The sequence below is a fragment of the Choloepus didactylus genome, chromosome X (assembly GCF_015220235.1).
Source record: "Choloepus didactylus isolate mChoDid1 chromosome X, mChoDid1.pri, whole genome shotgun sequence".
Taxonomy (NCBI): Eukaryota; Metazoa; Chordata; class Mammalia; order Pilosa; family Megalonychidae; genus Choloepus; species Choloepus didactylus.
This window is the reverse complement of record NC_051334.1, coordinates 150023240-150167418: the sequence shown is the minus strand read 5'-3', so window position 1 is coordinate 150167418 and position 144179 is coordinate 150023240. Positions and strand designations below refer to the sequence as shown.

At 39.7% G+C, this 144179-nt stretch overlaps 2 protein-coding genes and 1 pseudogene across 5 annotated transcripts; 2 read left to right on the top strand and 1 right to left on the bottom strand.

Annotated features, from left to right (window-relative positions):
- Positions 1 to 42856: 42856 nt before the first annotated feature.
- LOC119522766 (X-linked inhibitor of apoptosis) lies at positions 42857 to 108116 on the bottom strand. 4 transcript variants are annotated; one of them, XM_037821391.1, is made up of 9 exons: positions 107951 to 108116; positions 107524 to 107671; positions 95648 to 95724; positions 75424 to 76332; positions 74302 to 74401; positions 73202 to 73280; positions 72183 to 72225; positions 59469 to 59669; positions 42857 to 43815 (listed from the first exon to the last, which is right to left on the bottom strand). In XM_037821391.1, the coding sequence occupies exons 4-9, from the start codon at positions 76298 to 76300 to the stop codon at positions 43622 to 43624; spliced, it is 1494 nt and encodes a 497-aa protein (XP_037677319.1). In that variant the 5' UTR covers positions 76301 to 76332; positions 95648 to 95724; positions 107524 to 107671; positions 107951 to 108116; the 3' UTR covers positions 42857 to 43621. The 4 variants fall into 4 exon arrangements, with proteins under 4 accessions (XP_037677319.1, XP_037677316.1, XP_037677320.1 ...); XM_037821388.1 differs by lacking the exons at positions 95648 to 95724; positions 107951 to 108116 and having other exon boundaries at positions 107524 to 107882; XM_037821392.1 differs by lacking the exons at positions 95648 to 95724; positions 107524 to 107671; positions 107951 to 108116 and adding an exon at positions 78243 to 80737.
- LOC119523273 lies at positions 80062 to 82112 on the top strand (annotated as a pseudogene).
- Positions 108117 to 108786: 670 nt separating the features above from the next.
- Positions 108787 to 116464, top strand: LOC119523479 (protein NYNRIN-like). The gene is made up of 2 exons (XM_037822263.1): positions 108787 to 109081; positions 110154 to 116464. Exon 2 carries the CDS (start codon positions 113273 to 113275, stop codon positions 114533 to 114535), a length of 1263 nt encoding a protein of 420 aa, XP_037678191.1. The 5' UTR covers positions 108787 to 109081; positions 110154 to 113272; the 3' UTR covers positions 114536 to 116464.
- The last annotated feature ends 27715 nt before the right edge of the window (positions 116465 to 144179 follow it).

Here is a 144179-nt window from a genome sequence, read left to right as displayed (position 1 = left end):
GTGACCACTGTAAGAGCTTACAATCTAGGCCCTAATTGTCTTATAAGTATTTTCTAAATGAGACCATACAATATTTGTCCTTTTGTTTCTGGCTTATTTTGCTCAACATAATGTCCGCAAGGTTCAATCACCTCGTTGCATGCCTCACAACTTGCTTCCTTTTTGTAACTGCACAATATTCCATCATATGCATGCACCACAGTTTGCCCTTCTGCTCCTCCATTGATGTACCCTTCAGCCACCTCCATCCATTGGCTGTCATGAATAATGCTACTTTAAAGATCAGTGTTCATGCCCTCCCCCCTACATGGGAACCGACTCCCAGGGGTGTAAATCTCCCTGGCAATGCAGGACATGACTCTCGGGGATGAATCTGGACCTGGCATCATGGGATTGAGACTATCTTCTTGACCAAAAAGGGGATGCAAAATGAGATGAAATAGTTTCAGTGGCTGAGAGATTTCAAACGGAGTCGAGAGGTCACTCTGGTGGACATTCTTATGCACTATATAGATAACACCTCTTAGGTTTTAATGTATTGGAATAGCTAGAAGTAAATACCTGAAACTATCAAACTCCAGCCCAGTAGTCTGGACTCCTAAAGACAATTGTATAACAATGTAGATTACAAAGGGTGACAGTGTGATTGTGAAAACCTTGTGGCTCGCACTCCCTTTATCTAGTGTATGGATGGATGAGCAGAAAAATGGGGACAAAAACTAAATGAAAAATAGGGTAGGATCATTTGGGTGTTCTTTTTTACTTTGATTTTTTATTCTTATTCTGATTCTCTCTGATGTAAGGAAAATGTTCAGAAATAGATTGTGGTGATGAATGCATAACTATATGATCATACTGTGAACAGTTGATTGTACACCACGGATGATTGTATGGTATGTGAATACATTTCAATAAAACTGAATTTAATTGAAAAAAAGATCAGTGTGCAAGTGTCTATTTGAGTCCCTGCTTTCAGTTCTTCAGAGTATATTCTTAGTAAAGGCATTGCCTAATCATATGGGGACCCTATATTTAGCCTCCTGTGGATCCACTACATTATCCTCTGGAAGAGCTGCACCATTCTGCTACCCTGCCAACACTGAATATGTATACCTCTCTCTGCATTTTCTCTAGCACGTGAATCCTTCAATTTATTTATTTAGTTTATTTTGAATATGCAGATTTTGTTGAGATGTATTCATATAGCATATATTCTATCTGAAATAAACAACCTCACAGTATCTTCACTTAGTTTTACAATCATCATCAGTCTCAATTTTAGAAAATTCTCATTGCTCTAAAGAGAAAAATAACAGATAGACACACCCACACAAAAGAGAAAACCCAAAACACCCTTAACACTCACACACCCCCCCCCAATTATTTACCTCTAGTATTGGTGTGGTACTAGTGAGGTATTACCATTAAATATACAGTTGTTACATTTATTCCTGAGTTTTAAGTGATATTTCTAAATTCTGAGATGCTGTCCTTTTTGTTTATTTCCCTGGAACTTTGGGTACCTGTGTGACACCTAAGGCTCAGAATTAGGGTTCTGCAGCTCTGAAAGTCAGCATTACTCCATACAGCAACTGTTAAAGAAGCCAAAAAAGAGATCAGACTTCAATTAGAGATATGAATGAAGCTGAACTGGTTGGGACAAAGGTAAATCAGAATATAGGGTAAAGGTTGATACTGTCTGTATTTTTTTTTAATTCATTTTATTGAGATATATTCACATACCATGCAGTCATACAAAACAAAGCGTACTTTCAGTTGTTCACAGTACAATAACATAGCTGTGCATTCATGACCAAAATCAATCCCCGACACCTTCATTACCACACACACAAAAATAACAAGAATAATAATTAAAGTGAAAAAGAGCAATTAAAGTAAAAAAGAACACTGGGTGCCTTTGTTTTTTTCCTTCCCCCATTTTTCTACTCATCCATACATAAACTAAACAAAGGAGAGTGTGGTCCATATGGCTTTCACAATCACGTTGTTACCCCCTCCATAAGCTACATTTTTATACAATCGTCTTCAAGATTCATGGGTTCCGGGTTGCAGTTCGACAGTTCCAGGTATTTACTGCTAGCTACTCCAATTCACTAGAACCTAAAAAGGGTTGTCTATATTGTGTGTAAGAGTGCCCACCAGAGTGACCTCGTGGCTCCTTTTGGACTCTCTCTGCCACTGAAGCTTATTTCAGTTCCTTTCACTTCCCCCTTTTAGTCAAGAAGATGCTCTCCATCCCATGATGCCAGGTTTACATTCCTCCCTGGGAGTCATATTCCACATTGCCAGGGAGATTCACTCCCCTGGGTGTCTGATCCCACATTGGGGGAAGGGCAATGTTTTCACCTGCCAAGTTGGCTTAGCCAGAGAGAGAGGGCCACATCTGAGCAACAAAGAGGCATTCGGGAGGAGGCTCTTAGGCACAATTATAGGGAGGCCTAGCCTCTCCTTTGCAGCACCAGTCTTCCCAAGGGCAAGTCCTGTGGTAGAGGGCTTAACCCATCAAACCACCAGTCCCAGATGTCTGTGAGCACATCAGCAATCATCGAGGTGGGGAAGCCCAATACCCCTGCATTCTCCACCAGCTCCTCAAGGGGGACTCTGCATATTTTTTCATGCTTTTTTTTTTATTAACTCTTTTTTTTAAACCAACTATATAAAAAATTTAAAAAACTTTAAAAACATACAATAAAAAAACATTTCAAACAGACCACAACAAGGGAGTAAGAAAAAGACAACTAACCTAAGATAACTACTTTACTTCCAACATGTTCCTACTCCAAGAAAGTAAACTAATATAGAAACATTTCTGTGAACTTGTTCCTACCAGACCCATCAGAAATTAACAGACCATAGTCATTCCTGGGCATTCCCGGAATGTTAAATTTACCCACAGTAGCTTATCTGTTCTTATTGGATTATCATTCCCCCTTCCTTAATTGCTCTCTATCACTAGCTCCCCTACATTCTACATTATAAACTATTTGTTTTACATTTTTCAATGTTCACATTAGTGGTAGCATATACTATTTCTCTTTTTGTGTCTGGCTTATTTTGCTCAGCATTATGTCTCCAGGGTTCATCCATGTTGTCATATGTTTCATGACATCGTTCCTTCTTACTGCTGCTTAGTATTCTATCGTGTGTCTATACAACATTTCATTTATCCACTCATCTGTTGAAGGACATTTGGGTTGTTTCCATCTCTTGGCAATTGTGAATAATGCTGCTATGAACATTGGTGCAGATATCTGTTTGTGTCACTGCTTTCAGATCTTCCGGGTATATACTGAGAAGTGCAATCGCTGGATCAAAGGGTAACTCTATATCTAATTTTCTAAGGAACTGCCAGACTGACTTCCAGAGTGGCTGAAACATTATATATTCCCACCAACAGTGAATAAGAGTTCCAATTTCTCCACATCTTCTCCAGCATTTGTAGTTTCCTGTTTGTTTAATGGCAGCCAATCTAATTGGTGTATACCATTGTGGTCTTAATTTGCAACTCTCTAATAGCTAGTGAAGCTGAACATTTTTTCATGTGTTTCTTGGCCATTTGTATTTCCTCTTCAGAGAACTGTCTTTTCTTATCTTTTGCCCATTTTATAATTGGGCTGTCTGTACTATTGTCATTGAGTTGTAGGATTTCTTTATATATGCAAGATATCAGTCTTTTGTCAGATACATGGTTTCCAAAATTTTTTTCCCATTGATTTGGCGGCCTCTTTACTTTTTTGACAAATTCCTTTGAGGTACAGAAACTTCTAAGCTTGAGGAGATCCAATTTATCTATTTTTTCTTTTGTTGCTTGTGCTTTGGGTGTAAAGTCTAGGAAGTGGCCGCCTAATACAAGGTCTTGAAGATGTTTCCCTACATTGTCTTCTAGGCATTTCATGGTACTGTCTTTTATATTGAGATCTTTGATCCACTTTGAGTTAATTTTTGTGTAGGGGGTGAGGTAGGGGTCCTCTTTCATTCTTTTGGATATGGATATCCAACTCTCCCAGCCCCATTTCTTGAAAAGACTGTTATGTCCCAGTTCAGTGGCTTTGGGGGCCTTATCAAAGATCACTTGGGTATAGATCTGGAGGTCTATCTCTGAATTCTCAATTCAATTCCATTGATCAAGATGTCTATCTTTGTGCCAGTACCATGCTGTTTTGACAACTGTGGCTTTATAATAAGCTTCAAAGTCAGGGAGTGTAAGTCCTCCCACTTCGTTTTTCTTTTTTAGAGTGTCTTTAGCAATTCGAGGCATCTTCCCTTTCCAAATAAATTTGATAACTAGCTTTTCCAAGTCTGCAAAGTAGGTAGTTGGAATTTTGATTGGGATTGCATTGAATCTGTAGATGAATTTGGGTAGAATTGACATCTTAATGACATTTAGCCTTCCTATCCATGAACATGGAATATTTTTCCATCTTTTAAGGTCCCCTTCTATTTCTTTTAGTAGAGTTATGTAGTATTCTTTGTACAGGTCTTTTACATCTTTGGTTAAGTTTATTCCTAGGTACTTGATTTTTTTAGTTGCTATTCAAAATAGTATCTTTTTCTTGAGTGTCTCTTGTCGGAAATAAAGTGGTACCTATAAGGGAATAAACGCTCTCTCGGTTCTGGAGGAGAAAAGAATTTATTTACGATCTTGCAAGATGGGGCGTCCAGCCAAACACGCGGAAGGCTGGCGCCCCAGAGGAAGAGAATGGCGATGTTTAAATCTCCTACTCCTAATTCGCAAGTCCCTCCCCTGTTTCCCCATTGACTGGGTACTACAGAGGTTACAGCCTATCCGAGAACACTAACTAATTCATCTTTTGAGATTTTAATTTGTACAGCCAATCCCAGAGAGCCAACTAGCTCATTATTGAGATTTTGAACTGATTAGCCAATGCCCCCCCAAATTTTTATTTTTTTGCTGTGAGTTCCCGCCTCTGATACTACCTCATGTCTCTTTACATCAGGCAGATTCTCTCTTCTCTTTGTCTGGGGCTTGTTTAAACTGGTTTTGCCTCCATTTCCCTTATTCCATGCTGTCTCTATGTGAAAACGAAACTTATTCCTTTCTTACAGATTCCCAACTCTTTTTTTTTAAACACTTTTAGTTTTCACATTTTAGATTCTCAAATTTGCTAAAGGCTTTTTTACATTCCTCATCATAGGGATCTTTCTTATTTTTGATTCTAGTGGTTTTGATGGCTTTTTGAACTAGCCTTTGAGCACACGGGATTATGTAGCACCCAGCTGTTATAAACATTTTGGCTGGAATGATAAGGAAAATTAAAATAGATGTTGCAATTCCTTTCCATTTCTCGAACCAATTTTCCAACCATTCTATGACTGGGTTGTTAATGCTAGAATTCTTTTCTAGTTTCTGAAATAAGGCTGTTAAGCCTTGTAGGGCTTTGATGATAGTTCCATTAGGTGCGGTATTATTGGGGATGAATGTGCGACAATTTCCCCCAACTATAGCACAGACGCCTCCTTTTTCAGCTAGCATCATGTCTAGGGCCATTCTGTTTTCCCATGCCATTCGGCTAGTGGCATCTAACTGTTCTGCTATTTCTTTAATGACATTCCTGGTATAGTTGATAAATTTTAGCTGATGATTGACATTTTTATTGATGGTGACCCACCAGAATAAGGACGATTTAAATTTTGCAGCTAATTGATTTTTAGCTTTAAACTCATTAGGAACTTTCTGGGGAACCCCTATACTATCTACAAACATTTTTTATTGAAGGAACTAGGTACACTTTGTACATTTTTCTTTTCTCCTTTGCCTTGGGTTGGTACTTTATTACTTTCAAATGCCAGGGTAAATGAGATAGCCAATTGAACCAGAGCACAGGTTCCTCCCCACCTTTCAGGTAGTGTTGGCCAGAGGATGCCCTTCCCACAGTACCACCAGAGGTCTGCTCGGGGTATAGTTAGGCTGGAGAAGTTGCCAGTACTATCCTTGCTCACATTCCACACCTGTGTACACAAAGCCATGGTACCAAGATCCTGGAGCCCTTCTTCCCATCTGGAGAGACAGGCAGAGTGGTTTCCAGGACCAAGGTGAGACGCTGGTATGGCTTTGACACTTCCCTCCTGGACTGGAGGGAAAAGGGAGGACAACGTACTACAACTTTCACCAGGAGTAGCATTTTGAAAGAGGAGTGTTATACATTTAAACTCCCTTTCATGCTTTTTCATCCCCAAGGGGAAGGGCATAATCTGAACAGTGGGTTGTTTGGTTGTACAAGCATAACAGTCACTTCTGTTTAGACTCTGGATGGTATGTTTGCCCCATTCTACCCAGGCATTTGTATTTCCATAACCTGTCTCTATTTCTGTGGTTTGCTTTAAGTCTTTGGTCTTAAGTATTCTAATGACCTTGGGGTCAATTTGTACTGGAGAGTTAAATTCCAGCCAAGTTTCCCTTAATGGTTTTTCCTCCAACCTGGGTAAGACCCATCCCTCATACTGTGTGGTCCACCAAGCAGTGTTCGAAGAATAACAAGGGTTAGGTGTCTCATAAGTTATACTCTCAAATGTTCGCCCCCCAACAATCTTGCTTTCTATTTGAACAGTCTGCTTACATAAATGCTTATATTCCTCCCTCAGTTGTTGCTGATGTTTTAGATTTTTACAGCTCATTACTTGACAAACATCAAATTGTACAGTTTGAGACTTTAAGCCTTTGACTACACTTATAACCAGCTTAGCAGAACCTGTTACTCCTTGAATATAGAACATTATGATCAGCATAAGCAATTTCATCATTAAGCTATACACAGAGCACAATGCAAACATAGGGTTTAATCCAGCCCTTTCTCCCTTCTAATATGTTCCTTTAACTGTTGCCTATTTAAAGTGATCCTTAGGGGATCTGAGGTAGGAGTCACTTTCCAGGATTCAGGTTGAGTTGCTGGATACTTATCGTCTGGTTCAGGCACCAGTCCCTTCACTTGTGTGTAATGAGTCCAGCCTCTTTCTGCCATTCGGACTGCCGTCTCAGTTGTCAGCAAGACTTGATAGGGTCCTTCCCAGATTGGTTGAAGTTTGGATTCTTTCCACGACTGGATCAGAACCCAGCTGCCAGGCTGATGTCGATGGGCAGCAAATTCAAGAGGCGGGGTCTGAGCCAGCAGTCCACGGTGCCTGAGAGATGATAAAGTAGAAGACAAGGCCAGTATATAATTCTTAAGAAAAAGATCCTTTGTGTCTAGGGAGGGGAGCTCTCCAGTCCTCCTGGGGAAAGGCAAACCAAAAACCAAAGGCCTACACCTTGTAATTGCCTAAGTACTAAATTACACATGGCTTGCACCCCTCTAATGACTCCCCTAGTGTAAAACTGCTAATACCTGCTTTAGGTACAGACACAACTTACCAACATTTCAGGCTAGAACAATTAGACTAAAGGACAACAATAATTTACAATAACCTAAGATTAATGAACATAAAAAGGCTTACCACTCTTAAATGCTAACTTAAAATTCAGTTTTTAGTACACCTAGTTTAGTGATGCTTGAATATACGTGATTCACATATATGCATACCCTGAACATACACACAAGTTTTGCTGTTAGATGAGTAAAAACCCACTCTCCAGGGAGAGGAGGACAAGCCTTGGTGTGTAGTATTTGACAATATATGTGGTGTCTTTATTCCTATTAGACTTAATGTTAAGATAGCAACCTGGCATTACCAAATGGAGACCTGGGAAGAGATATGAACCATTCACTGTTCTAAGTTTGTTTAATTCAGCTTTAGTGAACCTTAAACCCTTTTATAGGAACATTTACTTGCACTTTGAGTATGGACCTTTTGCTTTTGCCCAAAATATATCAGAAAAATTATTCTGCTTTTTACAAGAATATACAGTCTCATATATCTGGAATACAGACACATATAACTTATATACACACTCATAACCATACGAAACAGACATACATTCCCATTTACAAGCATGTATAGCCAATACACTACTGTTACACATACATAGAAAACTTTTACACAGTTTTTCTCACTTTTTTTCATTTTTCACACTATTGTGAAACTGCACACAATTGCCCAGCTTTAGAGTACACACAAACTAGTATACGCTATAAAGACACAAAGAAATAGCTTCAGTTTACTATAGATGAGTAAAAAAAAAAAAAAAAAAAAAAAAAATTTTTGCCAAGTTTTAAATTACACACTGACAAACTTTAACAGTTTGAAAGACTCCTACGTAATTATATTACATGCTTTTATTACATACAAATACAACTATCCCACATTCCTGTGTAAACATACAACTTAAACTCCCATTAGATTCATGAAGTTTTAACTCTCAGAATGCATCCAAATACAGTCCTAAAAAATGTGCATTTAACTTTCTATATACCCTGATACACACATTAAGGGACTTTAAATGTAGCTTCCACATGCCTTAGACTTAATTACACAGCACACTAAAATATGTAAATGTATTTATTAATACCTGTTTAGCCCCACATAAGTATATGAATAGAGAATCACACAAACCCCATGCTACAAATTTCCTTCCTCCTTTTTTTTTTTTTTTAAACTGCTCCAATTACTTCTCTATCTCACTTTTGTCTGTTTCCTCCCTGGCTTGTTGACTCTCTGAATATTTCCTCTAATGGCTTATTCAGCCATTCATCGATTTTTGGATCTTCTCTGAATATTAGGCTAAAATTCCTTTATATAGCTGACCTTTTAAAGTCTGACTTATTAACAGAATGACATTGTATTCTTGGGGCTTGAGGGAGTGGGAGTCCAACCCTTTTCAGAGGCTTTTGTGGCAGCCCTTTTCTTTTCAAAGTCTGGGGTGATGTTGGGGAGATTACCTTTTTGGCCCCACCCTTCTTAAACATCGGGGTGCCACCCAGACTCTGCCTCTTCGGGGTAAAGGCTCTACCTAACAGTGGGGTGGCAGCCAGGCTTTTCCCATTCCCCTGGGAATGTGCTCCACCCTCTGGGTCCTGAGGCGGCAAAACTTTTCTAGAGCATTGAGGCGGAAGGCCCACCCTCAACCCCCAGGGCAAACTCACCCTTTTCATGCATGTGGGCCACTCCACTCTCCCAGCCTGAGACCACTTGACTTCAAACCTCAACTTTCATCGTTCTTTGGGGATATGGGTACAGCCAATTTTATTTTAGGTGGATGCAGTCTCTCTCTTTCTCTCATAGCCGCCCTCTTTCCCATTTCCCTTTCTTCTCCCAAGAAAGGGATATTTACATAAACCAGATTTTAAGAATCAAGTTAATTGTTATTCAGCTAGCCTTGCTAGGCTTTTTATTAATGATTCTTACCTTCCTTTCTTTAAGAGCCTTTAGAAACAGAAACTTTTGGAAATCTCTCCATTTTTTTTTTTTTTTAACTTTTGGTGGGTTGTAATTACTGGAGCAGTCAGCATTAACTGGCTCTCCAATTGCCTGGGGGCGTAGACTGCTTCCACCAAAACCTCAGGCTTTAATGGTTCCCGCCCCAGTGGGGGAGGGGAAACCATAAGGTGGGGGAATGCTTATCCCAGGTTTTAGTTTCTTTTTTCCCTGCAGCCACCACATGGCACAGTTCAATTCTGCCTTGGAAAAAGGTTTATTTTTATTAACATGACACACGAGGTCAGCACAAAGCCAACTCTTATCTGCCTTATATTTTGGCCAGAATATATTTGGCACCAAAATTCTTTTTTTTTTTTTTTTTTTTTTTTTTGTCTAAACATAACAATAATATTTGATCATTTTCTTTTACCCTTTCCCTTGGTCCAATTACTTTTAGCCCAATGTTTTAACATGTTTCCCAATGGATTATTTAGAGGAATGTTCCCCGGGGACCCTAAAGGTACCCCCTTCCCTTTATTCCCGGCCGGCTGACTGCCTCTATTCCCCATTCTGAGTCTTGCCTGAGCATCTTTCCCTTAGGATCAGCTCTAGGCTCATCAGAATGTCCCCATTCTGAGTCTTGTTTGGGCATCTTTCCCTCAGGATCAGCCCCAGACTTTCAGAATGCTTTAACCACCAAGGTAATATAATATTTCTTTCCTTACCTTGGTCCGTGCACGGAGTTGCCTGGTTAACCAGAGGCAGGCCTTTTCTTTTCCCCCTTTTCTCATCCACAACCGGCAGATCCAAGCATCTGGTCTCAGGCCCTTTAGCTGCCGGAGATGGGCCCCCAATGGCGGAGTCCGAGACCGCTCAATCAGCGGGGCGCGCCTTCCCTTTGTCCACCTCGGGGGTCCCCCTCCGAAGCTTTGGATCCTGGACGAGCCCCCAAGTTGTCGGAAATAAAGTGGTACCTATAAGGGAATAAACGCTCTCTCGGTTCTGGAGGAGAAAAGAATTTATTTACGATCTTGCAAGATGGGGCGTCCAGCCAAACACGCGGAAGGCTGGCGCCCCAGAGGAAGAGAATGGCGATGTTTAAATCTCCTACTCCTAATTCGCAAGTCCCTCCCCTGTTTCCCCATTGACTGGGTACTACAGAGGTTACAGCCTATCCGAGAACACTAACTAATTCATCTTTTGAGATTTTAATTTGTACAGCCAATCCCAGAGAGCCAACTAGCTCATTATTGAGATTTTGAACTGATTAGCCAATGCCCCCCCCAAATTTTTATTTTTTTGCTGTGAGTTCCCGCCTCTGATACTACCTCATGTCTCTTTACATCAGGCAGATTCTCTCTTCTCTTTGTCTGGGGCTTGTTTAAACTGGTTTTGCCTCCATTTCCCTTATTCCATGCTGTCTCTATGTGAAAACGAAACTTATTCCTTTCTTACACTCTTCACTTTGCTCATTTCTAGCATATAGGAACATTATTGACCTATATGCCTTAATCTTGTATCCTGCTACTTTGCTAAATTTGTTTATTAGCTCTAGTAGCTGTAGCATTGATTTCTCAGGGTTTTCCAGATATAAGATCATATCATCTGCAAACAATGACAGTTTTACTTCTTCCTTTCCAATTTGGATGCCTTTTATTTCTTCATCTTGCCAGATTGCCCTGACTAGCACTTCCAGCACAGTGCTGAATAACAGTGGTGGCAGCGGGCATCCTTGTATCATTCCTGATCTTAGGGGGAAGGCTTTCAGTCTCTCACCATTGAGTACTATGCTGGCTGTGGGTTTTTCATATATGTTCTTTATCATATTGAGGAAGTTTCCTTCAATTCCTACCTTTTGAAGAGTTTTTATCAAAAAGGGATGTTGGATTTTGTCAAATGCTTTTTCAGCATCTATTGAGATGATCATTTGATTTTTCTCTTTTGATTTGTTAATGTGTTGTAATACATTGATTGATTTTCTTATGTTGAACCACCCTTGCATGCCTGGAATGAACCACACTTGGTCGTGGAGTATGATTTTTTTAATGTGTCTTTGGATTCAATTTGCAAGTATTTTGTTGAGAATTTTTGCATCTATATTCATTAGGGAGATAGGCCTGTAGTTTTCCTTTTTTTGTAGCATCTTTGCCTGGTTTTGGTATTAGATTGATGTTAGCTTCATAAAATTAGTTAGGTAGTGTTCCATTTTCTTTGATGTTTTGAAAGAGTTTAAGTAAGATTTGTGTCAGCTCTTTTTGGAAAGTTTGGTAGAATTCCCCTGTGAAGCCATCTGGCCCCGGGCATTTATTTGTGGGAAGATTTGACAACTGATTGGTTCTCTTTGCTTGTGATTGGTTGGTTGAAGTCTTCTGTTTCTTCGCTGGTCAGTCTAGGTTGTTCATATGTTTCCAGAAAATTGTCCATTTCCTCTAAATTATCCAGTTTGTTGGCATACAGTTGTTCATAGTATCCTCTTATAATTTTTTAAATTTCATCGGGAACTGCAGTAATGTCACTTTTCTCATTCATTATTTTGTTTATATGGGTCTTCTCTCTTTTTGATTTTGTCAGTCTAGCTAGGGGCTTGTCAATCTTGTTGATCTTCTCAAAGAACCAACTTTTGGTGTTATTTATTCTATTTTTTTTGTTTTCTATGTCATTTATTTCTGCTTTAATCCTTGTTATTTCTTTTCTTCTACTTGGTTTAGGATTGGTTTGCTGTTCATTTTCTAGCTTCTTCAGTTGATCCATTAGTTCTTTGATTTTGGCTTTTTCTTCCTGTTTAATATATGCATTTAGTGCTATAAATTTCCCCCTCAGTACCACTTTTGCTGCATCCCATAGGTTTTGGTATGTTGTGCTCTCATTTTCATTCGTCTCTATATATTTAGCAATTTCTCTTGCTATTTCTTCTTTAACCCACTGATTGTTTAGGAGCGTGTTGCTTAACTTCCAGGTGTTTGTGAATTTTCTAAGTCTCTGATGGTTATTGACTTCTAATTGTATTCTGTTGTGGTCAGAGACTGTGCTTTGAATAATTTCAATTTTTTAAAATTTATTGAGGCTTGTTTTATGTCCCAGCATATGATCTATACTGGAGAAAGTTCTGTGAGCACTAGAGAAGAATGTGTATCCTGGTGATTTGGTATGTAATATTCTATATATGTCTGTTAAATCCAATTCATTTATCAGATTGTTTAGGTTTTCAATTTCCTTATTGGTCTTCTGTCTGACTGATCTATCTATAGAAGACAGTGATGTGCTGAAGTCTCCCACAATTATTGTGGAAACATCTATTGCTTCCTTTAGTTTTGCCAGTGTTTCTCTCATGTATTTTGTGGCACCTTGATTGGGTGCATAAACATTTATGATTGTTATTTCTTCTTGCCGAATTGCCCCTTTTATTAGTATGTAGTGGCCTTCTTTGTCTCTCAGAACATCCTTGCATTTAGTCTATTTTATCTGAGATTAATATTGCCACTCCTGCTTTCTTTTGGCTGTAGCTTGCATGAAATATTTTTTCCATCTTTTCACTACCAATTTCTTTGTGTCCCTGTGTCTAAGATGAGTCTCTTGTATGCAACATATTGATGGTTCATTTTTTGATCCTTTCTGCCAATCTTTATCTTTTAATTGGCGAATTTAATCCATTTACATTCGATGTTATTACCATGAAGGCATTTCTTGAATCAGCCATCTTATCCTTTGGTTTATGTTTGTCATATATATTTTTCCCTCTCTCTATTAATGTTCTTTAATGTACCCATAGTGAATCTCTTTAGTACTGAACCTTTCTCCATATCTCTCCCTCCTTTCTTTGGTTGTCTGTCAGTAAGGCTCCCTTTAGTACCTCAAGTAGGGCAGGTCTCTTGTTAGCAAATTCTCTCAGCATTTGTCTGTGAAAAATTTAAGCTCTCCCTCAAATTTGAAGGAGAGCTTTGATGGATAAAGAATTCTTGGTTGGCAGTTTTTCTTGCTCAGAATTTTAAATATGTCATGCCACTGCCTTCTCGCCTCCATGGTGGCCACTGAGTAGTCACTACTTAGTCTTATGTTGTTTCCTTTGTATGTGGTGAATTGCTTTTCTCTTGCTGCTTTCAAAACCTGCTCCTTCTCCTCCATATTTGACAGTGTGATCAGAATATGTCTTGGAGTGGGTTTATTTGGATTTATTCTATTTGGAGTTCGCTGGGCATTTATGATTGGTGTATTTATGGTGTTTAGAAGATTTGGGAAGTTTTCTCCAACAATTTCTTTGAATACTCTTCCTAGACCTTTACCCTTCTCTTCCCCTTCTGGAACACCAATGAGTCTTATATTCAGACGTTTTATATTATCTATCATATCCCTGAGGTCCATTTCATTTTTTTTCAATTTTTTCCACATTCTTTCTTTTGTTCTTTCATTTTCTGTTCTGTCATCTTCCAGGTCACTGATTCACTGTTCAACTTCCTCTAGTCTTGTTCTGTGAGTACCCAGAATCTTTTTATTTTGGTCAACAGTTTCTTTAATTTTCATGAGGTTGTCTATTTTTTTATTTACTCTTGCAATTTCTTCTTTATGGTCTTCTAGGGTCTTCTTTATGTCCTTTATATCCTGTGCCATGCTCTTCTTCATGTCCTTTATATCCTGTGCCAAGGTCTCATTGTTCATCTTTAGTTCTTTGATTAATTGCTCCAAGTGCTGTGTCTCCTCTGATCTTTTGATTTGGGTGCTTGGGCTTAGGTTATCCATATCATCTGGTTTTTTCATATGCTTTAAAATTTTCTGTTGTTTTTGGCCCTTTGGCATTTGCTTAACTTGATAGTGTTCTTTTAGGATTTGTAGACCCATTAAAACACTTATCTCTAATTTGTCAGATCTACAGCTTGGTGGCGTACACTTTAACTAACCAGCAGGTGCTGTCCACGAGTCACCTATTCCCCTCAAGCCAGTTCTCCCCTGCTTTGTCTTTGTGGTGAGTGGGGGTGTGAGTCTTGTGGGGTCCAATTGATGTGCCAAGCTTGCATGTGTAGTTGGTGTTGCCCACCCTATATATGGGGCATGTGTCTGGGTGGTCAGGGAAGGGGGGGTGGCTTTAACAACCAAATCTCCCTGGTGATCCAGGAGATTTAAAGCTGCTGCAATAGTCTTATCCTTCAGTTCAGTCCTGCCACAGTTTGTCTCTGCCAGTGACCCACAAGTTCTTGATATTGGCCTATGGTCCCTGAGACTTGCAAGTGGGTCCCTCTTCCAGGCTGTGCACCCCCAGGTCCTCTGTTGAGGGATGACTGTGCTATGTCACAGGTGAGCTCCATCCCCCCAGGGTGGTTCTGGGCTGCAGGGCTTTGTAGGAATGTTCCCAGTCTGCTGAAAGGATGGCTGAATGGGGCATGTTAATTCACACTGCTCCACCTTCCCAAATCTGGGATAACCAGCTGAGGGTGCAGGGAAGGCTAATGTCCACACCTGATTTTGTGGTATGTGCATGTGTTGTTGGAAACACTTCCCATCACACTGGGTTGTCTGGGACAGCTCTGTGCTGTGGGGCTGGTGACTGGCAGGAGTGTTCCCTGCCCACTGGGAAGATGGCTGTGAGGGGATGCCCCCCTTTTCTTGGGAAGTTGTGGTGTTTAGTTAATTTTCTCAGCCACTGGACTTATTGCCTTGTGTCTCAGAGCTCTCTTAGTTCTGCTCTTGTCTTGACTTACCCAAATTGCAAGTCTTTAAGGCTTTCTGTATTGAGCTTCTCAGAGTAATTGTTTTAGAAAAAGAGAAAAAGATTTTAAAAAAAAGTAGGGCCCTCCTTGCAGTTCTAATGGGCTATTGAAATACTAAGAGACAAGGAGATTAGGGCCATTAAGGAATGCTCCAGGGAGCAGAGAAACCAGTTTTTTCAGACCAAGAAACTCACCTTCTGGATTTGCATATGAGCCTGACTCAGCCTGCGCTCTGCCCTTTCCTGTTCTATGTTCACAGAACTCCAAAAAGTCTCCGCTTCTGTTTTTGTGTTTTCCTTGCTGTTTTTGCTATCCCTATCTCCTCTCTGCCAGGCTGGCTGCTCTGAGAATCTCCAGTGTCTGATCTCAGTCTATCTATGCTTGGAGTTTGGATCAGTAGAATGAGTTTCTGATAAGATCCACAACTGCAGTTCTCCCTCCTCATTCCCAGCACTGACGGCCCCTCCTCCCATGGGACTGAGCCTGGCAGGGAGGGGCGTGGGTCCCCTGGCCATGAAAACTTACAGATTTCACTGATCTCAGCTGTTCCATGTGTTCATGAGTGTTGTGTGAAGTATGCCCAAAGTCATATTGCTCTGTGGTGTTCAGTCCATGCAGTTTTTGGCTTTCTACCTACTTGGAGATGCAGACAGAAGGACATTGGAGAAGCCAGGTGAAGACAGAAGACCAGAGACATTTTTGGAGGAAGCCACTTTGAAACACAACCCTGGAGCAAAGGACCAGCAGTTGCCAGCCATGTGACTTCACAGCTGACAGAGGTGTTCTGGATGCCAGCAGCCATTCTTCAGTGAGGGTATCAACTTGTTGATGCCTTAGTTTGGACACTTAGAACTGTAAATTTGTAGCCAAATAAACCCCCTTTATAAAAGGCAATTGATTTCTGGTATTTTGCATAATGGCAGCATTAGCAACCGGAGCAGATTTTGGTACCAGAGAAGTGCAGTGCTGCTGAGTTTGCAAATACCAAATGTGCTGGAATGGCTTTTTAAATGGATAAGGGGAAGATTCTGGAAGAATTGTGTGGAGCTTTATAGAAAAGGCCTAGATGGCTTTGAAGAGACTGTTGCTAAAGGGTAAAGGTCAAAACTAACTGTGTTTTAAAACTTCAACTTCCATGTGAGACCAAGGGAAGACATGTCTATTTGGTGCAGGACCTATATTTTCTAAGCAGTATAAGTCTACAGTTGGTTTGTTCAAACACCACAATTACATGGAACTTTGAATAGGAAGTGAGATATGGTAGGTTAGTATAGGCTGGAGAGAAATAGTGACACATCCCAAAGTAATTTTGGCAGAGAATAAAAAATATATTTACAGCCTCCTCCCCACCCCAAGGAGCTGGGGGAAGGTGCAGAAGTGTTGAACTTCCTCACCTGGACTGGTGTTGATGTTGTCACAAACATTGGGTCTGGCGGTTTGATGTGCTGAGCCCTCGATCATGGGACTTGCCCTTATGAAGCTCATTACTGCAAAAGAGAGGCTAAACTTGCACATAATTGTGCCTAAGAGTCTCCCCCTGAGTACCTCTATGTTGCCCAGATGTGGCCCTCTCTCTCTCTAACTGAGCCACCTCAGCAGGTGAACTCACTGCCCTCTCCCCATGTGGGACCCGACTCCCAGGGGTGTAAATCTCCCTGGCAATGCAGAATATGACTCCCGGGGATGAATCTGGACCCAGCATTGTGGGATTGAGAATATCTTCTTGACCAAAAGGGGGATGCAAAATGAGATGAAATAGTTTCAGTGGCTGAGAGATTTCAAATGGAGTTGAGAGGTCACTCTGGTAGACATTCTTATGCACTATATAGATAACACCTCTTAGGTTTTAATGTATTGGAATAGCTAGAAGTAAATACCTGAAACTACCAAACTCCAACCCTGGACTCCTTAAGATGATTATATAATAATGTAGCTTACAAGGAGTGACAGTGTGATTGTGAAAATCTTGTGGATCCCACTCCCTTTATCTAGTGTATGGATGGATGAGTAGAAAAATGGGGATAAAAACTAAATGACAAATAGGGTGGGATGGGGGATGGTTTGGGTGTTCTTTTTTTACTTTTATGTTTTATTCTTATTCTGATTCTTTCTGAAGTAAGGAAAATGTTCAGAAATAGATTGTGGTGATGAATACATAACTATATGATTGTACTGTGAACAGTTGATTGTATACCATGGATGATTGCATGGTATGTGAATATATTTCATTAAAGCTGTATTTAAAAAAAAAGGCAAAAAAAAAAAGAGACTGTTGGCAGACATATGGACTCTAAAGATAGCTCTTATTAGGCCTTGAACAGAAATGTTGAATGTGTTGTTGCAAACTGGAAGAAAGGTGATCCTTGTTTTAAAGTGGCAGAGAATTTGGCAAAAGTGAATCCTGGTGTCAGATGGAAGGCAGAATTTGAAAGCAATGAGCTGGGATACATAGTGGAAGAGATTTTGAAACTAAAAGTTGGAAATGCAGCCTGGCTTCTCCTTTTCATTTATAGTAAAACGCTAGAGGAAATAGATAAGCTTAGAACTGAACTCTTGGGTACAAAGAAACCAGAAACTGATAGTTTGGAAAATTCTGGGTTTCCAGGGGTGGAACCCCAGAGGCTACAGTCCCACATGAAGATTTAACTAAATATGGAACACGACCACCATTTCAGTACAAGCCAGGTTTGGAGAGGGAGTATCCAGAAAGGATTTGTGGAAAGTCCTATTGTCTGATGGTTTTGACCCCTGTAAGCTGCATGCCAAGCCTACAATTTTTTTGTGAGATCTGTATGGACAGAACCACTGCTGGTCTAGATGGGTGGGGATGGGGAAGGAACAAATTGAAGGAAAAAATTCTTCAAAGACAGAACCATGGAAGTTGAGTTCTGGAGCCAAGAAACCTTGGGCAAGGAGAGCAGAGCAAAACATGCACATGGAAAGGGTGAGTTTGCCCCAGAGGCAGAAGGTGGGCTTTCTGCCTCAATGCTCAGGAAGAGTGCTGCCACCCCAGGCATCAGAGAGGGTGGAGCACATTCCCTGGGGATTGGGGAGATCCTGGCCACCACCTCACTGTTCAGAGAGGGGAGAGCCTTTACCCAAGAAAAGCAGAGTCTAGGTGGCACCCCGATGCTAGAGGAGGGTGGAGCCAAGAAGAAGGTGGTCTCCCCAGTGTGTGGATATGTTAGAGCACTCACCCCAGCATTTGAAGAGAAAAAGTCTGCCATGAAGGCCCTTGGAAAGGGTGGCACCAACAATCTCTCAAGCCCCAAGTGTACATCATTCTATAAGTGACTCTCAGACTTTGAAATCCAATGAAACAGGTTTTACGAAATGTTTCAGCCCCATGAACCCTGTTTTCCTTTCAATTTCTCCCTATGGCAATGGGAATGTTTGTCCTATTACTGCTCCTCCTTTGTATATTGGCAGCAGATAACTTGTTCTGAGTTTCACAGGTCCACAGCTAGAGGGGAATTTTGCCTTAGGACACACCATGCCTGTAACTGATTTTAAGAAGCTCTTGTACTTACCTATTGTTACTGAAATGATTTAAGCTTTTGTGATATTGTGATGGGATGAATGTACTTTGTATATGTAAGGAATACATCTTTTTGGGGTCCAGGGGGTGGAATGTGCCAGTTTGTATACATTAATGTCCCCCAGAAAAAGCCATATTCTTTAATGCAATCTTGTGGGGGCAGATTGATTAACATTTTTGATTAGGTGTGACCTCTTGATTGGGTGTTTCCATGGGGATTTGACCCCACCCATTCAGGGTAGGTCTTGATTAGTTTACTGGAGTTCTTTAAAGGGAGCTTGCACAGAAAGTAGAGAGGGGAAAACACCCCAGGATATGCTAAGCCAAGACCCACATTCTTGCAGATGCTTGAAGACACTTGGAGATGCAGACAGAAGGATATTTGAGAAGCTAAGTGAAAGCAGAATGCCAGAGACATTTTGGAGAAAGCTATTTTGAAACCCAACCTGGGAGCAAAGGACCAGCAGTCACCAGCCACATGCCTTCCCAATTGACAGAGGTGCTCTGGATGCCATCAGCCATTCTTCAGAGAAGATATCATCTTGTTGATGCCTTAGTTTGGACACTTAGAACTGTAAATTTGTAGCCAAATAAACCTCCTTTATAAAAGCTAATCAATTTCTAGTATTTTGCATAATGGCAGCATTGGCAAACCAGAACACTAACCTGCCTATAATTATGCTTGAGTCACTTCCAAGAACCTCTTTTGTTGCTCAGATATGGCCTCTCTCTCTCTAAGCCCACCTCTGCAAATAAATTCATTACCCTTCCCTCTATGTGGGGCATGATTCCAGGGTTGTAATTCTCCCTGGCAACGTGGTACATGACTCCCATGAATGAACCTGGCCCTGGCATTGTGGGATTGACAATGCCCTCTCGACCAAAAGGGGGAAAAGAAATGTAACAAAATAAGGCTCCAGTGGCTCAGAGATTTCAAATAGCATCAAGAGGCTATTCTAGATGTTACTCTTATGCAAGCTTCAATTAGATATTGCAAATTGCCATGGTATGCCAAGAACCAACCAACAGTATTCCTGAAAACCCTAAAGAATACTGAGGGCTCTAGCTGAGACTCTATAAAAGTTTCACCCACTATGTTTGTTTATCAGAAACTGAAACCTCCAAATTGTTCCTATGCCAGATAAGCTCTGAAACCCAGAGGTATCAGTCTCTCCAAGAATATCAATGAGTTGCATTCCCCACCCCATAATGTTGACACCCCTTTTCAACATGAAGAAGTTAGAATGGTCATCACCAAAATATCCCTGAGGATTGAGAAAATGATCAAATGAGAGGGAGGAGTTGTAACGGAGAAGACAGAATTTAACAAATGATTATGAATACTGAATCATTATATAGATATTTCTTTTTAGTCTCTAATGTATTAAAACAGCTAGAAGGAAATACCTGAAATTGTGGAACTGTAACACCATACTTTGAAATTTACTATATAACTACTTGTTAAACTGTATTTTGAAATTTATCACTCTTCTGCATATATGTTATATTTCACAATAAAAATGTTTTTAAAAAATCAATTATCCATAGATGAGAGGGGCTATTTCTGAACATTCAGTTAGATTCCATTGGTCAGTATATCTATTGTCATGCCAGGACAATGCTGTTTTGACCACTGTAGCTTTGTAATATGCTTTAAAGTCAGGTAGTGTGAGACCTCTAAATTCATTTTTCTTTCTCAAGATCTTTTTAGCTATTCGGGGCATCCTCCCTTCCAAATAAATTTTATTATATGTTTTTTCTATTTCTGCAAAGTAAGTTGTTGGGATATTAATTGGTATTACTTTGAAACTATAAATCAGTTTGGGTAGAATTGACATCTTAACTATATTTAGTCTTCCAACATGAACATGGTATGTCCTTCCATTTATTTAGGTTTTCCTTGATTTCTTTTAGCAATGTTTCATAGTTTTCTTTGTATAGGTCTTTATGTTCTTGGTTAAATTCATTCATAAATATTTTATTCTTTTGGATGCTATTGTAAATGGAATTTTTTATTGATTTCTACCTCAGATTGTTTATTACTAGTGTACATAAATGCTACTGATTTTTGTGTGTTGAGCTCATATTCAGCCATTTTGCTGAACTCAATTATTAGCTTTAGTAGCTTTGCTGTAGATTTTTCAGGATTTTCTACACATAGGATCATGTTATCTGCAAACAGTGAAAATTTTCCTTCTTCCTTTCCAGTTTGGATGCATTTTGTTTCTTTTTCTTGCCTAATTGCTCTAGCTAGAACTTCCAGCACAATATTGAATACCAGTGGTGACAGTGGGCATCTTTGTCTTGTTCCAGATCTTAGAATGAAAGCTTTCAGTCTTTTCCCATGTATGATGTTAGCAGTGAGCTTTTCATATATCCCCTTTATCATGCTGAGGAAGTTCCCTTCTATTCCTATCCCTTGAAATGTTTTCATTAAGAAAAGATGCTGAATTTTGTCAAATGCCTTTTCTGCATCAATTGAGATTATCATGTGGTTTTTCCCCTTTGATTTGTTGATGTGGCATATTACATTAATTTATTTTCTTGTGTTGAACCACCCTTGCATACCTGGAATAAAATTCACTTGGTCATGGTGTATAATTCTTTTAATGTGTTGCTGGATTCCATCTTGCTAGTATTTTATTGAGAATTTTTGCATCTATATTCATTAAAGAAATTGTTCTGTAATTTTTCTTGTAGTATCTTTGTCTGGCTTTGGTATTGAGGTGAAGTTGGCTTCACAGAAAGAGTTAGGTAGCTATCCCTCCTCTTCAATTTTTTTGGAAGAGTTTGAGGAGGATTGATACTAATTCTCTTTGAATGCTTGGTAGAAGTCACATATGAAGCCATCTGGTCTTGGACTTTTCTTTCTTGTGAGGTTTTTGATGACTGATTCAATCTCTTTACTTGTGATTGTTGTTGAGGTCTTCTATTTCTTCTCAAGTCAATTTTGATTGTTCATGTGTTTCTATGAAGTTGTCCATTTCATCTAAGTTGTCTAGTTTGGTAGCATACAGTTGTTCATAGTACCCTCTAATTGTATCTTTTATTTCTGTGGGATCAGTAGTATTATCCCCCCTCCCATTTTTGATTTTATTTATTTTCATCCTCCCTTTTTTTTTTCTTTATCAGCCTAGATAAGTGTCCATTGATTTTATTTATTTTCTCAAAGAAAAGAAATCAATCAATTAAGAAAAGATGCTGAATTTTGTCAAATTTTGTTAATTAATTGATTTTCTTGTGTTGAACCATTTTCATTTGCCTCAAGATATTTGCTGATTTCTCTTGTAATTTCTTCTTTGACCCACTAGTTGTTTGAGTGTCTTGTTTAACCTCCATATATTAGTGGATTTTCCAGCTCTTGTTGGGAGGTTTTTGGTGAGTGAAACCCCTATACTTCTGATTTCACACAGGATAACATGTAGAGAATGGAAGGCAAAGAAATAAGTGTATGTAAGTTCTTGAGAGTCATAGAAATGGCTAAGAAACTGTATAAATGAATCTCATCACTCTAAAACCCTGATTAATCAGACACTAGTCCACAACTGTTTCATCTTGTGTGAAACTAACCTGTACTTAGTCCAGTGAATTCTCATTAGAGGAATGATTCCTCGAGCTTATATAAAGGGTTTATACTTTTTGAAACTCTTTTATGTACATTCTCAAATATGATCCTTATAACAATCCTCTGAAGTAGTTGGAGCAGAAACTATCATCCCCTTTTTAAAATATGTTCTTATGTTTCATTTCCTATAACTGATCAAATACTGATTTGTAACAGTGTAGGTGTCTTTACTTAGTTCTTATAGATCACATAATATAATGTATCCAAAAAGTTTACAGCAGAAAACCAAAAAAAAGTGTTAGAATAGCACAGTACATTCTTTTCAGTATTCGAAGACAACAAAAAAAAAATCTAGTTGAAAGAAAAACAGGTTTTTCCAGATGAGTTAAGACATTCTATTTTCTTAATAAATAGCATAGGCCTTTGTCAAATTTCTATGAAGAAATTCATGCATAATGTTTGTTTAATGAAAAACTAAATGATTTTTTAGCAATATTTTTCTACTTTAGAGGATTAATTTTATGGGGGAAATTTGGGGTTTTTTGGTTTTAATACAAGTTCCTTTGAACCATCAGCCAAGTGTTCATGAACAAACTCATGTGTTCCCCTCTTTCCTCAATACAATTGCCAGTAATCTGGCAGAAACAGGACTTAATCCTTGCCAAACAAAATTCTAATATTTAATGAAAATATATTTTTGATGCTTTAGCCAGAAATGCAAAGCCCTTTATATAAGCTAATGTAATTAAAAAGAAATCCCTAGTACCTGGTAAAAGAATAAAGCTAAAGAAACACAAAGCATACACTTAAAGGAAAAGTAACTCAAAACAAAAGTTTATGTCACAAATGAACATCTATAATTTTTTATGTAAAATACGTTTTTGGAACAGTAAGGTCTATTGAAACAAGAACTAGATTTTGCAGCAAAATGATTTAAAAATACATACTACCTCGGGAGGGCGGTGCAAGATGGCAGACTGGTGAGCTGTATGTTTTAGTTGCTCCTCCAGGAAAGTAGGTAGAAAGCCAGGAACTGCGTGGACTGGACACCACAGAGCAATCTGACTTTGGGCATACTTCATACAACACTCATGAAAACGTGGAACTGCTGAGATCAGCGAAATCTGTAAGTTTTTGCGGCCAGGGGACCCGCGCCCCTCCCTGCCAGGCTCAGTCCCGGGGGAGGAGGGGCTGTCAGCTCCGGGAAGGAGAAGGGAGAACTGCAGTGGCAGCTCTTATCGGAAACTCATTCTACTGATTCAAACTCCAACCATAGATAGACTGAGACAAGACACCAGAGAATCTGAGAGCAGCCAGCCCAGCAGAGATGAGACATCCATAGAAAAAAAACAACACGAAAAACTCCAAAATAAAAGCGGAGGATTTTTGGAGTTCTGGTGAACATAGAAAGGGGAAGGGCCCTGAGGCGCATATGCAAATCCCAAAGAAAAGCTGATCTCTCTGCCCTGTGGGCCTTTCCTTAATGGCCCTGGTTGCTTTGTCTCTTAGCATTTCAATAACCCTTTAGATCTCTGAGGAGGGCCCGTTTTTTTTTTTTTTTTTTTTTAATCCTTTTTTCTTTTTCTAAAACAATTACTCTAAGAAGCCCAATACAGAAAGCTTCAAAGACTTACTATTTGGGCAGGTCAAGTCAAGAGCAGAACTAGGAGAGCTCTGAGACAAAACGCAATAATCCAGTAGCTGAGAAAATTCACTAAACACCACAACTTCCCAAGAAAAGGGGGGTGTCCGCTCACAGCCATCATCCTGGTGGACAGGAAACACTCCTGCCCATCGCCAGCCACATAGCCCAAAACTGCCCCAGACAACCCAGTGTGACGGAAGTGCTTCAAATAACAGGCACACACCACAAAACTGGGCGCGGACATTAGCCTTCCCTGCAACCTCAGCTGATTGTCCCAGAGTTGGGAAGGTAGAGCAGTGTGAATTAACAAAGCCCCATTCAGCCATCATTTCAGCAGACTGGGAGCCTCCCTACACAGCCCAGCAGCCCAGAACTGCCCTGGGGGGACGGCACTCACCTGTGACATAGCACAGTCATCCCTCAACAGAGGACACGGGGTGCATGGCCTGGAAGAGGGGCCCACTTGCAAGTCTCAGGAGCCATACGCCAATACCAAGGACTTGTGGGTCAGCGGCAGAGACAAACTGTGGCAGGACTGAACTGAAGGATTAGACTATTGCAGCAGCTTTAAAACTCTAGGACCACCAGGGAGATTTGATTGTTAGAGCCACCCCCCCCCTCCCTGACTGCCCAGAAACACACCCCATATACAGGGCAGGCAACACCAACTACACACGCAAGCTTGGTACACCAATTGGACCCCACAAGACTCACTCCCCCACTCACCAAAAAGGCTAAGCAGGGGAGAACTGGCTTGTGGAGAACAGGTGGCTCGTGGACGCCACCTGCTGGTTAGTTAGAGAAAGTGTACTCCACGAAGCTGTAGATCTGATAAATTAGAGATAAGGACTTTAATTGGTCTACAAATCCTAAAAGAACCCTATCAAGTTCCGCAAATGCCAAGAGGCCAAAAAGAACAGAAAATTATAAAGCATATGAAAAAACCAGACGATATGGATAACCCAAGCCCAAGCACCCAAATCAAAAGACCAGAAGAGACACAGCACCTAGAGCAGCTACTCAAAGAACTAAAGATGAACAATGAGACCATAGTACGGGAGACAAAGGAAATCAAGAAGACCCTAGAAGAGCATAAAGAAGACATTGCAAGACTAAATAAAAAAAATGGATGATCTTATGGAAATTAAAGAAACTGTTGACCAAATTAAAAAGATTCTGGACACTCATAGTACAAGACTAGAGGAAGTTGAACAACGAATCAGTGACCTGGAAGATGACAGAAAGGAAAATGAAAGCATAAAAGAAAGAATGGGGAAAAAAATTGAAAAACTCGAAATGGACCTCAGGGATATGATAGATAATATGAAACGTCCGAATATAAGACTCATTGGTGTCCCAGAAGGGGAAGAAAAGGGTAAAGGTCTAGGAAGAGTATTCCAAGAAATTGTTGGGGAAAACTTCCCAAATCTTCTAAACAACATAAATACACAAATCATAAATGCTCAGCGAACTCCAAATAGAATAAATCCAAATAAACCCACTCCGAGACATATACTGATCACACTATCAAACACAGAAGAGAAGGAGCAAGTTCTGAAAGCAGCAAGAGAAAAGCAATTCACCACATACAAAGGAAACAGCATAAGACTAAGTAGTGACTACTCAGCAGCCACCATGGAGGCGAGAAGGCAGTGGCACGATATATTTAAAATTCTGAGCGAGAAAAATTTCCAGCCAAGAATACTTTATCCAGCAAAGCTCTCCTTCAAATTTGAGGGAGAGCTTAAATTTTTCACAGACAAACAAATGCTGAGAGAATTTGCTAACAAGAGACCTGCCCTACTGGAGATACTAAAGGGAGCCCTACAGACAGAGAAACAAAGAAAGGACAGAGAGTTGGAGAAAGGTTCAGTACTAAAGAGATTCGGTATGGGTACAATAAAGGATATTAATAGACAGAGGGGAAAAATATGACAAACATAAACCAAAGGATAAGATGGCTGATTCAAGAAATGCCTTCACGGTTATAACGTTGAATGTAAATGGATTAAACTCCCCAATTAAAAGATATAGATTCGCAGAATGGATCAAAAAAAATGAACCATCAATATGTTGCATACAAGAGACTCATCTTAGACACAGGGACACAAAGAAACCGAAAGTGAAAGGATGGAAAAAAATATTTCATGCAAGCTACAGCCAAAAGAAAGCAGGTGTAGCAATATTAATCTCAGATAAAATAGACTTCAAATGCAGGGATGTTTTGAGAGACAAAGAAGGCCACTACATACTAATAAAAGGGGCAATTCAGCAAGAAGAAATAACAATCGTAAATGTCTATGCACCCAACCAAGGTGCCACAAAATACATGAGAGAAACACTGGCAAAACTAAAGGAAGCAATTGATGTTTCCACAATAATTGTGGGAGACTTCAACACATCACTCTCTCCTATAGATAGATCAACCAGACAGAAGACCAATAAGGAAATTGAAAACCTAAACAATCTGATAAATGAATTAGATTTAACAGACATATACAGGACATTACATCCCAAATCACCAGGATACACATACTTTTCTAGTGCTCATGGAACTTTCTCCAGAATAGATCATATGCTGGGACATAAAACAAGCCTCAATAAATTTAAAAAGATTGAAATTATTCAAAGCACATTCTCTGACCACAATGGAATACAATTAGAAGTCAATAACCATAAGAGACTTAGAAAATTCACAAATACCTGGAGGTTAAACAACACACTCCTAAACAATCAGTGGGTTAAAGAAGAAATAGCAAGAGAAATTGCTAAATATATAGAGACGAATGAAAATGAGAACACAACATACCAAAACCTATGGGATGCAGCAAAAGCAGTGCTAAGGGGGAAATTTATAGCACTAAACGCATATATTAAAAAGGAAGAAAGAGCCAAAATCAAAGAACTAATGGATCAACTGAAGAAGCTAGAAAATGAACAGGAAACCAATCCTAAACCAAGTAGAAGAAAAGAAATAACAAGGATTAAAGCAGAAATAAATGACATAGAGAACAAAAAAACAATAGAGAGGATAAATATCACCAAAAGTTGGTTCTTTGAGAAGATCAACAAGATTGACAAGCCGCTAGCTAGACTGACAAAATCAAAAAGAGAGAAGACCCATATAAACAAAATAATGAATGAAAAAGGTGACATAACTGCAGATCCTGAAGAAATTAAAAAAATTATAAGAGGATACTATGAACAACTGTATGGCAACAAACTGGATAATGTAGAGGAAATGGACAATTTCCTGGAAACATATGAACAAGCTAGACTGACCAGAGAAGAAATAGAAGACCTCAACCAACCCATCACAAGCAAAGAGATCCAATCAGTCATCAAAAATCTTCCCACAAATAAATGCCCAGGGCCAGATGGCTTCACAGGGGAATTCTACCAAACTTTCCAGAAAGAACTGACACCAATCTTACTCAAACTCTTTCAAAACATTGAAGAAAATGGAACACTACCTAACTCATTTTATGAAGCTAACATCAATCTAATACCAAAACCAGGCAAAGATGCTACAAAAAAGGAAAACTACCGGCCAATCTCCCTAATGAATATAGATGCAAAAATCCTCAACAAAATACTTGCAAATCGAATCCAAAGACACATTAAAAAAATCATACACCATGACCAAGTGGGGTTCATTCCAGGCATGCAAGGATGGTTCAACATAAGAAAATCAATCAATATATTACAACACATTAACAAGTCAAAAGGGAAAAATCAATTGATCATCTCAATAGATGCTGAAAAAGCATTTGACAAAATCCAACATCCCTTTTTGATCAAAACACTTCAAAAGGTAGGAATTGAAGGAAACTTCCTCAACATGATAAAGAGCATATATGAAAAACCCACAGCCAGCATAGTACTCAATGGTGAGAGACTGAAAGCCTTCCCTCTAAGATCAGGAACAAGACAAGGATGCCCGCTGTCACCACTGTTATTCAACATTGTGCTGGAAGTGCTAGCCAGGGCAATCCGGCAAGACAAAGAAATAAAAGGCATCCAAATTGGAAAAGAAGAAGTAAAACTGTCATTGTTTGCAGATGATATGATCTTATATCTAGAAAACCCTGAGAAATCGACGATACAGCTACTAGAGCTAATAAACAAATTTAGCAAAGTAGCGGGATACAAGATTAATGCACATAAGTCAGTAATGTTTCTATATGCTAGAAATGAACAAACTGAAGAGACACTCAAGAAAAAGATACCATTTTCAATAGCAACTAAAAAAATCAAGTACCTAGGAATCAACTTAACCAAAGATGTAAAAGACCTATACAAAGAAAACTACATAACTCTACTAAAGGAAATAGAAGGGGACCTTAAAAGATGGAAAAATATTCCATGTTCATGGATAGGAAGGCTAAATGTCATTAAGATGTCCATTCTACCCAAACTCATCTACAGATTCAATGCAATCCCAATCAAAATTCCAACAACCTACTTTGCAGACTTGGAAAAGCTAGTTATCAAATTTATTTGGAAAGGGAAGATGCCTCGAATTGCTAAAGACACTCTAAAAAAGAAAAACGAAGTGGGAGGACTTACACTCCCTGACTTTGAAGCTTATTATAAAGCCACAGTTGCCAAAACAGCATGGTACTGGCACAAAGATAGACATATAGATCAATGGAATCGAATTGAGAATTCGGAGACAGACCCTCAGATCTATGGCCGACTGATCTTTGATAAGGCCCCCAAAGTCACTGAACTGAGTCATAATGGTCTTTTCAACAAATGGGGCTGGGAGAGTTGGATATCCATATCCAAAAGAATGAAAGAGGACCCCTACCTCACACCCTACACAAAAATTAACTCAAAATGGACCAAAGATCTCAATATAACAGAAAGTACCATAAAACTCCTAGAAGATAATGTAGGAAAACATCTTCAAGACCTTGTATTAGGCGGCCACTTCCTAGACTTTACACCCAAAGCACAAGCAACAAAAGAGAAAATAGATAAATGGGAACTCCTCAAGCTTAGAAGTTTCTGCACCTCAAAGGAATTTCTCAAAAAGGTAAAGAGGCAGCCAACTCAATGGGAAAAAATTTTTGGAAACCATGTATCTGACAAAAGACTGATATCTTGCATATATAAAGTAATCCTACAACTCAATGACAATAGTACAGTCGGCCCAATTATAAAATGGGCAAAAGATATGAAAAGACAGTTCTCTGAAGAGGAAATACAAATGGCCAAGAAACACATGAAAAAATGTTCAGCTTCACTAGCTATTAGAGAGATGCAAATTAAGACCACAATGAGATACCATCTAACACCGGTTAGAATGGCTGCCATTAAACAAACAGGAAACTACAAATGCTGGAGGGGATGTGGAGAAATTGGAACTCTTATTCACTGTTGGTGGGACTGTATAATGGTTCAGCCACTCTGGAAGTCAGTCTGGAAGTTCCTTAGAAAACTACATATAGAGTTACCATACGATCCAGCGATTGCACTTCTCGGTATATACCCGGAAGATCGGAAAGCAGTGACACGAACAGATATCTGCACGCCAATGTTCATAGCAGCATTATTCACAATTGCCAAAAGATGGAAACAACCCAAATGTCCTCCAACAGATGAGTGGATAAATAAAATGTGGTATATATACACGATGGAATACTACGCGGCAGTAAGAAGGAACGATCTCGTGAAACATATGACAACATGGATGAACCTTGAGGACATAATGCTAAGCGAAATAAGCCAGGCACAAAAAGAGAAATATTATATGCTACCACTAATGTGAACTTTGAAAAATGTAAAACAAATGGCTTATAATGTAGAATGTAGGGGAACTAGCAATAGAGAGCAATTAAGGAAGGGGGAACAATAATCCAAGAAGAACAGATAAGCTATTTAACGTTCTGGGGATGCCCAGGAATGACTATGGTCTGTTAATTTCTGATGGATATAGTAGGAGCAAGTACACAGCAATGTTGCTATATTAGGTAACTTTCTTGGGGTAAAGTAGGAACATGTTGGAAGTTAAGCAGTTATCTTAGGTTAGTTGTCTTTTTCTTACTCCCTTGTTATGGTCTCTTTGACATGTTCTTTTATCGTATGTTTGTTTTCTTTTTAACTTTTTTTTCATACAGTTGATTTAAAAAAGAAGGGAAAGTTAAAAAAAAAAAAAAAAAAAAAACAAGGAAAAAAAAAGATGTAGTGCCCCCTTGAGGAGCCTGTGGAGAATGCAGGGGTATTCGCCTACCCCACCTCCATGGTTGCTAACATGACCACAGACATAGGGGACTGGTGGTTTGATGGGTTGGGCCCTCTACCACAGGTTTTACCCTTGGGAAGACGGTTGCTGCAAAGGAGAGGCTAGGCCTCCCTATGGTTGTGCCTAAGAGCCTCCTCCCGAATGCCTCTTTGTTGCTCAGATGTGGCCCTGTCTCTCTAGCTAAGCCAACTTGAAAGGTGAAATCACTGCCCTCCCCCCTACGTGGGATCAGACACCCAGGGGAGTGAATCTCCCTGGCAACGAGGAATATGACTCCCGGGGAGGAATGTAGACCTGGCATCGTGGGATGGAGAACATCTTCTTGACCAAAAGGGGGATGTGAAAGGAAATGAAATAAGCTTCAGTGGCAGAGAGAATCCAAAAGGAGCCGAGAGGTCACTCTGGTGGGCACTCTTACGCACACTTTAGACAACCCTTTTTAGGTTCTAAAGAATTGGGGTAGCTGGTGGTGGATACCTGAAACTATCAAACTACAACCCAGAACCCATGAATCTCGAAGACAGTTGTATAAAAATGTAGCTTATGAGGGGTGACAAGGGGATTGGGAAAGCCATAAGGACCACACTCCACTTCGTCTAGTTTATGGATGGATGAGTAGAAAAATAGGGGAAGGAAACAAACAGACAAAGGTACCCAGTGTTCTTTTTTACTTCAATTGCTCTTTTTCACTCTAATTATTATTCTTGTTATTCTTGTGTGTGTGCTAATGAAGGTGTCAGGGATTGATTTGGGTGATGAATGTACAACTATGTAATGGTACTGTGAACAATCGAAAGTACGATTTGTTTTGTATGACTGCGTGGTATATGAATATATCTCAATAAAATGAAGATTAAAAAAAAAAAAAAAAAAAAAAAAAAGACATAATGCTGAGCAAAATAAGCCAGGCACAAAAAGAGAGATATTGTATGTTACCACTAACGTGAATTCTGTGAAAAATGTACAATGTTTTATACTGTAGAATGTAGGGGACCTAGAGATACCAATTAGTGGAGGGGGAATGATAATCTAATAAGAACAGATAAACTATGGAGGGTAATCTCAATGTTATGGGAATGCTCAGGAATGATTATGGTTTGTAAACTTTCTTGGATATAGTAAGATCATGTTGGAAGCAATAGAGTTATTTTAGGTTTTTTTTTTTCTCTTATTCCTTTGTTTTCTTAGGGGTTGTTAATTTTCTTGGGGTATGGTAGGAACATGTTGGAAGCAATGTAGTTATTTTAGATTATTTGTTTTTCTTACTCCTCTGTTTGGACATGGTTTATTAATTTTCTTGGGGTATGGTAGGAACATATTGGAAGCAAAATAGTTGTTTTAGGTTATTTGTTTTCCTTAATCCATTGCTTTGTTTGAAATGTTGTGGGGTTTTTTTGGTTGTTGTTTGCCTGTTTGTTTTTAATTTTTTGATAAACAAAGTTAAAAAATTGAAAAAAAATCAGTAGAAAAATGGGAGTAAAAACTAAATGACAAATAGGGTGGGATGGGGGGATGGTTTGGGTATTCTCTTTTCACTTTTATTTTTTATTCTTATTTTGATTCTTTCTGATGTAAGGAAAATGTTCAGAAATAGATTGTGGTGATGAACGCATAACTATATGATCATACTGTGAACAGTTGATTGTATACCATGGATGACTGTATGGTTTGTGAATATATTTCAATAAAACTGAATTAAAAAAAAAATACATACTACCTCAATTAATTAATACTAGCCCATCTTTGCAAATTTAAGCTGTTCTGGAAAATTAAAAGGGGGAAATATTCAAAGTTTGGTTTCTGTTGGGCTCTTATTATGGATTATTTGTTCTTTTTAAGACTGTTAATAGTACCTTTATTCATAATAGCCAAAAGCTAGAAAAAAGTTTTTTCCATGAACAGTAGAATGGGTAAATAAACTGACAAATATTCATACATTAGAATATAAAATAGCAATAAAAAAAGATCAAATTACTGAGAATGCAAACACAGCTTCTTGGTCACAATGTTGAATGAAAGATAGACCCAAAAATATAATAAATCCATTTATATGAAGTTCAAAAACAGACAAAACTAATCTTTGCAGTAACAGTCATAAAAGCTGGTACTTATGCAACTAGGTGAATGGACCTTGAGGGCAGTATGTTGAATGAAATAAGCCAGAATCGAAAAGACAAACATTATAATGCCTCACGAATAGGGACTAACTATAATGTGCAAAATCTGAGAATTGAATCTGAGAGCATAGGTTATCAGGCGAAGGCTTATGGTAAAGGTTCCTGGATTGTAAGCTCTTACAGCAGTCACATCTATTCATGAGTTGTAACAGTAATTTCTGAATTCTGAGATGATGAGCTGTTTGTGTATAACCTGGTCAGTCCCTGGAACTCTGGGTATCTGTGTGACACCTCAGACTAAGAGCCAGAGTTTGGCAACTATGCATGTCAGCATTACCCCATACAGCAACTGTTAACGAACCTGAAAAAGTGATCAGACTTAAATTAGAGATATGAACGAAATGGTATCGGTTGGGACTAAGGTAAATCAGACTAAAGAGTAAAGGATGATACTGACTGTTTTAAAACTTCAACTTCTGTGTGAGACCAAAGGAAGAGATGTTTATTTGGTGGAAAATCTATATTTTCTGTAGCATACTATATAATTTAACTTGTATGGTCAATTTATTCAAACACCATAATTACATGGAACCTTGAATGGGGGTGAGATCTAGTTGATTTGTACAGGTTAGCATGAAACACCAATACATCCCAGAGTAATTTGGGCAGAGAATAAAAAGTATTTGAAAAGCCCCCTTGAGGAACTGGGGAAAAATTGGAAATATTTAACTTCCCCACTGGGGAATTCCTGGTATTCTCACAAGCATTGGGGACTACCATTGTAGTAGGCCAAGCCCTCGATCTTATGAAGCTCGTTACTGCAAAGGAAAGGCTAAGCCTACTTGTAATTGTACCTAAGAGTCACCCCCAGAGAACCTCTTTCATTGCTCAGATGTGGCCTCTCTCTCTAAGCCAACATTATGGGTAAACTGACTGCCCCCCGCCCCCCCCCCCGCATGGGCCATGACTCCCAGGGCTGTAAATCTCCCTGGCAACGTGGGACATGACTTCCAGGGATGAGCCTGGCCCTGGCATTGTGGGATTGAGAAAGCTTTCTTGACCAAAGTGGGGAAGAGAAATGAAACAAAGTTTCAGTGACTGAGAGATTTCAAAGGGAGCCTAGAGTTCATTCTGGAGGTTATTCTTATGCATTAGATTGACATCCCTTTTTTGTTTTTAGTGTATTAGAATAGCTAGAAGGAAATACCTGAAACTTTTGAACTGCAATCCGGATTCTTGAAAACGAGTGTATAACTATATAGCTTATATGGTGTGACTGTGTGATTGTGAAAACCTTGTGGCTCACACTCCACAGTGTATGTACAGATTAGTATAAAAAGGGGGACAAAAGGTAAATGAATAATAGGGGGGAGAGGAGTATGGGATGTTTTGGGTGTTCTTTTTTACTTTTACTTTTATTCTTATTTTTATTTTTATTTCTTGAAGTAATGAAAATTTTCAAAAAATGGATTGTGATGATGAATGAACTGTGAACAACTGATTGTACACTTTGGATGATTGTATGGTATGTGAACATATCTTAATAAAATTGCATTAAAAAAAGAAGTTGGTACTCCTAGGAAAGATACAGAGTGGAAAGAGCACAAGGGAGCTTTTCTGGGGTGCTAAAAATGGTCTAAATCTTGACATTGGTTATGGGTACATGGATTTATAACATAAATAAAAAGTATTAGAACTGTATGCAATCTTAAGATCTATATACTGTATGTAAGTTTTAATTCAATAAAAACCAAAAGATCCAGATTCTGTACCACCCACCTACCATCATCAAAAAGAACGCATACCACATCTACGGCAAAAATGAGCAGCCCTTGAGGCACGGCTCAGTTACTAATCAGCTTTAATATTTCACTAATACAAGGTGAGTTTGCAGTTCATGGTTTATTTATTTATTTTTTATTCAGTAAATATTTATTTGAGGGAGTACAGAGAAGTGGCTAAGAGCATGGACTGGGTAATCAAAATTCCAGGTTTGAATGTGGCTCAGCAACTTTCTAGTGAGGCTAGGGAAGTACCATAATCCCTCTGTTCTTTGGTTTCCTCCTGTGATATTCAGGAAAAATAGTATATATCCTTCATAGTATCATTGTAAAGATTATATAAGTGGTGCTTGACACAAAATGCATGCTCAACACATGTTGGTTATTAGGTATTTTTACAATATAGTGTCACTGGGGGAAGAGACTTCAGGTAGGTTGAGGCTTCAGTTTTCACAATAAAATAAAACATCTGGTACCTAAAATAGTTCATCTTAAAACTTTCAAAGTTGTCACATATTCAGCTGTTGCTCTCAGAACACAGAGCAATGCATTATAGAGACTTTATTCACAATTAATTCTACAATCTTGTTTTTAATTTTCCATTTTGAAATATATTCAAACTTAAATAAAAGCTGCAAGAATACTCTGAGCTGCTATACATGCTTCACTGAGATTCCCCAGATTTCAACCTTTTCCACATTTGCTTTATCATTCTCTCTCTCTTTACACACGTTGGTATCTACATATCTATATGATTTTAACAAACAATTTTATATATATACATACATAAATATACACATACATTTTTTCTGAACCATTTATGAATAAGATGCAGATATAATGCATCAAAATGCACTTTCCCACATAACTATAGTACAACCATTAAAATCAGGAAGTTAACATTAATACAATCCTACTATCTAATCTACAAACCCCAAGAAAATGTCACTAATTGTTGAAATGACTTTTATAGCAAAATGATCCAATCTAGGATCACACATTGTATGTAGCTGTCATGTCTCCTTTACTCTCCTTCAATCTGGAACACTACCTCAATCTTTCATTGTTTTTCATGACCTTGAAATTTTTGAAGAGTATTGGCAAGTTATTATTTTGTAGAATGTTCCTCAATTTGGTTTTGTCTGATGTTTCCCCATGATTAGATTTGGGTTATACATTTTCAGCAGGAAAACCAGAGAAGTGATGGTCTTTCAGTGCATCTGGAGGCCGGCCAGGACCACCCCTTTTTCTTTCTCCTTTAACCTCTGTTTCTTTGAGTTCACTGCCAGCATCTGAATGGGCAGTGGTTTCATTAGTTGAATCCTGTAACACTGGTAACTCTTAAATAATCATTGCTAGAGAGGTCGTCTCACAGTGAAGTAAAAGAATGAAGTGTTGTACAACTCAAAACTTAAAATAACCTCAAAGACAATGTAGCAAGTTGAACTTCTCCATTAGATTTGTGATCAAAATGTTTTCTAAGATCTTCTCCAAGGTCTTTCCCAAGATTTCTCAGCTGCCCATACGGGTGCCACCGGCCATCGACCCAGTTTCCCCCCAACAGTCTCCGGTGGGTTATTCCAGACATGTGTGTGTGTGTGTTGGGTTGGGTGGGGGTGGGGGGTGGTTCTTACGGAGTGGTCGCCGTGCCTTCAAAGGAGCTGTAATCATAAACCTCCATCTGGTGTCATTTTCTTGACTATTAGTTTTTAACCAGAATTCTTCCTATATTTATTCATAAGCCTAAAGTTAACATGCAAAAGATTTCTTATGCTGTTGTCATTGATTATGGTGAATATAGTGTCTTGGAAATCTCAAATTAAATTAAACAGAATAGGCTTTTTAAAAACTCTAAGCAGACCAAATCTATAGAATGTCAAATGGCTAGCTTGTGAAATTACTTGTTAAAATCAAATCAGTGGTGGGGGAAAAAAGAAAAGAAAAATAAGTCCACTGGCTGACTTTCCTCTAACCTCACCTATCTTAAGACTTTCATTTTGGTCACAGTAGAGACCAGTATAGACTTCTGAATGAGGATTTATACAACTCAAAATCTTTAGAGGCCTAAGACCTCACATTTCACTGAAACTTCGGCTCTCCCTAGAAGTGCAGATCTGTTCTGTATGATCTCAACTGGCTGCTGTAGCACTAGCACCTAGGAATGAGCCTTCAAATACTGCTTAACCATTCCATTCATGATTTGAGGACAGGTTAACTGCAATGAGCAAGCTGGGGCTATTCTGAACTCAGCAGTTAAAGAGTCTCATTACAAAGTTCAAAGTGTTGAAAGTTTTGTTGAAACAGGAGAATCAAAAGGGACATTCTCTTTGAAAAGATCAACAAAGTTGCAAACTTTTAGCTAGAGTGACCAAGAACAAAAGAACACCCAAATTACTAAACGTTACTACCGGCATTGACAGGGATAAAAAAGGAATATAAGAGAATACTATGAACAATTGTGTGCCGTCAAATTAGATAACCTAGATAAAATGGATAAAGTCCAGGAAACAAACTGCTAAAACTGACTCAAGAAGAATTAGAAAATGTGAATAGGTCTATAACAGATAATCAAAAGCCTTCCAACAACAAAAAGGTCGAGGACCAGATGTCTTCGCTGGTGAATCTACCATAAAATCTTTAACAAAATGCCAGGAAACTCAATCCAACAGCATATTAAATGATTATACACCATGACTAAATAATTCCAATCTGAAATATATACCTAGGAGAACTGAATACAAAGTTGTACACAAATATTTATAGCAGCAATTTTCACAATAGCCAGAAAGTGGAAACAACCAAGATGTCCATTAATTAATGAATGGATAAACAAAATATGGCATATCCATACTAAGGGATATTATTCTGCCATAAATAGGAATGATTTATTGATACATGCTACAACTTGGTACCTTGAAAACATCCTGTTATGTGAAAGAAACTAGCTACAAAAGGCCACACATTGTAGGATTCTGTTTATATTACCTGTCCAGAATAGGCAAATCCATAGCCACTAAAAGCAGATCAGTAGTTGTCAGTGGCTGAGGAAAAGGATTATGTGGCATGACTGCTTGATGGGTATGGGGTTCCTTTTTGAGGTGATGAAAATGTTCTGCAATTAGATAGCAATGGTTGTACAACATTGAGAATGTGCTAGAAGTTACTGAATTATACACTTTAAAATAGTTAAAATGGTGAACTTTGTTATGTGAATTTTATCTCAATAAAAAGAAATTATTTCTTCTAAAAAAAGGGACTTTCATGATGTTGCATTTTATGTCTTCACATTTCTGTAGCATGAGAAAACACAGAACTATAGTGAAAGGTGAGAAAGGTGAGTGTGATACTCATTTGTAGAGAACTATGTCAATTTGATATATAAGCTTCAGCCATTTAGTTCTTTCTGGATTCAGGCCCAATATCATATTCCAATGACTCCCGGGGAGGAATGTAGACCCGGCACCATGGGATGGAGAACATCTTCTTGACCAAAAGGGGGAAGTGAAAGGAAATGAAATAAGCTACAGTGGCAGAGATTCCAAAAGGAGCCAAGAGGTCACCCTGGTGGGCACTCTTTACACACAATATAGACAACACTTTTTGGGTTCTGGTGAATTGGAGTAGCTAGCAGTAAATACCTGAAACTATCAAACTACAACCCAGAACCCGTGAGTCTTGAAGATAATTGTATAAAAATGTAGCTTATGAGGGTTGACAATGTGATTGGGGAAGTCATATGGACCACACTCCCCTTTGTGCAGTGTATGGATGGATGAGTAGAAAAATGGGGGAAACAAACAAACAAACAAACAAAGGCACCCAGTGCTCTTTTTTACTTTAATTGCTCTTTTTCACTTTAATTATTATTATTATTATTTTTGTGTGTGTGGTAATGAAGGGGTCATGGATTGATTTTGGTGATGAATGCACAACTATGTAATGGTACTGTGAACAATCGAATGTATGCTTTGTTTTGTATGACTGCATGGTATGTGAATATATCTCAATAAAACGAATTAAAAAAAAAATCCGATTCCAGTGGTTTTCAAAATTCAGCCTGCATCAGAATCACCTCGAGGGCTTGTTAAAACATAGATTGCTGGGTCACACTCCCAGAGAGTCTGCGTCTGTAGGTTTGAGGTGGGGCTGGGGAATTTGCATTTCTAAGTTTGGAACTGATGCTGATGCTTCTGGTCTGGGACCCTACTTTGAGAACCACTGGGTATCCATACAATATGCAGTTAGACTTTTAATAAGTACCCCATTTATTCTACAACCTATAAACAACGTGCCAAGTGAAATAGTGAAAACTTGGTTTAAAGGTATTTTTTAATCTGTATCAGTTTTTGGGGGGTTTTATTCACCTTAATCTCCAAATAAGGGGAAAGAGGAATAAAGTTGACTTTAATTCACGAAAATCCAGCAATAATAGTGGTGAGTTAAAAATTCACATTTATGTAAAAATGTTTTTATCCGTTAGATACCTAATGAGGTAATTACAGGCAAAATGACATGACATCTAGGATTTGTTTTAGAATATGCCAGCAAAAGACTCCTAAATGAAACAAGATTGGCAAAATGTTGATAATTGTTGAAGTTGAGTGAGTACTATGGGGTTCGTTATACTTTACTTTCCACTTTTGTGTAAACTTGAAAATTTCCCTAATAGAAAGCTTTGAAAATTCATACTTTTCATTAATATTAATTGAAAGTGTGGTTGACATGCAAGAAGAAATGTGGACATTTAAGTAAAGGTTCTTATGGTATATCTAACAGTAATAACATCATCAAAGATTAGATAATCCAACACTACATAGACCACGCCTGAAATACAATTCTTAATTTAAGAAACTCCACTGTAGGCGGGAATGGGTAAGGAGAAGACCCATTGGAAACACATACTTCAGTATTTCCCTCTCTGTCTAAAGGATCCTATATTCTTTCCCTCACTCTGTATTCCACCAGATTGCTTGCAGCTTTTGAATCTCTTTGGACAACTGCCTCTACAAACTCACAAAAATCCTTCTCTACTGCCTGTCTTAAAGGGGCAGTGACTTTATTGTTTCTTACGTACTTGACTTGCTTAAGCTTTCTTAGTGACTATACTACCTCTTGGGACAAACAGGTCAATATTTGTGGAGAAGTGGGTGTTACTGTTGTTCATATTCTTATACATTTTTAAAATTGACTTCTCATGTGCCTATAGAAGTCAATAAATTAATGTGAAATCTGATGTCTTTTTTTTTTAAAATGTTATATGACCTCATGTGTACCTTATGTCTGGCCCAATGGCAAAAGATATATTTAGGAGGAGTTACATTTTAGTATGTTTTAAGAGGGCTATTTTATTATTTTGAGAAAGTGAAATAAATACAAAGTAATAAGATATCATTTTAAAGAATAGTACTTTATTGAATGTTTTATTCACAGAAAAATAAGCTTTAATTTAAGATGACTTCCAGATTATACAGTGGAAAGCAATTTTCTTAGTTTTTCATACTGATGGAAAGGCTCCTACTAAATGAAAAAAAGCCATAAAATTATATTTACAAATATAGCGCTCTCTCTCAAAACATTTCTGATTATTCACAACACTAATACAATGACATAAGAAACAGTGATTCTGCCAGGTTGGTTAGATACAGTACGTCAGTAATGAAAATAATGCAAAATCTTCTAACAGAAATTACATCAAGCCAAAAATGCAAATTTGATACCAAGTAAAGATAAAATGATTAAATATATAATAATTTTAAATGTTACATGATACATAATAAAAATGTAGTAAATGGTGAAAAATCTATATGCATATCCAAAAACTTTAGACTTCAAAATAGAATATTACCACAAAGATTAATGTAGTACTGTACAATATATATATGATTGTCCTACTGTATTAGTTATAAAGTGTCATTTAACATGTAGTGAAAGTTATGATATCGTGGAAAGAAGCGTTGAAAAAATAAATATTTGACACCTCCCAGGAGAGGTAGCTTGGTGAAATTTCACCTTCAAATTATGTCCCAGTCCTGGCTTTGCCACTAACTTAGCTATATAACTGAACAAATCACTTCACCTTTGTGCCACAGTTGCCTCATCTGTAAAATGAGGCGGATGAGTAAAGATATTCTCTAAGGTTACTTCTAGCTCTGACGCACTTTGATTCTAATATGCTGTGAATGAGATTCGCATTGTGCTAAGTGTAAAAGTCAAACTGAAACTGATTATCAATTGGGAATGAGCCAACTGTTTCTATTAGGAAAGCTCAACTAAGTTTGATGAGAGTATTTTTTTTGAAGTTTTCATAAAAGAAATTTAAATATATTTTAAGGGCTTGATCTATGTACTTATTGTAATTTGTATCTTAATACATGAGAAACACCAAAAAGGATGAGTAAGAGTCACTGGAAGAGTTATCATGTAACAATTTCTTCTAACTTTTAGCCTAAATTTTCAGGTCAAGGCAAACACACAGAGGGTAAAAGGGTGTTAGGAAGGGAATTAACATGTATAGCAGGTGCTTTACATACATAGTCTCCTTGAACTCCTCATAACCTTTTGAGATAGGTATTAGTCTCATTTCACAGATGAAGAAAGGGCTACCTTTTTTTTTTAAAACAGATATGACCAAAAAGAACTACCTCTGTCAAATATTCCTCCCCATTTTCTTATTTCTTGAATGGAAATGACACACAACCTATTCCATTTCTCCTACCCCCTCCACCCTTTTTCCCCATGCAACAACTGGGTAATCAGGAAATAAAACAATGATGTAGGTCTAAAGAGTACAACATATGCAACTAATGCTGTGGTGGTAGTCTCCAATCAGAGTTCACATTACAAATTTTATCCACTAACATGAAAACAGGAAAAAACTATCAAAGTTTAAATCATATCACAACAAAAACAACAAAACATCATATCATATACACCCACCCTACCCACCTCAGTCTCTAAACAAAGGGAAAAATAATCTAGCAGGGAAGGCAATAGAAACCATTAATTAATAAACTGGAATTTACTTTATAAACACTACAACTCACTTCTCAAAAATTAAGACAAGGCTTTTTTGATCAGCACACTAAATTTATACAAATAAAGATAACTATTTATTACAAAGCAACTTTGAATCTTCACAAGACTAAACACAGCAAAATAGGTGGTGATTTTGAAAAATCCTGGAATAAACTTAATACAGAGAAGGAAGATACTGAGAACTATACCTTTTGTGGGTAGGGGGTGTTGGATCTGGTTTTATCTTTGACCTTGCAAACGATCAATTTTAGTACAAGTAGATGGGAAGGATCCAGTGCTTTTTATAGTATGAACATAGACATACACTTATTTTTAAGTCTCTAGAAGTTTGATTGTAAGTTGGGAGTGCTGAGTGATTTTAAGAACCTGAAGTAACAGCATTTCTAAACAATTCTTAAACTTGTTAGCCACATCAGCTTTGTCCATTAAATTTCACAACTCATGAAATAAAGGGAAATAAAGGTCTTGCTTAACTTTAAACATAAAAGTTTTAAAGAAGAGTTTTAATGAACTGAGGCTCCCCAAACAGGAAAAGCCTTATGTTAAAAAATTGAGTCCTGGCTAACAACTACATGGAACTAACAAACTTGGAGCTGAAAATGTGAAAAACACATTTTTTAAAACTTTAACACTTTTCTCCCCTTGTAGAAACCTTTACATTTAAATTTAAAGCTTAGACTACCCATGTCAAATATATCTTAATGAACATATAACTAAACCTAGATGGAAGGCAGTACAAAGGTGAAGAACTGAGGATTTACATAATAAAACAAAAACAGGGTAGTCATTATATAATTTTAAAAATTCTCATTTAAACTTGCAGTGCTTTAAATGAATATCACTTAAAATAGTAAACAACAGAGGTTAGGAGAACATGACAATACTCTTTCTCTTAGAAAATACAATGAAAATAAAACTTTTAACAGTATCGCTCTCAAACTTTTCTCTGCAGTAAAATGTTCACTCACCTCTATAACAGGTCATGAGACTCTCATAATGTAAAGCCTGGGTGGTCTATGAAGCATTCAAAAATTTCTATTTTTACCCATGTAAACTCTTATTTAAGTGTTTTTTCCCTTTTTAATACTTAAACAATGATGGTTCTTTTCTTGTCAGTATTTTATAATTTCCAAGAGGCTTTAAGGATCTTGAGAGAACATTTATTTCAGAAGTATCTACTACTATTAGTAGTAAGAAACATATAAAAAATTTTAGGTAAAGGAAAGACTTGACATTTTGTCTATATACATCTTAAACAATCATCTTAACAGTAAAAACTCACATGAAACTATAAGATACAAGATGATATGAGAATCTCAACATGGAAAGCTGTAACTAGAACTACGAGCAGTGTACAAACATGCTTCTACTTTTACCTACATCAGCTGACAGATGTTTAAAATACTGGGTTAACAAAGATCTTTTAGTAAAGTGACTTAGGCAGGCTTAAACTAGCAAGGATTAAGGATGAATCCTTACTAATTAATTGGAAGATCTGAGACATACTTTATATTTCATTTTACAAAATCAGAAATATTTATTTTGAAATAAGAGAAGACATGGTCTACCTGTCAGAAAACTACCACTCAGAAATATTTTTCACCCACAAAGCAGGAAAAACATAAAAACATTTAAATTTTACATTAGCACTAAAAAGGATAACTGCCCTGCCTTCTTGGTTTAGAAAAACTAACGCTGAGCAATAAGTAGTTTTGCAGGCGCCTGAACATGCCTAAGCCTTTAAATCAGTTAAATATTTTCTAAAAATTCTGATTACAAAAGTAATACATACTTACAAAAATTCAAACAGAAAAAAATTTAAAAAGTAAAAAGGGAAGGCCCCTGCAAACCCTCTATGGAAACCCGACCCCAGCTCACCCCCACCCCCCCCCAAAGAGAAACCACACTTAACAGTTTGGTGTGCATCTTTCCAAACCTTTTGTTCTATACACATACACACACACACCCCTTTATTTGGCTTATACCACACATAAAGTTTTGCCACTTGCATTTTACACAATATATCTTTGACATCTTTCCATGTCAGTACATGCAGGCTAGATGGTATTCTATCATTAAAATACCCTTTAGAAATGGCATAGTCACTTTTTAAAATCATTCACACAACTGGGTGTATATTTTTAAAAGAAAGCAGACACAGTCCTGAAACACAAAGACAAAAACCTAAAAATAATCTCAATCTTTCCACCAGTGTGGAACAGTTCAATCCTTTTTCACACAAAAAACAAATTATGTGATTGGGAAGATTAACTCTCATCTCCACATTTACACCAAATGCTCCATTTGCTAAGCCTAGCTGAAAAGAATGAAAAATTCGGTTGATTAATTCAATTACATTTACAAACTAAGTCGGGGTACTACAGATACACATTGTGATCAGTTATAATATGATGCTTCTTACCTATGTCTAGGATTTCAATGAAATAACAGTAAAAAATAGGATAAATAATATAACTAATTTCCTGAAAACTCCAGAAATTCAAATTTTAGATTGTCAACTAAAACATTACAGTTTACATTTTTTTCCCTACTTGGGTAGCAAATGCTAATGAAATTCAATGCTGATTATTTAAAGTTGGTTCACATCACACATTCAATCAGGGTGATAAGAACAACAAAACACAGAGCGAAGTCAGATTAAGACATAAAAATTTTCTGCTTGAAAGTGATGACTGTGTAGCACATGGGACATTTGTCAACTGCTTCAGCACACTGTTTACAAGTGACCAGATGTCCACAAGGAATAAAAACTACAGCAATATTTCTATCCATACAGATTTTGCAAAGCTTCTCCTCTTGCAGGCGCCTTAGTTGCTCTTCAGTACTAATCTCTGCACAAAGAGAAAAGAAATGTGCTAATTTTAGACTTTCTTGGTTGTTTAAATATATTGAACATTTATTGAACCCTTAATATGTACCAGGCCCTAGGCTAGTTCTGGGAAATATCAGATGACTCATACATGGCATCTACTCTTTGTGGAAGAGAAGGACATGAGATGAGGCTCTGGAGGTAAGCACAAAGTACAAAGTGACGAGTGCTATAATAAAGTTAAGTTCAATGTGCTCTGGGACAAGATGAGAGAACAAGTTCTTCTGTTCAGGCTAGTTGGGGAAAGCCTCACCATGGGTTGGCAGCAGGGAGAGGAGGAGTGACATTCAAACACAGACAGCAATTTTCCAGGCAGAGGAGCAAAGGTTAGGTAAAAGAAATAGCATATAGAAAGGACATGAACATGTTAAGATGCATAGATGATTCAGGAAATGGATGGATGGATTTGAGGGACACTTTTGAAGTGGGACAAGTAGGATTTGGTGATTGAGTAGATGTGAAGGATGAGATAGAAAGAGGAACCAAAGTTGATTTCAAAATTTCTAGCTTGGCTAACAAAGGGATTGTGATACCAATAGGAAATATAAGAGGAGCTTCAGTTTGGGTGGAATTTGATTTTAGAGATGTTTGAGGTGCTTTGCAGAGTATTCAGATAAAAGTGTCCAGTAGGCAATGAGATGGTCACATCTTAAGGTCAGGAGAAGAAAGGGCTAGAGATAGAGATTTGGGTGTCATCAGCATATAGGTGGTACTGAAGTATTTGCTTAATTCAGCCTTTCCCAAACTAGGTTTTGTGAAATGTTAACAAATATACCACAAAAATTTGTTTCATGATCAAATATAAATATAACCATAGTAACAGTAACAACAGTTAATAGTAATATAGCACTTACTATGTGCTAGGCCCTATTTTAAATGTATTACATATTTTAACTCCAATATCTTTGTAACTATTGTTAATGGTGGTTTCCAAATCTGGCCTCATATTAGAATCATCTGAGGCACTTTTCAAACAACAGATTCCTAGACCCTATTCACTGAATCTAAAATTTCCAGGGTTAGGCATACCGGCAGCATTTGAGAACCATCTGCTATCAAAGTAGTGTGGAGTACACTATAGTATAGTATATATCTCCTCTTGGAAATTCACAATGCATTCCCTACTTAACTATGGAGCTCTTTTTTTTCATGAGATCCCTTTTAACACTATTCTAAAAACAAATTTGGGAAACAATGGTTTAATTTTTTTCAACAAATATTTACTGAATAGTTAACTAGGTTCTAGGAATTAGGGATACAACAACTAACAACTTTTATAGGCCCCGGGGCCCCCAATAGTTCATAGACAAGTAGGGAACACAAGTATACAGGAAATTACAATAGTGTGATCACAAAGGTAATTATAATGTGCTATGTAGAATACAGGAAGGGCGTTAAGTGTATGTATGTGTGTGCATGCAAGAACACATAAAGGGAAGGCCTTCTGGGTCATAAGGAATGAGTAAGAGTTAACTAGGAGAGGGGGATAGGGGCAGCCGGAGAAGAGAGTTCCAGGTAGAAGAAACAGCATAAGCAAACTCCAAGGGAAGAGAACATGGCCTGCAAATGCAGAGGTTAAGGCTTAGGCATAGAGCTTGAGGGGGAAAATAGCTTGAGATGAGGCTAAAGAAGGTTAACAGGAGCCTGATCATGAAAGATTTGGCAAGCCATTTAAAGGAGTTTGGACTTGATCTTGAGGGCCCTGGGAGTCAGTGAAGGATTTTAAATTGCTGAGATATGATCATGTTTGTGCTTCAAAAAGGTTTCTCTGGCTAGAGGATAAAGGAGAGGAGTATTTAATCCTTTACTTCTAAAAAGCGACATCCTGGCCATAATTGAAATTGTATGCTCAAACATGGAATAATTGATGCTGAAATAAATCGTCAGAGGAAAGATAAATCACCTACCCTCAAGAAGCTTGGTCTAATGGGCAGGACAGTTTTAAAACAATGCACAATAATCCAAGAAGAACAGATAAACTATTTAACGTTCTGGGGATGCCCAGGAATGACTATGGTCTGTTAATTTCTGATGGATATAGTAGGAACAAGTTCACAGAAATGTTGCTATATTATGTAACTTTCTTGGGGTAAAGTAGGAACATGTTGGAAGTTAAGCAGTTATCTTAGGTTAGTTGTCTTTTTCTTACTCCCTTGTTATGGTCTCTTTGAAATGTTCTTTTATTGTATGTTTGTTTTCTTTTTAACTTTTTTTTCATACAGTTGATTTAAAAAAGAAGGGAAAGTTAAAAAAAAAAAAGAAAAACAAGGAAAAAAAAAGATGTAGTGCCCCCTTGAGGAGCCTGTGGAGAATGCAGGGGTATTCGCCTACCCCACCTCCATGGTTGCTAACATGACCACAGACATAGGGGACTGGTGGTTTGATGGGTTGCGCCCTGTGAGCAGCCACCTTCCGGATTTGGCCTAGTAGACAAGCTGCAGCCTGCCCTTGAGTTCCCCCCGCCCATCGAGTGGTGCCAAGATGGCGCCCACATCCTGCTTCCGGCTTCTGATGTATGTAACCACCCGCTGTATTCACCAATCATGCTTGTGTGCGTGGCGTTAGCCCATTGGATACACGCAAGGTTTATAAGAAAGTTCCCGGGCAAAGCTCGGAGAGACAGCCCACAAGGAGCCGTACCTGACGGCCGCATCGAGGTTGTTCTCCCCCGAGGTGTCTCGCCCCGGGTGGAACCTGTAAAGATGATGATTGCCTAGTCCCATTAAAAGTTTATCTGCTTTACCACCGCGAGTCCTGAGTGATCACAAGTGCTCCGGGTAAGACGTTGTCCGCACCCTCTCTCCCCTTATCTCTCTGGTCCCCATCGCCGGCCGACCGAGGACTCGAGGCGGGGCGGAGAAGCGCCGGACAAGTGGTGGCCCGTACGGGGATCTTCGAACCCGCAACCTCATTTGCGTTCCCCTCGCCCCGACGGAGACGTGCTCCCGGGATCCGTGGTTTGACCTCCGCGACTGATCACCGCGAGAAGGTAAGCACCCCCTTTCCATACGAGGACTAGGGCCCGTGGGCGTTCAGGTAGCCCCGGGGACTCGGAAGAGCTCTCCGAGTGATTACAAGACAGTGCCGGCTGCAAGCATGGGGCAGTCCGGGAGTTCACCCCTACTAACCCCCTTAAAGACCCTTTTGAAACAGTGGGGTATCTCAGTTAAGAGAAGCTCTCTCCAGCGATTTTTTGATGATGTGGCCACTTTTGCCCCCTGGTTTCCTTGTTCTGGCAGCCTTAATCTGCCCTCTTGGATGAAACTTGGTCGTGATATAGACCGAGCGCGCCAAACGGGTGTCTGTTTGGACCCGATTCTAGTCCTTATATGGGAGACTGTTCGTGCAGTACTTGAGTTAGAATCAGCCACAGGCCTAACTACGCCTACCGCCTTGTTGCAGGCGCGACATGCACTCCAAGAGGCTCAGTCTGTTTCATCTGCGGAGGGCTCCCATAAGGGCAAGCCGCCGGAGTCGAGTGCTAGTTCTGATAATTCTGACTCAGAATCTGAAAGTGAGGCAGATGAAGGGCCGGAAGCGCCTCCGCTGATTGACCTAGAGGGGCCTCCTGTCTCACCCACGCGGCCCTCCGCCCCACCAGCAACGGCTGCTGCGCCTCAGAGGATGCACCTGCATCCGGTGGATGGTTTCAGCGGTTCCGTAAAGGGCCCTTATAGAGGGCTCCCTCTGGCGGACATGCCAAGTACATACCCTAACCTTCCCGCGCAATGCCCAGAATCCCCACCCGACTACGCGGACCCTCCGCACCCTTCACCCAATAGGAGGCATTTTTGGAGGTGGAGCCCTTTTACCACATTCAGACCTTTTGGCGTTCTTGGCGGCTACCGACCGCTGCTCAATGAACCCGAACCAGCCTCCGAGATGTTCCCAGTCATTATCAATCAGCAAGCTCGTAATCATGAACCCTATGATTACAAGCTCTTGAAGGAGCTGAGGCAAGCCGTCCATCAGTACGGCCCTAACGCCCCTTACACCCTGAATATGGTTGAAAACCTCTCCGCCCTAAATCATACACCTGCAGATATCCTTCAGCTGGCTCGCTCTTGCTTGCCTCCTGGCAGGTTTATCGATTGGAAGGCGTGGTTTGAGGAGTTAGCTGAGGAACAAGCCGCAAGAAACGCTGTGGCAAGGCACGGCGGGTGGAATGCGGATATGCTTTTAGGGAAAGGTGCTCACGCCCAGAATCAGACAGGATACCCCCAGGAGGTTTATGCCCAAATTTTTCGCTGTTTCATAGGGGCTTGGAAAAAATTGACAGGGGAAGGAGAGGCGCAGGCTTCGCTTAGCGGCATACACCAGGGTCCCACAGAACCTTTTGTAGATTTTGTAGCGAAAATGCAGACTGCGGCTGAGAGGATTTTCTCAGATCCAATGGTTGCAGAAACTGTGGTTAAGCAGATGATTTTTGAGCAATGCAATAAGGAGTGCAAGGTTATCCTGGCACAGAATAAGGGAAAGAGCTTGACAGAGTGGGTTCGGCTTTGCAGGGACGCTGGCAGCCCGTTAACTAATGCGGGGCTGGCTGCTATGTTAGCCAGCTCCTTACAAGTAAACACAAAGGACCCCAGAGCTTTAGAGGTAAAGCCAAAAAGATGCTATGGCTGTGGCCAGTCTGGGCATTTTAAGAGAGACTGCCCCAATAAAGATCAACCGCCTGCCGTTCAGCACCTCCGCGGGCCACGTGCAGTCACTAGGCTGTGTGGCCGCTGCCACAAGGGGCCTCACCGCGCCGAGGACTGTAAGTCAGTCTTCAATGCGCAAGGAGTACGCCTTTCTGGTCATCCTGAGCAAGATTCAAAAAACGGGCAGGGGGGGTCCACCCTTGCGGTGGGCCCCCAAACACACCAACGGACGATGCGGCCCCCATCCAGACCCGCGCATCTCCCGGATCAGCAGGATTGGACCTCCGTGCCACCTCCGGGCTCGTGCTAACCCCAGCTATGGGAGTCCAATTGGTGGGGACCTCTTTCAGGGGGGCCCCTTCCAGTAGGAACCGTGGGGCTTATATTAGGGAGAGCATCCATAGCGTTAAGAGGATTAACAATTGTGCCAGGTGTTGTAGACTCAGATTTCACGGGTAATGTCCAGGTTATGGTGCAGTCTCTGCAGGGCACTCTGGTCATTGCAGAGGGCGATAGGTTGGCACAGCTTCTGCTCTTGCCCAGCCTGCATTCAGTCTTTCCAAGCAAGCCAGGACAGAGGGGGAATAAAAGATTTGGGTCCTCCGGAGAAGTTTTTGAGGGTCTTCAGATGTCCCTAGAGTCTCGACCCATGCTGACTCTTAAAGTACAAGGCCGAGCCTTCCTAGGTCTGTTAGATACTGGAGCCGATAGGTCGATTATAAGACAGCAAGATTGGCCCCCCGCTTGGCCAACGAACCAAGCGGAAGACACCATCAGAGGGATCGGCCAAATCTCAGCGCCCATGGTGAGCGCCATTACTCTCCATTGGGAGGATGAGGAAGGGCATCAAGGCAGTTTTCAGCCTTATGTGCTGGCCCTGCCTGTTTCGTTATGGGGAAGAGATATTCTAGCTCAAATGGATGTGACTTTAACCACTGGTTACTCTCCAACTTCTAAACAGTTGCTGAATAGAATGGGATATGTCCCGGGCAGGGGGCTGGGAGCCTCCTTGCAAGGGCGCGTGAAGCCCATTCAGGCTGACTCTAACCCCGGTAGACAAGGCCTGGGTTTTTCCTAGGGGCCACTGAGGGTGCATACCCGCCTACACCTATAAAGTTAACATGGAAAGTTAAGGCTCCAGTCTGGGTACCTCAGTGGCCCTTACCTCAGGAAAAACTTTCAGCATTGCATGCTTTGGTGTCAGATCAGTTGGAGAGGGGGCACATCGTCCCTTCCACGTCACCCTGGAACACCCCTATCTTCGTCATCAAAAAGAAATCAGGTGCGTGGAGGCTTTTACATGATTTGAGGGCCATAAATAGTTGCATGGAGCCTCTAGGACCTGTCCAGATGGGGTTGCCCCTTCTCTCAACTCTGCCGGAGCGGTGGCCTGTTGTTGTCATAGACATTAGAGATTGCTTCTTTTCTATCCCACTTCACCCTGAGGATGCCTCAAAATTTGCTTTAAGACAGACAACGGCCCGGCTTACGTTAGCAAAGCTTTTCAAAAGTTTTGTGATGTTATGGAAGTTAACCTAAAACACGGCATCCCATACAACCCTCAGGGGCAGGGTGTCATCGAGAGAGCGCATAGGACCATTAAAGAACTATTGCAAAAGCAAAAGGAGGGAATAGGTCATGGTCTGTCCCCCAGGGCCCAATTGTCTGCCGCCCTATTTACATACAATTATTTAAATGAAAACGCATCAACCATGACGCCTGCCCTACAACATACCACCCCAGGTCCTCCGCATAGAGGCCTGGTCCGTTGGAGGGATGTTCTGTCGGGGCAATGGAAAGGTCCTGACCCAGTGCTCAGCTGGGCCAGAGGCTCTGTTTGTGTCTTTCCCCAGGAACCAGGACGCCAACCAGTGTGGGTACCGGAGAGATTGGTGAGAACCGTGCAGTCGCCTGAGAACACCAAAGAACTGCAGCCTGACGGGTCGTTAAACCCCCAACGTGACCTGTTGGATCTAGTCCTCAACTCGCGTGATGAGCGGTCAAATGATGTCGACGGTGTCGACCACTCCCCAGCAGACCGGGAAGAGGGCCAGGAATATTGACCTTTTTTCCCTCCTGGTTCTCTTGGCCTAATCTGACCAACTGGGTTCTTCTTGCTGTGGGGTTATTAGTAGGTTTGATCCTTGTTAAGAGTTTGCTGGAGCGTTTGTTTCAAAGACAACAGCAATTACGTGTTAATGGCCATGTCCTCTGCCTGTAACCCTCCTGATAACTATAGTCCCTCTGCCCAGCACCCATCCCAACCACTCGAAGCTGGGCATTCGGGGGTAAGGTTCGCAGCTAAGTATATGAAAAAATCTCGTATATAAACATTCGGTACCAGTGGCCCTAATTTTTGTCTCAGGTGGACCTCTTACGCAGAGTCCTAGTTGTGGCCAGACGGGACCCTTGGCGTTTGCACAGAGGCTCCTAGTGACGCCCTCGGCACTGGCTACCTTCTCCTAATCCTCCTGTCCCCCAGTTGCGAGACTGAGTACTGCAAGGAGGGCCACGTGGTTTCCGGCTCGCGGGTTCTCCGGTCTCTATATGAAGTGAGCATTCTGGTCGGTGCCAGAGGTCCCACCTTGGTATGGCCGGGACCTAGTCCAGACTCCCCAAAGCACCAAAAAATACGTTGTGGGCCATCTTGGTCCACGGGAGCACATTCATCACTGGAGACACTGGGGCATAAAAAACAAAAAAGGGGGAGATGTGAGCAGCCACCTTCCGGATTTGGCCTAGTAGACAAGCTGCAGCCTGCCCTTGAGTTCCCCCCGCCCATCGAGTGGTGCCAAGATGGCGCCCACATCCTGCTTCCGGCTTCTGATGTATGTAACCACCCGCTGTATTCACCAATCATGCTTGTGTGCGTGGCGTTAGCCCATTGGATACACGCAAGGTTTATAAGAAAGTTCCCGGGCAAAGCTCGGAGAGACAGCCCACAAGGAGCCGTACCTGACGGCCGCATCGAGGTTGTTCTCCCCCGAGGTGTCTCGCCCCGGGTGGAACCTGTAAAGATGATGATTGCCTAGTCCCATTAAAAGTTTATCTGCTTTACCACCGCGAGTCCTGAGTGATCACAAGTGCTCCGGGTAAGACGTTGTCCGCACCCTCTCTCCCCTTATCTCTCTGGTCCCCATCGCCGGCCGACCGAGGACTCGAGGCGGGGCGGAGAAGCGCCGGACAGCGCCCTCTACCATAAGTTTTACCCTTGGGAAGACGGTTGCTGCAAAGGAGAGGCTAGGCCTCCCTATGGTTGTGCCTAAGAGCCTCCTCCCGAATGCCTCTTTGTTGCTCAGATGTGGCCCTCTCTCTCTGGCTAAGCCAACTTGAAAGGTGAAATCACTGCCCTCCCCCCTACGTGGGATCAGACACCCAGGGGAGTGAATCTCCCTGGCAACGTGGAATATGACTCCCGGGGAGGAATGTAGACCCGGCATCGTGGGACGGAGAACATCTTCTTGACCAAAAGGGGGATGTGAAAGGAAATGAAATAAGCTTCAGTGGCAGAGAGATTCCAAAAGGAGCCGAGAGGTCACTCTGGTGGGCACTCTTACGCACACTTTAGACAACCCTTTTTAGGTTCCAAAGAATTGGGGTAGCTGGTGGTGGATACCTGAAACTATCAAACTATAACCCAGAACCCATGAATCTCGAAGACAGTTGTATAAAAATGTAGCTTATGAGGGGTGACAATGGGATTGGGAAAGCCATAAGGACCACACTCCACTTTGTCTAGTTTATGGATGGATGAGTAGAAAAATAGGGGAAGGAAACAGACAGACAAAGGTACCCAGTGTTCTTTTTTACTTCAATTGCTCTTTTTCACTCTAATTATTATTCTTGTTATTTTTGTGTGTGTGCTAATGAAGGTGTCAGGGATTGATTTAGGTGATGAATGTACAACTATGTAATGGTACTGTAAACAATCGAAAGTACGATTTGTTTTGTATGACTGCGTGGTATGTGAATATATCTCAATAAAATGAAGATAAAAAAAAATAAAACAATGCAAAAAAAATGCTCTAATAGCAGTAGGAGTAGAGAAGGTAGAGCTATTAACTCCATCATGGGGACTGGAGACACAAGAAAGAAGTGACCCCTGATTGGAGTCTTGAAGGATGAGTTCACAAGATGGATTTGGGGGGTTGGAGTGGGGTGGAGGATGGGATTACATATATAGAGAAGAAAAAGGCATCCAGGAGATCAAGATGGTAGAGTGAAAAGTTTCAGGGCTCTGATCCTCACAGAAGCTTTGAATAACAAGCAAGAACTTGCAGAAATATCTTACGCCAAGTTCCAGAAAACAGTTAAAGGACTGCAGTAACAGGGCAAGTACCGAATCAAGAAAAAGGCAACTTAAAAGTGGTAGGATCTTACAGCACCCTGGCTGGTTCTCCCCAGTGCAGGTTCCTGGTCCTGGTTCTGGAGGGAGCTGAGTAACCCTTGTGCACATACTAGGAGCATGTATGCCTAGACCAATCTGTCTGGTGGCGGCCGGAGGGACTACACCAGACCACTAGTCACAGGCTCAGCATCCCAGAACTTGCCCTGCATGTAGAAGTTGGCCCAGAGAGCTCTCCTACAGAATGGTGTGGGAGAGCAGTTAAGTTGTGGCTGCCTGGGGTAAGGGACTGCTGGCTGTGGGGCACATGGTGCAGTGCTCAGGACCATGAGGAAACTGTTTCCTAGGGAAGAAGTGACATTTGTATCTGTGTAAACAGGGAAATTCCTAGGGACACGTATATGCCCTAGACAAGAGACATGCACAGAAAGGATCAGGGAGGCACCTACACTTTGATTTAGAGCTATGGAGAGCACTTACACAGGTCAATCTGCAAAGACTGGGAAAGGCATTTTTGTTTTTTCCTTCTTTTTTTTTGTTAGCTCCTAGCATTCAAGAAAAGCTCTGTCATAACACTAGCTGGATACAAGCTTCAGGAACAGATGCCTCAGAGTCTAAACTCCAGCAATAGCACATTAAAATATCAAAATGTCTAGGTTTCAACAAAAGATTACAAAACATACAGACACAGGGAGCAATGGCCCAGGCAAAAGAAAATATTAAAGCATTAGAAACCATTAATGAGGATCAGACCTGGGGCATACCTGACAAAGACTTTGAAAAAATGGTCCTAAATATGCTCAAATACCTAAAGGAAATATGGATAAAGAACTAAAGGAAATCAGGAAAACAAAAAGGTGAACACAGAGAGTATCAACAGAGATGTGCATATTATGAAATGGAACCAAAGAGAGCTGAAGACCACAGTATAACAGAAATAAAAAATTCCCTAGAGGGATTCAAGAGCAGGTTGGAGCTGACAGAAAAAAGAAATCAGTAAACTTGAAGATGAGACAATTGAAATCATCTAGTCTGAGGAGCAGGAAAAAGAAAGAATGAAGGAAAGTGAACAGATCCTGAGGAACCTGTGGGACACAGTCAAGTGTACCAATATATGCATTATGGGAATCCCAAAAGGAGGAGAGAAAGGAGCAAAGAGAATAGTCAAAGAAATAAGGGCTGAAAACTCCCCAAATTTAACAAAAGACATGAATATACACACCCAAGATGCTCAACAAACCCCAAACAGGATAAATTCAAATAGACCCACCATGTGACACATTGTAATCAAACTGTTGAATGCCAAAGAGAGAGAGAATTCTGAAAACCTCAAGAGTGAAGCAATGTGTCACATACAAGGGAGCCTCAATAAGATTAAGTTCCAATTTCTAATCAGAACCATAGAGTCAAGATGGTAGTGGGATTACATTTAAAGTGCTGAAAGTAAAAAAAAATGCCAACATAGAATTCTAAATCCAGTAAAACTGCCTTTCAAAAATGAGGAAGAGATTAAGACATTCCCAGATAAACAAAAGCTGAGGGAGTCTGTCACCACTAGACCAGCCCTACAAGAGATGCTAAGGAGAGTTCTGCAGGTTGAAAGGAAAAGGCAATAGACAATAGATGAAAGCTGCATGAAGAAATAAAGATCTCCAGTAAGGGTAATGTGACATGGGTAAATATAATGCCAGTACTATTGTATTTTAGGTTTGTAACTCCACTTTTTACTATCTACAGGATCTAAAATGCAAATGCGTAACATGTAAGGATAAATCAGTAGTTTTGGACTCATAATGTATAAACATGTAATTTGTGACAAGAACTACATAAACGTGGTGGGACGGAGTGGTAAAGGAATATAGTTTGTGCATACTATTGAAGGTAAGCTGGTATCTAAGCAAACAAAATTGTTAGAGATTTAGGATGTTAAATTTAAGTCCCATGTTAACTACAAAGAAAGTATGAGAGAATACACAAAGCTCATAGACAGAAAGCAGAGTACAGGCTGCCAGGGGTGGAGTGCAGGGGGAATGGGAAGTTAATGCATAATGGGTATAGGGTTTCTGTTTGGGGAGATGGAAAAGTCTTAATAATGGGAAGTGGCAAGTGTATCGCAACATCGTGAATGTGATTAATCCCACTGAACTGTATGCTTGGGAGAGGATGAGATGGAAAAGTTTATGTTATATATATATATTCCCATGACTAAAAAAGAAAAGAAAGAGCAACTAAAGAGACAATGAAAATTTAATGCTATACTATACATGATCCTGGACAGGATCTAACAAGGGAGGAGATAAGACTCAAAAGGACATTATTGGGATATATGAAAAAAATTGGAATATAGACCGTAAGCTTTATATCAAAGTTAAATTTCCTGAACTTGATAACTGTACTTAAGGTGGTTATATAAGTGAATATCCTTGTTCTTAGGAAATGTATATAGCAGTATTTAGTGTTCAAAGAGCATGATATATATATATAACCTACACTCAAGTATTCAGAAAACAGACTGATAAAAAGATAGACAAAGATAGATAGATGGATAGATAGAATGGTACAGCAGATGGGGCAAAAATGTTAAAATTGGTAGATCTGGGTATGTGGGGTTATAGGGGAATACTGGAGTTCTCTGTATGGTGTCTGTATTACTTGTTCTGTAAGTTTCAAAGTATTTCAAAAAAAGTTTTTAAAAAAGGCATTCAGAGCAGAGGAAAAAAACGTAAGTAAAGATGGCATTATAAATTGATCTATATCATGTAAGAATATCAACATCACACAAAAAAGAAGTCAGACTCTTGAAGATGACTGTATAATAATGTAGAATACAAGGGGAGACAGTGTGATTGTGAAAACCTTGTGGATCGCACTCCCTTTATCCAGTGTATGGATGGATGAATAGATAAATGGGGACAGAAACTAAATGAAAAATAGGGTGGGATGGGGGGGATGATTTGGGTGTTCTTTTTTATTTTTATTTTTTATTCTTATTCTGATTCTTTCTGGTATAAGGAAAATGTTCAAAAGTAGACTGGGGTGATGAATGCACGACTATATGATGGTACTGCGAACAGTTGATTGTACACCATGGATGACTGTATGGTATGTGAATATATCTCAATAAAACTGAATTTAAAATAAAAATAATAGGTAGATGCTGGGTTTTTTGTTTTGCTTTGTTTTATTTTGTTGTTGTTTTGTATTTTCCAAATAAAGTGCTTAGTTTTGGAGAGCGCAAAATGAAGTCAGAATAAAGTGTCTGCTCATGACAAAAAGTTCAAAAGGAGGAAAACAACTAAGTAGTTTACACATAACTTTTGGATGTAATGCTGCAACAAGTTAAAACGAATACCGGATCAGATACCAGGAAACCTGAATTCTATCCCCAACTGCCTGAATGATCTTGGGCAACAATTCATCTGCAATTCAGTTTTCTCACCAAAGTAATGAAAGCTATTACATCATCTTTAAGGTTCATTTTGGATCTGATAGTTTCCAATTCCAATTTAAGGGCCACAATGGAATGAGATGCCATGTCTACAAAACACTGACATCATCAACTCTGCTTTTTCTACTTTATTTCTCCCTAAATACAGCCACTTACTTAAGATGGTGATACTCATGGGCATAGATTTTTTTTTTCCAAATTAAGAGTTTACCTCTGGCAATTATTTCACTCTAAGCCTTAAGGATAATTATTGGGTTCTACATCCTTCCCTATGGTACCTTTTCCCTTCTATTTCCCACAAGGCCCCCCTATAGGCCAGGAAGTTGGTGGCACAGGAGCAATAAAGGCAATAGCTTAAACTTTGATGTTATTTGCTAATATTTTTACTTCATTTTTAAAACCACTTCTAGAATAAACTGATGTTATTCATTTTACGGCCAGAACAGATCCATGTAGAAAGACAGACTGATAAGAAATATATATTTGATTTTTATTATATATAGTAATATAAGGATTAAAACAAGTGCTTTAACACATACACGAAGTAAGGGGCTTAATTTTGTACTGTGTAATTTTAAAAAAGAAAGAAAAAAGATAATGATTTGGTACTATTTTTAGAAGGCAATTTACTGGAGCATTCTCATATAACCTTGGGGGAAAGAAACATAGTATCGAATCTAGGATTTCTCAGTAAGCAACAATAACTTTATACTTTTTTCTAATAATTTCCACCTGCTTCCCTTTTACATCCACCCTCTGTTTTGTATAGCATTAAAAGATTGCGAGTGCCAATCTTCCCCCATCAGCCATTGGGAAAAGAAATAGGAAGCAGCCCTAGCATTAATAGATAGCTGTATCAATTATCTGCTTCTCAACTTAGTAAGACTAAGGAGAGGTCAACCGATGAATTCCAAACCCTGACCCTGAAAGCTGCCATTCGCATAGGCCCTACTTCCCACACTATCCTAGCCTGAAGCCCCCATTGACTCCTGTTGGATAGGGAAAAGGCACTCTCTTAATGCACTCTATCCCTTGCTGTTTTCCTATTGCAACCTACTAAATCCTTCTGTTGCAGACCACACTTTCAGGTCTAAAAACCAACATCTTATTGTCAAATTTAATTAACCCTGAGTTGTGTTTAAGATACAGGGAAAAAATGCCACAATCACTCATATTTCTACTGAAGTAGAAAGATGACCAAGTAAATTATTTATTTCACCATCAACAACACGAATGTAGCTTTTTTAAGTTTTAAATAAATGCATCTTTAAGGAAAGAGTAGTAAGCTTTCTGAGTCTTCTATATCAATTGATGCAACTTTTAAATCATTAATTTTCATACTGTCTTATATAATTATCTGAACAATGTTTCAAAAGCATTTGGAATAACTGAAAGATCAATAGGGACTTGCTGTGTAAAAAAATAAGTATTAGATTTATTAACACTAGGAGAATTCTCATCTTTTTTTGTGAGGGTCAAGAGCTTAGAGAACAAGGATTATAAGTGCCCCAAAATGTTTGGAACCACCTTCTCTTTAATTTTCAATGTTGCTGGCAAGCACTATAATATCCACAATCCTTAAAGGAGCTCATATTTTAGATCTTTTTTCCTAAAAGGAGCCTATATGCTTCTCTTCTACATTATTTAATACATTTTCTATATATTATCTACCACATAAAGGTACCATTCATTCAAGCCCTATTTAGTAATATGACCCCTTTATGCTTGCATAATACGAATAGTTGCAGAACACTCTAAAAACAGTTTCAACCTCAAAACTTAAACATTCTACACACAATGGTAAAAATCAGCCTTTGTCGTTCTTTGTCCAAAAGTAGAGCACAAATTCACAGTTTTAAAATGAATGGACTGGTGAATCTTACTTGGATTCTGATTAAAACACACCAACTATAAAAACATTTTAAGACAACTGGGGAAATTTTAAGACTGCGTTTCAGACAATATTAGGGAATTGTTGTTAATTTTGGTAAGTGTGATAACAGTATTAAGGCTATGTAAAAAAAAGTCCTTTTCCCTTAGCTATGTATTGAAGTATTATAGGTAAATGACATATATAATGTCTGGGATTTATTTTAAAATACTAAAGCCAAAAAATAGTTGAGGGAAGAAAAGAAACAAGATTGGAAAAGTGTTGATAATTATTGAAGTGGGTGATGGGTACATGAGGGTAGGGTTCGTTATACCATTCTCTCCATTTTTTGTGTATGTTTGAAATGTTTATTCTTATGTGTATGAGGGGGGTATATGGGAACTCTGCACTTTTTGCATGACTTCTCTGTAAACCTACAACTTCTCTAATTAAAAGAATGTTTATCACCTCCAGATGGCTCCTATGCCAGGTAAGCCCTGAAACCCAGAGTTAACCAGTTTCTCTAAGAACATCAACCAGTTTCATTCCTCTACCCCATAGCACCCCTTTTCAGCACAAAGAAGTTAGAATGGTCATTGCCCAGATATCCTGGAAGACTGTGAGAATGATCAAATAAGAAGTAGTTGCAATGAAGAAGTTAGGATTCAACAAATGATTATGACTATTGACTCATTATATAGATATTTCTTTTTAGTTTCTAGTGTATTAGAATAGCCAGAAGGAAATACCTGAAATTGCTGAACTGTAATCCAGTAGCCCTGATCTTTGATAATGATTGTATAACTATATAGCTGTCATCTTGTGATGGTAAAAACCTTGTGATTGATGCCCCCTTTATCCAGTGTATGGGTAGATGAGTAATAAAATAAAGATATGCATGAAAAAAAATAATAAGTTGGGAATACAGGGAAAAATACCCCTACATAAACTATGGACAATAGTTAATAGGACTACTTTAATAATCTTTCATCAAATGTAAAAAATGTAACTACTGTTAAAAAAATAGAATTACAAAAAAAGCACTATCATTAATTGTTAACAAATTTTCCTCACCAATGCAAGTGTTGATGGGAGGGGAGTGTGTATAGGAATACTGTATTTTATGTATGATTTTTCTGTAAACCCATAACTTCTCTAATAAAAAAAAAATTTTTTTAATAAGAAAGGATGTTTATCCTAAGAGGAAGGCAAGAGGAGGGAAATTAATGGGCCAAAAAGCCATGTAAGATACTCTCCATGATGAAGTGCTGTTAGGTTTTTCTTGCTTTTTAAAAACAGTGATGCATACCTTTCTGCAATGAAGTCTCACTTGATTCATCTTGTGAATTGCCTTTCTGATCACTCACTAGATCTGCAATCAGAACCTCAAGTGATTTATAGTTGCTCCCAGATGTCTGAATTTTTTCCTCCATTATTTTCTTAATGTCCCTGAAACTGAATCCCATTCGTATAGCTTCTTGTACCATAGAATTTTGGAAAATTGTATCATCTGAAATGAAAATTAGTGAGGGAAAAGAGCACAGAGTTTAAACAATTATTTTCATCAATACAACTCAATAGCAAACTGTACTTAAAAAGAAAAATTTAAGTGGCAAGCAGAAAAACAAAAACAAATCAGCAAACCAAAGCTGTTTGGGGAAGAAATATTTGAAATATATGGGCACTGAAGGCTCATTTTCAAAATTTTACAATTAACTGTAAAAGTAGTGAGTATGTCTTTTGTGGCACTTTGAATTATTTGAGGTTAGGTGCTTTAAAAACCGTGATGAAACAGTGCAAGATAATATAAAACAGTCAAAAAAAGGGCTATTAGGCTATTAAGTGCTTCAAAAATCTGATCACTTTCAAATCAGCTGTACTCATTAACAATTAACCTAAGGTACTTAAAGATTCAGTGAATGTCATTACCAAGTCACTAGCAATTATTTTGAAAAAAACATGGGGAATAGGTCCCAGACTGTGACCTCAAATGTATCAGTTTCCTGTCTCTCAGACTTAGTTTCTGCAAGTAAGAAAGGTGGACTAGAGAAAAGGTTAAGTGGAAAATCATTTTTATGAAATTCAAAGTAGGAACAAAGCATGTGTAGGGAAGTGCTAAGAGAGGAGGCTGGTACCCTGTGACTCATCAATTCTACTCTTGGGTATGAAAAATGAGTGCATACATCCATCAAAGACATGGACAAGAATATTCATACTGGCATTACTTATAATGGTCCCAAACTGGAAACAATTCAAATGATCAGGTGAGTAGATAAATAAATTGGGGTATATTCAAACACTATATAGCAATAAAAAAGAACAAATTACTGCAAATACACAACATGAATGAATCTCACAGATACAGTGATGAGCAAAACGTGAACATAATGATGAATCAGATGCATAAGAGGACATATTACATGATTCCATTTTTAAGAAGTTCAGAAATAACCTATGGTAATATGTAAAATTAATCCATGGTAATAGAAGCCAGAATATAACTTTGAGGTGAGTACTGATTAGGAAGGGATCTGAAGGGGCTTTCTGGGGTGGTGGCAAACTTCTGTATCTTGATCTGGGTAATGGTTCCAGGTGTTATGTGTATGTGTGCATGTGTGTGTGTGTTGAAATCCAAAGAATTGTTCAGATTGGTGCCTGTTAGGCACTTTACTGTATTTATGTCATATGTTAATAAACATTTTTTAAAGAGAGGAGGCTGAAAAGGGAGATATGAAGGACTTTGATTAAAAGGAACATTATACAGTACGTAACAAAAGATATTTTTAAGTAGAAAAGTAACTTGAGACTTGTGTTTGACTAAAAATAAACTCTGATGAGGTTAGAATGCAGAGGAGGCTACTACAATAGTCCAGATGAGAAGTAAAGTCTTCAAATAGAGCAGAATCCGTGGGGAGGAGACGGATTTCAGACAATATTAAAGAGTTGGACTCCATCAGACATGGTGATTAATTAAATGCAGAGGGATTAAAGAGAGCAAAGAGCTTAGAATGACTCACATTATTGGGCAACTTTGTGAACTGTGGTACTAACTGATACAGGGAAAAAAGAGCAGGACTGGATTCTGTCTTAGAGGATTAGAGATGCTGAATTTAGTTTCTTTGGGGTTTCTAGGTAGAAATGTTCAGAGGACAGCTGGACAACATTCTTTTCTAGTTGTCCTATTTCTGACTTTAATTTTGTTTTGCTGTCTCCTTTTCTTCTGCCCACTTTATTAGATATTGGCGATTCCTTTCTGTTCCTTCACTGACCCTTCTTTGAGCCCATCCCCTACTACCACAATTTTACTCTCCTTTATATGCATTCTGTTTTAATATCCCTCTACTTGGATGTCCTGCAGGTATCTCCAACTCAACTGGCTAACAACCAACAACAGGGACAATTTAGATATCCATACGAAAAATGAAATGGACCCCTACTTCACACCACATTAAAAAATTAACTCGGGAGGCGGGGCAAGATGGCGGACTGGTGAGCTGTATGTTTTAGTTACTCCTCCAGGAAAGTAGGTAGAAAGCCAGGAACTGCGTGGACTGGACACCACAGAGCAATCTGACTTTGGGCATACTTCATACAACACTCATGAAAACGTGGAACTGCTGAGATCAGCGAAATCTGTAAGTTTTTGCGGCCAGGGGACCCGCGCCCCTCCCTGCCAGGCTCAGTCCCGTGGGAGGAGGGGCTGTCAGCTCCGGGAAGGAGAAGGGAGAACTGCAGTGGCAGCCCTTATTGGAAACTCATTCTACTGATCCAAACTCCAACCATAGATAGACTGAGACCAGACACCAGAGAATCTGAGAGCAGCCAGCCCAGCAGAGAGGAGACAGACATAGAAAAAAAAACAACACGAAAAACTCCAAAATAAAAGCGGAGGATTTTTGGAGTTCTGGTGAACATAGAAAGGGGAAGGGCAGAGTTCAGGCCCTGAGGCGCATATGCAAATCCCAAAGAAAAGCTGATCTCTCTGCCCTGTGGACCTTTCCTTAATGGCCCTGGTTGCTTTGTCTCTTAGCATTTCAATAACACATTAGATCTCTGAGGAGGGCCCGTTTTTTTTTTTTTTTTTTTTTCAATCCTTTTTTCTTTTTCTAAAACAATTACTCTAAGAAGCCCAATACAGAAAGCTTCAAAGACTTGCTATTTGGGCAGGTCAAGTCAAGAGCAGAACTAGGAGAGCTCTGAGACAAAACGCAATAATCCAGTGGCTGAGAAAATTCACTAAACACCACAACTTCCCAAGAAAAGGGGGGTGTCCGCTCACAGCCATCATCCTGGTGGACAGGAAACACTCCTGCCCATCGCCAGCCCCATAGCCCAGAGCTGCCCCACACAACCCAGTGTGACGGAAGTGCTTCAAATAACAGGCACACACCACAAAACTGGGCGTGGACATTAGCCTTCCCTGCAACCTCAGCTGATTGTCCCAGAGTTGGGAAGGTGGAGCAGTGTGAATTAACAAAGCCCCATTCAGCCATCATTTCAGCAGACTGGGAGCCTCCCTACACAGCCCAGCAGCCCAGAACTGCCCTGGGGGGACGGCACTCACCTGTGACATAGCACAGTCATCCCTCAACAGAGGACCCGGGGTGCACAGCCTGGAAGAGGGGCCCACTTGCAAGTCTCAGGAGCCATACGCCAATACCAAGGACTTGTGGGTCAGTGGCAGAGACAAACTGTGGCAGGACTGAACTGAAGGATTAGACTATTGCAGCAGCTTTAAAACTCTAGGATCACCAGGGAGATTTGATTGTTAGGGCCACCCCCCCTCCCTGACTGCCCAGAAACACGCCCCATATACAGGGCAGGCAACACCAACTACACACGCAAGCTTGGTACACCAATTGGACCCCACAAGACTCACTCCCCCACTCACCAAAAAGGCTAAGCAGGGGAGAACTGGCTTGTGGAGAACTGGTGGCTCGTGGACGCCACCTGCTGGTTAGTTAGAGAAAGTGTACTCCACGAAGCTGTAGATCTGATAAATTAGAGATAAGGACTTCAATTGGTCTACAAATCCTAAAAGAACCCTATCAAGTTCAGCAAATGCCACGAGGCCAAAAACAACAGAAAATTATAAAGCATATGAAAAAAACAGACGATATGGATAACCCAAGCCCAAGCACCCAAATCAAAAGATCAGAAGAGACACAGCACCTAGAGCAGCTACTCAAAGAACTAAAGATGAACAATGAGACCACAGTACGGGAGACAAAGGAAATCAAGAAGACCCTAGAAGAGCATAAAGAAGACATTGCAAGACTAAATAAAAAAATGGATGATCTTATGGAAATTAAAGAAACTGTTGACCAAATTAAAAAGATTCTGGGCACTCATAGTACAAGACTAGAGGAAGTTGAACAACGAATCAGTGACCTCGAAGATGACAGAATGGAAAATGAAAGCATAAAAGAAAGAATGGGGAAAAAAATTGAAAAAATCGAAATGAACCTCAGCGATATGATAGATAATATGAAACGTCCGAATATAAGACTCATTGGTGTCCCAGAAGGGGAAGAAAAGGATAAAGGTCTAGGAAGAGTATTCAAAGAAATTGTTGGGGAAAACTTCCCAAATCTTCTAAACAACATAAATACACAAATCATAAATGCTCAGCGAACTCCAAATAGAATAAATTCAAATAAACCCACTCCGAGACATATACTGATCACACTGTCAAACACAGAAGAGAAGGAGCAAGTTCTGAAAGCAACAAGAGAAAAGCAATTCACCACATACAAAGGAAACAGCATAAGACTAAGTAGTGACTACTCAGCAGCCACCATGGAGGCAAGAAGGCAGTGGCACGATATATTTAAAATTCTGAGTGAGAAAAATTTCCAGCCAAGAATACTTTACCCAGCAAAGCTCTCCTTCAAATTTGAGGGAGAGCTTAAATTTTTCACAGACAAACAAATGCTGAGAGAATTTGCTAACAAGAGACATGCCCTACTGGAGATACTAAAGGGAGCCCTACAGACAGAGAAACAAAGACAGGACAGAGAGACTTGGAGAAAGGTTCAGTACTAAAGAGATTCGGTATGGATACAATAAAGGATATTAATAGAGAGAGGGGAAAAATATGACAAACATAAACCAAAGGATAAGATGGCTGATTCACGAAATGCCTTCACGGTTATAACGTTGAATGTAAATGGATTAAACTCCCCAATTAAAAGATATAGATTCGCAGAATGGATCAAAAAAAATGAACCATCAATATGTTGCATACAAGAGACTCATCTTAGACACAGGGACACAAAGAAACTGAAAGTGAAAGGATGGAAAAAAATATTTCATGCAAGCTACAGCCAAAAGAAAGCAGGTGTAGCAATATTAATCTCAGATAAAATAGACTTCAAATGCAGGGATGTTTTGAGAGACAAAGAAGGCCACTACATACTAATAAAAGGGGCAATTCAGCAAGAAGAAATAACAATCATAAATGTCTATGCACCCAATCAAGGTGCCACAAAATACATGAGAGAAACACTGGCAAAACTAAAGGAAGCAATTGATGTTTCCACAATAATTGTGGGAGACTTCAACACATCACTCTCTCCTATAGATAGATCAACCAGACAGAAGACCAATAAGGAAATTGAAAACCTAAACAATCTGATAAATGAATTAGATTTAACAGACATATACAGGACATTACATCCCAAATCACCAGGATACACATACTTTTCTAGTGCTCACGGAACTTTCTCCAGAATAGATCATATGCTGGGACATAAAACAAGCCTCAATAAATTTAAAAAGATTGAAATTATTCAAAGCACATTCTCTGACCACAATGGAATACAATTAGAAGTCAATAACCATCAGAGACTTAGAAAATTCACAAATACCTGGAGGTTAAACAACACACTCCTAAACAATCAGTGGGTTAAAGAAGAAATAGCAAGAGAAATTGCTAAATATATAGAGACGAATGAAAATGAGAACACAACATACCAAAACCTATGGGATGCAGCAAAAGCTGTGCTAAGGGGGAAATTTATAGCACTAAACGCATATATTAAAAAGGAAGAAAGAGCCAAAATCAAAGAACTAATGGATCAACTGAAGAAGCTAGAAAATGAACAGGAAACCAATCCTAAACCAAGTAGAAGAAAAGAAATAACAAGGATTAAAGCAGAAATAAATGACATAGAGAACAAGAAAACAATAGAGAGGATAAATATCACCAAAAGTTGGTTCTTTGAGAAGATCAACAAGATTGACAAGCCCCTAGGTAGACTGACAAAATCAAAAAGAGAGAAGACCCATATAAACAAAATAATGAATGAAAAAGGTGACATAACTGCAGATCCTGAAGAAATTAAAAAAATTATAAGAGGATATTATGAACAACTGTATGGCAACAAACTGGATAATGTAGAAGAAATGGACAATTTCCTGGAAACATATGAACAACCTAGACTGACCAGAGGAGAAATAGAAGACCTCAACCAACCCATCACAAGCAAAGAGATCCAATCAGTCATCAAAAATCTTCCCACAAATAAATGCCCAGGGCCAGATGGCTTCACAGGGGAATTCTACCAAACTTTCCAGAAAGAACTGACACCAATCTTACACAAACTCTTTCAAAACATTGAAGAAAATGGAACACTACCTAACTCATTTATGAAGCTAACATCAATCTAATACCAAAACCAGGCAAAGATGCTACAAAAAAGGAAAACTACTGGCCAATCTCCCTAATGAATATAGATGCAAAAATCCTCAACAAAATACTTGCAAATCGAATCCAAAGACACATTAAAAAAATCATACACCATGACCAACTGGGGTTCATTCCAGGCATGCAAGGATGGTTCAACATAAGAAAATCAATCAATGTATTACAACACATTAACAAGTCAAAAGGGAAAAATCAATTGATCATCTCAATAGATGCTGAAAAAGCATTTGACAAAATCCAACATCCCTTTTTGATAAAAACACTTCAAAAGGTAGGAATTGAAGGAAACTTCCTCAACATGATAAAGAGCATATATGAAAAACCCACAGCCAGCATAGTACTCAATGGTGAGAGACTGAAAGCCTTCCCTCTAAGATCAGGAACAAGACAAGGATGCCCGCTGTCACCACTGTTATTCAACATTGTGCTGGAAGTGCTAGCGAGGGCAATCTGGCAAGACAAAGAAATACAAGGCATCCAAATTGGAAAAGAAGAAGTAAAACTGTCATTGTTTGCAGATGATATGATCTTATATCTAGAAAACCCGGAGAAATCAACGATACAGCTACTAGAGCGAATAAACAAATTTAGCAAAGTAGCAGGATACAAGATTAATGCACATAAGTCAGTAATGTTTCTATATGCTAGAAATGAACAAACTGAAGAGACACTCAAGAAAAAGATACCATTTTCAATAGCAACTAAAAAAATCAAGTACCTAGGAATAAACTTAACCAAAGATGTAAAAGACCTATACAAAGAAAACTACATAACTCTACTAAAAGAAATAGAAGGGGACCTTAAAAGATGGAAAAATATTCCATGTTCATGGATAGGAAGGCTAAATGTCATTAAGATGTCCATTCTACCCAAACTCATCTACAGATTCAATGCAATCCCAATCAAAATCCCAACAACCTACTTTGCAGACTTGGAAAAGCTAGTTATCAAATTTATTTGGAAAGGGAAGATGCCTCGAATTGCTAAAGACACTCTAAAAAAGAAAAACGAAGTGGGAGGACTTACACTCCCTGACTTTGAAGCTTATTATAAAGCCACAGTTACCAAAACAGCATGGTACTGGCACAAAGATAGACATATAGATCAATGGAATTGAATTGAGAATTCAGAGATAGACCCTCAGATCTATGGCCGACTGATCTTTGATAAGGCCCCCAAAGTCACTGAACTGAGTCATAATGGTCTTTTCAACAAATGGGGCTGGGAGAGTTGGATATCCATATCCAAAAGAATGAAAGAGGACCCCTACCTCACCCCCTACACAAAAATTAACTCAAAATGGACCAAAGATCTCAATATAAAAGAAAGTACCATAAAACTCCTAGAAGATAATGTAGGAAAACATCTTCAAGACCTTGTATTAGGCGGCCACTTCCTAGACTTTACACCCAAAGCACAAGCAACAAAAGAGAAAATAGATAAATGGGAACTCCTCAAGCTTAGAAGTTTCTGCACCTCAAAGGAATTTCTCAAAAAGGTAAAGAGGCAGCCAACTCAATGGGAAAAAATTTTTGGAAACCATGTATCTGACAAAAGACTGATATCTTGCATATATAAAGAAATCCTACAACTCAATGACAATAGTACAGACAGCCCAATTATAAAATGGGCAAAAGATATGAAAAGACAGTTCTCTGAAGAGGAAATACAAATGGCCAAGAAACACATGAAAAAATGTTCAGCTTCACTAGCTATTAGAGAGATGCAAATTAAGACCACAATGAGATACCATCTCACACCGATTAGAATGGCTGCCGTTAAACAAACAGGAAACTACAAATGCTGGAGGGGATGTGGAGAAACTGGGACTCTTATTCATTGTTGGTGGGACTGTATAATGGTTCAGCCACTCTGGAAGTCAGTCTGGCAGTCCCTTAGAAAACTAGATATAGAGTTACCATTCGATCCAGCGATTGTACTTCTCGGTATATACCCGGAAGATCGGAAAGCAGTGACACGAACAGATATCTGCACGCCAATGTTCATAGCAGCATTATTCACAATTGCCAAGAGATGGAAACAACCCAAATGTCCTTCAACAGATGAGTGGATAAATAAAATGTGGTATATACACACGATGGAATTCTACGTGGCAGTAAGAAAGAACGATCTCGTGAAACATATGACAACATGGATGAACCTTGAAGACATAATGCTGAGCGAAATAAGCCAGGCACAAAAAGAGAAATATTATATGCTACCACTAATGTGAACTTTGAAAAATGTAAAACAAATGGTTTATAATGTAGAATGTAGGGGAACTAGCAGTAGAGAGCAATTAAGGAAGGGGGGAACAATAATCCAAGGAGAACAGATAAGCTATTTAACGTTCTGGGGATGCCCAGGAATGACTATGGTCTGTTAATTTCTGATGGATATAGTAGGAACAAGTTCACAGAAATGTTGCTATATTATGTAACTTTCTTGGGGTAAAGTAGGAACATGTTGGAAGTTAAGCAGTTATCTTAGGTTAGTTCTCTTTTTCTTACTCCCTTGTTATGGTCTCTTTGAAATGTTCTTTTATTGTATGTTTGTTTTCTTTTTAACTTTTTTTTCATACAGTTGATTTAAAAAAGAAGTTAAAAAAAAAAAAAGAAAAACAAGGAAAAAAAACATGTAGTGCCCCCTTGAGGAGCCTGTGGAGAATGAAGGGGTATTCGCCTACCCCACCTCCATGGTTGCTAACATGACCACAGACATAGGGGACTGGTGGTTTGATGGGTTGAGCCCTCTACCATAAGTTTTACCCTTGGGAAGACGGTTGCTGCAAAGGAGAGGCTAGGCCTCCCTATGGTTGTGCCTAAGAGCCTCCTCCCGAATGCCTCTTTGTTGCTCAGATGTGGCCCTCTCTCTCTGGCTAAGCCAACTTGAAAGGTGAAATCACTGCCCTCCCCCCTACGTGGGATCAGACACCCAGGGGAGTGAATCTCCCTGGCAACGTGGAATATGACTCCTGGGGAGGAATGTAGACCCGGCATCGTGGGACGGAGAACATCTTCTTGACCAAAAGGGGGATGTGAAAGGAAATGAAATAAGCTTCAGTGGCAGAGAGAATCCAAAAGGAGCCGAGAGGTCACTCTGGTGGGCACTCTTATGCACACTTTAGACAACCCTTTTTAGGTTCTAAAGAATTGGGGTAGCTGGTGGTGGATACCTGAAACTATCAAACTACAACCCAGAACCCATGAATCTCGAAGACAGTTGTATAAAAATGTACCTTATGAGGGGTGACAATGGGATTGGGAAAGCCATAAGGACCACACTCCACTTTGTCTAGTTTATGGATGGATGAGTAGAAAAATAGGGGAAGGAAACAAACAGACAAAGGTACCCAGTGTTCTTTTTTACTTCAATTGCTCTTTTTCACTCTAATTATTATTCTTGTTATTTTTGTGTGTGTGCTAATGAAGGTGTCAGGGATTGATTTGGGTGATGAATGTACCACTATGTAATGGTACTGTAAACAATCGAAAGTACGATTTGTTTTGTATGACTGCGTGGTATGTGAATAAATCTCAATAAAATGAAGATTAAAAAAAAAAAAAAAAAAAAAAAGGGAAAGTTAAAAAAAAAAAAAAGAAAAACAAGGAAAAAAAAGATGTAGTGCCCCCTTGAGGAGCCTGTGGAGAATGCAGGGGTATTCGCCTACCCCACCTCCATGGTTGCTAACATGATCACAGACATAGGGGACTGGTGGTTTGATGGGTTGAGCCCTCTACCATAAGTTTTACCCTTGGGAAGACGGTTGCTGCAAAGGAGAGGCTAGGCCTCCCTATGGTTGTGCCTAAGAGCCTCCTCCCGAATGCCTCTTTGTTGCTCAGATGTGGCCCTCTCTCTCTGGCTAAGCCAACTTGAAAGGTGAAATCACTGCCCTCCCCCCTACGTGGGATCAGACACCCAGGGGAGTGAATCTCCCTGGCAACGTGGAATATGACTCCTGGGGAGGAATGTAGACCCGGCATCGTGGGACGGAGAACATCTTCTTGACCAAAAGGGGGATGTGAAAGGAAATGAAATAAGCTTCAGTGGCAGAGAGATTCCAAAAGGAGCCGAGAGGTCACTCTGGTGGGCACTCTTACACACACTTTAGACAACCCTTTTTAGGTTCTAAAGAATTGGGGTAGCTGGTGGTGGATACCTGAAACTATCAAACTACAACCCAGAACCCATGAATCTCGAAGACAGTTGTATAAAAATGTAGCTTATGAGGGGTGACAATGGGATTGGGAAAGCCATAAGGACCACACTCCACTTTGTCTAGTTTATGGATGGATGAGTAGAAAAATAGGGGAAGGAAACAAACAGACAAAGGTACCCAGTGTTCTTTTTTACTTCAATTGCTCTTTTTCACTCTAATTATTATTCTTGTTATTTTTGTGTGTGTGCTAATGAAGGTGTCAGGGATTGATTTAGGTGATGAATGTACAACTATGTAATGGTACTGTAAACAATCGAAAGTACGATTTGTTTTGTATGACTGCGTGGTATGTGAATATATCTCAATAAAATGAAGATTAAAAAAATAAAAAAAAATAAAAAAAAAATTAACTCAAAATGCTTCAGAGACCTAAATTTAAGAGCTAAAACTCTTAGAAGAAAACATAGGTATAAATCTTTGTGAACTAGGATTAGGCAGTGGGTTCTTAGATATGATACCCAAAGCACAAGCATCAAAAGAAAAAAACAGATAAATTGGACTTCATCAAATTAAAAGCTTCTGATCATCAAAGGACATTATCAAGAAAGTAAAAAAGATAGCCTAAAGAATTGGAGAAAATAGTTGCAAACTATATTATCTGATGAGGATTTAATATCCAGAATATATAAAGAACTGCTACAAATGGCCATCTATTAATGAATGGATGAATAAAATGTGGGATAGCCATAAAATGTAATATTATTTAGTCATAAAAAGAAGGAAGTACTGATACACACTACAACATGGATGAATCTTGAAAACATTATGTTAAGTGAAAGAAGCCAAATGCAAAAGGCCCCATATTGTATGATTCCATTTATATGAACTATCCAGAATAGGATAGGCAAAGCCATAGAGATAAAAATAGATTAGTGGTTGCCTAGGGATGGGGATGGTGGGGATGGAGAGTGTAAATGGGTATGGGGTTTCTTTTAGGGGTGATGAGAATTTTCTTCAATTAAATAGTAGTAATAGCTATACAACCTTGTGAATATACTATAAACCATTAAATTGTACATTTTAAAATGATGAAATTTATACTAAGCAAATTACATCTCAATTTTAAAACATCACTCTTCAAACCAGAGCAAGAGTCTCATTAATCATAAAAAGAATAGTATGCATTTGTAAGGATGATTAAATACCAAAAAATATTATCAAGAAACATTACAGAATCTTTGCTTCTAAATAACTTTAAAAATATAGGCAGGACTAAATGATTTCTTGAACTGTACTGTTTATGCCCATTATCAAAGCGGGTCTCCTTCTCTAGTGTATTTATGAATATATATATAGTAATCTCCCTGCCTTGTAATCCTAATGCATGAAATAAATGTTACAAGTCTGGGAAGTGGTAAATCCCCAGACATTCTAAATAAAACTTCTTACTACTTTTGAAACATGATGCTTAAATTGAGAATAAGATCTGCAGTGTGATGCAGGATTCAGAAGACTGTTTACAGTCCTAGTTCTACTAATGATTTCTAATATGACTATGGGCAAGTTACTTAACCTCTCCTACTGTTTCTTTATCTGAAAAGGGGGCATAACATTATTTTCTTTGCTTAACATATCTTCCTTTGCCCACTTTCAGTTCTTTTTTTAAAAAATATCTACGATGAATGTACAATCTTTGTGATGAAAACCTCTACCTCTCCATGAGGTAATAGGAGGTCAACATGAACAAGCCAACCCTTATCCCTCTATGAAGAAACTGGGGAAGGCACAAAGATGGCATGGAATAAAGCAGGCAGATTAGGGCTGATTGTAGTGATGGCACATTAGCAGAGCACTGGATTCATGATCCTGGCTTACATAAGGAACCTGAGGGACAAAAACACACTTAAGAAATACTCAGAAGAAATCTGTGCTTTTAACAGAAATGGTGATGAACCTCTTGAACCTAGAAAAACTAACTGCCCAATGGCTGTACTAATGTTCTTAATACCGAAATATCCAACTTAAATTTATAGCCATCTCATATAAATATACTATGAAACCCTTGAAAGAATGTATATCTTTCTACCCCATAAATAACAACTATAATAAATTGGCAGTGAAATTAAAAGTATATTTATTTTAGTAAGTGTACTTACCAATTCTTTTAGTTAGTGATGGTGTTTTTTCAGCAGTTCTTCCCTAAAATAGAAATATGAATTGTAAGTTAGAATTCTTTTTGGTAGAAGGTATAACTTCAATTTGAAAAACTGCATTAATTACAAATCTATAAATTGGCTTTATTCCAATTCAATACATCAATATTCACAAGAGGTATAGTCTGATGGAGCTGGAAGGAAATTAAAAGGTCCAATCCTCTCACTTTACAGACAAGAAGCTGAGGCCCAGGGAGATTAAATGACCTGAACAAGCTGATATAGTGAACTGCAGAGCCATAAGGCAACTCCAAATCTCCCATTTCTAATCCAGGGTGCTTTCCACATAGTACTGATGCCTTGGCCACCCCAGTTCATACTATCAATTTAGATACACTTTTGAGATTTTAAATAGTCTCAAAAAGTTTAAAACTATGAGTACAAAGGACATTATACAAGAGTCTAATTTCAGAAGCCTAAGGGATTAAATATTTCGTTCATCAAACCCATATTTTTTTCCACTTTATTAGTTTCATATGAATACCGATAAAAATATCCTATACCGAAATGTCACTTTTCTAGTGTCTTTTTCATATGATAATCTCTTCAAGTCCCTATTACTAGTATTTTGCAAAGGACACGGGCAATACACTTCTTGCAATATAAAGAACTATTTAAAATATAATATGAACCATATTAACAGTTGTAATAACAATAACAATTTTTAACAAATTATTCAGCTAGGCTTTGCTTTTCTTGTGGTTCATTTAGTATGTACAAATGTTCAAGCCCATATTTTTACCTACAGTGATACTTAAATCAGTTCATCCTGATCCCATTTTCACCAATTTGCTTCACCCTTTACAGTAATTTGCTTCAGGTTAAGAATAACAAGCACTTTTCAGTTTTCCCCCTCTAAAGGACACCATACATTATTAATTTAAAATACTATACTGTGAATTTTACACAAAAAAATAATTGCAAAACATCTGAAAATATATATTATACAATATGCAACTTACCAGAGACTCCTCAAGTGAATGGGTTAAATGAATATTGTTTATATATTCTTGCCCCTTCTCTTCTACCAGATATTTACACCTAAACAATTAAAAGGTTAAACTTTAGTAGCTAATAAGTTAGTAAAATACAAAGATATAATCTCTATCATCAATTCCATTAACTTGCTTTTCAGTATTTCTAAGGAGCCACAGAATAAAATGTTAACCAATTCTCTATCCAACTGTCATTATAAAGTTAAAAAAATATGTTCCCATTGTTATGTTATTTAAACTAAGGTTAGTAGAGCAATAGATATCAACTTGCAAATTTTCAACTCTTGGGCATGAGTTATTAAATTAGCACCTTGACATTTAAAAAAAAGTTTTAAATAGTTAATCTTAACAGATTTTATTTTGAGGACTAACCAATTGTACATTTAAAAGGAATTTTTAAGGCTTTTCAACTATACTTTTAAGGCTTAGATTTATTTTCAAGTGATCACCCTGAAGTTTTAAGCTATACTATTTTGTAGGCCAGAAATTCACATCACTTACATATGTGTACTTTATTTTAAAGAGGCACAATGGCAAAGAGAATTTAGGGTATGTCATCAATCTAAGATGTCACTGATTATAAGAAGCATGATTATTTAACGTACCAACTAAAACTGCTGGCATTTAATTATGACACACTATCAAGTATAAGATGTTTTCTCATTTCAAAGATCTTAAAATGTGAATAGCTGTGTCTTAGAATCAATGAGATATAGGAATATTTCATAGGGGGTGTGATGGGTTCTTAAGGAATCTCCCTTGACAATATGGGCTCTTTTGTGTCCATCATGAAAGAGCAGACATCTAACAACAAAAGAAGTACACATTTCCTAATTTGGTGTTTAGATATGGAATAATCTGAATGCCATAGTTAAAATACACAATCAATGAATGTTTTGGTCACAGTGTTTTTTTCCCTATAAAGTAGGTGACCCATTTTTATAGACTTGGTACGAATTTCAAGCCATAGTGAAAGCAAAAATGGTTGAGGTAAAAAATGATTCAAGGATTTCCATGGCATACTGTCCAACTTGCCTGTTACTAAATAAATATTTAGAATATCTTACCCTGGATACCACTTAGCATGTTGTTCCCAAGGGTCTTCACTGGGCTTCCAATCAGTTAGCCCTCCTCCACAGTGAAAGCACTTTACTTTATCACCTTCACCTAAGAAAACATAGAAGTAAAAATATATGCATTCATGCAAGTAGAAGCTTACCCAAAAGTACCCACCTGCACACCTAAAAAATAAGCATATCTAAATTACATGAAAATCTCATAGCTTAAATGAAGACATTCAAATTCATGACTAAGTAACAGATACAATCTTTATCATTTGAGGAAGAAATACACTAAATTCACTGATTGATTCTGTAAGAAATATCAATTTGCCCAATTTTTATGTTAAAAATTACAATTGTTACATGTTTTACATATATCATTTGGGTCATCAATATTGCACTTACTATATTGCTTCGCATAATGAATTTATAAGACAAGGTTCTCTAATGCAGCTACATAACACTAAAGAAACCTTCAAGATTGCTCTGTAATGTTATATAAATAAAATATTGAAATAACCAATATCTTGTGTTTTAATACTGTTCAATCCTAAAATAAATGGCTCAGATACATAATAGTATAATTTTTTTGAGTATCCCTGGAGGCTATCACAACAATGGCCCTTCCTAACATGTCTATAGTAGTACATTCGAAAAGCGCTCATTTGAGGCAATAGGGCATAATACAGGGCTGATTTCAAAAATATAGCCCTACGTACTAAAGGCAGAAATCAATTTTAATATCAGCCAAACTAAACTCTAATGTTAACTCTTCTTATAGGGTTGTTGTGAGGCACAGACAAAATGTATGTGATTTATAGATTGAACACATATAGTAAGTACTCAATAACTGACAGCTAGGTATTACTATTAGAACCATTTTTCTATCAGGGATGTCTATCATCTTTTGCATGTCAATCCCTCTCCTAGAAACAATTACAAGAAGTTAAACATTACTTATAATATGGTTACATTACAGGCTATCACAGAATAAAACTAATACAAATAATCACGCCACCCTGTATCTAACTATTTACCAATTCGGGGGCAAAAGGCATCTATGTACTTTTTAGGAGCCCTGGGATAGTTGAAAGTTATTTATTAGCCTGGTTTTTTAATAAAGTTTACCTAAAGCATAAAATCCAGCTCTTGCAAGCTGCTCCTTGTTAACTGAGTATATCCATGTCCCAAAAGTAAGGATCCGTGCTTCATAATCTGCCATGGCTGGATTTCTTGGAGGATTTGATGAATTTGGGAAATTCCTATCAGAACTCATGACATCAGATTCACTTCGAGTATTAACATTTCGGCCCAAAACAAAGAAGCAATTAGGAAAGTGTCGCCTGTGTTCTGACCATGCACGATCACAGGGTTCCCAATTTTTCAGTTTTCCACCACAACAAAAGCACTGTACTTGATCATCAATACCTGTGTAGTAAAGTCCAGCGCTAGCTAACTCTCTTGGGGTTAAATGTGCATAGTCTGGCCAGTTCTGAAATGACTTTAATCTCGCTTCTTCACTACACATGGCAGGGTTCCTCGGGTATATGGTATCTGATATATCTACAACTTGTCCGGTTCTCAAAAGATAGTCTGCATGAGTCTCAGATGGCCTGTCTAAAACAAAATGATTTCTGTTTCCTGGACAGTTTTCAACTTTGTACTGACCATTTTGGATCCCAGGATTTGTCGACTGTGCAGCATTATTCTCAAAATAAAAGCCATTGATAAATCTGCAATTTGGAGATACTTTCCTGTGTCTTCCAACTGCAGAGTCTCCATATTGCCATCTATCTACTGCAACATGACAACTAAAACACCGCACAGTATCTCCTTCCCCAGTATAAAGAAAACCGGCTCGTGCCAGTGTTGATGCTGAAACAGGACTACTACTTGGGAAATTAACAAATGTTTTTAATCTATTATACTCTTCTACAAATTCTTCATCCTTATTGATGTCTGCAGGCACACAAGTTTTAGATCCTTCAAAACTGTTAAAAGTCATCTTCTCTTGAAAATAGGATTTGTCCACCTTTTCTAAAAAGAGAACATGACATTAGGAAATAAAAAATGTGAAGCACAAGCAAAATACTCTTGATATTAGGAGCTAACAAATTGATGACAAAAATAATTATACTGGCTGTATCCCCCACTTCATCACTACACCTCCACCAGGCGGCCCCTCCTCCATGGTTCTCTGGTAACATTATTTCCTCCCTTGACCCTTCAGGTTTAGAGGTGGTATTGGCTTCCCATAGTTGCTAGTCTCTGGAGCCTCAACACCCCTTGTTAGTTCCCTTAACCCTTCCCACATCCCAAGAAACAGTCCTTTCATTTCACCTGCATGGAATTCTGGTTCTTCCTGGGACTGTGATGGATACAAATGAGACAGAGAAGATTGAGGGAAGGGTAGGTTTGGAATGGGGGAGAGATCAAGAGTTTACTTGGACATGTTAGGTTTGAGAAGCCTAGAAGATAACCAAGTAGAGACATTAAAGGGGGAGTTACAAGATTGGAGTTCAGAGGAGAGACTGAAGCTGGAGATGCAAGATTGAGAATTGTTATGTATGTCAATGCTATTTAAAGCCATGGGACTTAGGGTGTTAAGTGCAGATAGAGAAAAGAAATGACTGCACTCTGAGGCAGGCCAGCACTCAGAATCAGGAAAATGAGGAGGGCCCCACAGAGGCGACTGAGAAGGAGCTACAAGTAATGTAAAATGATATCAGAGAGAAAGTAGTATTCCGGAGGCCAAGTCAAGAAAGAGTTTCAAGGAAGAAGGACTGCTCCATTACGTCAGATGTTGATACGGATCCAAGAAGCTCAATGAACTCCAAGCACAAGAAAAATGAAGGAAAGTACACCAAAGCACATAATTGAATTGCTTAAAGTCAGTAATAAAGAGAAAATCACAAAAGACTCCAGCATAAATGGCATGTTATATACAGAACAAGATAAGAGTGACAGCAGGCATCTCATTAGAAGCAATGCAAACAATAAGACACTGAAGTAACATCTTTAAATACTGAAAAAAAATCATCATCCTAGAATTTTATACATAGCAAAAATATCTTTCAAACATGAAAGTGAAATAAAGACTTTTCAGACATACAAAAGCTGAAATAATATATCACCAGCAGACCTGCACTACAAGAAACGTTAAAGGAAATCCTTCAGGCAGAAATACCATGATACCAAATGCAATTTTAACATACACAACACTAAAGAACATCAGAAATGGTAACTATGTGGTAAATATATGTCTTTTTCTTATTATTTACATATCTTTAAAAGCTAATTGACTACTTAAACAAAAACAATGCAGTATAGGATTTATAACATACATAGAAGTAGAATATATCACAACACAGCACAAAGGCAAGGAAAAGAGAAATAGAAATATACTGTTGTAAGGTTCTTAAACCATATATGAAGTGATATAATATCGCCTGAAAGTAAACTGTGATAAGTTAAAGATGTATACTGTAAACCCTAAACAACTGCTAAAATAATGCAACAGTTACAGTTAAGCCAATAAAATGAAATCATAAATTTAAAAAATTACATAATATAATCTCTAAGAAACATTCTAATTCTAAATACTAGAGTTCTACATCACATGATTCAAGTCATGAAGAAACTAGCATTTCTGTTTTCCCTTTTGAGAAAAGTAATGTTTAAGCAGGTAGAACAGAATTACTAAATATTAAGTGTTTATTCCACATAAACATGGAAACTATGTGATACAGAATACATTATAATTATTAACCATGTAAAATCATTAATTAGGAAAACACGAAAGCATAAAATATGCAGATTCTTAAAGCCTATGCATAATTGTTATAATGGATCATTGCGTATTCGAGGCATCAAAGTTCAGTTTTACAATAAAAAAATATTCAGAATGTTAATGAATTGATTTTTAATGTCTTTACTTTTTTGCTTACTTTTATGCACAATATTGGTTCCAATGTGCTGAGAGCATCCAATTGCTTCAGATTTTCATGCACAAACAAGAATCCATTTTTTGTTGGTTGGCTCAGGAAAAATCCTAAATTTCCATACACCTTAATTTTTGCAGTTACTTTTTCTATCAACTTCCCATGGTCAAGGAATGGTCTATTCAAATGGAAGAGTAATACTATTACAGCTTCACCAAAGATGCCAAATTGTAGCTGTGTAATATCTAACCTAGATAAATACTAAAAGGAACAGGTTGGGTTACGAGAAGGGTAATCAGATAATTTACCCTCCAAACCTGGACACTTTTGAAAGTGAAAAATGATGCTATTGATAATTACAACAGGACAACAGGTATAAATCAGGGTTGCCCAAGGTAAACCAGAGCATGTGGTCACCCCAGCTATGAGACAAACCCAGTTCTCCAGAATCTCGCACAGTGCCTGACTGACATTGTACACAGTATATGCTTGCCAAATGCAAAATAAAAGAATGGTCATAATTACTCTGCCTCTACTTCATGTGTGCATTATGATTTCTTGGAATTTGCCAGCTATTTTGGCATTGCGTTGGCACAATGTCTTGGCACATCATGTCTCCCGGGGAAATGTTCAACCCAAGACATCTCCCCTGCAGGCTGGCATTAGACTTCAGTAATTCCTGGCTTTATCAAGTTATAGTGGTATTAATTCACGTATACCTAAAGAGCTGAGTTATATCTACATATGACAATTTTTGGAAGATAGTCTCCATGACTTTTGATTAATTATATAGTTCCCAGATGTTTGAAAATATCCTGACACTAGCTTTAAGGCCCTTTGTTGAATCAACTTATAATAAGTTGGAAGACAAAACTCAGGATTCAGAAAAAAACAAGGCTACATGATAGGCTAGTAAGATAAAATTCAATCGTGATAAACATAAAGTCTTACATTCTGGTTAAAAACTAGAAGAAAAATTGAGACTTGGTTTGGAAAGAAGTCATGTGCAAACCTCCAGATTAAAAACTTGGGGTTTAGGTTAATTACAAATTCATCATGAGCCAATATTACATGGCTGCTAAAAAACTTAAAGCAAGTTCAGGCTGCATAAATGTTCAGATGTGGATTACAGGAATCAATAATGGTACAAAATGGGTTGGGGTGCTTTGTTGTGATGACCTCCTCCCATCACTGGAAGGGACTTCTGCATGAACTGAGAGATTGGATTAAACAAAATTTTCTAATCTATAATTCCAAATAATTAATGCTCAATGTAACAAAAAACATAAGAATTACCTTCCCTGAGGTGCCAAGTTTTATTTCTCAGGTCAGTCAAAATAGAAGTATAAAATCATCAAAGACCTAGTCTCATTTTACAATAGCGGATATTTCTTGTGGTTCTAGTAGTTAACCCATCTCAGATAATATTAGATAAAATTCCATCATTCAACACTAAAAGGAGAATCTGAAGCTTTCAAGTGGAGACCTTATCTTCTCAGGGGTTACTTCCATGCTAATAGCTTAGATTTCACTGTTTCAAAAATCAGTATTGATTCAGAAGCACTCAACTGGGCACCACATATACATTATCAGAGTGTGAGCTTTTGGTGAAGGGTGAGAAAACAGAACTTCCAGAGAGGGTAAGAGTGAGAGCTATGAATGACAAAATACAGAAACCCTGGGGTTGGAGGAAGGCACCAAAAGAAAGGGATGGAATAGGGTAAAAGAAATTAGGATCTAAGTGAAATGAAGGTGGGGAAGATGATATTGTACAGAGTAAGTATGAATGCAGTACAGGATCTGTGAATACAGAAGTAAATAGGATATGAATATTGGAGAAGAGGGACAAAGTGGCTTTGGATATGAAAAGGTATGCAAGCAATAAAGTATGCTGAGACAATTTAAGGCTTCTTTGGGGAATATATTCAGGCTTTGTTCTGGGTAAGCAGAAAGGTAAGAAGGTAGAAAGATATCAAAGAAAGCTTTGGTGTAAGGAGTCAAGCAGTCAGGTATCTTTAGTGGGACAGTGCTTTGGAAAAATAAAAACTGGTACATGTTTATACTCAAGAAAGTGAGATGTTGTAAGGGTTTAAAATATATATATACTCATACACAAATTTAGCCTAGTTAACTGTGTAAAGATAGGTGCCAAGGTGAGGAGTGACTGCTAATCTAGCTATAATGTGTGTGTGTGGTGGGGCAACCACACACACACATACACAGAACCCACCTACCTGGTATCTGCATACACTACAAGTTTCTTTTTTTCCCCAGCTATTTATTAATAATTTTTTAAACATATAAAGATTATTTTAAAGGGGAAAAGGATATAAAATAAGATGTACACTAGACAGCCAGTGTGTGAGAACATATACTCCTAGACAAGACCCAGAAGGTAGTATTTAATAAATGGAAAAGAAATGTTTTAAGGTGGCGGGATTACAAGTGCTCCTTTTCTCCAAGATGTCTTCACTAATATTCACTTAAAATCTCTCAAGTTGGTGCTGCTCACCCAGGTCAGGCACTTGGTCGTGTGGGGGAAGTGGCCACGGGAGAGGCTGAGGAAAGCAAGGAGGTGGAAGCGCTCCGTTGCCCCTGCTCCACCCCCTCATCCTTCCCCAGAACCCCGCAGCCGCCAAAGCTCTGAGTGGGGGAGCTGTGTTTCCAACTGCCACACCACCAGGCCAACCCTGTTCCCGGGTCCTGCTGAGGGTATGACGAGCAAGACCCAGCCGCCCGCTATTGCCACCTCTGCAGGTGCCTCTAGTGAACTGTCAGCGCTCGGGCAGCAGCCGCGCGTGCACATGCCCACCCAGCACCCCCGAGTGCTCAAGCACAAATCTTGACCGCGGTGGCCCGCCAAGAGAGCGGGTGGCAGCTGCCAGGGCATCCTAGAGGTGAAGAGCAGGTTTGGAGCTGAATGAATTTTGTCTCTTTTCGTTAGAAAGAGCAAAACTTGGAAATTTTGAGGAGTGTTATGGATTGCTGAAAAATGTGCATAAGACCTAATGCTGACGTTTTAGTAGGCTGTGCAGATATCCATGGAGACTTACCTCCTAGAAACAATGATGATAATTATCATGAAGCTGTTTCAACAGCCAATCCACTGCTTAAAGATTTTATACAAAAAAAACGAAGAAGCAGACAATAGTACCTTTGGTACAGACACACTAATAAATAAAAATGTTTTACCCAATTCATTGTGTTCTGTCAACCACAGAAAAAAGCCACATCCAGTCATTCGTATGCCCCAAGACTTCAGACCTGTGTCTTTTATCATAAACCTGGATGTTCTCCCAGAAACGCATCTGACAAACATGGCACTGAAAACTTCCTGGGACTCTATATCAGGGATGGTTTCAGCCCAATAGAGACACCACATGGCTTAGAGAAGGTCCCAGGGATTTTTATACCCTGGCTCATAGCACAGGAGTATTAGCTCTCAATGATGAAGTTTTAGAAGTTGATGGTATAGAAGTTTCAGGGAAGAGTCTGATGACTGCCTTCTTGGCTATCCACAGCAGACTGAATCAAACTTTGGGCCAAAGGATGAAGACAGTGATGACAATGATATTGAAGACAGTGAAGTGTCACAGAAGATTCCTAAAGCTGTTCCTACTACTAAGAGCCTGGAATTGTTAACAAAAATGGAACAAACTCAGTTTTGAATCTGGACAGAAAGGTTTTACTCCTTCTAATTAAGTGAGCTTAGCACCCTGGCAAGTGGTACAAACAGAATTTGAAGCACATGCTCCTGATCAGAAGCTCTTAGAAGATGGAACAATCATTATCATTATGAAACCACGTGAATGTTTTCTGAGCAAGGATGCCACAGGACTTGAGAATTTGGCTAGTTTAAGAGCTTTGAACCAATGACCTGGAATAAACACGAGAACAATATTGCAAGTTTAAAATGTTATTAAAATAATAGAGACAGAAAGTAGATCAGTGGTTGCCTAGGGCTGGGGGAAGGGAGTAGGGAGTAACTGCAAATGGGTACCGGGTTACTTTTTTGGCTAATGACAATGTTCTAAAATTAGATGATGGTTGCACAATGCTACTCTGCGTTTTAAAGGTATTTTATGGTATGTGAATTATATCTCAATAAAGCTGTGAAAATATTATTAAATCGAAGTTTGATAATTGTTAGTAAAAACTCTGGTGGGCCACAGGTAATAACAAAGGGGACTTTGCTTATGAAATTATATGCTTTTGATATGGAAAACTGAAAGAGTACATTTTCAGAAGTATGTGAGAGGTCTAAATCATTTCCGTTTGAAGAGGTTGCATATTTAACCTGTTGTGCAGAGCCCAGTTAATATTTCCTTTAACTACATTCTTTAAATCATAACATGAAGAAGTCTGTTTCTATCTCTTTTGGTACTTAGAGGACCTCAGTTCTTATGTTCCCAGTATTTTATTTCTTATGTTGTTTTTCTGTTGCTAATTTTAACATTTTCTGAAATACATTTTCTTCCTGATTTCAAAGAAATCAAACCAATGGGCTGCTTTTAAGAGTAGTTTCCCATGTTATGTGGCATTGAAGCTACGTTCCTCAATTACGAAAGTCTATGACAGCTGTTCATGTTGGTGTTTGTCTATTCCATAGCTTTTAAATTTATAAACTAATACCAAATAGGTATAATTTATGTTTTTCAAGGCAGTTAATTTCACTGACTCTGGTAATATAAGAGATTCTTCTTTAACCAATTCTTATATTCATTCCCAATCTCACTGGAAAACATTCCTTTTTCTTTGTGTGTATGTGTTGGTGTGCTTTTGCACTTTTACTGTAATCGAGTACTGGGAAATGTTTTGGATTCAACATGCACCTAAATTTAAAAATTTTTACACACAGGACAAACTTGTGCATTTTTTTATACAAAGATTTTGGAATTTCTTTAATGGGATTATTCTAAAAACACTGCCTACACTTTAGGATAACTATGTGGTATTTACCACTGACAGAGTTAATTAATATTATTTTCATGAGGCTATTCATTTCCATTAGAATAAGTAAGAGTAAGGCTGCTAAACTTCATTCTTTGCCTGACTTTTTGGTATTTCGTACAATGGGCACAAGTCCTGTAGTATGCTTATATATCAAAATTAAGAATATTATGAGAAAATAAGTTCTCCACGGCTTATGGATAATTTCCCTCAAAGCTATTTGTCAATTAATTTTACGGTAGGGCTCATACGGGTGTCTTTATAGCAACTGTTTGCTAATAAAACAATGAAGACTCAAATGACTATTTTAAAGGGTATTTCCTCTATATGGTAAAAATATTTGAAGACAAAATATTGATTAAATGAGAAAAAAAACTCTAATTTTAAAGCAATAGGGAAAAAAACCCCATGCAGAGAAAGATTCTGAGACTTAATATCAGAACACTACTCAGAATACTCAAAAATGTATTAAGTATTAAGTTATTAACAATAAAAATCTGCCTTACTTGAAGATTAACATTAACTAAGTGTGTGTGCACGTGTGGGTATATATATGAGAGTCAATTATTACCAGCTTAAGCAATTTTTAAAAACAATCTACTCTATATCATGATTTTCAGTTATCAGAGCATCTGAGAAAAAAAATTAGCAAGTAGTTTCATATGTGTACCAGATACAGAAGAGTAATTTTGACTCTGAAGATTAACACAAATTTAATTTAAAATGGCTAACGAGGAAACTACCTTTGATGACTGAAAATTAACTATGATAAATACCCAAAATTGTACTGGAAATAACAAATCATTCTTAAACAAATGACAAAGCAAAATATTTGGTCTCTTCTTCTTTTGAATTTATAGACCTCCACAATCTGTCTGTGCCTCACCCTTCTGGTCTCTGGATGAAATCCATTCAATCACCACTGGCTCACTTAAGGAACTACAAATATTTAACCTTATTTTTCTGCAACCAAGGGCTTGGTTAGAATTACATCATCAAAAAAACATTTATTAAGTAACTATCATTTATCTGGCTTAATATAAAGGAAAGAAAGTGATGTTAAAAATATGACAAGAATTATGGAAGCAATATAACCCTATTAGCTCCCACTGCATTATTCTCATGTTGGCCGAAATACATTATGTAATTAAGTGAACGCATATGTTTAAAACTCAGAAAACGTATGTTTAAATATCTCATCTATGACATCTTTGCTGCTTCTTCCCCGTCAAAGCCCCAGCAGAATGACTACTCTCTGTGCCCCTACTTTATTCTCTACATAATTTGCTCATGATCCAGTTGTACTACAATGATTTAATAATTTAAAAATATCTGTATAAGTGTACATATGTATATGTGTGTATCCCTGCTAGACTGAAGATCCCTTGTGGCAAGGGCTGTCTTATCATACCTGTATCCCCAATGTACAACACACACAGTAGTGCTGTTTCAATTTGCTATAGCTGCCAGAATACAATTTACCAGAAAAGGGTTGGCTTTTACAATGGGGATTTATTAGCTTACAAATTTACAGTTCTAAGTCCATGAAAATGTCCAATTTAAGGCATCAACAGGATGATACCTTCTCTGAAGAAAGGCTGCCAGCAGCTGGGACACCTCTGTTACATGAGAAGACATATGGCTGCTGTCTGCTGGTCCTTCTCTCCCAGGTTTCGTTGCTTTCAGCTTCTGGCATCAGTGGCTTCCTCTCTCAGCCCCTCCAGGGGCTTTTTCTCTCCAAAATTCTCAGGGTGTTTCTCTCTGAGCTCTCTGGGCTTTTTCTGTGTCCTTTATCCTCTCATAAAGGACTCCAGTAAAAGGATTAAGACCCAGCTTGAATGGGCTGGGTCACATCTCAATTGAAATAACCTAACCAAAAGGTCCCACCTACAATAGGTCTGCACCCACAGGAATGGATTAAAAGAACATGACCTTTTCTGGGGTACATAACAGCTCCAAACTACCACAAATGCTTAACAGATGTTAAGCAAAAGAATGAATATTGAATACCTCTATTAGGCCACTGCTCTTCTAATCCCATCCATGACCTCTCCTGACCTCGAGTCCACTCTGATTACTAAAAATTAATATGACATTGTTCTTAGAAAAATGTGACCTAAATAGGAAATGTAATGCATATCATGCAGTGACAAAAACCTATACTAAAATCACATTTTAAAAATACAGGATTCGAAAAGGCAGGGCAAGATGGCAGACTGGTGAGCTGTATGTTTTAGTTACTCCTCCAGGAAAGTAGGTAGAAAGCCAGGAACTGCGTGGACTGGACACCACAGAGCAATCTGTCTTTGGGCATACTTCATACAACACTCATGAAAATGTCGAACTGCTGAGATCAGCGAAATCTGTAAGTTTTTGCGGCCAGGGGACCCGCGCCCCTCCCTGCCAGGCTCAGTCCCGTGGGAGGAGGGGCTGTCAGCTCCGGGAAGGAGAAGGGAGAACTGCAGTGGCAGCCCTTATCGGAAACTCATTCTACTGATCCAAACTCCAACCATAGATAGACTGAGACCAGACACCAGAGAATCTGAGAGCAGCCAGCCCAGCAGAGAGGAGACAGGCATAGAAAAAAAAAAAACAACACGAAAAACTCCAAAATAAAAGCAGAGGATTTTTGGAGTTCTGGTGAACACAGAAAGGGGAAGGGCGGAGCTCAGGCCTTGAGGCGCATATGCAAATCCCGAAGAAAAGCTGATCTCTCTGCCCTGTAGACCTTTCCTTAATGGCCCTGGTTGCTTTGTCTATTAGCATTTCAATAACCCATTAGATCTCTGAGGAGGGCCCTTCTTTTTTTTTTTTTTTTTCAATCCTTTTTTCTTTTTCTAAAACAATTACTCTAAGAAGCCCAATACAGAAAGCTTCAAAGACTTGCAATTTGCGCACGTCAAGTCAAGAGCAGAACTAAGAGAGCTCTGAGACAAAAGGCAATAATCCAGTGGCTGAGAAAATTCACTAAACACCACAACTTCCCAAGAAAAGGGGGGTGTCCGCTCACAGCCATCATCCTGGTGGACAGGAAACACTCCTGCCCATCGCCAGCCCCATAGCCCAGAGCTGCCCCAGACAACCCAGTGTGACGGAAGTGCTTCAAATAACAGGCACACACCACAAAACTGGGCGTGGACATTAGCCTTCCCTGCAACCTCAGCTCATTGTCCCAGAGTTGGGAAGGTGGAGCAGTGTGAATTAACAAAGCCCCACTCAGCCATCATTTGAGCAGACTGGGAGCCTCCCTACATAACCCAGCAGCCCAGAACTGCCCTGGGGGGACGGCACTCACCTGTGACATAGCACAGTCATCCCTCAACAGAGGACCCGGGGTGCACAGCCTGGAAGAGGGGCCCACTTGCAAGTCTCAGGAGCCATACGCCAATACCAAGGACTTGTGGGTCAGTGGCAGAGACAAACTGTGGCAGGACTGAACTGAAGGATTAGACTATTGCAGCAGCTTTAAAACTCTAGGATCACCAGGGAGATTTGATTGTTAGGGCCACCCCCCCTCCCCGACTGCCCAGAAACACGCCCCACATACAGGGCAGGCAACACCAACTACACACGCAAGCTTGGTACACCAATTGGGTCCCACAAGACTCACTCCCCCACTCACCAAAAAGGCTAAGCAGGGGAGAACTGGCTTGTGCAGAACAGGTGGCTCGTGGACGCCACCTGCTGGTTAGTTAGAGAAAGTGTACTCCACGAAGCTGTAGATCTGATAAATTAGAGATAAGGACTTCAATAGGTCTACAAACCCTAAAAGAACCCTATCAAGTTCAGCAAATGCCACGAGGCCAAAAACAACAGAAAATTATAAAGCATATGAAAAAACCAGACGATATGGATAACCCAAGCCCAAGCACCCAAATCAAAAGACCAGAAGAGACACAGCACCTAGAGCAGCTACTCAAAGAACTAAAGATGAAAAATGAGACCATAGTACGGGATATAAAGGAAATCAAGAAGACCCTAGAAGAGCATAAAGAAGACATTGCAAGACTAAATAAAAAAATGGATGATCTTATGGAAATTAAAGAAACTGTTGACCAAATTAAAAAGAGTCTGGACACTCATAGCACAAGACTAGAGGAAGTTGAACAACGAATCAGTGACCTCGAAGATGACAGAATGGAAAATGAAAGCATAAAAGAAAGAATGGGGAAAAAAATTGAAAAAATCGAAATGGACCTCAGGGATATGATAGATCATATGAAACGTCCAAATATAAGACTCATTGGTGTCCCAGAAGGGGAAGAAAAGGGTAAAGGTCTAGGAAGAGTATTCAAAGAAATTGTTGGGGAAAACTTCCCAAATCTTCTAAACAACATAAATACACAAATCATAAATGCTCAGCGAACTCCAAATAGAATAAATTCAAATAAACCCACTCCGAGACATATACTGATCACACTGTCAAACACAGAAGAGAAGGAGCAAGTTCTGAAAGCAACAAGAGAAAAGCAATTCACCACATACAAAGGAAACAGCATAAGACTAAGTAGTGACTACTCAGCAGCCACCATGGAGGCAAGAAGGCAGTGGCACCATATATATTTAAAATTCTGAGTGAGAAAAACTTCCAGCCAAGAATACTTTACCCAGTAAAGCTCTCCTTCAAATTTGAGGGAGAGCTTAAATTTTTCACAGACAAACAAATGCTGAGAGAATTTGCTAACAAGAGACCTGCCCTACTGGAGATACTAAAGGGAGCCCTACAGACAGAGAAACAAAGACAGGACAGAGAGACTTGGAGAAAGGTTCAGTACTAAAGAGATTCGGTATGGGTACAATAAAGGATATTAATAGAGAGAGGGAAAAATATGGCAAACATAAACCAAAGGATAAGATGGCCGATTCAAGAAATGCCTTCACGGTTATAACGTTGAATGTAAATGGATTAAACTCCCCAATTAAAAGATATAGATTCGCAGAATGGATCAAAAAAAAATGAACCATCAATATGTTGCATACAAGAGACTCATCTTAGACACAGGGACACAAAGAAACTGAAAGTGAAAGGATGGAAAAAAATATTTCATGCAAGCTACAGCCAAAAGAAAGCAGGTGTAGCAATATTAATCTCAGATAAAATAGACTTCAAATGCAGGGATGTTTTGAGAGACAAAGAAGGCCACTACATACTAATAAAAGGGGCAATTCAGCAAGAAGAAATAACAATCATAAATGTCTATGCACCCAATCAAGGTGCCACAAAATACATGAGAGAAACACTGGCAAAACTAAAGGAAGCAATTGATGTTTCCACAATAATTGTGGGAGACTTCAACACATCACTCTCTCCTATAGATAGATCAACCAGACAGAAGACCAATAAGGAAATTGAAAACCTAAACAATCTGATAAATGAATTAGATTTAACAGACATATACAGGACATTACATCCCAAATCACCAGGATACACATACTTCTCTAGTGCTCACGGAACTTTCTCCAGAATAGATCATATGCTGGGACATAAAACAAGCCTCAATAAATTTAAAAAGATTGAAATTATTCAAAGCACATTCTCTGACCACAATGGAATACAATTAGAAGTCAATAACCATCAGAGACTTAGAAAATTCACAAATACCTGGAGGTTACACAACACACTCCTAAACAATCAGTGGGTTAAAGAAGAAATAGCAAGAGAAATTGCTAAATATATAGAGACGAATGAAAATGAGAGCACAACATACCAAAACCTATGGGATGCAGCAAAAGCAGTGCTAAGGGGGAAATTTATAGCACTAAACGCATATATTAAAAAGGAAGAAAGAGCCAAAATCAAAGAACTAATGGATCAACTGAAGAAGCTAGAAAATGAACAGCAAACCAATCCTAAACCAAGTACAAGAAAAGAAATAACAAGGATTAAAGCAGAAATAAATGACATAGAGAACAAAAAAACAATAGAGAGGATAAATATCACCAAAAGTTGGTTCTTTGAGAAGATCAACAAGATTGACAAGCCCCTAGCTAGACTGACAAAATCAAAAAGAGAGAAGACCCATATAAACAAAATAATGAATGAAAAAGGTGACATAACTGCAGATCCTGAAGAAATTAAAAAAATTATAAGAGGATATTATGAACAACTGTATGGCAACAAACTGGATAATGTAGAAGAAATGGACAATTTCCTGGAAACATATGAACAACCTAGACTGACCAGAGGAGAAATAGAAGACCTCAACCAACCCATCACAAGCAAAGAGATCCAATCAGTCATCAAAAATCGTCCCACAAATAAATGCCCAGGGCCAGATGGCTTCACAGGGGAATTCTACCAAACTTTCCAGAAAGAACTGACACCAATCTTACTCAAACTCTTTCAAAACATTGAAGAAAATGGAACACTACCTAACTCATTTTATGAAGCTAACATCAATCTAATACCAAAACCAGGCAAAGATGCTACAAAAAAGGAAAACTACCGGCCAATCTCCCTAATGAATATAGATGCAAAAATCCTCAACAAAATACTTGCAAATCGAATCCAAAGACACATTAAAAAAATCATACACCATGACCAAGTGGGGTTCATTCCAGGCATGCAAGGATGGTTCAACATAAGAAAAACAATCAATGTATTACAACACATTAACAACTCAAAAGGGAAAAATCAACTGATCATCTCAATAGATGCTGAAAAAGCATTTGACAAAATCCAACATCCCTTTTTGATAAAAACACTTCAAAAGGTAGGAATTGAAGGAAACTTCCTCAACATGATAAAGAGCATATATGAAAAACCCACAGCCAGCATAGTACTCAATGGTGAGAGACTGAAAGCCTTCCCTCTAAGATCAGGAACAAGACAAGGATGCCCACTGTCACCACTGCTATTCAACATTGTGCTGGAAGTGCTAGCCAGGGCAATCCGGCAAGGCAAAGAAATAAAAGGCATCCAAATTGGAAAAGAAGAAGTAAAACTGTCATTGTTTGCAGATGATATGATCTTATATCTAGAAAACCCTGAGAAATCAACGATACACCTACTAGAGCTAATAAACAAATTTAGCAAAGTAGCGGGATACAAGATTAATGCACATAAGTCAGTAATGTTTCTATATGCTAGAAATGAACAAACTGAAGAGACACTCAAGAAAAAGATACCATTTTCAACAGCAACTAAAAAAATCAAGTACCTAGGAATAAACTTAACCAAAGATGTAAAAGACCTATACAAAGAAAACTACATAACTCTACTAAAAGAAATAGAAGGGGACCTTAAAAGATGGAAAAATATTCCATGTTCATGGATAGGAAGGCTAAATGTCATTAAGATGTCAATTCTACCCAAACTCATCTACAGATTCAATGCAATCCCAATCAAAATTCCAACAACCTACTTTGCAGACTTGGAAAAGCTAGTTATCAAATTTATTTGGAAAGGGAAGATGCCTCGAATTGCTAAAGACACTCTAAAAAAGAAAAACGAAGTGGGAGGACTTACACTCCCTGACTTTGAAGCTTATTATAAAGCCACAGTTGCCAAAACAGCATGGTACTGGCACAAAGATAGACATATAGATCAATGGAATCGAATTGAGAATTCAGAGATAGACCCTCAGATCTATGGTCGACTGATCTTTGATAAGGCCCCCAAAGTCACCGAACTGAGCCATAATGGTCTTTTCAACAAATGGGGCTGGGAGAGTTGGATATCCATATCCAAAAGAATGAAAGAGGACCCCTACCTCACCCCCTACACAAAAATTAACTCAAAATGGACCAAAGATCTCAATATAAAAGAAAGTACCATAAAACTCGTAGAAGATAATGTAGGAAAACATCTTCAAGACCTTGTATTAGGCGGCCACTTCCTAGACTTTACACCCAAAGCACAAGCAACAAAAGAGAAAATAGATAAATGGGAACTCCTCAAGCTTAGAAGTTTCTGCACCTCAAAGGAATTTCTCAAAAAGGTAAAGAGGCAGCCAACTCAATGGGAAAAAATTTTTGGAAACCATGTATCTGACAAAAGACTGATATCTTGCATATACAAAGAAATCCTACAACTCAATGACAATAGTACAGACAGCCCAATTATAAAATGGGCAAAAGATATGAAAAGACAGTTCTCTGAAGAGGAAATACAAATGGCCAAGAAACACATGAAAAAATGTTCAGCTTCACTAGCTATTAGAGAGATGCAAATTAAGACCACAATGAGATACCATCTAACACCGGTTAGAATGGCTGCCATTAAACAAACAGGAAACTACAAATGCTGGAGGGGATGTGGAGAAATTGGAACTCTTATTCACTGTTGGTGGGACTGTATAATGGTTCAGCCACTCTGGAAGTCAGTCTGGCAGTTCCTTAGAAAACTAGATATAGAGCTACCATTCGATCCAGCGATTGCACTTCTCGGTATATACCCGGAAGATCGGAAAGCAGTGACACGAACAGATATCTGCACGCCAATGTTCATAGCAGCATTATTCACAATTGCCAAGAGATGGAAACAACCCAAATGTCCTTCAACAGATGAGTGGATAAATAAAATGTGGTATATACACACGATGGAATACTACGCGGCAGTAAGAAGGAACGATCTCGTGAAACATATGACAACATGGATGAACCTTGAAGACATAATGCTGAGCGAAATAAGCCAGGCACAAAAAGAGAAATATTATATGCTACCACTAATGTGAACTTTGAAAAATGTAAAACAAATGGTTTATAATGTAGAATGTAGGGGAACTAGCAGTATAGAGCAATTAAGGAAGGGGGAACAATAATCCAAGAAGAACAGATAAGCTATTTAACGTTCTGGGGATGCCCAGAAATGACTATGGTCTGTTAAATTCTGATGGATATAGTAGGAACAAGTTCACAGAAATGTTGCTATATTATGTAACTTTCTTGGGGTAAAGTAGGAACATGTTGGAAGTTAAGCAGTTATCTTAGGTTAGTTGTCTTTTTCTTACTCCCTTGTTATGGCCTCTTTGAAATGTTCTTTTATTGTATGTTTGTTTTCTTTTTAACTTTTTTTTTCATACAGTTGATTTAAAAAAGAAGGGAAAGTTAAAAAAAAAAAAAAAGAAAGAAAAACAAGGAAAAAAAAAAAGATGTAGTGCCCCCTTGAGGAGCCTGTGGAAAGTCCAGGGGTATTCGCCTAACCCACCTCCATGGTTGCTAACATGACCACAGACATAGGGGACTGGTGGTTTGATGGGTTGAGCCCTCTACCATAAGTTTTACCCTTGGGAAGACGGTTGCTGCAAAGGAGAGGCTAGGCCTCCCTATATTTGTGCCTAAGAGCCTCCTCCCGAATGCCTCTTTGTTGCTCAGATGTGGCCCTCTCTCTCTGGCTAAGCCAACTTGAAAGGTGAAATCACTGCCCTCCCCCCTACGTGGGATCAGACACCCAGGGGAGTGAATCTCCCTGGCCACGTAGAATATGACTCCCGGGGAGGAATGTAGACCCGGCATCGTGGGACGGAGAACATCTTCTTGACCAAAAGGGGGATGTGAAAGGAAATGAAATAAGCTTCAGTGGCAGAGAGATTCCAAAAGGAGGCGAGAGGTCACTCTGGAGGGCACTCTTATGCACACTTTAGACAACCCTTTTTAGGTTCTAAAGAATTGTGGTAGCTGGTGGTGGATACCTGAAACTATCAAACTACAACCCAGAACCCATGAATCTCGAAGACAGTTGTATAAAAATGTAGCTTATGAGGGGTGACAATGGGATTGGGAAAGCCATAAGGACCACACTCCACTTTGTCTAGTTTATGGATGGATGAGTAGAAAAATAGGGGAAGGAAACAAACAGACAAAGGTACCCAGTGTTCTTTTTTACTTCAATTGCTCTTTTTCACTCTAATTATTATTCTTGTTATTTTTGTGTGTGTGCTAATGAAGGTGTCAGGGATTGATTTAGGTGATGAATGTACAACTATGTAATGGTACTGTAAACAATCGAAAGTACGATTTGTTTTGTATGACTGCGTGGTATGTGAATATATCTCAATAAAATGATGATTAAAAAAATAATACAGGATTCAAAAAATTTTCAAAGTAACAAAAATTTTATATGTGGTAAACAAAAAAAACCTCACCATAATTTAAAATTTATCTTAGGATTCCCTCTTTGCTCATTATTTGCAGAAAAATTACAAGTTTTTCTTACCAGTCCCCTTGTTTCCCTACAGAGGAGCCAGGGTAGAAATACCTGTCAAATAAGCAACAGAAATTCTCCCTTACCTAGTGGAGGTCAATCCCTCTTTTAATTATCTTGACGTATTAGTCATAGATAGTCCACTGTTTAGAAACAGAATTTTTGTTGTTTTTCTTTTTTTTTCTTTAGAAATATCATTTTGATTGACAAAGTACACTTTGTTTTAGTAACTAGGAAATCTATCTATTTAAATGCATCATAGTATAAAAAGCTAATTTTTTAAGTGACAAAAAGGACGTAATTTTTAAATTCAGCTTTTTATACTATGATACATTTACATAAAAATCCAACTTTTAATCAAACTGTTCATTTACATCCTGAAGTTCTTCACACCATGAAGCATACTGTCTTTTAACTTTAAGTTATGGTCAATAAACATTTTTAAGATAAATGACAGTCAAATAAAAAGTTCTTTCATTAAAATTAACCACTAGACCCATTCAAATAACTGAATGGCACTAATCTATAAGCTTAATCAATACCACGGTTACATATAATATGTACTTGATCGTTGTATTGATTAGGTTCATGTGTCAACTTGGCCAGGTGATGGTGTCCAGGTGTCTGGTCAAGCAAGCACTGGCCTAACCGTTACCGCAAGGACATTTGTGGCAGGTTAATAAACCAGAAGGCTGGTTTATTAAATCATCAGTCATTGGCTGCAGCTGTGACTGATTACATCAATGAAAGGTGTGTCTTCCACAATGAGAGAATGCCATCAGCTGGATTTAATCCAATCAGTTGAAGACTTTTAAGCAAGACAGATCGAGGACCTTCACTTCCTCTTCGGCTAGCCAGCAAAGCGTTTCCTGAGGAGTTCATTGGAGTTGCCAGTTTGCTGCCTGAGGAGTTCATCAAACATCTTCATTGGAGTTGCCAGTTTGCTGCCTGCCCTATGGAATTTGCACTCGTGCATCCCCACAGCTGCGTGAGACACTTTTATAAAATCTTTTATTTAGATATCGCTTGTTGATTGTTTCCCTAGAGAACTGTAACTAATACAATCATGAAACCCAGTTCTGTAAACAGCTGGAAGGCATACTAAGAATCAACAAAGGGAATCATCAATTACATGTTCTACACTTAACTTAGTCATAGTAATTCTTAAATTTGAGCACAGACCCTCAATCTTTGCCAAATTATTTATCATAATTAATTCCAGGTACAGTTCCCTTAGGTTGGACACACAGTAAGGTATTCCCTCATCTTTTTTTCAACAAAATTATGGGGCTGTATTCCCCAAAAGAAGGTTTTGCCTGAAGGGCACCACAGGTCTCAGTCAGGCTACTAAAGAATTCACTACTGATCACAATTATTCCATTTCACTGAAAACTGTTCAAAACTTAAGACAATTTACAGTGCTCATTAATCAGTAGTCTTTTATTCAAAATAAACCATCTACAATCCAAACTGTAGAAACATGACATAGATGAATACCTCTTATGCTTATTCAGAACCCTGATTAAAACTGTTCTAAAATCAGAGCAAGAGGAAAAAAAAAATCTCAAGATGGATACTACCACAATATTTAATACAAACAATTGTTTTCCTTTTAAAAAGGTGTGGGGTTAGGAACCCTACTACACAAGCTGTGAACACTTTAGTAGATATCCTTCAAGAATTTTTTCTGTGTGCATGTGCATAGGCTCATTATACATATTTTTTAAAGGGGACATATTGTTCACAGTATTTTGTAACTTGCTTTTAACTTCAAATTCCAATTGTTCATTGCTGGTATATAGGAAAGCAATTGACTTTTGTATATTAACCTTATACCCTGCACCCTCACTGTAACTGCTTATTAGTTCCAGGCATTTTTATTATTATTTGGGATTTTCCACATAGATAATCATATCATTTGCAAACAAAGAAAGTTTTATTTCTCCCTTTCCAAACAGTATACCTTTTATTTCCTTGTTTTATTGCACTAATTAGGACTTTCCAGTACAATGTCGAGTAGGAATGGTGAACGGGGACATCCTTGTCTTGTTCCTAAAGTAGCACACTTTTTTCCCCAATTAATAATATATCATAAGCCTCTTTCTACATAATATCTGGATTAGAATATGAATTTAAATGATACCTGACTGTATGAATGTATCATTACCTCACCATCTAGATCATAACCTCACCAATTCCGTAGTGCTGAATTCATCTTAAACGTATATTTAAAAAATAAACAATACACACATGAACAAACAATTCAAAAGGCACAAAAAGGTATACAGTGGAAGTTGCATCCATTTTATCCTTGTACCTTAAACCTCCAGTTCCGTTCCTAGTGATTCCTAGAAGCACTCTTATCAGTTTCTTGTTTATTCTTCCAGAGATGTTCTACGAATATACAAACATGTATGAACATTTTTTAAAACACAAATGTTAACATATTCTATATATAGTTTGATACCTTCAATGCTGGGCATTTAGACAACTATCAATTTTTTATTGTTATAAACAATGTTGGAGTGAATGTCCTATCTAAATCTCAGTTCATATCATTATTTGCTTTTAGCACCAATATAAATGTTCTCAAACAAGAGTTGTGTCTTATCACCATCTCCTTTTAATCTACCTTGGCTATTAATAGTCTTAAGAAAAAACTAGAAAGCACTTATAAATCTATTTTAAAAAAATGAACAGCTCAATAGAAAATAGGCAAATTTACAAATGAGAAATACTAATGGCCAACAAACATACAAAAGTGTTCAATTTCATCAGTAATTATAGAAATAAACAACTTAAGAGATACCATTTTTGTCCTTTTTGGAAAAGATCACCATCATCACCAACAACAAAAACTCGGCAGTGGAGAAGGTATGAAATAATAGACACCCTCACTGGTGGAAATAAAAATTGGAACATCTTTTCTGGAGGTAATCTGGAATATGTCCTAAAAGTCTTAAATATGTGGTTACTTTTTTGAACTGAACCAGACATTCTAGTTCTCAGCATTAACCCTAAGGAAATGATCAAGGGTGTTTTCAAAACTGTATATATAAGGAAATAACAGGGATGTTTTAAATATAGATAGATAGATAGATAGACAGACAGACAGATGTTCAATGCAGTGTTATTTACAAAAACAAAAAACTCAATGTCCAACAAAAGGGGACTACTTCATAGTTAAATAAATACAGTACTACGGTAATCTAGGACAGCAAGCAAACATTAAAAACTTGGGTTGCAGAATGCTTAAGGACATGGCCACATGTTCAAGATGTTAGTATTAAGTGAAAAAAGCTAGTTACACACACAACTAGATAATGGCACTGTGAACAATCGATTGTATGCTTTGTATGACTGCATGGTATGTGAATATATCTCAATAAAATTGAATTAAAATAAAATCATTGAACTGTAAAAAAAAAAAGCCAGTCACAAAATAATATTGTACTTGGAACTTTGAATAGAAGTGAGATATGGCAGGTCTGTATAGGTTAGAGTGAAATAGCAACACATCCCAAAGTAATTTGGGCAGAGAATACAAATATATATTTGGGGCCCCCCTGAGGAGCTGGGGGAGGATACAGAGGTGTTGGACTTCCTCACATGGATTGTTGCTGATATTCTCACAAACACTGGGGACTGACGGCTAGACATGCTGAGCCCTCTGTCTTGGGGCTTGCCCCTATGATGCTTGTTACTGCAAAGGCGAGGCTAAACCTGCTTATAATTGTGCCTAAGAGTCTCCCCTGAGTGCCTCTTGGTTGCTCAGATGTGGTCCTATCTCTCTAGCTAAGCCACCTCAGGGGGTGATGTCACTGCCCTCCCACCTATGTGGCACCTGACTCCCAGGGGTATAAATCTCCCTGGCAATGCAGGATATGACTCCCGGAGATGAATCTGGACCTGGCATCATGGGATTGAGAACATCTTTTTGACCAAAAGGGGGACACGAAATGAAACAAAATAAAGCTTCAGTGGCTGAGAGATTTCAAATGGAGTCGAGAGGTCACTCTGGTGGACATTCTTACGCACTATATAGATAACACTTTTTAGGTTTTATTGTACTGGAATAGCTAGAAGTAAATACCTGATACTACCAAACTCCAACCCAGTAGCCTTGACTCTTGAAGATGACTGTATAACAATGTAGATTACAAGGGGTGACAGTGTGATTGTGAAAACCTTGTGGATCACACTCCCTTTATCCAGTGTATGGATGGATGAGTAGATAAATGGGGACAAAAACTAAATGAAAAATAGGGTGGGATCGGGGGGATGATTTGGGTGTTCTTTTTTATTTTTATTTTTTATTCTTGTTCTGATTCTTTCTGGTATAAGGAAAATGTTCAAGGATAGATTGAGGTGGTGGTGAGTGCACGGCTGTGTGATGGTACTGTGAACAGTTGATTGTACACCATGGATGACTGTATGGTATGTGAATATATCTCAATAAAACTGAATTTAAAAAAAAAGCTTATCCAGCGATATAAAATTCATGCTCAAGGAGAGGCTAGGCCTCCCTATAATTGTGCCTAAGAGCCTCCTCCCGAATGCCTCTTTGTTGCTCAGATGTGGCCCACTCTCTCTAGCTAAGCCAACTTGAAAGGTGAAATCACTGCCCTCCCCACTACGTGGGATCAGACACCCAGGGGAGTGAATCTCCCTGGCAACATGGAATATGACTCCCGGGGAGGAATGTAGACCTGGCATCGTGGGACGGAGAACATCTTCTTGACCAAAAGGGGGATGTGAAAGGAAATGAAATAAGCTTCAGTGGCAGAGAGAATCCAAAAGGAGCCGAGAGGTCACTCTGGTGGGCACTCTTACGCACAATTTAGACAACCCTTTTTAGGTTCTAAAGAATTGGGGTAGCTGGTGGTGGATACCTGAAACTATCAAACTACAACCCAGAACCCATGAATCTCGAAGACAGTTGTATAAAAATGTAGCTTATGAGGGGGTGACAATGGGATTGGGAAAGCCATAAGGACCACACTCCACTTTGTCTAGTTTATGGATGGATGAGTAGAAAAATAGGGGAAGGAAACAAACAGACAAAGGTACCCAGTGTTCTTTTTTACTTCAATTGCTCTTTTTCACTTTAATTATTATTCTTGTTATTTTTGTGTGTGTGCTAATGAAGGTATCAGGGATTGATTTAGGTGATGAATGTACAACTATGTAATGGTACTGTGAACAACTGAATGTACGATTTGTTTTGTATGACTGCATGGTATGTGAATATATCTCAATAAAATGAAGATAAAAAAAAATAAAATTCATGCTCAAAGCTGGAATAAAAACACACCAGAAAACAAACAAAACAAAATATTGTACAGCATAATCCCAATTATAAAAAATATAGATATACAGGATGTGAGACAAATTGCACATCAAAATCCTACTGTGGTTTTCTAACTACTATGGGATTACTGATTTTATTTTCTTCTTGTGCTTTCCTTAATTTTCTAAATTTTATCCAACAAATATATCAGATTCTAATCCAAAGAAAAAAGCAACTGGATTGTTTGTTAGTAAGGGGACCCTTGTACAATCTGGCCCAGCAGACTAGAGGTGTTATTTGGCTATATGCCATATGAAAATGCTTCCCTCATTTATGAATACATTGGCCCAACAAACAATAGCAGGGCCTGGTACTGCAAGATTTGGCTTTTCATTCACAGAATATAATTTTTATAACTTACAACAAGGAGAGGGAAGGATATGTTCTTTGGTCTTTATTCTTTTTGCCTATGTCCTGAGAATTTTTGCCAGCTTGCTACTTTGTAATATTACTGTTAGAGACCTGCCTCTGAGTCACCCATATGAGAAAGAAGAAATTGTACATTGATGTCAACACTGTAGATCATCAGGCATAAAAAGAGTGATATGGGTCAATTCTCAGAGATAAAAGCAGTGATCAGGTCATGTCCATGATGCTTGGCCATGAACAAATGTCTTTTGGTCCACTGCTTAGGTGGCAGTAAATCACCAGCAGAGAGTGCTAAGACACAGTTAATACCTGATTACTACTTATTGTTAGCTTGAATAGAAAATAAAAGAACTTTGTTGAAGAATGCATCTGAGTGATGTGTATCTCTGGAGTTCTGAACTCACTGACTTTTAAAAATCGTCAATTAATTCAGGGCCCAACAAGAAGAAAGGAATCTTCCCTGATCTTTGGCAAAAAACTCCCCTAAAACAATTTTTAACAAAAGGAACATCTTAGAATCAAGTATACTGAAAGGTGAAATCATTATATTTTGTAGACACTCACAAGGAAAAGTTGTTCACTGTAATTCGACTATGTTTGTGCTGAAAAGGACTGTAGAAATCTCTTATTTTACAGACAAGGAAACTAAGACATAAGGAAGTTAAATGATTTGACTAAGACCACAGAGCTGATTAGTGGCACAGAACTGGAACTTATTCTATTTGATCCTTGACCAGATAACTTACCCTGACAGAGTGATTAGGACACAATACTTTTAAATTAGATGGCTCCACAAGTACCATGCTGGAGTTCTTTTAATGGATGACTTGGGGAGCAGGTAATACCTACCCTAGATGTTTTTCAGAATTAAGTAATTCTCTTCCATGATCATGCTGGGATTTCAAGCATGTCCTGAAACAAGCTCTTGGTAAGAGCCAACATCTTTTCTTTTTCCTCAGTAGAAAATGTTTAGCTATATCTTAAAGCCACTCTGCTGCCTATACTCAAATCTTTGGTAGCCTGGTCTTCCGTCTGGGTTTGAATGAAAACATTCCACAGTAAAGGAAACTGTGCCACAATAAGTGACTTTGAACAAAATTAAAATAGTACAACATATTTAATGAGTATCTACAAACACTACCTACACACTAATTTTCTTTTCCTGCCATCCCATTTTAGCTACATGTAAATTTTTTCTCTAATCTACTAAAACATGCTGAATTGAGAACTAAAAAATACCTTATTTGCTACCCAATCCTTGAAATTAAAAAATGTGGAAATATCTGAAAAATGACTTACATAAAACCTTAAGATACCTCTAAGAGGCCCTGCCTCTCCTCTCTTATGCAGCTTTGATTTTGTTGTTGTTTGTTTCTTTATGTGTTTAAAATAATCCCGAGAACTGTAAAAGTTCAAATATATTCAACTTATGTAAAAGGCAATTAACAATTACATATCTACAAATAATGTTCAAAGCTGACCTGGATAAAGCTGAAGGAAAATCTAAAACTCCGAAATGTGTCCAAGGCTCCTCTGTGGTCAATGTTAGTTTTAGTGCAATACCACTGGGTTAATAAGCCACATTCAATGTGACCTGTAACACATGGGCTTCCTGAGGTATTTTAATTAGATGATTTCTACTCCCTTAGATTAGTTCCAGTAGAGCAAAGGACTGACTGGTTTTCCTCCCAGAATCTTAGTTAGCTAGTAGTTCATGTAGGATGAAAGACAACTGAACAGGGTATCACAGAGCTAAGAATCAGTTACAGTAACAAGGGTACTCATGTAGTATAATTTAACTGCTTAGGAAACAAGGAAATAACCATTATCAAAAGCTTATTTCATAAGGCACAGGCTAGGTGCCTTTACATGACACCACATATTATTCTCACAACAGCGCTGAGGCAGGTATTCTTACACATGCCCTTTTTTGTTTAAGGGGAGGTCAAAATTTAAACATGGGTTTGTGATTCCACAGCTCAATCTCTCTTCTTTCACCATATTGCCTCTGATAATAGCTAAAACATGTAACATGCTTTACAATTCATATCTTTTCATACGTGGTATCTAATTTAACCTACAAATCATATCATGGCCCCCATTCGAAATATGGGAATATTGTGGTTCTGACTGGTTGTTACTCATCAAAGATCATGCGGCCAGTAAGTGACAGTCAAAAATGAAACCCAGTGATCACAACCAACATAGGTCTAAGGAAATCACTATAACGATTATCAGCAGAAGAAAACATTAAATTCTCTGCTTTTTCAAGGCTTGAAAAATTAGCTAGAGCCACAGAAAGGTAATCACATAGCAATATATATGGAGAGGTCTGTGAAGTTAACAAAATTATTACAGGAATAAGTATAGAAATTTAAGCCACATAAGTATTTACAGATACTGGGGAATGTACAGTGATACCAGCTTTGTCCAATTTAGGAAATCAGTTTTAACTCACTCAGTTCTACCTGTATGGTCATCTGAATTCAAGCTATTCCCAGTCTGGACAAGTAGACCTCATTTTTCCCCACAACTCATAACCTTGAAAATACATTATAAAAGCAAATCATGACAAGGTGAATCACATGTATCCTTAATATGGATTATCAAATTATACCAAAATCAAATCCCAAAATGTATCAAATAGCAGAGCTAAAACTATGTCATAATTTAAAATATAATAATAAAAGTACATGCCATGTCCTACAACATGGACTTAAGATGTTGAGGTAGCACTTTGAAAAATGTTTTAAGGCTGAGATAACCCAACCAACATACCTTGAGCACCTTCTACTTTGAGCTGAGCTCTAAGATCATATATTGACAGTGACTGGCATGTAGTAAGTAGTTGCCAGGGAAATATTCATTGGCCAAATTCTTCTACTTGTTATAAAGAAATTTACTGGATGAAAAAGGAAGAATTAAAACTTCCAAGCTTTTATAAATAATCTAAAAAAGGCCTTTCTAAATTCTGAGAAATCAAGCAAAACAGTTGTTGATTAGTTATTGTGTCTAACGTAAGAATTTGAGGCTAAATATATCAGTTATATGTTCTATCTGGCTCTTTGTTTACTTGATAATCTTCTGTCCTCAACATCTTTCGCCTTAGGTCCTCAATTTATTCAAAGCTAATTTTGACAAAATTCGTCAATTTTGACCAAAGTAATTCCATCAAGAAATACATGTTTAAGAAACCTTCACCTCAATGTGACTGGGAAAGCCATATGGACCACATTCCCCTTTGTCCAGTGTATGGATGGATGAGCAGAAAAATGGGGGCAAAAAAAAAGGCACCCTATGTTCTTTTTTACTTTAATTGTTATTTTTCACTTTAATTTTTATTCTTATTATTTTGTGTGTGCGGTAATGAAAATGTTCAAAAATTAATTTTGGTAATGAACGCACAACTATATAATGGTACTGTGAACAACTGATTGTACACTTTGTATGACTGCATGGTATGTATGGTATGTGAATATATCTCAATAAAATTGAATAAAAAAAAAAGAAACCTTCACCTTTTGAAATACAGCATGTAATGGAAGAAAAGCATGAGTATTAGAATCAGAGAAACCTGGATTAAAATTCTACCTTTGTAAACATAATAGCTATATGGACCTTGGCCAACTCATTTAAACCCTCTGAGCTTCCACAAATTTTCTCTACTCTGTCCTATCTCAAACCCAGAAGTTCTTCCCTCTTCAACCTATTCTGTACCCATCCTAGAAAACAGAACAGGCCAGCTTTTCATACAGTAATAATAATAATACACTTGTACCTCCAACAAATTAAAAATCAAGTACTTAGCACATGAAATTTTTAAATAAATGAAAAGAAAGCAAAAACACCATCCATTATTAAGGTTTATACCTCCAACTTGTTCTTAATTTCTTGTCCCTTTATTTGAGATTTTACATTTTACTCCAAATACACTTGGGATTGTTATATGGGATTTTTTTTTTGTCTGAAAAAAATCCGAGGTAATCATTTAAAAAAAAACTATTTATAATGGGCTTTGAGTCCTTGGTATCAACCAGTCCAAATCTGTTATTTTACTGAAGAAACTGAGACATACTATAATATTCGAGATAAATAAAAACTATATTTTCAAAGACTTTTCATGCAATAGGAAATGTTCAATACAGAATGTTGAATGGGATAAAAAGGATTGAAAACAATCTATGTTCAACATGTTCCTAAATGAAAAAAAATGTAATACACAAGAATGGAATGGGGTTTATAGTTGATTACTCTCTGTTTTATACTATTCTGCATTTCTTTTTCTCTATTTTCTATAATAAGCACATTTTTTATAACTTAAAATAATCAAAATACCCTTCTTCATGTTTTGAAATCAATAATATAAATATATCAAGAAAGTTATGAAAAAGAAAAGAAATATGGAGGCAGAGAGGTTTAGTGACTTGCTTTCATCCCACAGCTAACTGGAAACAATGCCAAGACAAGAACCCAAGTTGTGCGGTAGCCAATAGAGGGTTCTTTCCACTCTACCACATAACCTTCAAGACACAAAAATGATATTTCTTCAATTCAATATTAATTTCTTTTTATTTTACCACTACTGCTTTTGTCTCTTATATCTACTCACACAATGTCCTTAAACAGTGCTAACAGATTAAATTTTTAATACTATTACCCCAGATTACATCACAAAGATAAAAATTGAGGATTGACAGTTCCTTATAATCTCCCAGCCTCCAAAGAACAGGGGCATCTATTTTGCCTTATTCTTCTTTGGAACACTAACACTTAGTACAATGTCCAGCACACAATATGTGTTCCATAAATGTTTATTTTGTAAGCTGTAATGCTTTCTTCCCGGCTACCACTAGCTAGAAGACTTAAACATTTGACCAAACAAAAACAGTAAAATCTCATTTTACATTTGTGGTCTTAAGTATTTACAATATAAACAAAGGATTTACTAAATAATGTTTACAACCAAATGTAAGGGGACTATTTATGCTACTAAAATATTTCAAGCACTATTCAAATTAACTGGTACATTAATTATAATAATTCTTACCTACTCAAATGGGCCTGACTGACCTTTATTCAGCATTACTTTGTCAGCCTAGTTGGAGTCATCTAATGCAATAGAAAGCCATAAAATTAGAGGTATAGTACAAAGGGCACTAGACTGGGGCCTAAACAAGAGCCCAAGCTCTGCTAATAATCAGATATATAACCTTGGGCAGTTCACTTTCTCTCCTTTGGGTCTTAACTTACTTGTAAAAACAAGAGAGCTGAACTAGTAATCACCAGGGACTTTTCCAGTCTAATTTTTAAATGATTCTTATCTATAAATATTCTAATTTGATTTTTTGAATATGTTACAGTTTGTGCTACATTGTTTGATCAAGAAACTTACCACATTTCCTAAAACCAAATAAAGTCTAGTAACAAATTTTTTTTACCTTCTTCCATCAGGAGCAATAGGTAGAAAACCAAAGGAGTAACATGAGCATAATAATCAAGCCTGCCTTGCCATTTGGGTAAACATAAGCCACACTGGATTTTACAATACAAACTACTGATACACACAAACATATAAATATACATATATATATATATATATATATACACACATGCCATTGATATATATTATTTATGTTGATATATCTATGTGTGTATAAACTTTAAAACTTGATTTTAATTATAAAATTAATACTTGATAATGGTAAGAAATTAAAACAGTACATTAGGCCACATGAGAAGTGCAATGCAAATCTCCCATTCCTCCCCATCCTCCATAAGCAACTACTGTTAACATTTGTTTGTGTATCCTTCAAGAAATTATCTGAACAAATACATGTATACGTGTTTGTGTATGTGTGTATTTGTGTATAAAATCTTTTTAACCTAAACTGTTGCCATTTCTTGAATGATTGAGGGAAAAAATCTCATGCACAGACTTAAGACTGACTTGAAAATAATAACTGCTAGAGCTAGAGCTCAGCAGTCACTGGCACCAGGAAGTATACTCTTCAGAAATGTGTACTGAAGTGGAAAACATGTGAACAAAATGAGACTTTAAATAAAGATATAGAAATTACAAATAAGAGCAAAATGGGAATTCTGGAACTCAAAAAGTTATTTAATAGAGAGCTTCAATAGCATATTGGAGGAGGCAGAAGAAAGGATTAGCGAACTCGAAGACAAAACAATTCAAAGTATCTAGGTTGAGGTACAGAACAGAATTCAAAATCCAGAAATACTCACCCATCTGTGGCCAACTGATTTTTTTACAAGGATGCTAAGTACATGCAGTGGGGGAAAGAATAGTTTCTTCAACAAATGGTGTTGGGAAAACTGGATCTCCACATGTGGAAGAATAAAGTTAGACCTGTAACTCACACTATATTCAAAAGTACTGAAAATGGATCAAGAACCTAAATATAAGAGCTAAAATTATAAAACTCTTAGAATATAACATAAGGGCAAGTCTTCATGACCTGGGATTCAGCAATGGAGTCTTTGATATGACACCAAAAGTATGGGCAACAAAAGAAACAATAGATACATTTGACTTCATCAAAATTAAAAACTTTTGTGCATCAAAGGAAATTATCAAAAAAGGGAAAAGACAGCCCACAAAATGTGAGAAAACAGTTTCAAACTGTATATCCAATAAGGGTTAAATATTTAGAATACATCAAGTTCTCCTATAACTTAACAACAAAAAGACAAATCAACTAAAATATGGGCAAAGAACTTCTATAAACATTTCTCTAAAGAAGATATACAAATGGCCAATAAACACAGGAAAAGATGTGCAACGTCATTAGCCATCAGGGAAATACAAATCAAAATCAAAATGAGATACCACTTCAAACCGACAAGGACAGCTATTATTTTAAAGAAGGAACATAACTTTTAGAGAATGCAGAGAAACTGGAACCCTAGTGCATTGTTGGTGGGAATGTAAAATGGTATAGCTACTATAGAAAGCAATATGGCAGTTACTCAAAAAAGCTAACTGTAGACTTATCATTTAACCCAGCAATCCCAATTCTGCTATACAGCCAGAGTGAAAACAGCATTATTTAAAATAGCCAAAAAGCTGGAAACAACCCAAATGTCCATCAATAAATGAATGGATAAACAAAATCTGGTACATACATACAATGAAATATTATTTGGCCATAGGAAAAAAAAAATGAAGTTGAGACGTGGCAACATGGAAATACCTTGAAAACATTATGCTCAATGAAATATGCAAGACACATAAGGACAAAAATCATATGATATTATTTATAAGAGATGACTAGAAAGAGCAAATTTGCAGAGATAGCAGATTGGAGGCTACTGGGGGGGTAAGGAAGGGAGGGAGTGGGGAAGTGTTTGTAAAATTTTTTTAAACAATATAAAACAGCAACAAAAAAACAAATGAATACGATGAAAGTGGGGAAAAAAAAGAAATGTGTACTGAAGTGAATATATTTAATTTTCTTGCTTGGAGGCTATGTGGAGCAGTTGCACAGAAAGAGCTGTAGGTAAAGAGCCAGAAATCTGAGTTCTAATCTAAATAGAGAAGAGCCTAAGGGCAAGCTGTGAAATCGCCTTGGATTCTCCTTTTGTAAAAACATAACAGGTTTGGGCTAATCCCTTCCAACTCTAAAATGTTATAATTCTAAGATGGCTGTCTGTAACAGTGTTCTTTTGAACTGGTTTCAACAAATGTTATTAAGAAAAAAAGAGAAAGAAACACTATAGCAACCTCTAGTCTTACAAAAGTAAATCTCTCTGAGTCCTTAACTATCAAGGTGTAGTTGTGACTGAACTAGTGATATAACTGTATTTGAAGGTAAAGTAGTAGATTATTAAAATCTGATAGGTTTTTACAAAGCTTTGATTGATTTTTCTTTTCTTTCTTTTTTTTTTTTTTGGAGGTGGGAGGAACCGTTGCTTAGTTTCAGCAATAACCACATCCCCCCCCCCGCAAAGAAACCAATTATGTGTATTATAGAGATAAAATGAAACTGAAGTTATATTGACATTTCGTTTTACTCACAGAATATGCTGGGGAGGTGACTTGGGCAGCAAAGGTTGGAAAAAATTACTAGCTAATTTCCCCTCCCGGAAGCTCTCGGCCCCTATTCTTTCTGTTTCACATGCCCTTGCCAGACACATTCCACTCTGCTCCACACAAGCCACAGGCATCAGGTCGGGGGGCATGGGGGAAATCCCTTTGATCGTTAAAAAAAGTTCTTCAAGGCATTAGTCCTTAGGGGTAACGGGGTTCGGGGCAGCGCCGCGCGGGCCTGAAGCCATCCACATTCGCCTTCCTTTGGCCAGTCCCGGGAGCCAGGGCCAGGAGCCGTGGGCGCAGCTTTCCCGCCCTCCCCCGCAGGGGCCCACGGAAGGGGAGAGGAGGGGAGAGGATGAGAATGTAGGGGGAAGGGAGGGCGAGGGGAGGGGAGAAGGGGGAAGCCCGCAAGGGCAATACTCACCCCTCCTGGAGCAACGGCCTCGAACGCCCGCAGTGCCCGGCGAGGCAGGTCCTGAGGGAAGGGTCCCGGAGGAGGTGCACCACCAGACCCAATCTGGAAATGCCAATTCCGCTCTGCGGCCGGGCCTGGGCCTGGGCCTGGGCCTGGGCTTAGGAGAAGGAAACGGAAGTCTCTTCGTCTCCCTCACCCGCATCCATTAACACGCCCATCCCCCGGAAGAACCCCGAGTCAGGGAGCCCCAAGTGCGTCCACGTCAGGGCTTCAAAGAGACACCGGGCGTGGTCCATCGGTCTCATGGTCTGGGCCGCGCCCACAGGGCCCCGGCAGTCAGTCCTTCCTACCCTCCCACCTATCCCCCCTCCGTGGGAGGTCAGCCTCTCGCCCTGCAAAGCTCCTCCTCTTCCCCCTCCGCCATTTTCCAACTTACCACCTCGGGCCGGACGTCCCTTGATTAGCGCCGTGTCCACCCGGGGCGCCAACACGGTCCCGCCACTTTCCTGAGCCGTAAGGGCAGCCAGAAAAAAAAAATCTCCCTGTCACCCCCCGACCCGACCCCGGCTGGGAAAACGAACCTGAGAGAGCGGGCGCACATGCGCGTTGGATACCGCGCGGTGCCCGCCCCCTAGCTTAAGCGTTTCCTCCTTTACGCTCCAGGATGTTTTTTTTCCCACGGTTTTTACCTGCTAGGTTCTGGGGTTGAGGAGTAGGCTAATAGAAATAAGGTAATGGAAAAAGAAGAGGGAGAAGGGAGCGAACATCTCGAATTCTTACTGTAGACCGGATGCTGTGCTATTGAAGTGGGGTCCCTTTCCCTTAATCCTAAAACATCTGAAAAGCAACAGTGTTGTGTAAACGGCATTAGGCCATGGGGAGGGGGGAGTGAGACTGGGCCTGTACCAGTTAAAGGAAGCAAAACTTTACTGTTTAGGGGAGGCAAAGCTGTGGTTGCACGCATCAGCCAAGCGTAACCCTTTTAACAATAACTGCTCCAGGTCCAAGTGAAACTTTTTGTAACCCTTTTATGATCAATAGCTGCTCCAGCTCCAAGTGAAACTCTTTGTGAAATTGTTTTTGTGAAATTGTTTTTTATGATCAATAACTGCTCCAGTTCCAAGTGAAACTCTTTGTGTAATTGTTTTTTGTGATCAAGAGCTAAACTGCCAACTCTGCTTCTGTTAGAATAGCTTGCTTGCTTGCGTTTCTAGGATACGGTTTCTGCCTATATAAGGCACCAGCACACACAGGTGGGGGCGGCCTGCTGAACTCCCTGCGTGGAGTGAGAGACAGCAGCCGCCTGCTAGCTGGCTAATAAAAGGCTCTTTAAATTCTGTTTGGCTGTCTCGTACTTTAACTCACGGGCACCGTAACATTTGGAGGCCCCAGCGAGATATCTCAGCGTTTGCTGAGGCTCATCGGTCGAGACAAAGGTCTGACTACCGGCCCTCCCCCAGGGGGCTCGCGCTGAGAGACGTTCCTCAGCTCCGGCGGAGAACCGAGTGGTCAAGCCTTGAAATTCAAAAATCCGCCTCTGGAGCCATCTGGACGTGGGCCCACAACGGTAAGAGATCTCTAATCTGGTCTGGTGGGGTACCCCTTTAGGGTCTTTAGGAGGGCTGGATGCAGCCATAACTCCGAGACCCGGCCTCGGACCACGACGGTGGCCGGTGGCATCAGGTTCAGGTTTTGGTTAGTCTCTGTTTTGTGTTTTGTTGTTAGTGTCTTCTGTTCTGTTTCTGTTTTGTCAACCGTTAGTCCCGCAATGGGTCAGTCTCAGTCTGCTTCCGCTTGCTCTCTGTTGCAGTGTTTCTTGAAAAATTTTCAGGACTTCCTCCGACGAGCTGCAGGGTCGGGGGCTACGGTCAACCCAGGAACCCTTCGGGCCCTTTGTGAGCTCGAATGGCCAACTTTTCTAGACTCTAACTGGCCACCAGAGGGCACTCTAAACTTGCCGATTGCCTTTCAGGTTCAAAAAGTCATTTGTGGGAAACCAGGACATCTGGATCAGATTCCCTACATTGAAACCTGGATCGACGTCCTCACTGACCACCCCACATGGCTTAAAAATTGCTCACCACCTAAACCGTCCAAAGAGCGAGATGTGCTCGTTCTAAAGGAGCCACCCAAAAGGCCCCCGGTCCTCGACCCTCCACAGGATAGTCCCCCCTTAACACGGCCCCCACCTTATTCCGCAGGGCCCCCTGCCCTTCCCCCTAGCTCAGGGCCTTCTGCCCCCAGCCCAAGGCCCTCTCCTCCTAGTCCAGAACCCTCTGTTCTCAGCCCGGGACCCATTGCTTCAAGCTCGGGGCCCTCTACCTCAAGAACGGAGGGGCTCTCTACCTCAAGAATGGAGGAACCCCTTGTTCCCACTCCAGATTCCACTACAACTCTCTCCAGCCCCCCCCCATACCCGTTCCAGAAGTTCGTATGGATCACATGGCCAGGTTTTTGTCCCTGCCCAGTTACCCCTGAGGCAAGTTATTCAGGGCCCCCCTGAAGACCCAAAGCCCTTTATGGTTTATGTTCCTTTTTCCACCAGTGACCTGTACAACTGGAAGAATCAAAACCCTTCTTTCTCTCAAAACCCCCAAGGACTAATCTCTCTGTTAGAGTCCGTTTTCTTTACTCATCAGCCCACATGGGATGACTGTCAACAACTTCTGCAGACCCTTTTCACGTCAGAGGAGAGAGAGAGGATCCGTGCCCAGGGACGGAAACTAGTCGGGCCAGACGGTCTGCCAACCACAGAAGTAGACCGCCTTGAGGCTGTTTTTCCCTTCACCCGACCCCGGTGGGACCCTAACACTGGTCAAGGTAAGGAGGCTCTCGAACGGTACCGCCAGACTCTAATGGGGGCTCTCCGAGCAGCAGCGTGGAGGCCTACAAATATGTCCAAGGTAACGGAGGTGACTCAGGGGCCACCGAGTCCCCCGCTGCTTTTCTAGAGCGCCTCCAGGAGGCTTACCGGTTATATACCCCTATAGATCCGGAGGCGCCAGAGAACAGGCGGGCAATTAATATTGCCATCGTCGCCCAGTCAGCCCCAGATATAAGGAAAAAGTTACAGAAGTTAGAAGGCTTTGAGGGAAAGGTACTGAGCGAGTTGGTGGAGGTTGCGCAACGAGTCTTCAATAATAGGGAAAGTTCAGAAGACTTAAACAAAAAAATGGCAAAAGTCCTACTTGCCATGAGTGAGGACCAGACGCGGAATAAAAACCGAGGAGGAGGTCAGAAGTTTGGAGAAAAGCCAGGGGGAGGAAATAAATTGTCCGGCAGGAGAGGGGGGCGAAAAGGACCCTCTCTAGGCCAAAACCAATGTGCTTTCTGTAAGGAGCAGGGGCACTGGAAAAATGAGTGCCCGAGAAAATCTTGTCGAGGACCGTCAAAGGTCCTTCTAGAGAAGGAAGACTGACGGGGCCGGGGCTCCGCCCTTAGCCCCCAGGAGCCCAGGGTCACTCTTAAAGTAGGGAGCCGAGACATTGACTTTTTAGTGGACACTGGGGCAACTTTTTCTGTGCTCCAGGAAGCAGAAGGCCCTCTATCGCAAAAACGGATCCCAATTCAAGGGGCCACTGGAGGAATCAAGTCCTATCCATGGACACAGGCCCGGATAAGTAACTTAGGGGAAGGAACCGTTACTCACTCCTTCTTAGTTATGCCTGAGTGCCCTTACCCTCTAGTTGGCCGTGACTTGCTCCACAAGCTAAGAGCAACCATTTCCTTCCAAGACGAAAGGCCGGAAGTAAACTTTCCTAGACAGCCGAGTTCCATCTTAATTACCTGCCCCCTGTCTGAAGAGTACCTCCTCCTAACTGGGGAAGATGCGCATAAACAAGAGACTGAGCTCCTCATAAAGTGGCAGAAAGAAATTCCAGAAGTATGGGCAGAAACCAATCTCCTGGGACTGGCTGGCCACCAGCCCCCAATAGTTGTCCAGCTTCTAAGTCATGCCACACCTGTCCGGATTCGACAATATCCAATGAGTTACCGAGCTAAAAAAGGAATAGCTGTCCACATTAAGAGACTAAGGGAAGCGGGGATCCTTGTACCCTGCAAGTCCCCTTGGAACACCCCGCTCCTACCTGTCCAGAAACCGGGGACCTAGGACTTCAGGCCAGTACAAGACCTACGAGAGGTCAACGAGAGGGTTGAGACGATCCACCCAACGGTCCCTAACCCATATACCCTGCTTAGCTTGCTTCCTCCCGATCGGAAAGTGTACACTGTACTAGATTTAAAGGATGCCTTCTTTTCACTACCCCTGGCTCCGGTCAGCCAGCCTCTTTTTGCCTTTGAGTGGACAGACCCCGAAGTAGGGGATTCGGTACAATTAACCCGGACTAGGCTGCCCCAAGGTTTTAAAAACTCTCCTACTCTCTTTGATGAAGCCCTTAGCCGGGACTTACTAGAATTCCGGGAAAGACACCCCGAGGTTACTGTCCTCCAATATGTAGATGACATCCTCCTTGCAGCAAAATCCCCCGAGGAGTGCCAGAAGTCTACAAAAGAATTATTAAAAGCTCTTGGGCAGCTAGAATACCGGGTATCAGCAAAGAAAGCACAGCTATGCCTTCCCCAAGTCTCTTATCTTGGGTACAATATAACTGAAGGAAAGAGAGCACTGTCTAACAAACGCATCCAAGCCATCCTCCAAATTCCGACGCCCCGAACGAAACGGCAAGTCCGGGAATTTTTAGGAGCGGTCGGATATTGCCGGCTGTGGATCCTTGGGTTTGCTGAAATAGCCCGCCCCCTTTATGCTAGCACCGGGGGAAAGGACATAGAACTAACTTGGACTGACAAGGAGGAGGGAGCTTTCCAGGCTCTAAAAAAGGCACTTACCCAAGCCCCAGCCTTAGCACTCCCAGATCTCAGAAAACCATTCCAGCTGCATGTAGCTGAGGCACAAGGGGCAGCAAAGGGAGTGTTAACACAGCGCTTAGGGCCATGGAAACGGGTAGTGGCTTATCTGTCAAAACGCCTCGATCTGGTTGCGGCAGGTTGGCCTAACTGCCTCCGGGCCATTGCAGCCACCGCCTTGCTAGTTAAAGAAGCCTCTAAACTCACCTTTGGGCAAGAATTGCAAATCATCGCCCCCCACGCAGTCGAAACCCTCCTCAAAAGCCCCCCAGACAGGTGGCTCTCTAATGCAAGAATTACTCAATACCAAGTTCTTCTCCTTGACCCATTCAGAATAAAGTTTCTTCAAACCTCAGCTTTAAACCCAGCTACTTTGCTGCCAGAAAATAATCCCAGCCAACCTATTCATGACTGTGTTGAAACCTTAGCAGCAACCACCAATCTGCGTGAGGACCTGACCGATCTGCCGCTCCAGGACCCAGACGAAACTCTCTATACTGACGGGAGCAGTTTCATTCAAGACGGGACTCGAGTCGCGGGAGCAGCAGTAGTGACGGCCTCTAAGGTAATATGGGCCCAAGCCCTAAACCATGGGACATCTGCACAAAAAGCTGAGCTAATAGCTCTCACCCAAGCTCTCCGATGGGCCAAGGAAAAAGCGGTGAACATCTATACAGACAGCCGATATGCATTCACCACTGCACACGTGCATGGGGCCATCTATCAAGAATGTGGCCTCCTAACCAGCGGGGGAAAGGACATTAAAAATGCCTCAGAAATACTAGAGCTTTTAACAGCCCTTTGGCTTCCTAGAGCAGTAGCCATAATCCACTGCAAAGGACATCAAACCTCAAATACGCCCGAAGCAAAGGGAAATGCTTTCGCCGACCAGATGGCCAAAGAAGCGGCCCTAAAACCAGTGGGGCCCCTTCAAGTCTTGCCCCTCCTACCACCCCGGGTACTAAAAACTGCCCCAACTTACTCAGACTCTGACATTCATCTAAGTCAAGTGCTCCAAGCTAGAGATGATTCAAAAGGGTGGAAAGTTCTCCCCGACTCTAGAATCCTCCTACCAGAAGCACTGGGAAGAGACTTAATTTTACAAACACATCAGAGTACACACTTAGGGGGGACAAAATTAGCTGAATTGCTAAGAACTGACTTTTACATACCTAAGCTTTTTCAGGTAGCAAAAGAGGTAAGCAGAAGATGCCACGTCTGCGCTCAAGTCAACCCAAGTCATGTAAGTACCCCTGCTACCCCAGGTCACCGCCTAAGAGGTCAGCTCCCAGGAGAGCAATGGGAAATAGACTTCACGGAACTGCCTCCTGGACCAGGAGGATACAAGTACTTACTTGTGCTGGTGGACACCTTCTCAGGATGGGTTGAGGCCTACCCAACTCGGTCAGAGTCAGCCCAGGTAGTAGCTAAAAAATTATTAGCTGAAATTATCCCTCGGTTTGGCCTACCGGTAACAATGGGGTCTGACAATGGTCTGGCTTTTATAGCCCAAGTTACCCAGAATTTGGTAAAAGCATTAGGAATCGAATGGAAACTACACTGCATCTATAGACCGCAAAGCTCAGGGCAGGTAGAAAGGATGAATCGGACACTTAAGGAAACCCTCACCAAACTTAAACTAGAGACTGGCAGAAACTGGGTGAGCCTCCTTCCGTTTGCCTTGCTCAAAGCTAGGTGCACCCCTTATGTAAAAGGTATTACTCCATATGAAGCCATGTTTGGCAGGCCACCCCCGCTCCTCTCCAAGTTAGGGGAGGAGCAGCTTGCCTCCCTGTCTAACTCTGAACTTCTCAAGTCCCTACAGGCTTTACACTGCAACTCCAAAAGCATCCACCACACCGTCCGCAACCACCACTCAAAACCTGACGCCGTGGAAGAAGAAACCCCTACTGCTGAACCTGGGGACTTGGTGTGGATCAAGAAAAGACACCCCTCCTCCCTCGAAGCACGCTGGGCTGGACCTTATCAGGTGATTCTAAGCACACCGACTGCCGTGAAAGTCGCAGGTAAAAGATTTTGGATACATCACTCACAAATTAAGAGGGCAGACTCCGACCAGAACGCGGAATGGGTTGTACAGAAAACATCAGATCCCTTAAAACTGCGGCTGCGGCGACGTACGCCATTATGCTAACTCTAGTAACTGTACTAACTGCCGAAAACCCTCATCAAGCCACTAATTATACATGGCAGTTAACTCGCACCATTGATGGAACAATAGTTAGCCAAATTAGCACTCCTGGCAGCCCTAAATTTGTTTTTGACCTATGTAAACTCTTTGGGAGAACCTGGAATTCGCCACTGAGGGCAAGAGGGGGAAGAGTAGGGGTGAAAGCTTATGGCTGTGGTGCATTACCCCAGGAACAAGGGCTGTGGCATAGCCAACATTATATCTGTCCGCAGGAAGGTGCCTCAGCGTGTGGGGGAGAGGGCGATTACTTCTGTTACAGTTGGGGTTGTGAAACCATAGCCCCATGGAAAAATGTAGACCGTCTGTTAAGGGTCACGAGGGATAAACGGCCGGGAGCTCCTACTAAGAACTGTGTAATTGGAGATTGTAACCCTGTTACCTTTGAACCACAGCAGTTTTGGGAGGACTCCCAGTGGTTAGGAGGAAAGACGTGGGGATTGCGCCTATATGTAACAGGATATGATCCTGGAGTGCTATTTACTATTCAAAAAAAAGCAATCCCAAAGCCTCTAAATCCAATAGGCCCCCTGGTTCCCATTGCAATCGAAACACCCATAGCAACTCTTTCCAATACCATGAGCCGTCCCTTACCACCTAAGGCAACCCCCCTTCCTTCACCTCTGAGCTTCCGCCAAAAGTCTGTACTCCATACACTTAAACTTATGTTCAAGTTCCTAAATCAGACTTCCCCCAACTTAACTAAAGACTGCTGGTTATGTCTAAACCCCGAACCACCCTACTATGCAGGTCTAGGAGCTAACAGACATATAGGAACAGCTGAAGATGATATCTGAAATATTTCCCTGTCAGATGATCACCAAAACTCACACTATTGTCCCTGGGGCACTACCCCTAAGCTTACTTTAGGTGACTTTCAAGGACAAGGAACATGTTTTCTATCCCCCCAATTCCCTTTGTCAATATCCCCTTATGTTAACTCTTGTGCCTCAAAGACTACCTTTGGCAACAACTCTGCAAAGCATCATGAATATTACTTAGTAGCACCCAAGGGAACATGGTTTGCCTGCACCACAGGGCTAACTCCGTGCTTATACCCCCCGGCTCTCATGCGACCAGGAGCCCCAGGGCTATGCATTCTCGCCCATGTCCTCCCCCAGGTATACTACTATTCTGGGGAAGGGGGTAGGGAACACCTTGGATTAACTAACTTAGAACGGGTCAAGTGAGCAGTGCCCATATTAGTGCCAGTGCTTTTCGGGATTGGTGTAGCCGGAGCAACCGCAGTAGGAACCACGGCACTAGTCACAGGAAACCAAAACTTCAAAAGTCTTAGCACCCAGATTGATCAAGATCTAAAAACCCTGGAGGAGAGTGTCACTAAATTTGAAGAGTCCCTAAATTCTTTAGCTGAAGTAGTGCTCCAAAACCGAAGGGGGCTTGACCTTCTATTCCTGAAGCAGGGAGGGCTCTGTGTAGCCCTAGGCGAAGCGTGTTGCTTCTATACTAACCACTCAGGTGTAATTAAAGGAAGTTTGAGCCAACTCCGAAAAAGACTACAAGATAGGGAAGAGCAAAGGAAAAAGGAGGCAAACTGGTTTGAAAATTTATTTTCTTGGTCCCCATGGTTAACTACCCTAGTGTCAGCAGTTGCTGGACCCTTGATCCTTCTCATATTAGCCCTGATCATAGGTCCTTGTGTTATAAGGTGTTTAATTCAGTTCGTCCAGCGACGCATTCAAAGCGTAAAACTCATGGTTTTGCAGTCTCAATATCATCACCTGTCCTCAGAAGAAACAATGATTTGATTCTCCCTAAAAACCAGTGGGGAATGAAGTGGGGTCCCTTTCCCTTAATCCTAAAACATCTGAAAAGCAACAGTGTTGTGTAAACGGCATTAGGCCATGGGGAGGGGGGAGTGAGACTGGGCCTGTACCAGTTAAAGGAAGCAAAACTTTACTGTTTAGGGGAGGCAAAGCTGTGGTTGCACGCATCAGCCAAGCGTAACCCTTTTAACAATAACTGCTCCAGGTCCAAGTGAAACTTTTTGTAACCCTTTTATGATCAATAGCTGCTCCAGCTCCAAGTGAAACTCTTTGTGAAATTGTTTTTTATGATCAATAACTGCTCCAGTTCCAAGTGAAACTCTTTGTGTAATTGTTTTTTGTGATCAAGAGCTAAACTGCCAACTCTGCTTCTGTTAGAATAGCTTGCTTGCTTGCGTTTCTAGGATACGGTTTCTGCCTATATAAGGCACCAGCACACACAGGTGGGGGCGGCCTGCTGAACTCCCTGCGTGGAGTGAGAGACAGCAGCCGCCTGCTAGCTGGCTAATAAAAGGCTCTTTAAATTCTGTTTGGCTGTCTCGTACTTTAACTTGCGGGCACCGTAACACTATATACATGTTCTTTGTTGTAATTTTGACAAACTTCTGAGGTGGGCACTCTCTTATTAAAACCATTTTACAGAAGAAACTGAGGCCCAGAGAGGATAACTATCCCATTATCACGCAGTTAATAAAAGAGAGAACTGCTATTAGAATAGAATTTGTTTCCAAGACGGAAAGGATGAGAAGAATAAGAAAGGGAGGCACTGAGAGAGGAGGGGGCTGGAGGGGGGGGGTGTGGGTTTGAGAGGTGAACGGAAAATGAACAGGGAAATAAGAAAGCAGAAGAGGGGAAGCAAAGGAAGTGTGAGTACATAATATGCTGATCATTCCCTGGATTTATTTCAAATATGCTGTAGGATTGTCAGACCTACATATGAATTGTTCTTTAAAGAACTCGGGCTCTCTAACAGGCTAGTGTATTGAGATAATCAGTTCTGAAACAGAATATTTAATTTTAAGGGAAAGATCTTAAGTATCACCTGCATTCTCAAATGATGCTGCCCTCCATTAAAAGCACACTTGGAAGAAGAATTTTCTTTTTGGTTTTTAGGTTTTTTCTACAGCTGATATTATTCCTTCTTATCCTCTCCCACTGTCACAGCCCTGATAATCTCAAGTCTGACTAATTACGGTAATAGTAATTGCATGCACGTATTTATCTCATTTACTCACAGCAATCTTATGAAGTATAACTATCATCACCCGCATTTTACAAATGAGAAAACTGAGGCTTGGAGAAATTGAGTGACTTGCCCAAGGTCACACTGCTAGTATGTGCAGAAGCTGGCACAATGATTTAAAACCCATATCTATCTGATTGCAGATGTGTCTAACCATTACCCATTCTCCTAATTGACTTCTCTGTCCCTAGACTGGTACCCCCAATTCAGCCTGCACAAGGCCATCTGAGTTAAACTCGTCAATACTTCTGCTTCCAGGATAATGTTAAAACTCCTCATCTTCACGTTCATGCTCCCCTTGGGCACCCTACCTGTTCTAATTTGCTAATGCTGCCGAAATGCAAAACACCAGAGACGGATTGGCTTTTATAAAAGGGGGTTTATTTGGATACACAGTTACAGTCTTAAGGCCATAAAGTGTCCAAGGTAATGCATCAACAATCGGGTACCTTCACTGGAGGATGGCCAATGGCGTCCGGAAAGTCTCTGTTAGCTGGGAAGGCACGTGGCTGGCGTCTGCTCCAAAGTTCTGGTTTCAAAATGGCTTTCTCCCAGGATGTTCCTCTCTAGGCTGCAGTTCCTCAAAAATGTCACTCTTAGTTGTACTTGGGGTACTTGTCCTCTCTTAGCTTCTCTGGAGCAAGAGTCTGCTTTCAATGGCCGCCTTCAAACTCTCTCATCTGCAGTTCCTGTGCTTTCTTGAAGATGTCCCTCTTGGCTATAGCTCCTCTTCAAAACGTCACTCACAGCTGCACTGAGTTCCTTCTCTTTGAGTCAGCTCATTTATATGGCTCCACTGATCAAGGCCCACCCTGAATGGGTGGGGCCACGCCTCCAAGGAAATATCTCATCAGAGTTATCACCTACAGTTGGGTGGGGCACATTCCATGGAAACACTCAAAGAATTCCAATCTAATCAGCACTAAAATGTCTGCCCCACAAGATTGCATCAAAGATAATGGCATTAGGGGGACATAATACATTCAAACCAGTACACTACCTTATCTTCCAACAAAAAAGAACTACTCACCCATCCCAAGCTTTCCTATCTTCCATTAATTCGTTCAAGATGAACAAATCTGCCTAGATGAGAAGACTGTCCCTACACAAAGCCTTCTTTAATTCCCTTGGCTAAAGATTATCTCTTCTCCCACCTCTGAATTCTTTTGGCACTTGAATTTGTGCCTCTGTTGTGGAGCACAGTGCTTTCTCCTATGCAGTATAGCTACTTGTATACCTGTCTTGTCTCCCCTCTGTTGTAAGCTCAGTTGTGGCAAGATCTATGTCTAACTCATTTTTGTAATTCCTCCAAAACCCTTGGAGTCATCTTTAATTACTGTCTTTTTTAAATGCAATTTTATTGAGATGTATTCACACAACATACAGTCCTTCAATGGGCACAGTCAGTTGTTCATATTTGTGCATTGATCACCATAATCAATGTCTGAACATTTTCATTACTCCAAAAAATAAAAATTAGAATAAAAAAGAACATGCAAAACATTCCATTCCCCCCATTGTTCACTTTTTTCACACTCATTCATTGTTTTTTAAACTTTATCAAAAAAATTAAAAAACAAACAATAAAAAAACACATTTCAAACAAAACAAAAACAAATAACTGAAAATAGTTACATTGCTTTCAACATGTTCCTACCCTATCCCAAGAAAATAGACTATAACCCAACAAAGGAATTAAGAAAAACAACCTAAAATGACTACATTTCTGCAAACTTGTTCCTATCATACCCCCCAGAAATTAACAAACCATAGTCATTCCTGACCATTCCCAAAACATTAAGTTTACCCTCCATAACTTATCTGTTCTTATTAGATTATCGTCCCCCCTTCAATATTTGCTGTCTATTGCTAGGTATCCTACGTTCTACAATATAAACCATTTATTTACATTTTTCACAGTGTTCACATTAGTGGTAACATACAATATTTCTCTTTTTGTGCCTGGCTTATTTTGCTCAGCATTATGTCTTCAAGGTTCATCCATGTTGTCATATGTTTCATGACATCGTTCCTTCTTACTGCTGCATAGTATTCCATTGTGTGTATATAACACATTTTATTTATCCACTCATCTGTTGAAGGACATTTGGGTTGTTTCCATTTCTTGGCAATTGTGAATAACGCTGCTATGAACATTGGCATGCAGATATCTGTTCGTGTCACTGCTTTCAGATCTTCTGCGTATATACTGAGAAGTGCAATTGCTGAATCGAAGGGTAACTCTATACCTTTTCTAAGAAACCACCAGACTGTCTTCCAGAGTGGCTGTACCATTATAGAGTCCCACCAACAATGAATAAGTGTTCCAATTTCTCCACATCCTCTCCGGCATTTGTAGTTTCCTGTTTGTTCAATGGCCGCCAATCTAATTGGTGTGAGATGATATCTCATTGTGGTCTTAATTTGCATCTCTCTAATAGCTAGTGAAGCTGAACATTTTTTCATGTGTTTTTTGGCCATTTGTATTTCCTCTTCAGAGAACCATCTTTTCATATCTTTTGCCCATTTTATAATTGAGCTGTCTGTACTATCGTTGTTGACTTGTAGGATTTCTTTATATATACAAGATATCAGTCTTTTGTCAGATACATGATTTCCAAATATTTTTTTCCCATTGAGTTGGCTGCCTCTTCACCTTTTTGACAAATTCCTTTGAGGTACAGAAGCTTTTAAGTTTGAGGAGTTCCCATTTATCTATTTTTTCTTTTGTTGCTTGTGCTTTGGGTGTGAGGTCTAGGAAGTGACCTCCTAATACAAGGTCTTGAAGAAGTTTCCCTACATTATCTTCTAGGAGTTTTATGGTACTGTCTCTCATATTGAGGTCTTTAACCCATTTTGAATTAATTTTTGTGTAGGGTGTGAGGTAGGGGTCCTCTTTCATTCTTTTGGATATGGATATCCAACTCTCCCAGCCCCATTTGTTGAATAGACTGTTATGTCCCAGTCCAGTGGTTTTGGGGGCCTTATCAAAGATCAGTCGACCATAGATATGGGGGTTGATCTACAAATTCTCAATTTGATTCCATTGTTCAATATTTCTATCTTTGTGCAAGCACCATGCTGTTTTGAGTACTGTGGCTTCATAATAAGCTTCAAAGTCAGGGACTATAAGTCCTCCCGCTTCATTGTTTTTTTTTTTTTTTTTTTAGAATGCTTTTAGCAATTTGAGGCATCTTCCCCTTCCAAATAAATTTGATAACCAGCTTTTCCAAGTCTAAAAAGTAGGTTGTTGGAATTTTGATAGGAATTGCATTGACTCTGTAGATGAATTTGGGTAGAATTGACATCTTAATGACATTTATCCTTCCTATCCATGAACAAGAAATATTTCTCCACCCTTTTAGGTCCCTTTCTATTTCTCTTAGTAAAGTTATGTAGTTTTCTATGTATAGGTCTTTTACATCCTTGGTTAAGTTTATTCCTAGGTACTTGATTTTTTTAGTTGCTATTGAGACTGGTATCTTTTATTTGAGTGTCTCTTCAGTTAGGTTGTTTCTAGTATATAGGAACATTATTGACCTACGTGCATTCATCTTGTATCCTGATACTTTGCTAAATTTGTTTATTAGTTCAAATAGTTGTGCCATCAATTTCTCAGGGTTTTCCAGATAGAAGATCATATCATCTGCAAATATTGACAGTTTTACTTCTTCCTTTCCAATTTGGTTGCCTTTTATTTCTTTGTCTTGCCGGATTGCTCTGGCTAGCACTTCTAGCACAATGTTGAATAACAGTGGTGACAATGGGCATCCTTGTATCATGCCTGATCTTAGAGGGAAGGCTTTCAGTCTTTCACCATTGAGTACTGTTCTAGTTTGCTAATGCTGCCAGAATGCAGAACACCAGAAATGGATTGGCTTTTATAAAAGTGGGTTTATTTGGTTACACAGTTACAGTCTTAAGGCCATAAAGTGTCCAAGGTAACACATCAGCAATCGGGTACCTTCACTGGAGGATGGCCAATGGTGTCCAGAAAAACTCTGTTAGCTGGGAAGGCACATGGCTGGCATCTGCTCCAAAGTTCTTGGTTCAAAATGGCTTTCTCCCAGGATGTTCCTCTCTAAGCTGCAGTTCCTCAAAAATGTCACTCTTAGTTGCACTTGGGGTATTTGTCCTCTCTTTTAGCTTCTCTGGAGCAAGAGTCTGCTTTCAACAGCCATCTTCAAACTCTCTCTCATGTGTAGCTCCTGTGCTTTCTTCAAAGTGTCTCTCTTGGCTGTAGCTCCTCTTCAAAAGTTCACTCTCAGCTGCACTGAGTTCCTTCTGTTATGTCAGCTCATTTATATGGCTCCACTGATCAACTTAGACCCACCCTGAATGGGTGGAGCAACACCTCCATGGAAATTATCCAATCAGAGTCATCACCCACAGCTGGGTGGGCACATTCCAAAGAAACACTCAAAGAATTACAATCTAATCAACACTGATAATGTCTGCCCACACAAGATTACATCAAAGATAATGGTGTTTGGGGGACACAACACATTCAAACCAGCACAAGTACTGTGCTGGCTGTGGGGTTTTCATATATGCCATTTATCATATTGAGGAAGTTTCCTTCAAATCCTGCTTTTGAAGTTTTTTTTAATCAAAAAAAGAATGCTGAATTCTGTCGAATGCTTTTTCAGCATCTATTGAGATGATCATTTGATTTTTCCCTTTTCATTTGTTAATGTCTTGTATTACATTGTTTGATTTTCTTATGTTGAACTGTCCTTGCATGCCTGGAATGAACCCCACTTGGTCATGGTGTATGATTTTTTTAATGTGTCTTTGGATTTGATTTGCAATTATTTTGAGAATTTTTGCATCTATGTTCATTAGGGAGATTGGCCCATAGTTTTCCTTTTTTGTAGCATCTTTGCCTGGTTTTGGTATTAGAGTGATGTTAGCTTCATAAAATGACTTAGGTAGTGTTCCATTTTCTTCAATGTTTTGAAAGAGTTTAAGTAAGATTGGTATCAGTTCTTTTCAGAAAGTTTGGTAGAATTCCCCTGTGAAGCCATCTGGCCCTGGACATTTATTTGTAGGAAGCTTGTTGATGACTGATTGGATCACTTTGCTTGTGTGTGGTTGGTTGAGGTCTTCTATTTCTTCTCTGGTCAGTCTAGATTGTTCATGTGTTTGCAGGAAATTGTCCATTTCCTCTACATTATCTAGTTTGTTGGCATACAGTTGTTCATAGTATCCTCTTATAATTTTCTTTTATTTCTTTGGGATCTGCAGTAATGTTGCCTCTCTCATTTATTATTTTGTTTATTTGGGTCTTCTCTCTTTTTGATTTTGTCAGTTTAGCTAGGGGCTTCTCAATCTTGTTGATCTTCTCAAAGAACCAACTTTTGGTGTTATTTATTCTCTCTATTGTTTTTGTTTTTGTTCTCTAAGTCATTTATTTCTGCTTTAATCCTGGTTATTTCTTTTCTTCTGTTTGGTCTAGGATTAGTTTACTGTTCATTTTCTAGCTTCTTCAGTTGTTCCATTAAGTTCTTTGATTTTTAACTCTTTCTTCCTTTTTAATGTATGCATTTAGAGCTATAAATTTCCCCCTCAAAACCACCTTTGCTGCATCCCATAAGTTTTGATATGTTGTGTTCTCATTTTCATTCATCTGTATATATTTAGCAATTTCTCTTGCTATTTCTTCTTTAACCCACTGATTGTTTAGGAGTGTGTTGTTTAACCTCCAGATATTTGTGAACTTTCTAAGTCTCTGATGGTTATTGACTTCTAATTGTATTCCATTGTGATCAGAGAATGTGCTTTGAATACTTTCAAACTTTTTAAATTTATTGAGGCTTGTTTTATGGCCCAGCCTATGATCTATTCTGGAGACAGTTCCCTGAGCACTAGAGAAGAATGTGTATCCTGGTGATTTGGAATGTAATGTTCTATATACGTCTGTTAATTCAAATTCATTTATCAGGACATTTAGGTTTTCAATTTCCTTAATGGTCCTATGTCTGGTTGATTATCAATAGGAGAGAGTGATGTATTGAACTCTCCCACAATTATTGTGGAAACATCTATTGCTTCTTTTGGCCTTGCCAATGTTTGTCTCGTGTATTTTGATTGGGTGCATAGACATATTTTTTTAATAATTCAATTTTATTGAGATATATTCACATACTATACAGTCATACAAAGCATACAATCAGTTGTTCACAGTACCACCATATAGTTGTGTGTGCATCACCAAAATTAATTTTTAACATTTTCATTAACACACATGCAAAAGTAATAAGAATAAAAATTAAAGTGAAAAAGAACAATTAAAGTAAAAAAGATCACTGGGTGCTTTTTTTTTGCCCCCATTTTTCTACTCATCCATCCATACACTGGACAAAGGGGAGTGTGATCCACATGGCTTTCCCAATCACATTGTCACCCCTCATAGGCTACATTTTTATACAATCATCTTCAAGATTCAAGGGTTCTGGGTTGTAGTTTGATAGTTTCAGGTATTTACTGCTAGCTACTCCAATTCATTAGAACCTAAAAAGGGTTGTCTGTCTATATTGTGCGTAAGAGTGCCCACCAGAGTGAACTCTAGGCTCCTTTTGGAATCTCTCTGCTACTGAAGCTCATTTCATTTCCTTTCACATCCCCCTTTTGGTCAAGAAGATGTTCTCCATCCCACGATGCCGGGTCTAGATTCCTCCCCGGGAGTCATATTCCACGTTGCCAGGGAGATTCACTCCCCTGGGTGTCAGATCCCATGTATGGGGGAGGGCAGTGATTTCACCTGCCAAGTTGGCTTAGGTAGAGAGAGAGGGACACATCTGAGCAACAAAGAGGTGTTCAGGAGGAGACCCTTAGGCCAACCTAGCCTCTCCTTTGCAGCAACAGTATTCCCAAAGGCCAGTCCCATGGTAGAAGGCTCAGCCCATCAAACCACCACTCCCTATGTCTGTGAGTACATCAGCAACCATTGAGGTGGGGAAGCCCAACACCCCTGCATTCTCCATCAGCTCCTCAAGGGGGCTCTGCATATTTTTTTCACAGTCCCTTTTTTAAAAAATTCAATTTTATTGAGATATATTCACATACCATACAATCATCCACGGTGTACAATCAATTGTTCACAGTACCATTATATAGTTGTGCATTCATCATCACAGTCAATTTGAACATTTTCATTATCACACACAAAAAAGAATAAGAATAAAAGTTAAAGTAAAAAAGAACACCCAAAACATCCCATACTCCCATCCCTCCCTATTATTCTTTTACTTTTTGTCCTCATTTTTCTATTCATCTGTCCATACACTGTGTCAACCACAAAGTTTATACAGTGTATGGGAACCACAAAGTTTTCACAATCATATGGTCACACAGTGTAAGCTATATAGTTATATAATCATCTTCAGAATCAAGGCTACTGGGTTGCAGTTCAGCAGTATCAAATATTTCCTTCTAGATATTCCAATACACTAAAATCTAAAAAGGGATATCTATATAACACATAAAAATGCCCTCCAGAGTGACTCGACTCCATTTGAAATCTCTCAGTCACTGAAACTTTATTTCGTTTCATTTCACATCCCCCTTTTTGTCAAGATGTTCTCAATCCCACGATGCCAGGGCCAAGCTCATCCCCATGAGTCATGTCCCATGTTGCCAGGGAGATTTACACCCCTGGGTGTCATGTCCCACATAGGGGGGAGGGCAGTGAGTTTACCTACAGTGTTGGCTTAGAGAGAGAAGCCACATCTGACCAACAAAAGAGGTTCTCTGGGGGTGACTCTTAGGCAACATTATAAGTAGGCTTAGCCTCTCCTTTGTAGTAACAAGCTTCATAAAGGCAAGCCCCAAGATAATGGGCTCAGCCTTCTAAACTGGTAGCCCTCAGTGTTTGTGAGAATATCATTAATTCTCCAGGTGGGGAAATTTAATATTTCCACATTTTCCTCCAGTCCCTCAGTGGTGCTTTGCAAATACATTTTTATTCTCTGCCAAAATTACTGTGGGATGTATTGGGGCTTCACACTAACCTGGACAAACCAACCAGGTTTCACTCCCTATTCAATGTTTCATGTAATTATGTTGTTTGAATAAACTGACCATACAAGTTAAATTATATAATGTGTTAGAAAACTATAGATTTTGCACCTAATAAACATCTCTTCCTTTGGTCCCACACAGAAGTTGAAGTTTTTAAAACGCCATCAACATCATCCTTTACCCTTTAGTCTGGTTTACCTTAGTCCTAACCAAGTCCATTTCATTAATATCTCTAATTGAAGTCTGATGTCTTTTTTCTGATTCTTTAATATTTGCTGTCTGTGGTAATGCTGACATTCATAGCTGCCAGTCTCTGGCTCTGAGTTTCAGGTGTCACACAGATACCCAAAGTTCCAGGGACTGACCAGGTTATAAACAAAGAGCTTAGCATTTCAGAATTTAGAAATAACCATTACAACTCAGGAATAGATATAACTGCTGTAAGAGCTTACAATCTAGAAACCTTTACAATAAGCCTTCCCCTGATAACCTATGCTCTCAGACTCAAATCTCAGAGTTTGTACATTGTAGTTAGTCCATATTAGTGAGGTATTATGATGTTTTCCTTTTCATTTCTGGTTTATTTCACTCAACATATTGTCCTCAATGTCCATTCACGTAGTTGCATACCTCACAACTTTACTCCTTCTTGTAGTAGCTCAATATTCCATTGTATGTATACACCACAGTTCACCATTCTGCTCATCAGTCAGTACACCTGTAGGCCACTTCCATCCACTGCAAATCATGAATACTGACACCATAAATCTCACTGTGCAAATGTGCATTTGTGTTCCTCTTTTCAGTTCTTCCAAGTATATACCCAGTAATCAATTTGCAGGACCGTAAGGCAATCCCATGCTTAGCTTTCTGTGGAACCACCACACTGCCCTCCAGATGGGCTGCACCCTTCTACTTCCCCACCAATGGTGATTAGGTACATCCCTTTTTCCACATTTTCTCTAGCACTTGTATCCTTCTGTTTATTTATTAGATAGCTTTATTCACACACCATACATTCCATCCTAAGTAAACAATCAATGGTTCCCTGTATAATCACATAGTTATGCATTCACCACCACTATCTATATAAGGACATTTCAATTTCTTCCACAAAGAAAGAGGAAGAGGTGAAAAAAAAAGTAAAGAGAAAAAAGAAAAAGAAAGAAAAAATGACAACTAAAAGCAACAAAAGAAAAAATAAAATTAAAAAAATACAATAAAAAAATCAGACAAGAACACCAATGGCAAGAATCCTCATCCTTCCCTTATATCCCCCTCTTATAGATATTTAGCTTTGGTATATTGCCTTTGTTATAACTAACAGAAGCATATTACAATGCTACTGTTAACTATAGACTCTAGTTTGCATTGATTGTATTTCTCCCGAATACCACCCCATTTTTAACACTTTGCAAAGTTGACATTTATTTGTTCTCCCTCATGTGAAAGCATGTCGGTACATGCAATCACAATCATTGATCACTCTAGGTTTCACTAATTTATACAGTCCCAGTTTTTATCTTCTATCTTTCCTTCTGTGTCCTACATGCCCTAACCTTCCTCTTTCAACCATACTCACAGTCTTCTTTGTTCTGTGTACTTACATTTTTGTGCTACCATCACCCCAAATTGTGCTCCAAATGTCTCACTCCTGTCTTTTCCTATCTGTCTGTAGTACTGCCTTTAGTATTTCCTGTAGAGCAGGTATCTTATTCACAAACTCTCTCAGTGTCTGTTTATCTGAGAATATTTTAAACTCTCCCTCATTTTTAAAGGACAGTTTTGCTGGATATTGAATTCTTAGTTGGCAGTTTTTTTCTCTTTCAGTATCTTAAATATATCATACCACTGCTTTCTCACCTCCATGGTTTCTACCGAGAAATCTGCACATATTCTTATTGAGCTTCCCTTGTGTGTGATGGATTGCTTTTCTCCTGCTGCTTTCAGAATTCTCTCTTTGTCTCTGACATTTGACAGTCTGATTATTAAGTGCCTTGGAGTAGGTCTATTCAGATCTATTCTGTTTGGGGTATGCTGCACTTCTTGGATCTGCCATTTTATGTCTTTCATAAGAGATGGGAAATTTTCAGTGATTATTTCCTCTATTATTGCTTCTGCCCCATTTCCCTTCTCTTTTCTTTCTGGGACACCCATGACACATACATTCATGTGCTTCATGTTGTCATTCAATTCCCTAGACACTGCTCATATTTTTCCATTCTTCTCCCTATCTGTTCTTTTGTGTGTAGGATTTCAGATGTCCTGATCTCCAATTCATGAATTTTTTCTTCTGCCTCTTCAAATCTGCTGTTGTATGTCTCCATTGTATTTTTCATCTCTTGTATTGTGCCTTTCATTCCCATAAATTCTGCCAATAGTTTTTTCAAACTTTCGAGTTCCTCCTTATGTTTGCCCAACATCTTCTTCATATCCTTCATCTCTTTTGCCATATCTTCCCTCAACTCATTGATTTGATTTTTGGATTGATTTAGGAGATTTGTTTGGTTAATAATTAGTTGTTTCAATTCCTGTATCTCAGTTGAAGCATAAATTTGTTCCTTTGACTGGGCCATATCTTTGTTTTTCCTAATGTGAGAAATAATTTTTTGTTTTCTAGGCATCTGGTTTCCTTAGTTACCCTAATCAGATTTTCCCAGATCAGATGGGCCCAGGTGTCAGAAGGAAGGTGTAATCAGTATCACTTTTGCCTGACAATGTAACCCAGCAGGTTGTCAGACTTTCCTGTGAGGCCTCTAGACTCTGTGCTTTTCCTATCCTTCCCAGCAGGTGGTGCTTGTCAGCCCACTGCTCCCACTGGTGTAAAGAGGTGTGGTCCCTTTAATTCTCTGTGTACCCTGTCCTGGCCAGGGGCCAGGAGTGTCAGAAGCCAAGCTTAAGTTGTTTCTGTTTTTTTTTTCTCTTTCCCCCAGGCCCTGGGATCTGAATTCTCTGAGGGAGGGATGCCACTTGAGCTGGGCCCTGCCCCCTTTTCTTAGGGAAGATACACCCTTTAGGGAGTTATCATCAACACTTGAATTCCTCCTTTGTCTCTCTGACTCTGTTAACTCCACCCTTGCCTGGGTCAGCAATGACAGTTGAAAATGCCTGAGGCTTTCTCTAATGAGCTACTTAGAATGAAGGAAAAAGAGAGAAATCCCCTTTTCAGAGCCAGTCCCCAGCCCCCCAGTTTCACTGGTTGACCAGAATTGGTCCCCGGTTCTTTGTGCTCCTTTTCTTGGGACACAGCTGTTTTCCAGTATTCTGAGCTCAGCCATCTCCAAAAGTCTCTGCTTTTATTTATTTATGTATTTTTTTTTTCTGTCAGCCCCACTTCCTCTCTGCTGGGAGGGACCTCAGGGTACTTTCCTGCTTGCTCTGGGTTTATCTGTGCTTGTATGTTTTATTCAGTAGTTCAAATCTGTTAATAAACACCTCAATTGCAGCTTCGTTGAGCTACATTCCCTTGCTCTTGCAGGGACCGCTCCTTTCTCCCACAGAGAAGTTTTGAAACTCAGCCTGCCATGCTGGTGGCAGAGGGGTGCCAGCTCTGCAGTTTGGGGTGCATTAATTAACAGTTGTATGCTGTGATCTCAGGTGTTCCACCCACTCCAGACTGGTGTATGATGTGTGTTCATTCACAGATGTCACCCAACAGTTGTTCCAGACTATTTGCTACTAGGTGTTTCTGGGTATTTACTAGTTGCTCTATAGGACTAACTAAATTCCACAACTCTCTATGCTGCCATCTTGCCCTGCCCCCCCCCAAATCTCTTTTATGATCTAGCCTTGTAAGTCACATGCCATCACTTCCACCATAGCCTACTGGTCACATGGAATATGATTCCTGGGGAGGAATCTAGACCTGGCATCATGGGATGGAGAACATCTTCTTGACCAAAAGGGGGTGTGAAAGGAAATTAAATAAGCTTCAGTGGCAGAGATTCCAAAAGGAGCCAAGAGGTCACTCTGGTGGGCACTCTTATGCACAAATAGACAACTCTTTTTACATTCTAATGAATTGGAATAGCTAGCAGTAAATATATGAAACTATCAAGCTACAACCCAGAGCCCATGAATCTTGAAGATGATTGTATAAAAATGTAGCTTATGAGGGGTGACAGTGTGATTGGGAAAGCTATATGGACCACACTCCCCTTTGTGTAGCTTATGGATGGATGAGTAGAGAAATGGGGGAAGAAAAAAAAAAGGCACCCAGTGTTCTTTTTTACTTTAATTGTTCTTTTTCACTTTAATTTTTATTCTTATTATTTTTGTGTGTGTGGTAATGAAAATGTCAAAAATTAATTTTGGTGATGAATGCACAACTATATAATGGTACTGTAAACAATTGAATATATGCTTTGTTTTGTATGACTGCGTGGTATGTGACTATATCTCAATAAAAATGAATTTTAAAAAAATGGATTATGGCTTCTTCTTGCTCTGTCTCTTGGATTGCTTGCTCTGGAGGAAACTTGCCATCATGTCTTGAAGATTCTACAAAAGTGTGTGTGGGGAGGCCAACAGGGGGAGAAACTGAGTCCTCTTCCTCACTCCTTCCCACTTATGGCCAGCACCAACTTGTCAACCATGTGAGTGAGGCACCTTGGGAAGCCCCAGGCTTCGGATGACTCTTGTGAGTCAAAGTCAGAATCACCCAGCCAAGCTACTCTTGAATTCCTATGTATTGTTGTTTTGTCACTAAATTTTAGGGCATTTTGTTATATGGCGGTGGATAACTAATACAGAGGCCCTACACAATCTGGATCCCTGTCACCTTTATATCCTCATCTACTACTGTCTCCCTTGTTCTTTAGCTCTCCTGCCTCAGGGCCCTTGCATTTGCTGTTCACTCTGCCTGGAACACTTCCCCCAGATAGTGCCATGGCTTTTCCTTCACCTCCTTCATGTCTTTTTTGCTCAAATGTCACCTTCTCAATAAGGCCTACCCTGTATTTAAAATTACTTGCATTTAAAATTACTTCTCTTAGCATTCCAAATCTTCTTTCCTCTGCTCTACTTTTTCTTTTCTCCATGACATCTATCACTTTCTAACATACAGTATGATTCACTTATTCATTACATTTATTTATTGTCTTTCTCCTCCCTTCTATCCCTGCTAGAATATAAACTCCAAGAGGACAGGGATCTTTGTTTTGTTCACTGATATATTCTGAGTGGTTAGAACAGTGTCTGGCACAGAGTAGTTGCTCATATTTGCTGATTGTATTAGTTAGGGTTCTCCTTGGAAACAGAATCAATGAGAGATGTCTCTGATTATCAAATTGTAAAAGTGACTCACGCAACTGCGGGAGCGCACGAGTCCAAATTCTGCAGAGCCGTCAACAAGCTGTCAACTCCAAGGAAGATGTCCGACGAACTCGTCGGGAAATGAACTGGCAACTTCGACAAGCTCCCCAGGAAATGCTTCACTGAGCAGCTGAAGAAAGAAGTGAAGTTTCTCTAACCGTCCAGCTTATAAGCCTCCAACTGATCACCCGGACCAAATCCAGCCAATTGCATTCTCTCACTGTGGAAGCACGCCCCTTGATGAGTCATCAGTCAGCTGCAGTCAATTGACTGATGATCTGACAAACCAGCCCGTTGGATTATTAACCAGCCTCAAATATCCTCACAGCAATCGTCAGGCCAGTGCCACCTAGCCAAGTTGACACATGAACCCAACCATCACAGTCCACCCCTTGTCAACTTGGCAGTTGTACACATCACCTAAAACCATACCTTCAAAATGAATGTTACAGCTTATGCCTTATGATAAGGGGATAAGACAGAGAAGAAAGCAAAAATCTTTTCTTTACAGACAAATACAAACATAATCATAACAAAACGAGGAGGAAATATTCATGTCATCATAGTCCTCGTTTCTGTAACTGGTCACGTGGCCGTAGTTCATATTTATCACGACCTTCTTCCACTACCCATTCCATGTTCCCTTTACCCTCAGCAAGCACTTCAGCTGGCCATGGTTCTTTGCCTGGTGGGGTGACCCAAACCTTCATTCCTGAAGTTTCTTGGCCATTGGTAGTCCTGCCTGGATTGGGTTGTTGCAGTTTTCCATTGACTTGAATCACGGGGCATGGTAGTACTAAGAGACACCCTAGGGGATCTCCTGTATTCCAGGAAAACTCTTCTTTACTTCCATTGTGTAGTTGCAGTGCTATTTCCCCTTGATAGTCAGGATCAATCACCCCAGCCAGTACAGTAATCCCCTTACTTGCCTGTTGATTCAGAGGCATAAGAAGCCCAAAGTGGCCAGGTGGCAGCCTTAACTTCCAGTTCAATGGGATTATTGTTGTGTTTCCTGGTGGAAGCACTCCTCCTTTTGGAACCAAGACTTGTAGACCAGCAGAGCTTAAACTTGCAGGGACAGGAAGCAAAAATTTCCCTAGTGGATCACTAGGAGTGATAGTGAGTGGTGCTATTCCTGTTTCCACCCCTTGATTCCTGGACCCATGAATCCTGGCTATGGGAGAAACAGCACCATAGAGTGGATGCTGATTCAGAGCATACACAGCCTCCTGGAGAACACTGCCCCAACCCTGCAAGGTATTGCCACCTAGTTGGCGCCGTAATTGAGTCTTCAATAGGCCATTCCACCGTTCTATCAACCCAGCTGCTTCTGGATGATGGGGAACATGGTAAGACCACAGAATTCCATGAGCATGTGCCCACCCCCTCACTTCATTTTCTGTGAAGTGGGTTCCTTGGTCCGAAGCAATGCTGTGTGGAATACCATGACGGTGGATGAGGCATTCTGTAAGTCCACGTATCGTAGTTTTGGCAGAAGCATGTCGTGCAGGGAAGGCAAACCCATATCCGGAGTATGTGTCTATTCCAGTAAGAACAAATCGCTGCCCTTTCCATGATGGAAGTGGTCCGATGTAATCAACCTGCCACCAGATAGCAGGCTGATCACCCCGAGGAATGGTGCCATATCGGGGACTGAGTGTGGGTCTCTGCTGCTGGCAAATTGGACACTCAGCAGTGGCTGTGGCCAGGTCAGCCTTGGTGAGTGGAAGTCCATGTTGCTGAGCCCATGCATAACCTCCATCCCTACCACCATGACCACTTTGTTCATGAGTCCATTGGGCAATGACAGGAGTTGCTGGGGAAAGAGGCTGATTGGTATCCACCAAACGGGTCATTTTATCCACTTGGTTATTAAAACCTTCTTCTGCCGAAGTCACCCTCTGGTGAGCATTCACATGGGACACAAATATCTTCATGTTGTTTGCCCACTCAGAAAGGTCTATCCACATACCCCTTCCCCAGACTTCTTTGTCACCAATCTTCCAATCATGTTCCTTCCAAGTCCCTGACCATCCAGCCAAACCATTAGCAACAGCCCAGGAATCAGTATACAGACGCACCTCTGGCCAGTTCTCCTTCCAAGCAAAGTGAACAACCAGGTGCACTGCTCGAAGTTCTGCCCGCTGGGAGGATTTCCCCTCACCACTGTCCTTCAGGGATATCCCAGAAAGGGGCTGCAGTGCTGCAGCTGTCCACTTTCGGGTGGTGCCTGCATATCGTGCAGAACCATCTGTAAACCAGGCCCGAGTCTTCTCTTCCTCAGTCAACTGACTGTAAGGAACTCCCCAAGATGCCATAGCTGTGGGCTGGGAAAGAGAAGGTAAGGTGGAAGGAGTGGGGGCCATGGGCATTTGGGCCACTTCCTCATGTAACTTACTTGTACCTTCAGGACCTGCTCGAGCTCTATCTCGTATATACCATTTCCATTTTATGATGGAGTGCTGCTGTGCACGCCCAACTTTATGGCTTGGTGGGTCAGATAACACCCAGCTCATGATAGGTAACTCAGGTCTCATGGTAACTTGGTGGCCCATGGTTAAGTGTTCTGTCTCTACTAAGGCCCAGTAGCAGGCCAACAGTTGTTTCTCAAATGGAGAGTAGTTATCTGCAGAGGATGGTAAAGCTTTACTCCAAAATCCTAAGGGCCTGCATTGTGATTCTCCTATAGGAGCCTGCCAAAGGCTCCAAACAGCATCTCTATTTGCCACTGACACTTCCAGCACCATTGGATCAGCTGGATCATATGGTCCAAGTGGCAGAGCAGCTTGCACAGCAGCCTGGACCTGTTGCAGAGCCTCATCTTGCTCCGGTCCCCACTCAAAACTAGAAGCTTTTCTAGTCACTCGGTAAATGGGCCGGAGTAGCACACCTAAATGAGGAATATGTTGTCTCCAAAACCCAAAGAGGCCAACTAAGCGTTGTGCCTCTTTTTTGGTTGTAGGAGGGGCCAGATGCAGCAGCTTATCCTTCACCTTAGAAGGAATATCTCGACAGGCCCCACACCACTGGACACCTAGAAATTTTACTGAGGTGGAAGGCCCCTGTATTTTTGTTGGATTTATCTCCCATCCTCTGTCACGCAAATACCTTACCAACAAATCTAGAGTAGTTGCTACTTCTTGCTCACTCGGTCCAATCAACATGATATCATCAATATAATGGACCAGTGTGATGTCTTGTGGGAGGGAGAAATGATCAAGATCCCTGTGGACAATATTATGACATAGGGCTGGAGAGTTGATATAACCCTGAGGTAGCACAGTGAATGTAAACTACTGGCCTTGCCAGCTGAATGCAAACTGTTTCTGGTGGTCCTTGCTGACAGCAATTGAGAAAAAAGCATTTGCCAGATCAATAGCTGCATACCAGGTACCAGGGGATGTGTTGATTTGCTCAAGCAATGATACCACATCTGGGACAGCAGCTGCAATTGGAGTCACCACCTGATTAAGCTTACGATAATCCACAGTCATCCTCTAAGACCCATCTGTTTTCTGCACAGGCCAAATAGGAGAGCTGAATGGGGATGTGGTGGGAATCACCACCCCTGCATCCTTCAAGTCCTTAAGAGTGGCATTAATCTCTGCAATCCCTCCAGGAATCCGGTATTGCTTCTGGTTCACTACTTTGCTAGGCAGGGGCAGCTCTAGTGGCTTCCACTTGGCCTTTCCCACCATAATAGCCCTCACTCCAGGAGTCAGGGAACCAATGTGAGGATTCTGCCAGTTGCTGAGTATGTCTATTCCAATTATGCATTCTGGCACTGGGGAAATAACCACAGAATGGGTCCGGGGACCCACTGGACCCACTGTGAGACGGACCTGGGCTAAAACTCCATCAATCATCTGACCTCCATAAGCCCCAACTCTGACTGGTGGACCAGAGTGACGTTTTGGGTCTCCGGGAATTAATGTCACTTCTGACCCAGTGTCTAATAATCCACGAAATATCTGATCATTTCCTTTTCCCCAATGCACAGTCACCCTGGTAAAAGGCCATAGGTCCCCCTGGGGAAGGCTGGGAGGAAGATTAACAGTATAAATTTTTGGCAGTGTGACAGGGTCCTTCTCCAAGGGTACCCGGCCTTCCCTTCATTCAAGGGGCTCTGGATCTGTAAACTGTCTCAAGTCTGGGAATTGATTAAGGGGCCGTGACTCTCTGTTTTTGTAATTCAAGGGAGATTTTTGTTCATGTGGCCTAGAATTCTTCTGCTTATATAGTTCAAACAAGAATTTAGTCGATCGCCCATCTATTTTACTACTTGGTACTCCATGATCCACTAGCCAACGCCATAAGTCTCTGCGAGTCATATTATTTTGATTGCTGCTTTGAGCCTGTTTTCCATTATGGTAGCCATGCCCACCTTGTCTGTGGCGATTAACTGCAGCCACTTGGCTTCTGCTGACTCGGGACCCGATTATCCCCATTGTGTTTAAGGATTACAGTTCAGTGACAGCAGTTCCTACAGTAATATCTGACCTACAGAGAAGGGCGACTACAGAGCTCTTCAGGGATGATGGAGCTAGCTTCACAAATTTATTCCTTACAGTCCTGGTAAAAGGTGTGTCCTCTGGACATTCCAGGGCTGTGTGAGCAGTCTTCCATGATAAATCCACTCTAACATTCCAATCTCTCTAAGCCTTTGAATCCCCTCCTCCACATTGTACCAGGGCAGTTCTGGCATTTCAACCTCTGGTAATGCCGGCCACCTTTTGATCCATGTTTCAGCCAGCCACCCAAACAAACTGTTAACACCCTTTCTAACCCCTCGAGCTACAACATTGAATGCAGAATCTCTGCTTAGTGGGCCCATATCAGTAAATTCAGCCTGATCCAACCTTATATTCCTTCCACCGTTATCCCACACTCTCAATATCCATTCCCACACATATTCCCCTGGTTTCTGTCTGTATAAATTGGAAAACTCATACAGTTCTTTTGGAGTATAGCGTACTTCCTCATGGGTCACACTTTGTACCTCACCCTTTGGGGCTTGTTGGGATTTGAGCCTAGTTATAGGTCTTGAAGCAAAAACTGGTGGTGGGGGTGGGTCATGAAAAGAGTTAGAATTATCTCTCAAGCCATTCACCTCAGGACACTCTGTTGCATTTTCATCTCTTAAAACAGGATTAATCTCTCCAGACAAAAGAGTGAGGGCTGCTTCCTCAGGGGAGGTGATTACAAGATTAGCAGGCATTGAAGGGTCAATCTCCTTAGGTGTGGGTTGGGTGGCAGGCTCCTTAGGGCAGACTGGAGGCAGAAAAGCTGTTTCCCCAGGACAGCCCTCTACAGGTAAATCTAACAATGACCCAGCAGAATCCAGGGTTCCAATGTCCTCACTGTCATTATTATCAATCCATATGTCCCCATCCCAAGTTTCTGGATCCCATTCTTTTCCAATCAATGCCTTTACTTTAACAGCAGACACCCTGAGAGGTTGAGATTTTAGTTTATGCTGTAAATGTGCTACTCGCACAATAAGAGACTGCGTCTGATTTTCAGAAACCTCCAGTCTGTGGGCACAGGAAATAAGATTTTCTTTCAGGGCACAGATGGAACCCTTTACATCTGTCATACGGCATTCAAGTTTTGAATTTGAAGCCTTTAGCTCATCCCTTTCTCTTACAACTGTATCCAAAGTATCTAAGAGCAGCCAGCCAACATCATTATACTTCTTAATACTGCAAAACTCCGTGAACGTGGCGAAAACACTGTCACCCAGAGCCTCGCTTCGTACTAGAGCACAATTAGGAGAATCAAATGGTGCTATTTTGCGTATTTCCTTTGCCAACTCCTGCCATGGACTGTTAGTACCTCTTGATTATTGGAAATAGAGTCATTAGTGCCTCTGAATCTAATCAGAGTAGAAAACAAATTGTAAAAGCCCATTTTAAGATTCTGTTTCTCAAGAACCACTCTCGGTACCAAGTTGTATTAGTTAGGGTTCTCCTTGGAAACAGAATCAATGAGAGATGTCTCTGATTATCAAATTGTAAAAGTGACTCACGCGGAGGCGGGGCAAGATGGCAGACTGGTGAGCTGTATGTTTTAGTTACTCCTCCAGGAAAGTAGGTAAAAAGCCAGGAACTGCGTGGACTGGACACCACAGAGCAATCTGTCTTTGGGCATACTTCATACAACACTCATGAAAACGTGGAACTGCTGAGATCAGCGAAATCTGTAAGTTTTTGCGGCCAGGGGACCCGCGCCCCTCCCTGCCAGGCTCAGTCCCGGGGGAGGAGGGGCTGTCAGCTCCGGGAAGGAGAAGGGAGAATTGCAGTGGCTGCTCTTATCGGAAACTCATTCTACTGATTCAAACTCCAACCATAGATAGACTGAGACCAGACACCAGAGACTCTGAGAGCAGCCAGCCCAGCAGAGAGGAGACAGGCATAGAAAAAAAACAACACGAAAAACTCCAAAATAAAAGCAGAGGATTTTTGGAGTTCTGGTGAACACAGAAAGGGGAAGGGCGGAGATCAGGCCTTGAGGCGCATATGCAAATCCCGAAGCAAAGCTGATCTCTCTGCCCTGTGCACCTTTCCTTAATGGCCCTGGTTGCTTTGTCTATTAGCATTTCAATAACCCATTAGATCTCTGAGGAGGGCCGTTTTTTTTTTTTTTTTTAAATCCTTTTTGCTTTTTCTAAAAAAATTACTCTAAGAAGCTCAATACAGAAAGCTTCAAAGAATTGAAATTTGGGCACGTCAAGTCAAGAGCAGAACTAAGAGAGCTCTGAGACAAAAGGCAATAATCCAGTGGCTGAGAAAATTCACTAAACAACACAACTTCCCAAGAAAAGGGGGGTGTCCGCTCACAGCCACCATCCTGGTGGACAGGAAACACTCCTGCCCATCGCCAGCCCCATAGCCCAGAGCTGCCCCAGACAACCCAGTGTGACGGAAGTGCTTCAAATAACAGGCACACACCACAAAACTGGGCGTGGACATTAGCCTTCCCTGCAACCTCAGCTGAATGTCCCAGAGCTGGGAAGGGGGAGCAGTGTGAATTAACAGAGCCCCATTCAGCCATCATTTGAGCAGACTGGGAGCCTCCCAACACAGCCCAGCAGCCCAGAACTGCCCTGGGGGGACGGCACTCACCTGTGACATAGCACAGTCATCCCTCAACAGAGGACCCGGGGTGCACAGCCTGGAAGAGGGGCCCACTTGCAAGTCTCAGGAGCCATACGCCAATACCAAAGACTTGTGTGTCAGTGGCAGAGACAAACTGTGGCAGGACTGAACTGAAGGATTAGACTATTGCAGCAGCTTTAAAACTCTAGGATCATCAGGGAGATTTGATTGTTAGGGCCACCCCCCCTCCCCGACTGCCCAGAAACACGCCCCACATACAGGGCAGGCAACACCAACTACACACGCAAGCTTGGTACACCAATTGGGCCCCACAAGACTCACTCCCCCACTCACCAAAAAGGCTAAGCAGGGGATAACTGGCTTGTGGAGAACAGGTGGCTCGTGGACGCCACCTGCTGGTTAGTTAGAGAAAGTGTACTCCACGAAGCTGTAGATCTGATAAATTAGAGATAAGGACTTCAACTGGTCTACAAACCCTAAAAGAACCCTATCAAGTTCAGCAAATGCCACGAGGCCAAAAACAACAGAAAATTATAAAGCATATGAAAAAACCAGACGATATGGATAACCCAAGCCCAAGCACCCAAATCAAAAGACCAGAAGAGACACAGCACCTAGAGCAGCTACTCAAAGAACTAAAGATGAACAATGAGACCATAGTACGGGATATGAAGGAAATCAAGAAGACCCTAGAAGAGCATAAAGAAGACATTGCAAGACTAAATAAAAAAATGGATGATCTTATGGAAATTAAAGAAACTGTTGACCAAATTAAAAAGATTCTGGACACTCATAGTACAAGACTAGAGGAAGTTGAACAACGAATCAGTGACCTGGAAGATGACACAATGGAAAATGAAAGCATAAAAGAAAGAATGGGGAAAAAAATTGAAAAACTCGAAATGGACCTCAGGGATATGATAGATAATATGAAACGTCCGAATATAAGACTCATTGGTGTCCCAGAAGGGGAAGAAAAGGGTAAAGGTCTAGGAAGAGTATTCAAAGAAATTGTTGGGGAAAACTTCCCAAATCTTCTAAACAACATAAATACACAAATCATAAATGCTCAGCGAACTCCAAATAGAATAAATCCAAAAAAACCCACTCCGAGACATATACTGATCACACTGTCAAACATAGAAGAGAAGGAGCAAGTTCTGAAAGCAGCAAGAGAAAAGCAATTCACCACCTACAAAGGAAACAGCATAAGACTAAGTAGTGACTACTCAGCAGCCACCATGGAGGCAAGAAGGCAGTGGCACGATATATTTAAAATTCTGAGTGAGAGGAATTTCCAGCCAAGAATACTTTATCCAGCAAAGCTCTCCTTCAAATTTGAGGGAGAGCTTAAATTTTTCACAGACAAACAAATGCTGAGAGAATTTGCTAACAAGAGACCTGCCCTACTGGAGATACTAAAGGGAGCCCTACAGACAGAGAAACAAAGACAGGACAGAGAGACTTGGAGAAAGGTTCAGTACTAAAGAGATTCGGTATGGGTACAATAAAGGATATTAATAGAGAGAGGGAAAAATATGGCAAACATAATCCAAAGGATAAGATGGCCGATTCAAGAAATGCCTTCACGGTTTTAACGTTGAATGTAAATGGATTAAACTCCCCAATTAAAAGATATAGATTCGCAGAATGGATCAAAAAAAATGAACCATCAATATGTTGCATACAAGAGACTCATCTTAGACACAGGGACACAAAGAAACTGAAAGTGAAAGGATGGAAAAAAATATTTCATGCAAGCTACAGCCAAAAGAAAGCAGGTGTAGCAATATTAATCTCAGATAAAATAGACTTCAAATGCAGGGATGTTTTGAGAGACAAAGAAGGCCACTACATACTAATAAAAGGGGCAATTCAGCAAGAAGAAATAACAATCGTAAATGTCTATGCACCCAATCAAGGTGCCACAAAATGAGTGAGAGAAACATTGGCAAAACTAAAGGAAGCAATTGATGTTTCCACAATAATTGTGGGAGACTTCAACACATCACTCTCTCCTATAGATAGATCAACCAGACAGAAGACCAATAAGGAAATTGAAAACCTAAACAATCTGATAAATGAATTAGATTTAACAGACATCTACAGGACATTACATCCCAAATCACCAGGATACACATACTTTTCTAGTGCTCACGGAACTTTCTCCAGAATAGATCATATGCTGGGACATAAAACAAGCCTCAATAAATTTAAAAAGATTGAAATTATTCAAAGCACATTCTCTGACCACAATGGAATACAATTAGAAGTCAATAACCATCAGAGACTTAGAAAATTCACAAATACCTGGAGGTTAAACAACACACTCCTAAACAATCAGTGGGTTAAAGAAGAAATAGCAAGAGAAATTGCTAAATATATAGAGACGAATGAAAATGAGAACACAACATACCAAAACCTATGGGATGCAGCAAAAGCAGTGCTAATGGGGAAATTTATAGCACTAAACGCATATGTTAGAAAGGAAGAAAGAGCCAAAATCAAAGAACTAATGGATCAACTGAAGAAGCTAGAAAATGAACAGCAAACCAATCCTAAACCAAGTACAAGAAAAGAAATAACAAGGATTAAAGCAGAAATAAATGACATAGAGAACAAAAAAACAATAGAAAGGATAAATATCACCAAAAGTTGGTTCTTTGAGAAGATCAACAAGATTGACAAGCCCCTAGCTAGACTGACAAAATCAAAAAGAGAGAAGACCCATATAAACAAAATAATGAATGAAAAAGGTGACATAACTGCAGATCCTGAAGAAATTAAAAAAATTATAAGAGGATATTATGAACAACTGTATGGCAACAAACTGGATAATGTAGAAGAAATGGACAATTTCCTGGAAACATATGAACAACCTAGACTGACCAGAGAAGAAATAGAAGACCTCAACCAACCCATCACAAGCAAAGAGATCCAATCAGTCATCAAAAATCTTCCCACAAATAAATGCCCAGGGCCAGATGGCTTCACAGGGGAATTCTACCAAACTTTCCAGAAAGAACTGACACCAATCTTACTCAAACTCTTTCAAAACATTGAAAAAAATGGAACACTACCTAACTCATTTTATGAAGCTAACATCAATCTAATACCAAAACCAGGCAAAGATGCTACAAAAAATGAAAACTACCGGCCAATCTCCCTAATGAATATAGATGCAAAAATCCTCAACAAAATACTTGCAAATCGAATCCAAAGACACATTAAAAAAATCATACACCATGACCAAGTGGGGTTCATTCCAGGCATGCAAGGATGGTTCAACATAAGAAAAACAATCAATGTATTACAACACATTAAAAACTCGAAAGGGAAAAATCAATTGATCATCTCAATAGATGCTGAAAAAGCATTTGACAAAATCCAACATCCCTTTTTGATAAAAACACTTCAAAAGGTAGGAATTGAAGGAAACTTCCTCAACATGATAAAGAGCATATATGAAAAACCCACAGCCAGCATAGTACTCAATGGTGAGAGACTGAAAGCCTTCCCTCTAAGATCAGGAACAAGACAAGGATGCCCGCTGCCACCACTGTTATTCAACATTGTGCTGGAAGTGCTAGCCAGGGCAATCCGGCAAGACAAAGAAATAAAAGGCATCCAAATTGGAAAAGAAGAAGTAAAACTGTCATTGTTTGCAGATGATATGATCTTATATCTAGAAAACCCTGAGAAATCAACGATACACCTACTAGAGCTAATAAACAAATTTAGCAAAGTAGCGGGATACAAGATTAATGCACATAAGTCAGTAATGTTTCTATATGCTAGAAATGAACAAACTGAAGAGACACTCAAGAAAAAGATACCATTTTCAATAGCAACTAAAAAAAATCAAGTACCTAGGAATAAACTTAACCAAAGATGTAAAAGACCTATACAAAGAAAACTACATAACTCTACTAAAAGAAATAGAAGGGGACCTTAAAAGATGGAAAAATATTCCATGTTCATGGATAGGAAGGCTAAATGTCATTAAGATGTCAATTCTACCCAAACTCATCTACAGATTCAATGCAATCCCAATCAAAATTCCAACAACCTACTTTGCAGACTTGGAAAAGCTAGTTATCAAATTTATTTGGAAAGGGAAGATGCCTCGAATTGCTAAAGACACTCTAAAAAAGAAAAACGAAGTGGGAGGACTTACACTCCCTGACTTTGAAGCTTATTATAAAGCCACAGTTGCCAAAACAGCATGGTACTGGCACAAAGATAGACATATAGATCAATGGAATCGAATTGAGAATTCAGAGATAGACCCTCAGATCTATGGCCGACTGATCTTTGATAAGGCCCCCAAAGTCACCGAACTGAGCCATAATGGTCTTTTCAACAAATGGGGCTGGGAGAGTTGGATATCCATATCCAAAAGAATGAAAGAGGACCCCTACCTCACCCCCTACACAAAAATTAACTCAAAATGGACCAAAGATCTCAATATAAAAGAAAGTACCATAAACTCCTAGAAGATAACGTAGGAAAACATCTTCAAGACCTTGTATTAGGAGGCCACTTCCTAGACTTTACACCCAAAGCACAAGCAACAAAAGAGAAAATAGATAAATGGGAACTCCTCAAGCTTAGAAGTTTCTGCACCTCAAAGGAATTTCTCAAAAAGGTAAAGAGGCAGCCAACTCAATGGGAAAAAATTTTTGGAAACCATGTATCTGACAAAAGACTGATATCTTGCATATACAAAGAAATCCTACAACTCAATGACAATAGTACAGACAGCCCAATTATAAAATGGGCAAAAGATATGAAAAGACAGTTCTCTGAAGAGGAAATACAAATGGCCAAGAAACACATGAAAAAATGTTCAGCTTCACTAGCTATTAGAGAGATGCAAATTAAGACCACAATGAGATACCATCTAACACCGGTTAGAATGGCTGCCATTAAACAAACAGGAAACTACAAATGCTGGAGGGGATGTGGAGAAATTGGAACTCTTATTCATTGTTGGTGGGACTGTATAATGGTTCAGCCACTCTGGAAGTCAGTCTGGCAGTTCCTTAGAAAACTAGATATAGAGCTACCATTCGATCCAGCGATTGCACTTCTCGGTATATACCCGGAAGATCGGAAAGCAGTGACACGAACAGATATCTGCACGCCAATGTTCATAGCAGCATTATTCACAATTGCCAAGAGATGGAAACAACCCAAATGTCCTTCAACTGATGAGTGGATAAATAAAAATGTGGTATATACACACGATGGAATACTACGCGGCAGTAAGAAGGAACGATCTGGTGAAACATATGACAACATGGATGAACCTTGAAGACATAATGCTGAGCGAAATAAGCCAGGCACAAAAAGAGAAATATTATATGCTACCACTAATGTGAACTTTGAAAAATGTAAAACAAATGGTTTATAATGTAGAATGTAGGGGAACTAGCAGTAGAGAGCAATTAAGGAAGGGGGAACAATAATCCAAGAAGAACAGATAAGCTATTTAACATTCTGGGGATGCCCAGAAATGACTATGGTCTGTTAATTTCTGATGGATGTAGTAGGAACAAGTTCACTGAAATGTTGCTATATTATGTAACTTTCTTGGGGTAAAGTAGGAACATGTTGGAAGTTAAGCAGTTATCTTAGGTTAGTTGTCTTTTTCTTACTCCCTTGTTATGGTCTCTTTGAAATGTTCTTTTATTGTATGTTTGTTTTCTTTTTAACTTTTTTTTTCATACAGTTGATTTAAAAAAGAAGGGAACGTTAAAAAAAAAAAAAAGAAAGAAAAAAGACAAACAAGGAAAAAAAAAAAAAAAGATGTAGTGCCCCCTTGAGGAGCCTGTGGAGAATGCAGGGGTATTCGCCTACCCCACCTCCATGGTTGCTAACATGACCACAGACATAGGGGACTGGTGGTTCGATGGGTTGAGCCCTCTACCATAAGTTTTACCCTTGGGAAGACGGTTGCTGCAAAGGAGAGGCTAGGCCTCCCTGTATTTGTGCCTAAGAGTCTCCTCCTGAATGCCTCTTTGTTGCTCAGATGTGGCCCTCTCTCTCTGGCTAAGCCAACTTGAAAGGTGAAATCACTGCCCTCCCCCCTACGTGGGATCAGA

Excerpts from the sequence above, each read along its gene's own strand:
- LOC119522766 (XM_037821388.1), bottom strand. The coding sequence starts at position 107,716 with ATGCGGGTGAGGGAGACGAAGAGACTTCCGTTTCCTTCTCCTAAGCCC. Across the intron at positions 76,333-107,523 it reads AGGCCGTTGCTCCAGGAGGG|AAAAGGTGGACAAATCCTAT; the intron begins GTGAGTATTGCC and ends TTCTCTTTTTAG. Across the intron at positions 43,816-59,468 it reads TGAGACTTCATTGCAGAAAG|AGATTAGTACTGAAGAGCAA; the intron begins GTATGCATCACT and ends CTCTTTGTGCAG.
- LOC119523479 (XM_037822263.1), top strand. The coding sequence starts at position 113,273 with ATGGCCAAAGAAGCGGCCCTAAAACCAGTGGGGCCCCTTCAAGTCTTG.